This window comes from Mesocricetus auratus, unplaced genomic scaffold (genome assembly GCF_017639785.1).
Source record: "Mesocricetus auratus isolate SY011 unplaced genomic scaffold, BCM_Maur_2.0 Super-Scaffold_100007, whole genome shotgun sequence".
NCBI lineage: Eukaryota > Metazoa > Chordata > Mammalia > Rodentia > Cricetidae > Mesocricetus > Mesocricetus auratus.
Genome location: NW_024429191.1, coordinates 88,112,269 through 88,256,447, shown reverse-complemented (window position 1 = coordinate 88,256,447; position 144,179 = coordinate 88,112,269). Strand labels below are relative to the sequence as shown.

The 144,179-nt window shown below is 39.5% G+C and overlaps 2 protein-coding genes and 1 long non-coding RNA gene across 5 annotated transcripts in view; 1 reads left to right on the top strand and 2 right to left on the bottom strand.

Moving 5' to 3' along the window:
* LOC121141548 overlaps window positions 1-6,903 on the top strand; it is a 7,617-nt gene extending 714 nt beyond the window's left edge. Inside the window, exons 2-3 of the long non-coding RNA XR_005878484.1 lie at window positions 4,676-4,802; window positions 5,881-6,903. This is a non-coding gene — a long non-coding RNA (uncharacterized LOC121141548). The remainder of the gene's footprint in view (window positions 1-4,675; window positions 4,803-5,880) is intronic.
* A 33,861-nt stretch (window positions 6,904-40,764) lies between these two features.
* On the bottom strand, window positions 40,765-51,267 carry Kcnj2 (potassium inwardly rectifying channel subfamily J member 2). The gene is made up of 2 exons (XM_005069969.4): window positions 51,061-51,267; window positions 40,765-45,997 (listed from the first exon to the last, which is right to left on the bottom strand). Exon 2 carries the CDS (start codon window positions 45,766-45,768, stop codon window positions 44,485-44,487), a length of 1,284 nt encoding a protein of 427 aa, XP_005070026.1. The 5' UTR covers window positions 45,769-45,997; window positions 51,061-51,267; the 3' UTR covers window positions 40,765-44,484.
* A 28,583-nt stretch (window positions 51,268-79,850) lies between these two features.
* Kcnj16 (potassium inwardly rectifying channel subfamily J member 16) lies at window positions 79,851-132,149 on the bottom strand. 3 transcript variants are annotated; one of them, XM_013113472.3, is made up of 2 exons: window positions 131,920-132,149; window positions 79,851-83,232 (listed from the first exon to the last, which is right to left on the bottom strand). In XM_013113472.3, the coding sequence occupies exon 2, from the start codon at window positions 83,123-83,125 to the stop codon at window positions 81,866-81,868; it is 1,260 nt and encodes a 419-aa protein (XP_012968926.1). In that variant the 5' UTR covers window positions 83,126-83,232; window positions 131,920-132,149; the 3' UTR covers window positions 79,851-81,865. The 3 variants fall into 3 exon arrangements, with proteins under 3 accessions (XP_012968926.1, XP_012968927.1, XP_040605945.1); XM_013113473.3 differs by lacking the exon at window positions 131,920-132,149 and adding an exon at window positions 102,793-103,257; XM_040750011.1 differs by lacking the exon at window positions 131,920-132,149 and adding an exon at window positions 83,664-83,795.
* Window positions 132,150-144,179: the final 12,030 nt, after the last annotated feature.

Here is a 144,179-nt window from a genome sequence, read left to right as displayed (position 1 = left end):
GAGATTCCCAAACTATGAAGTAAATAAACTTCTTTTCTTTGTATAAATCTAAACTCAAGAACTTTGTTACAGTGACAGAAATTGTACTGATCTACTCAACTAGCTCAACTAGGCCATGTCCTAATGATAGATTAATTCTTAGAGACATCCAGAGTTAGGCTCAAATGATCTTAGCATATTTATAAGGAATGTATTTGGGCAAGTCAACAGAACTGCCTGTTCTCAGTTTATACCTGTCAAACAAAGATGGTCACAGCAACTGGTTCATAGTACTACTATGATGATTTAATGGGATATATAAAGTGCTTAGCACTCATTAAGTTTCACTTAATAATTATAAATATTATGAATTTTACACAAATTATCTTAAAAATAAATATAAAACAGTCCTGTGAAATGAGAAAAAAAACAAGATTTTATTTCATTATGACTCATTGACCAGTAGGTTCTGGTTTACAATTTAGGTTGGGAAACTGTCTATACCTGTAAACCCAGAAATCATGGTTGGTATAAACAACTGCTGTAATAAACACTGGTTATCTTTTATTAAAGAATATTTCTTTGGGATGAACCTAGGTAGGCATATGTATTCAACAGACTATTTTTTGGGATAATACATGCTAAAATATAATTTCTCATCCCCAGGTAAATATGCTTATTACTGGACAGTATCCTTATCATTTTAATGTATTCATATTGTACTGTGATTTTTCATTATTCTAATTTACATAAGAACTGAGGGGAAAATTGGGTCTGTTTATCTTAAGATGAATTTGTTTGGTTTGGCATCATCCTTCATACATTTTATTCATTTATATTACTTGATTGTTGTGCATAGGTTCATCTCTACCTACAAGTACTTGTGTATCCATACATGTGGAAGTCAATAGCCTGAGATAACCAGTTAACTTAGGGTGGCTGCCTAGCAAACCCCAGTTATCTTTCTGTCTCCTCCTGCTCCAGGGTGCCTGCATTACAAATACCTGTCATGCTGCCCAGTATTTCATATGGGAACTGAGTATCAAGCTCAGGTCCTCCTACCTGTAAAGCAAATACTTTACCAACCAAGCCATGTCCCAAGACCCTTAATTACTTTTGAAATCTATGTGATTAAAAATGTAAATGAATACAAATCAGAAAAGCAAATGCTTTCATGAGAATGGATAGATCATCGAAATCATCTCACAATGTGTTAAGATAAATATGTGGTGAAAACAGATTCCTCTGGGAGATGTTCTCAAAGTCCATGTTTTTTTTTAACAAGGCCTAATGTTTTGTTCTACTGTAACTTCTTGCTAATGATAAATTCTCATTCTTCATTCTATACTCCATCCTTGACTCTTCTATATCATGTTTTATTCAAATGTTTTGGAGAGCTAAGCAGGAGTCTCTCACAGCCAAATTACATTAGTTCCTACGATATCAATGTGCCAGTGTCTGTAATGTTTGAAGTCTACCAACTGTTACCTATTTTTCATTTATCTGTCATCAGTAAAACTTTATGAGAATAACAAGAGTTGGAACATAATGTCTCCAAAATTATCAAGAGGATCATGGAAGGTGAAGGCAGATAACATCTAGCATCTTGGAGCTCCTCTCCAAAGAAACATCTAGGGAAAAGGTTTGTTCTGAAGTAAGCACTCTCACAAGGAGGATTTCAATGTGAAGAGATGGGGGATGAAAAGCAAAATTCACAGAAAGTTGCTCCCAAAACACAAGAAAAAGACACCATACTCTCTGAGTCATGATCTAGATAAAGGAACCCATGATGCTTTCAATAAGCCACTCACAAAATAACTCCGAAGCTTGGCTCACTTGATGCGTTCTTATCAATTTAGAGCTTCAATCCATCCAGTGTTGTTCAGTGGTCTACATTAACAATGACGACCTTTCCACTCTCGCTGAGTGTCAAGTGTTCTCTAATTATACTTTAAAGACAAGTGGGAACAATACATTGGAATGATATGGAGATTACTGCCTTTAGATTTTATAAGTCAAACCAGCCCCCAGAAGAATCTGTACACAGAAGAGAATTCCATTCTGCAGCTGTGCTGGGTATACTTTACACATAGAACAAGGATGGAGGAAGAAGGAATGGCCTCCTGGAAGGATTGTTTTCCTTCTGGACTGCATTTAAGGCTTACGGAGTCTTGGGATGTCTTGGTTAACGAATTTCAGCTTGCTTCTAGGAATTATTCTCCCAATATATAGTTTGAGTGTATTCCCTAAGACTTAATGTGTTGAATGAAGACTTAAAATTGAGGTTTTGGGGACATTTAAGAGAAGTAGCACAGAAAGAGTTTTTTTAAGATATTCATGTAATGAAGACTTCATTGATTATTGTGGAAACGCAAGTATTTCTAGTTAGTGGTACCTGTTTAGTGTTAAGGAGTATAGAAGATCTTGTACCTCATAGATGAGTGTATACATGCATGCTAGCATATCTTTTTGTGGTTTGTCTACGAACTAGAAGTAGGAAAAGTTAAATGAATAGGTCCCAGTGACTGTGACGTTCTCATTACTGTATACCAGCAAAAATCACTAAAGAGTCTGAAAATTCTGATTTCAAATCGGAATATTCAGGTCATAAAAAGACATATTTGTCATGGTAGTTGAATATAACATTGTACTTAACCATCTTTAAACATACCCTGTGATGGAGGAAGTCCTTCTGTGTATATATTTGTCTTATTGGTTGATAAATAAAGCACTGTTGGCCAATAGGGAAGCAAGATAGGTGGGACTGGAGTCAAGGAGGAGTCTGGGAAATGTAGTCAAGGGTAGAGAGTTGCCATGTGATCCCGGGAAGAGAGGATGCATGAGGCTGGCTGGCATCCTTGGTAAGATAAGACCTTATAGAAATATATATATATGTAGTTATGGGTTAATACTTAAGACAGAGCTAGCCAATGAGAAGCCATGGACACTGGCTGACAGCATTGTAACTAACAGAGTCTCTGTGTATTATTTGGGGTTGATGTGGCTCTGAGACCAGGTTGGTGGGAAGAATGCTCGTTACAACCCTGCTTTTTACTCTTGCCCTTGATCTTACAGGTAATTAAGTGCCGGCTTGCATTTCTCTTTGATCTAAGATAATAGATTTGTTGTGTGTTCAGAGAGCCACTAAATCAAGTTAATGGGTTTGAGGGTCTAGTTCAAACTCAATGTTTGTCCATGCCTTCCAAAGAAAGTAGAATAGAATGTTCACTTTATGTGGTGGAAAATTATTTATGATTTAATAAAATCTGCTTGAAGGATCAGAATACAAAGCTAGTCACAGCCATAGAAGCTGGCCAGTGGTGGTGCACAGTTTTATTCCCAGGACTCAGGAGACAGAGGCAAATGGATCTCTGTGAGTTCAAGGTCACTCAGGGTTACATGAGAATGAATCAGTCTAAAAGAGAAACAGAGCCCATGCCTTTAATCCCAGCACTAGAAAGGTATATAATATAGGAGCAAGGCATTCAATATTCAGTCTTAGGCATTCAGCCATGCTGAGTTAGTGGATCCAGGATCATCCTTTCAGTCTGAGGTAGACCTAAGAGCTAGTGGCTGGCTGCTTTGCTTCTCTGATCTTCAGCTTGAACCCCAGGATCTGTGTATGGGTCTTTATTATTCATGCTACAACTTTATCTTTTGGTTAACGATGTTGTCTAGTCTTCAATTGCTAACTCAGAGTGTTTGCTAATGGTGAGCATACCTAGAGATTGCAGGAGCTCAAATGAAAATGGCAGTTCTTGGTGATCTTTTTAATGTCATCTCTTAGGACCATAGCATGATATTTATTTGGACAGCCTTCACAGACCTAGGAACAGATACCACTAGTTTTATCTTGCTGCACTTTGATTCTAAAGCTGAAGATGCTTTAGGGAGCTTGAGAAAGTCATCCCCTGCTTTGCAACATCAGACACAAACTTTTGCAAATGCTTCTTTGTATGTGGGACTCAATGTCAACATGCTTTCCTTCTACAAGGGTACTGAAATCTGCATGGCCTATGGTAATTATTCTTTATGTCATCTTCTCAAATGAAGCAATTGAGAGGAGGACCATGTTATGAACAAACTGATTAATGATTTCTCCTGTGTATACTAAAGCTTTTCTTCACGTGTGCTCTGGCAGGGGATGATTTGTCTGGACGTCTCACATCTTTGCAAGCTTAGTTTTCTACTGAAAAGGTGTACCCATGAAACTGTGTGTACACTAATGCTTCCAATAACACATATCATCCATTTTTGCTTCAGTAAAACAAGTCTTAATCACTGTAAAGCACTTTCCAGCCTGATACTTTTTGTGAGCATGTGACCTACCCTATATATGTGTGCCCCTCAGAATAGTAAGCACTGATATTATACTGTGAAGGACAGAGTCAACAATAATCCCACTATCTTGCTTGTGTTGAACTGAGCAGATAATTTGACTATTCATAAAAGACACACACACACACATTTCAAGCATGTCTTGACTCATATATACCTATGACTTAATAAAAAATCATTGTAAATATCTGAACAGCTGTAAAGCATTGAAACAATAATGCTAACACACTAAATTAATTTTTTGCCTCATGAGACCCATTATGGATTTTGTGGCTGTCAGTTTTTCAAACATGAGCTTATTTCCCTCTTTGTCAAAGTGGAGAGAAATTCTTATTTTGATTCTGTTTACATTCACAAGGACATCAGAGAGTTCAAAGAGACTATAGCAATGTGGTGTCTCATATGTGAGCTGAATTGGAAAAAAAATTCTCAGATGCTACCCTGAAGAGAATTGTTCAAATATTTAAGGGCTTTCTTCAAAAACTGTAAGTTAATGTCCTTGATGTTTTTGCCAGTCTTAACTTGACTATTGGATTTATTAGAAAAATATTTGCTGGCCTCCCATGTCTGAAACTTTGGAAATTCTTGCTAATATTTGTTGAATAAATATTTTCACATACAGTTAAATCACTAGAAGCTAATTTTCTGTATGAGACATTGTCGAATTCTGTCTCTAAAAGAGTCACACAGCCAATGTTTTAGGTTTCATGGGTCGTATGTGACCTCTGACAGAGCTGTTTGCTCACAGTATTGGCACTCAGAATAGCAACTGACAATATGCAAGAACGAGTACAGTTGGTTTTTAATAAAATGCTTCTTATCAGAACAGACCATTTGGTCTACACTCTTTAGTTACCAACCTCTCATCTACACAGCCTTAAAGTTGAGAGGACAAATATTTCTGTGTCTTTGGCAAATACGGTCATAAATTTGGTATGATTTTAACACAGTATCTTGAGGGATAAGAAAGTAAGTGTGTATTCTAACAGAGTGATCTGAAATAACACAACCCATAGAGTAACAACTATCCAGAAAGCAACATGTGTGTTTCTGTAAAAGGTTAATTATAATTAATGTCCAATTTTAGCTCTGTGACAGGGGCTTCCTAGTTTTTAATCTATGACAACCAAACACAGTTTCTATTGAGTGGATTTGTTGATATTATACTTGTTGATGTATAACTTAGAAACATCTCTGCTACCAGTGTGATTCTTTTGATTGTAATACCAAAAGAAATCCATTGAATACAGATCAAGTCAGATGGAAATAAGAAACTTTGATTTTCCATAAATTACTGTATCTATTTGACAACATAATGAAAAGAGAACATTGAAGACCAAGTGTGTTTTTCAGGAGAGGAGGGAGGACAGGAGAGTTGGGGGGAGGGGAGAAAAGAGGAAGAAAAGAAGGGGGAAGAGGGTGAACAAAAAAGAAGAGGGGTTCATTTTCTGAGGATATTTTGTAAGAGGTAGGTTAGAGGAGTAAAGTATCTCATGCAAGTACGTGTTTGTGCTAAAAATACCTCCCCCCACTATCTTCTAAATGAGCTTTTATTTCTTATAGAAAACCAGAGTCATTGCTGGACACTGCTGAGGAAAACTTTGATACATTGTAATGGTTATATCATAGTCATATACCTGTGATGCAATCCCCAAGGGATAGAATGTCACATGAAGCAACAACACAAGAGGGACACCAGCATGGAGAGGGGTTTGTCAATCAGAAGAACACTGTGGCGTTCTGAAGTCAGGACAGACTGTCCAGAAACATTGAGAAAGAAACATGATACATAGTACCTGATGGATTCACACATTAGAAGGACACTATCAACTGCAAAAAGCAGCCTAGCCAAACAGGTAGGGAAAATGAAACAGTTTTCCAGGTGAACCTTGAAATTATTTAGAGCCAGTACCATTTTAAATATTTGATTTTATTAAGGAATTAAGAGACCTGCCTTTGTGTGGCATTTACATTGCATTTACTATAAATGTGTAGATAAAGCACATTTACTTGCCTGTGACAGAGAAAATCTTCACTTTTTTCTTTTTTGCTATAAAAACACTTTTTAAAATGCATTTTAAAAATGATGTGCACATATGTGTTTCTGTGTGTGCATATGTCACACGTGTTCCCATGGAGGCCAGAAGAGGACTCCAGATCATTTGGAGTTGGAGTTACAGAGGGTTGTAGGTACCCATGGCAGACACTGAAAATACATTTCCAGTCTTTTCTCAGAAAGAGCACTGTGCACTCATGGACATTGGGTCATCTCTCCAGATTTCTACATTCTTTCTTCAAAACAAAGCTGTTATTTTCTTTCTTGGATGTGGGAAGAAAAACAGCAGTTCAAAATTCTGTTCCCTTTCTGAAGACCTGCAGGAAAGTGCATGCCTTATCTCTGCATGGAAGTGACTTTCCTAAAGAAACTCTACATGCTATGACCTCCAAAGATGAAGGATGTGTTCAGGCTAAATGAAGTGTCCACCAAGACTATTTCAGAAACAAGTTGTGGGGACAATATTGTTGGCTCCAAAGCCAAAATCATAAATTTGGGTAACTTAGTAAACTTTAAATCTGAGTAATTCAGACAATGTGTGATTATTACAATATAGGTATCCTTATAGTTGTTTTCATCTCTTAGATGCAGTGTGTGTGTGTGTGTGTGTGTGTGTGTGTGTGTGTGTGTGTGTTGTCCAGGTATCAGAGTGAGATCTGTCTTTATTCAATGAAATATTTTTAATTTCAAAGATGAGACAATATAGCTTGGACATATCTACGCTGTACTTCCTCCTTCTGGTTCTCCCATTCCCTCTTAATATATCTTTTTTCTCCCTCCCAACTTCCTGTCTTCATTTAGTGCTGTCTATATAGAGCATGTGTGTGACATCATTCACTGGTACAGGGGTAACTCATTAATTTGTTCAAACTCAGCAAATCCCCTCTTCTTTCAAACTCGATTGTTAAGATAAAATAGTCAACAATCACTCATAGCATATGTCAGGAATTAAGCTACCAGTTCTCATCAATGGACTGACTTTAATAAATATCCTAAATCACTGTAGGCCTTTCCTAGGGAAGACACTTGCCTAGGTGTGCTGCAAATCACCTACAATGTTTAACTCAGATCTATTAATGCCCAGATACACTATCTGTAACTATGATCTGCCAAGCCTAAAGCTCTTTTATTCCTTAGCTATACATTTAAAGGGGCCCACTCTTTCCTTGATCTGGATTATAAATGTTGACTTTTTAGATGTGGGAAACTATGGAAAACTTGAAGAAGCATGGAAAAATGTGGATTGTGTCTGGGTCATGAAGACATGTGAAAACAATGGCTCCATAAGAAAAAAAAAGCTATTTTGTATAGGCATCTCTGTTTTAAAAGGGTACTGTACTTTTCTGTGTGAGGAAAGATCTTGAGATCACATGTAGTTAGTCATAATAGAAATCATTTCCACTGGATGGCAAGGAAAATTACCCCCAAACTACTGGCACAGAACCTTAGCCATGTGTTGTCAGAACAGCATCCAATCGACTTATCTACAATCCAGAAGTCTCATGTCACATTGCAAAAACTGTCCTTAGAAATTAACAACAACAACAAAATCAATCAACTGTAATAAAGATGCACTGGCCATAAAATAAATCAAGTTCACAACCAATGCTGTCATACAACGGGGATTCTTGCCATGACACATTCCTTCTAAGCAGCTATTACTCGGGGACAATCGGAAACGAGTTCACAGAACGTGAACACATGGCAAATGGGACCTGTGGTAGATGTGTAAATTTAAGTGACATTGGCGAGAATAATAAGACTTTCAAAAATGTGAGATAACAGTTGCCTCAAATACTAAGTCTAAATTGTTAACAAAAACTAGTAATAATCCTAAGTTTTTATGTTCCCTGCAAGTTCCAAGAACTCATTTGTATAGAGCTGTGCCATAGCATGTGTAAGGAGCTATACACCCAAGCAATAAGTTCCATTGTTGCAAACCTTATATACCTCACTTTTTAATTGAACTATTTGGTGTTTTTGTGACTAGCTTCTTGAGTTCTTTGTATACTTTGGAAATCAGCCCTCTCAGATGTGGGGTTGGTGAAGATCTTTTCTCATTCTGTGGGCTACAGTTTTGTCTTGTTGACTGTTTCTTTGGCTTACAGAAGCTTCTCAGTTTCAGGAGGTCCCATTTATTAATTATCGATCTCAGTGTCTGTGGTACTGGTTCAGGAAGTGGTCTCCTGTGCCAATTCATTAAAGGGTGTTTCCCACTTTCTCTTCTAAGAGGTTCACCAAAGAATTCAATTAAAAAGTGAGGTATATAACTAAACAGAGAATTCTCAATAGAGGAATCTAAAATGGTTGAAAGATGCTTAAGAAATTGCTCAACATCCTTAACAATCAGGGAAATGCAAATCAAAACAACTCTGAGATATCATCTTACACCCATCAGAACGGCTAAAATAAAAAAAAACACTAAGACAGTTTATGCTGGAGAGGATGTAGAGAAAGGGGAACTCTCCTTTATTGCTGGTGGCAGTGTAAACTTGTAAAGCCACTTTGGAAATCAGTATATCTATTTCTCAGAAAATGGGAATCAGTCTACCACAAGAGCCAGCAATTCCACTCTTAGGCATATACACAAAGGATGTACATTTATTCAACAAGGTCATCTGTTCAACTATGTTCATATCAACATTATTTGTAATAGCCAGAACCTGGAAGCAACCTAGATGCCCCTCAACTGAAGAATGGATAAAGAAAATGTGGTATGTTTACACAATGGAGTACTACTCATCAGAAAAAAATAAAAACAATGAGATCTTGAACTTTGCAAGCAATTGGATGGAACTAGAAGAAACCATCCTGAGTGAGGCAACCCAGTGGCAAAAAGACAAACATGATATGTACTCACTTATATATGGATATTAGACATAGAGCAAAGGATTACCAGCCAACAATCCACACTTCCAGAAAAGTTAGGTATCAAAGAGGACCATAGGATAGATATACATGGTCCCATGGTGAAGAGGAAAGGGACAAGAGCTCCAGAACAAATTGGGAGTTTGGGGGAGGGGGAGGAAGTTAGGAGAAAGAGGAGGGAGAGGTGGAGGGGGAAGGAGAACATGAGAGATCAGGAAGATTGAGTCAGGGGATGAAAAGAGGAGGGCAAGAAGATAGACACATCAATAGAGGGAGCCATTATAGGTTTGAAGAGATTTCTGGCGCTAGGGATTGTACAGAGATCCACAAGGATGACCCCAACTAGGATTCTAACAGTGGAGAGGCTACCTTAAATGCCCTTCCCCTATAATGAGAATGCTGACTACCTTAGTTGACATCCTAGAGCCTTCATCCAGTAGCTGATGGAAGCAGAAACAGACACCCATTGCTAAGCACTGAGCCAAACTCCTGGAATCCAGTTGTTGAGAGGGAGGAGTGATGAACAAAGGGGTCAAGACCTTGCTGGGGAAATGCACAGAAAAAGCTGACCTGAGGAAGTGGGAACTCATTGACCTCTGTCTGAGAGCTTGGGAACCAACATAGGACCAAACCAGGCCCCCTGAATGTGGGTGTCAACTAGGAGGACTGGGCAGTCTATGGGGGCTCTGGCAGAGGAACCAGGATGTATCCTTAGTGCAGAAAGGGACTTTGGGAGCCCATTCCCCATGGCGGGATAGTCTCCTAGCCTATATACACAAGGGAGGGCCTAGGCCCTGCCCCAAATGTCTTGACAGATTTTGATGACTCCTCATGGAAGGCCTCACCCTCCCTGGGAAGATGGGAGATTAGTGGGGGGAATGGGAGGAGGGGAGGGAGTGAGAAATGGGATTGATGTGTAAAATAAGTTTGTTTCTAATTTAAATAAAATGTATTTAAAAAAGGAAAAATACCTCATGTGACAGTAATATACATCACTTGACATACACATAGAGGGGCTATAGACTTAGTGGCTGAAATGCTTACCTTGCAAGTGTAAGGACCTGAATTCTGGTCTCCAAGACCAAGTTTTAAAATGTGCAATATGATAATAAGCTTAAAATCATCATTTGGGAAAAGCAGAGGTATCTGGATCCCTGGCCAGCCAGCCCAGCCTGCTCATGTGGCCAATAAATAAAGTCTCAAATAAAAAATGAATGGCTCCTGGAAAAGGAAGCTGAAGCTATCCCCTGCATCCTTATTCACACGCACGTGCACTTGTGTACACTTGCACACCCTGTACACACAGGAGCACGCGTGCAAGGGCATTCTACATACACACAAATATGCAAGGAGTGTAAATAATAAATGAATTCAAATATGCAAATCCACGAGAATTAAAAAACTAGAACACAGACAGGAAAGCTATAGACAATCAAAATAGAGCCCTCTAAGGGGAACTAGATCATGCTTTTTAAGAAAAACTTTTTAGAAACCTTGACATTATCAAACACTCTATGTGGTTATTGCTGCAATAGTGAAATGATGTAGTTGTCAGTATCCAGGGTCAATTGGAGGCAAAGATAAGATCACCATGACTGTCAGCACTGGGTCTGTCCTTATTTCACAGGAATAGAAGAAACCACTGTGACAGTTAAGGAAGAGCCTCCAGAGAGACTTTGTCAGCTGATCCTTAGAAATGGAATTCTGTGAGTTCGCAGGTGCAGTGACTCCGAAGGGTCCAAAAGACACTGTTTCATAGAAGTGCCCTCTAATGTTATCAAAATACATTGTACACATGCATAAAATTCATTGAATAATTCTGAAGTCAAGCTAAGGCTTTATGTAGTGCATCTGCCACCATGATGGAATTGTTCACACTCTTTCACTTGTATCTTAACTTATTTGCATGTAAAATATGTGACTAATGAAGAATTTCTTAAAGTAAATTTCATACATCTGCATCATGCATTCTGACAACATTTACCCTACATTCTCCCTTCTCACCCCTTCACAGTCATTTGTTCTTTCTTCCAGAAAAATCTTAAAATTTCATTTATACTTTCATGCATATGTAATATATATTGTAAAGTCTTTGATTCACAAATGTGATGAAAGATTATCTCTTCCTGTGTCTGAGATAATTTGTTTAACATAGTGATCTACAGATGCACATATTGATCTCAAAATGGCATACTTTTTCTTTATGGCTGAATACAACTCAATTACACACATACTACACACACACACACACACACACACACACACACACACACACACACATCACATCACATACTTCTTCCTTTACCAACTCATCTGTTAACAGGCACTGAGGCCAATTCCACAATGGCATTTGTAACAAGTTCTGTAATATGAATATTTAAGAGTTTCTATTATGTTGATTTAGTGTCCTTTGGATACACATTCAGGAGTGGTATAGATAGTTGGAGGTTTTTTTTTTTGACAAATTTCCATAATGATTCCCAGTGTAGATGGACTCAAAAGCTGGGCTTCTGTAATCTGAGTTGCAATCTGGCGTTGTGTGCACTAGTGGTTGAGAGGTGTTCAAAGAAATTATGTAGATAATTAAAGAAAAATAAAGAAATTGCTCAGTTAAAGACTGTGACCTAAATCACTTTTCAGTCTTTAGTTTAAAAGAGAGTATAGAAATTTTGACCTTTGTGTTTGATCAAAAAACATAAATTCAAAGCCAGTGACCCCCAGCAAAACAACATACCGATTGCTGGCTCAACAATCACTACACTCGCCGGGTGGTGGTGGCACACACCTTTAATCCCAGCACTCGGGAGGCAGAGGCGGGTGGATCTCTGTGAATTCGAGGCCGGGCTGGACTGACAGCCTCCAAAACAATACAGAGAAACCCTGTCTCGTAAAAAAAAAATCACTACACTCCTCCTATCACTATCACATTTGTATTATCACCAAGAATTTCACTATTTGCCCCAGAGTTTGCTACACATTTACTCAAACAATGAAATGGGTAACTCAATAAGAGATGATTGATAGCTAAGTCATTATAAACTCAGTCTTCACTGATGTGCACCCTGTAATGTTCTGCTAGATCTTTCCAGGCAGGAAAGCCTTAGCTTCAAACTTATCAACTCTAAGACTTGTGAATTTTAATGTCACCATCTCCTTATCTGTAAGATAAGAATACTAAAGTCTCTTGTTGATAGAGTTATTGTAAGGATGATATGTGATCATGTGTACAATGTACTTGACAATGATCAAAGGATATGTAACATTTCTGGGTTTCATAGTTTCAGTAACCAACAAGAAAGGTTGTTTATTTATTTCTCTGAACTCAAATCCCCTTCTGTTAGAAATCAACTCAAGAACACTTGCTGCCCCTGCAGAAAACCAAGGTTTGGTTCCCAGCACCCACATAGCAGCTCACAGTCATTTTCAACTTCAATTCCAGGGAATCTGAAACACACTTCTAGTCTCTGTACAACAGGCATGCACATGGATCACATACATAAGTGCCAAAAATTACTCATACACATAAGTCCTAAAAAGAAGACAAAAAAAACAAAACTTAACTTCTGTGTTCAGTTTGCAGCTCAGTGTTTGTCCACCTTACACTAGGCCCTAAGCCTCGTGCCCTATAACATAACAACAAATAAATACATAAAAATTTCTTAAGATTTCTTCCCGTGATTTTAATTTAGCCTTTCATTCACTAAAACTAAGTAAATAAACAATGCAAATCTTTCATATAGCTAAATGCAGTTATGAATGCATCCCTGAAACACATTCTGTACTGAGACACTTTGTAAACTTAATTGTGGAAAGAGACATGAAAAAGAACCAGTATTATCCCTAGTGCACAAATGGACTTTGGGAGCCCATTCCCTATGTAGTGATATTATTTCACCCCAGATACACGGAGGAGGGACTAGACCCTCCCCCAAATGATGTGACAGACTTTGCTGATCCCCCATAGAAGGCCTCACTGTCCTTGGGGAGTGGGTGGGGGGATGGGTTGGGGGACTGATAGGGGGCATGGGAGCTTGGGAGGGAGAGGGAACTGGGGGGATTTATACATAAAATGATTGTTTCTTAATAAAAAAGGAGGAAAAAAAGAGAAGGGGATCTTATTGCAGTGATGAGGATTCACTATGCTACGTTCTCCAAACCTGCATCAGAAAATCCTTCACTGTTCTGTTCAACCATTCATGATACTGCTGGAGTGTTTCTGTCTCTCTTAAGAGACAGCTATTCTTCATAGAAAAATGTGTACCGTATTTTAAAAAGGGATAGTGGAGGGCAGTAGAATTTCTAAGAACAAAATAACATGCTCCAAATCATCATTGTTGCTGACCTTGTTCCAACGATTCTCTTTGTTTATTTTTTCCACAAGCTTAAGCTATTGAACTTCTTTGCTATAAAATTTTAATGGGAAGTAATATAAAAGATTGTTCAGGGGGGCTTTCTTGGTTTATTTTGGCAATAGAGATTAAAAAATTTCCTTGGATGAAAAGGAAGAAAGAAATTAATCTATAGACAGGAATTAGGATGTCTTGTCATCATGTTGCTTGATTGGTTGGTTCCTGCATGTGTTTGAAATCAAAATACAGAACAGAATCTCTGCATAATTTATTATGTCAATACACTACTCGCCAACATAACAAGAATGGCATATGAAGCCATTTAAAAAGACGGTAGTTTCTCTTAAGGGGATGAACATCTTTTATGCCAAAGATTAGCTGTTTTCATTTACAAGAATAGACAACATTTCAGAAATATGAAATTGTATTTTAAATTATGATATTTACAAATCCAATAGAAAGTATATGACTTAATGCTATTTAAGTGAATTGGCTTTATGATCAATAATTAGTTCTCAGTTAAATAGCAAACTCATATTTGTGGTATAGTGTAATTTTATTAAAACGGGTATTCACAGCTGTGTGATAAATATTTGCTTGAATACAAATTAACAATGACAGACGGAATCCCCTGATAGTAGGTGCAGTTTTGTTCAAAAGCCACTTTCATATATCCTCCCACGCTGTCTTCCTGTAAATCTTTAATAGTATATTTATAAACGTATGACACTTTTGTAAACAGATAAAAGGAACAAAGTTGAAACATTTAGCCTAGATTTGTAAAACAGCAATTCTTTAGTTCATTGAACTCAGTGTGCCTCCAATTCTGATTCTGAGCCCCCAGGCCTAGCCTCTTAATCATTAATCCACGCACTCCCATTGTGAAGCCACACATTTCAGAAGAGAAACAAAGCTACAACTAATGTATTTCAGAACCTGTTCGACCACTTCTCAATCAGTTTTCCCAGGAAGAGAAAAGTCACCCTCAAGCTGTGGACTTTCAACTGCTGAGCTCTGCCCCAGGAAATGTCCTGGGCAACGGGAAGATATAAGAATACCTGGTCTCCAAGCAACCTCGCTTCCATTTAGCACGCAGCTTCATAAAGCTTAACGAGGACAGGCTATCTCCTCCACTTGGTGAGCGACTGGGCTCAGTGGGAACAAGGTGTTCTGGGTTTTGTACCATGTGAATGAAGAGATCATAAACCTGCATGACTCTTATAAGCACGGTGTGTCCATGGAAACTCCTGGCTACTGTACTCAGCTTCCACAGATTTAATGATTAATAAGTCTAATACCTCGGCAACCATTCTGAAGTAACCTCACCAGTCCAGAAGCTCCTTGGATACACATGCCTCAGAGACCCTCAGAGTACAACCCTGGGAGTTACATTGTCCCGTTTTAAATCCTGGCCTGTGTGTGACCTTGCCAAAGCTACCTTAGCTCTTTGCATATGCATCTTCTCCTCTTTTAAATGAAGGTTGCCTCAATACCTTGCCTAAGAGTTGCTACAAAGTTTAAATGAGTTAATATTAGTAAAGTACTTAAAATGGAACCTTAAGTATTGTATATGTATTTCGTTAGAGAGTGACTTGTCTTGTCTGCTTTTAAAATACTCTTAATTCTAAATACTAGGCCTGCTTCACTTGTTTTCAAATAGTGTTGCCTAAAAGGTCATAAAAGTTAATGGTCTGTCCTTGAGAAGTCAGTTTACTGTCCTCAGGAAGGTGAGAAAAATCAAGCCAGTACAAAGGGTGTGTGATTTCTCTAACAATGTGTCAAAAGGAAACATTCAAATTAGAACAAAGAGGATGCTTAAATGCAGGGTCAGGAGAAAGGACCACTGTCCTAGGAGGATGAAGAAATAATTAATGCATATGAGGCAAATGGAAATGGATTCAGATTAACTGATTATGCATGGAATAATGAGCGGCCCCTAAAGGTTGCCTTTGAAGGAGAATGGCAAAAAGCTTTTATGTTTTGAATAAATGGCAGCTGTAGAAAAGTTACTCCAACTGCAATAGGATAGGATAGGACATGAAGGGTGGAGGGTTCTGTTTAGTTGAGAACGAAGAACATGCACTGAGACAATGGCAAGAGGAGTGAATGAAACAAACAGTTTCTTGAGACCCTTTAGCTGGGAACACGTTGAGGTAGAGGGGAGACTCTAACATGGACTGATACTATCCATAGAAATTGGGAGTTGCCACAAACCATCTGAACCTTTCTCCAGTAACTAGTTTTTCTATGAAAACAGCTAACCATATACAAGGCCATAGTCATACTTTGGGACAACATGCTTAAAGACATCTAATCCAACTTCAAAATAGTGTTTTAGGGGCTAGTCTTGTCAAATCAATGGTTCCACATTCAGTGAGTTACCCTGTCTCACAAAATAACGTGACTAGTGATAGATGAAGACACCAAAGATTTACTATTGACTTCTCACCTGTACACCAAAACATGCACACACACACACACATGCATGCACGCAGGCACACACAATCATAAGCTCACAAGCACACATACATACATACATGGAAACACACACGTGCACACACATGAGCACCTTGTCTTGGGAGGAGTGGGTAACAGAGATGTTCTGTTTAGGGTTAAGCATTCTGCAGTTGCTTATTCTCTGTACCCTGGGTCCTTGTGTTAATCACCATCTACTGCAGAAAGAAAAATCTATGAATATATATATGTATATATATATATGTGTGTGTGTGTATAATGAGAGTGAACATTAATTTCATTTTACTAAGCCTTCGTTTTTTTCTGGCTGCATTAGCCTATTAGACCTTATAAAATCTTGCACAGTCATACAGATTTCAGATTGGGCAAATCAAATCATTTTGTCAACAAGCACTTAACAGTATGAATATTTTGTTGTGTTTTCAGGCTATGTTACAAAAACATACAGATACAGTCATAAATACAATACAGTTTTTATGATTTTTAACTGTTGCATTAACCTAGTATGCCCTGCTTCTGCTTACATGTAGATCTGGAAGACATGTAAATGCATTTATGTATCAAATTAAATCCCCTTTTACTAAAATCATATTCCCAATATTGTTGTTTTTAAGAGGCAGTGACAGAAAAGAACCACAGCAGGCACGTTGTCTTTAAAAGCTCTGCATTGTGATTTGCAATTCGTTTAAAAGCCAAGACTATGAGACAAACGGACAGTGTCCATGCTATCTAACAGTGACTGACAAAATGAAGCATTAGATTGTAACGCTCCATGTTCTAGCTATTTTTTTATGTTGCTGTGATAAACACCATGACTAAAAGCTACTTGAAAGTCTATCACTGAGAGAAATCAGGGCAGGAACCTGGTGTTAAGAACTGAAACAGAGGTCGTAGATGTGTGCTGCTTACTGCTTTGCTCCCTATGGCTTGCTCACCCTGCTTTCTTGTACTACCATGGACCACTGCTAACCATCATTAATCAAGAAGAAGTTCCCTCCCTTATCCCAAATGACAGTGAGCTGTGTCAAGTTGTCAAAAAAAAAAAAACCTAACCAGTGCAGCCTATCTTTATAATCATGCTTTGAAAATTCAAATTTTTGTTTATGGAACTAGTGACCAAATGCCCAGTTCTTTTGATTACATTTGACTTTTTATAAAAACCCATATATGTCTATCCAGCAAATACCTTCTCTGGGAGAACATAAAAACTTTTCCAGATATTCGCCAATATATATTGTAATTTCCACAGAACAAGAAAAAGGAAATCCAAGCTGTGCCTTCCATGCAGATGCTGTAGCAGTTAGAATGCAAAGATAACATTCCTGAGCAGAAAAGAATTTTCTAAAGACAGAAGAAAAGGGACAGATTGCTATAATTAAGAGAACTGCTGATGTGCTGTTTTGTGTGGGGTAAGAAGATAAAAAGTGATTGATTATTCTGCTTTAAGTTGGAAATGCTTTATCCCCAGATAATAGCACTTTCTCTTCCTGTAATGTCTGCCTAATTAAGTCCAAAAATATGTTGGGTCTTTTTCTTACAATAAATATTTAGGTGTATCTATGTTCCAAAGGAAACAGTTGATTCTGTGGTGTGCATTTGATCATCTGGCATGTCAGAAATAAGTCTCAAGAACTAAACCACTGAGCCCAGAACACTAGTTCTCTTTTGAGGGATATGAAAAAAAAATGGGCCATGGAAACCTCTGAGATATGGCCAGTCCCCTTGGTACTAAGGTCTGAAGAAACTTCCCTCTACACATGTCTTCATTAAATGAAACAAAAATATAGATTGTTCCCACTATAGATTACAGTGGAGCACACAGGCAAGTTTAAACTGGAAATTTTTTGTTGTTTTTATCCTATGGCCCAGGATGAACTCAAAATCATGGCAATCCACCTGCCTCCAGCTTAAAGCTTGCAGATTGCACAACTGGATTAGAAATTTCACAATGGCCTTATGTTTTCTTTTTCTTGCAGGAACTTTTGAATATGTTTCCTGTAAGGCTAGAACTTGCCTTTCTTGCCTCATTTTAGCACTTCCAGTATACAACAGAACAAGGAAGTGTAACTGAATATGAAAGCAATGTAGAAGGAAAGAAACAAATAAAGGGAATGGGACTTGGGACTTTTGATCAATGAGGTAGTCTTCCAGAATTACACATGCATACAATTCTGCTGTTATATGACCCAGACACTCAAGGAAAGTATGAGATATTTTAAGATGCCTAAATGTAATGGTGATGGACATTTATTTTTTATTCAAAACCATTGCCCTCTCTGAAAAGTAGATGCCTCTTGAAATGTACATAAGCATTTTGATGTTTCCCTCTGAAAGGGAAAGTAATAGTATGTGCATGTGTTTGATACAGCAGCATGACCTAACAATATGTGTGGCATGTGAGGCTCACCATACATTTGGAAAGAAGCAATCACTTTATTATATAAAACCATGCTCTGACAAGAAGCAAAGTCTTAGTCCTTGCAATAATCCTATCACCTTTCAATTGAAAAGAGTTTGGTAACAGGAATGCACTGTTTTTTTTCCTTGAACATTGTCAATCTTGGCTGTAAAGAAACATGCCTGTCTCTGCTGCTGCTGATGAGAATTCACCGAGAGTAAGTAAAACCTCCTGGACCCTGAGACACCAGAAGGTCATTGCAGAACCATATCACCTTAGGAACAGCAATGTATCCTTTCAAGGGATCTTGAAAGTCTGTTTTCATGGGATATAACTTCCCTCATGTATTTCTGAAGTTAGGAAGGATGTGATGCCCCTCCCCATAAATAAAAAGTTAGTGTGTCTACAACATCCCCTTTTGACGGTGTCCAAAAATAAAAAGAGGCTCTGCTTCAGTAAAGGACAAAGAGAAATATATATCTTTTCATGAGTTTGGCTTTCTTAAAGTGCAACTAAATGAAAGAATGTGGGGGAGGATACCAGTACAAAGCAATGGTAGGATAAAAAAGAACCACCTACGAATGTGATCCTTTAAAAAGCAGCAGGCATCACATGCAGGCTCACATACACGTTTACTACCTACCCCAGATGGCCTTCTTGCTGTCACATATTCTCCAAGGGAGATTCTTTAACCCGCTAGTTGGGTCTTTAAGTGCAAGTTACATGAATTTTAATATCATATGCAATGCTAAATTTTTAATGGGGGTTGGGTTGGTAGGGACATATAACACTGTCTGCATTGCATTTGTCCCATTTGTAATAAGGTGAGATTCATCTTTAAGAAAGCCAGCGACTGGGTAATGCATCTGCCATCCCATGTGCTTATGGTGATAGCATTAATAGTATGAGCAGTGCTTATGTTGATAATATCGAAAACATTTTAGAATGCACGCACATATTAAATACATACAGTGTGTTGACAAATACAGATGCAAATACCCAAGCATATAGTGATGCCTTAAAATACATACATATGCAAATTAGCTGTAATATGCTTCTATTTATAAGCTCCTTAGAATAATACATGAGTATTGCATGCTTGGTTCATTGGCACTGAGTGTTGGAGTTACTCTCTAGAAATTCCAGCACTCAGACCTGCAGAGACATTGCCCGAAAGCCTGATGAGCAGCACTCTCTTGTTCCATATGATTGCAATTATGCCCTGAAGGGCTGATAAGCAAGCTACAGAGTCTTCCTGTTACAGCCTAGTAGCCTGGACTGGTATCATCAGATGCTACAATCCCTCTGCCCAAGGGATCATTGCACAGAGTTCTTTCCACCTTTGCAAATGTGCTCTCTAAGAAACCATTTTCCAATTTTCCTAACCTACAGTGTTTTATTTGGCCACTACTTGAAGTAGATCAGAAATATGGAATAAACAGGAATCACACTTGGGACATGAAAGAGAAAAAAAAAAGACTTTCAACTTTGAATTTTGTTGACATTTTATAAAAAGCAGAACAAAGTAAAAATCACCCAAATTTACACTATACTTTCAAACTGTAAGAGAAATTTGGCCCTTATTTGTAAGATGTCAAAGATGTTGCTGCTGATGATATTGATGATGATGATGATGATGACGATGATGATGATGGTAACTGAGACATGAACTCATACAACCCAGGCCAGCTTCAAAATTATGTATCTGAGGATGACCTTGAAGTTCTGATCTTCCTACCTCCACCATCTAATGGTCTGGGTTACCGAAATGTGCCACCAGGCCTAGGGTTTTGCTACGTTCATTCATTTGATTTTAATTTTCTGTGTATGAATGCTTTGCCCACATGTGTATATATGAACCACGTGTGTGCAGTGCCCATGGAGGGCATCACATCCCCTTGAACTGGAGTTAGGGATAGCTGTGAGCCTCCATGTGGGTGCTGGGAACTGAGCCTGGTCCTCTGTCGGAGCAATAAGTGCTCGTAATTGCTCATCCACTTCTCTAGGTCCTAGGCAGAGTTTTACACAGTGCTAGCCTTGAGTCCAGGGCTTCCTGTGTGGTAATGTAGCATCTACCAACTGAGCTGTACCCTCATGTTTAATTAAAGTTATTTTCTTTTACTTTTGAGACTATAATTTTATTATATATATCATAATTGAGATTGCAATATAACTATATCACATCTCCTTTTACTTTTCTCCCTCCAAGCCCTCACCACTCCTTGCTCTCCTAATTAATGGCCTTCAATTATTTGTTGTTTTACACACACACACACACGTATATATATATATATATATATATATATATATATGTCCCTAAATATAATCTATAATATAAACTATTTCTCCAGCTTCCAGCATTCCTTAGTGGCTTGTAGTTCTTTGTGTATGGTGGAGGCCTCATGTGCTTCCCCCCATCCACATGAGCAGATTCATTCTTGTGGTCTTTGCTCTTCTCATGTTTAGGCATTCGTGTTAATGAGACTTTGTGGATATAGCGCCTGACATTAGTAGGTACATAGACTCACAGAAAACGAATGATTTCAAACATTTTAGAAATATGCTTCACTTTGTTTTATAACTTTAAAATGAACATGATTTTTAAAAAATGGCCCCACGGTATTTTTAGACGGACACAAAAATGAATACTGATGAATCGGGGTTTTATATTAAAAGGATTAAATTAGATCCCTACAGTACACCAGAAATTGTTTTAAAACTTCCTATACATTTTCTTTATGTAATTTCATATCAAATCTATAAAGCTGATACTATCATCAATATTTGAGATAAGAAAATGGAACAAATGAAAATTTAGGAAGCCATTCAACATATGGTTAACATATATTACAAATAGCACACATACAAATCAGTTTTAAAAGGCGTGAATTAAAATGTTTAAAAGTATCTAAGATGCCCTCAAAACAAATATATTTCTGAAACTAACAGTGTAAATTTATAGTCTCCTACCCTACATTTGTAGTGTTTAAAGATAGCATATGGATTAAATTATATTTACTTCAGTTATTTTTTTCATAATTACTCCAGGAAGTGTGAAACAAAAATGATATTTGTTAATTATTTTGGGGCTTCTCAGGAGACTCAGGCTATTGGTATGAGTTGAGGATAGAACACAGTGTACCTTTCTGGCTCAGATGGAGATGGAACCAAAATGTCACATGAGCTCTTGATTTACAGAACACCAGGAAAAGGAAAATAGAAAGAAAAAGATACATCCGTAGGTGGCAAGAGTATAAACCTTGTTACAAAGGACAAATGCTTCCACTTGCTCGTCATTATCTCCTGTCTTCTTTCTCCATCCATTCTTTATTTCCTCCTTTCAATAACCTCAACAAACTTAGAGTGCAGTCATTGATCCCTTATGCACAGAAAATAAATTCCACAAGCACAGTCATATAACTGAAATCAAGGCTAGTGTTAAACCCTGCATGCTATGCTATTTCCTAAATGTGGGTGGGGGGCGATGTCAGTTTAAGTTGTAAATTAAACAAAATAAGATCTAATAATGATAACTACCGAATTATTGTAACAAAGTGCTGCATTAAAAGTTTGTTAAATCATGTGAATCATTTATTTCTCATTAAACGTTTGTGTACTACTGTTGGCCCTGGAAGCAGACTGCCAAAGGCAAGCCTAAAGATAAAGGGGACTCTGGTAGCCATGAATGGAGTTCCATACCACTGCTGAGTTCTCTCTCTCTCTCTCTCTCTCTCTCTCTCTCTCTCTCTCTCTCTCTCTCTCTCTCTCTCTCTCTCTCTCTCTCTCTCTCTCTCTCTGCATCCTTCCTCAGAATGGTCCTCAGCTGGCTGATGGTCTTTGATCTGGAAGCATGTCCTCCGTTTTGCTTTCTTTCTGCCCCTGAGCTGACGACCACAAGCTCTCTGTCCCATAGCTGTGTCAGGTGTCAGGTAATGTTTTCTCTCAACTACTCTGGTTTTCAGACCAAAAGATTTAAAGATGCTAAGTGACTTTGGTCTTGGTCCCCCGCCCCTTAAGGCCCATCTGAACTGAGATATTAAACCATACAGAATGGCATCACCTGCTCAGATGGCCCATTTCTTCACTTTTTCATGCCTTGGGCCTGGGACTTGGACTCTTTAGAAGTTAGTACTGAGATATTTTTTCCCAAGGAATCAGTCTTCTGTTGGGGCTTTGATTTTTATCTCTTTAAAAGTCATTTGGTTACAATCTAAAGATAGAAGTTTGTGAGAGAGACTTCTTTGTGTGTGGCTGACACTCCAGACTCTCCCCAATGCTGCTGTGTGCATTTCCTCTTTCAAAATTGTGCAACATGTTTCTTCTTCCTTATTTACTTTGTTGTTTTGCCTGTCTGTTGTGGAACATTGCCATATGAGATCTTTTTTGTTTTGCCTTCCCTTTAGAAATGCTGCTTAGGCAGATTTAATAGATACAAGCTTACTAATCACATTTAAATGTCACCTAAGGTAGCTGTTTCTTTGCCTGCATGTGATAAAACAAACATTATTGGATAAAGCCACTTTAGTAAGAAATTATGCCTACTAATATATGAGGGGTGTGTCATCATCTAAGGGCCACAAGGAGTGAGTGAGCATACTTTGTATTTATGCAATAGGTCTAGTTTAAGGGAAACTGTGTAAATGAAAAACAAAAACAGAAGAATGTTTGAGGCATTTCCTAGTGATTATCAAACATTCAATGATTAATATAATTATTTTTAACTTTGCAACCAATCAATTAAATAGCTACAAATATGTTAGAAATAGAATGTATTTTAAACAGTGAAAAGTTCTAGTTTTTAAACGAACTCCTCGTGTATTAACTTGAATTTTTAATAGAAACAATTTTTTAACAGTTGGGCCAGACACATGCACACATAGAAAATGAGACTTCATGCATAAGTTTGCAATGCAGACATTTTTTTCCACGAAAGCTGGGACCTTCTTGAATAATAGAAAACCAAGATCAAAAATTTATAATGTTGTACAAGACATAAATATAGAAATGGAAAAGCGTGTATATCATTTCACACTCACTTCATGTAAGAGAATACAATTTTTCCTATCTATTGTGATCACCAAATGGTGGTTCTTTGCTATGTAACATATGGTTAAGATTCATTGATGTAAAACAGAGCTGGGTTAGGGGCCGGCAACGTGGCTCAGTAAAGGTGCTGGGTCCCAAAACTGGATTCTACCACAGGCACCCATAATGCAGAGCAAGATAGCAGACTGCTGAAAGTTGTCCTTTGACTTCCACATGCCTACTGCGGCATGTGTTGAACACACACACACACACACACACACACACGCACACACTACATAAATAACAAGTTTTTAATATCTTTGAAAGAACTGGGCTCAAACCTTAGCTTGATACTGGAACACGATATTATATACTTATAACCCCAGAGAGTTTGGGTGACTATGGCAGGAGACTCATAAATACCAGGCGAGTCAGAGTACACTTCGTATGTGACAGAACACTCTGGGCTATGTAACAAGATTCTGTCGCATACAACTCAAGCAAATACATTCAAAAGCTCCTAGTTCGACCACCTGGTAGTAATTTAATTTTGAACAACTTTTTTTTTGGTTTTACGAGACAGGGTTTCTCTGTATTGTTTTGTTTTGGAGGCTGTCGGTCCAGCCTGGCCTCAAACTCACAGAGATCCGCCTGCCTCTGCCTCCCGAGTGCTGGGATTAAAGGTATGCGCCACCACTGCCCGGCAATTTTGAGCAACTTTCTTGACATATTTCTGACTCAGTTTCTTCTGGCAAAGGTAATAACGATGCTGCCTACTTCAAAGTTTGTGGCCAGGCTTAAATGAGAATGTAGACTATGTAAAATACCCAAAATTGGGCTTGGCACATAGTGAAGTTTCTCCTGTTCATTCATTTGCTCTTGCGTTTAGCATGTTTCTGACTAAATGCAGGAAAAATATCCTTAAAAATGACTTGCTAGTTGCCACCAAACAGCAAAGTGTGTGTGTGTGTGTGTGTGTGTTTAAATTGTTATCTGACAAATATTTTCTTTTTTTTTCTGTATTAGAAGAGAAAAGCATTGCTGTAGAGATGGAATAAATTCCAATTCAGGTTTCATTGTGTTACACTGATTTGTAAGTTTACCTGGACTTTAGCAATCATTAGAAAGCATTTGAACTAACACTTATTAAATTTCGCTTTAATTTACAGAATCTTTATTCTAACACCAGTGTTCATGGACTAATTATTAAGCTGCTTTTCAACTGTCCAAGTGATTCATTTTCAGTAAATTAAGAAAGGAAACAAATGTTGATAAGACAACCTAAACTCCAGAAACCTGTAATAAACCATGCTTTTTTTTTTCCTCCATTGCAGTAGCTCTTTTCGAAAGTGATGTTTTCTTAAACAATTTCACACATTTGGAAGATTCTCCAGAATTAGCCTGAGCAATTTAAGCTTTCCTGGAATTATTTAAGGAAGATCTACAGTTAACAACCTGTCTGCCAAACCAAGCATCAGTACCTAGAAATCACATTTTCTTTGCCATCAAAGATAGTTATCTTTAGTTACCCATACTAAGTCATTATCAGAGGGAATATAACAGAAGGCTATTCAGCAAACACATTAACTGTATCCTGAAATGCAACAAATAATGTTCAACAGGCGGTTTAGAATACTTAGGTTTAATTAGCATAGGCAACAGCCTTATGGGACTCGCTTTTCCATTGCTTTTTGAACATATGCAGGCCATTTAAGTATCACCTTTAGGTGCTTAGGGTGAACTGACAACTGATTTTGAATCCTATATAGTACTGATGCTTAGTGGAGATCTCAAGTAATATAGATAAAGTGGCAAGATTGCCAAATTATTTTTCATTCCCAGCTAGGGACGAATAGTTTCTTCACCTAAGATTGTCATTAGAATGAATAGGACAGATGAACCTGTCATGGTGGCACCTGATTCCAGCCCAGCATCCGGGAGGCAGAAGAAGACAGATCTCTATAAATGGGAAGCCGTCTATTTCACACAGAGCCCCAGGCCATCAGGGATACATAGTCAAACCCTCTCTAAAGAGGATAACATGCAACAGGGAAAATTTTAAACCATGGTGGGAAACTCCGCAAGCTCAATTACAGTTCATTTCAGCGTATATGTCTGTGTGTCTCTGGGCATAATCCTTGTGTGAACTGTGCAGCATTGGGATGTCTTTTACATTCGTCCCAGCATAGATTCAAATAATTTCCAGATGTCAATGGTCATCAGCTCCCACCACATGATCATTTCAGATAAAATCTAAAGCCAGATTCTCCATGGACTAGGAAGAACCCAGTACTTCTAAAGTACAATTAGTGGTATTATTTCAGTTTTCTCTTTGAAAACTATATCATGATAGTGGAATGTTCCAGATAGGTAAAGTACGTAAAGAGAAACCCTCAGGTGGAAAGCTTGCTATCACAGACGTTCTTAGATTTTAGGATCCCCTGCATTTCCCATTCTAGAGTGCCTTTACGGAGACTCAAGTAGTCCTTTGTCCCACTGTTAAGTATAGATAATACAGACTGATATAAATCAGATGAATTCTTTTATACTAAGAATCTTAACTTTCTAAATTAAATTTTAAGGCTCCATATTCCCCAAAACTATCATTTTTGTTTTTTATTATCACCTCATTTGTCTTTATTATTTTATACATTATTTATCCTTATCAAACCTAAACAATTGTTAACTGTTTCAACTTAAATCCAGCAGGGAGAATAGGGTGGGGACACCATTCTTGAAAACTGTGATGCCCCAAGATGCTTGTTTTTTCCTTTGTCTCTCCTATCCTCAAGCTTTCCACTATGTTCCCTTCTCTTCCCAAGGCATCTGCTGTCCACTTCTGTGGACTTCTGAGAATGTAAATCATGTCTTTTGCACAAGAAAATGGAAGTAGTAAAAGAAGGAACTGGAACATGGAAGCCAGTCAAATATTCCCAAAACCTTGGTCCGTGAGGAGTGGTTGTGTTCATTGTAATAAACATCCAAGAAAAGCATATGGCAGAACAACGGCAGTGACCCATGTGTCTTTGCAGCAGCGGCTCTTTGCAGTATACATAGATGAGAAACTAATGATAAGACCTTTTCCTAATCTAGTCCACTATGGGAAGTACTTTGCTTGTAGTCTCTTAAGCAGGATTCATGGTAAAGCATGTATTCAGCTCCTGGGTCATGGAAAGGATCAACTTAAAAACATGAGGTACCAAATCAAGCCCAGTCAACAAAGCTCATAGACTATCTCTACGTAGATACAGGAATGTACATGCAAATACGGATGTACTATAGTTTGGAAACCAGTCCAGAAAAGGTTCATGTAGTCTAGAACAAAGTTTGCAACCTACCAGAGTTCAAATATTTTGTGTTCAGTTTACTCTTTATACGAGTGGATCTCAACCTGTGGGTCTCAATGCCTTCTGAGGCAACACAACCCTTTTATAGGGGTCACATATCAAATATTCACATTATGATTCACAACAGTAGGACAATTACGATATGGAATAGCAACAAAAATAATTTTATGGTTTGGGGTCACCACAAAACGAGGGACTATATTAAAGGGTCACAGCATTAAGAAGGTTGGGAATTGCTGATTTATAGCGTAAGCTCAAAATGCATGACACGCATATTATTGGAACACAAAGAATTCCCATGGTTCTTTCCTTATGTGATCTAGTAGAACTAGAAATATGAGGAAATGCGGCAAAGGAAGCATAGGTACTTTGCATAAGACAGAGGGAATTAAAGTAGCCAGTCTTCTATCTTAGGAGTATATCAAAGCGCTCATTTCTGGCTCCTGTGCACATGAGCTATGGACAGTGATTGCTTTGCCTCCTCTCCTCTGCTTATGCGATGGAGGAGACAGGACAAAATGTATGCCCACTCTAAAGTAAGATGTGTAATGAGGTTAATAAAGTGCCATGGGTCAAGTTGCAGCAGGAGTGATGGTAAATACATGAGAATGAGTCAATGCTGGATTAAAACAAAGAATGTAATTCATGGAAACCTCTCAAATATACATGTTGGGATGTGCTGAGAAGTCGACTTGAGTGGATCTGTAGCAGCATGTGGAGGATTTACATAAATGTGAACTGATGCCCAGAACACAAATGTGACTAGCAACATTACAGCTCTGGACTCAGGGAAACTGCACACAGAATCAGACACAACGGATGATAAACTTAAAAAAATGAGCAGCCTTCACGAAGGCTAGATCTTTAGTGAACTCATGTGCTGCTAGGATGAGACAGGATGAACTGGCCTCGGGAGTTAAAGGGCTAGAAAGCCACACTCATACCCCTCCCTAAGGGAGAAGAGCGTTACTCTGCTGCAGAGGGTGGTAACTTGGAATCAACTCAGTTGGAAGAGTTGAGGAATGTAGACAGAAGGGTAAGTTGACTCTACCTGCCTTATAGCATCAAATTTGATGTGTCCACCTGTAAAAGACTTGCCCTAAACCTCAAAATTAAGAGTGTTGTCTCCTGTTTTGGACCAGCCCAGTCCCCTGACCCATCTCCTTATCAATGCATCTATGTTGTGACTTTTACAGGCACTTATTATTTCTCCTACTCTAAACAACTGCCAAGTTATGCAGATGACTCTTCTGCAGTGTCTCCAGAACCCAATAGTTTCCTATCCTTTCTAAGTTCAAGTACTTATTATCTCATACTTGAACTATCCCCACAGGCTGTTAAGAGGTGTACTTATCTCTGTTTCCATCTCTTGTTCCTCCAGACAACACTGTGTATTTGACACTTTGTCCTTTTAAAGGGCAATAGACCTCTATCACTCTCTCAGCCCATGAAACTTCAGGGACTGCTCACAGACTACTATTCCCAGTGTAATGTCCTTGCCCCAGCACCAAGGCCACGTCCCCAGTCTTATTTCCCACTGACACCTCTACACACCCATTTTATTGCTACACTTTTCTCAACAACCCTGAGTCAGACCATCTGCTCATCAATGTACGAATTGATAAAGCAAAGAAAGCATATCACAAGGAAGAGGAAAGCCATGCCATTTTTTTAGTCAAATGGAGACTGTTGGTGTTAAGTGAAAGAAGCCAACAAAAGACGAATTCCACAGATTTCATATCAAAATCTGAAGGTATGGAAGGTTGGGTATGAAACATGATCAAGACTATTAGAGATGTGGAAGGGAAAAAAGATGAGGGGGGATAGGGAGTAAATGATAATAGCAAAAGGGTTATTATGATAAAAACACAGGATATCCATGTATGGAAATCTCATAGTGAAATCTTTTAGTTTGTACATTTACAAAAGTAGAGGAGAAAGGTTAACTATAATCTAGAATGATTTTTCTCGGCTTCAGGATTCTGGGAGTAATATCCTGGGTAATTATTTGTTGTGGGTGGTGGTTATTGATATCCCTAACTTGTAACAAATGATAAAATATTAGGAGATATTGTCACGTGTGCTCAGAAAGTGAAATGTTTTCCTACACCGTGGGATCTATTTTATTATCCAGATATGCCTTACATTTCTCCCAGCCCCTATTCCCACACACTAATGTCTTTACAGCACTGGAAGGCGTGGAACTCAAACTCTCTATGTAGGTTGGCCTCAAACTCATGATTCTTCTGCTTCTTACCCCAAGTGCTGGAAGTTTAGAAGTATAGATGTGTACCACCATGCCTGCCCTTCTAAAAAAAAACTGGTTTATGAATATTTTCTTTCCCCTTTGTATCATCATGGCATATAAAACAATACTTAAATCCTTTAATCCTCATTTTAACTTTGTTCATTTAATTTGGTTTAATGCCAGGTATGGTGGTGCATGCCTATAATCTCAGGAGGTTGAACAAAGGGGACTCTAAATACAGGGCAGGCTTGAGCTATATACAAAGACTCTATTTCAAACAAACTACACAGAAGCAAAGTGCTGGCCTGTTATTAGATGAATAAATAAATACGACAAGACCTAAGCAAACTATGATGTATATGCTTCAAACCTAATTCCCTCACTTTTTAATGCCTCCAGCAAATACACTCATCCTCTTGTCTAAATATTGTATGTGGCATTTAAATACTGAAAACATTTGCATTTCAACTTTTCTCATTGATAAAAATAATAACGCACGCAATGCTTTCTCATGAAATGAGGAACCACAACATACCATACCCCTCTCTAGAAAGAGACAAAGACAAAACCAAGAGCTAGAGGCAGTCAGATCTTGGAAAACCATTTGGATCTTCTTTGGCTTCTTCTGTAATTCATTACAACATGTGTCTGTCACAGTTGGGGGAAGCACATAGGACAACTGGTTAGAATGTAATGCAATAGACATGCTGTTCCACACGTGGGGTTGTAAAAGCAGTTCCATGTGTACATGCAGAGTCGTGAGTGGTAGTTTGAGGTACCAGCTCCTTGGGAGAATCTGCACAAGAACAGAGTGACTTGGATCAATTGTGGCCATAGCAGGTGAAGATCAAGCTACTGTGGACCCTGAAGGCAGATGCAAAGTCAGCGGTGTTCAATACCAATGTAACAACTTGACCTATTTCCTGGAATGCACAACTTAACCCACAGTCCCTGCCCTGTTATAGTAAAAATATTTTTAATTTGCTTTCATTGATATAGTGTCTGCTTCATCATAAAAAAGTATAATGAATTTCCATTAAGTTGAAAATAAAAGTCCATTAAAATTCATTCCATTTGTATTTTTTGTTATGCACTACAAGGTGTAGAAAGACCAAGAACAATGTATCAATCTATAACTTGCTAATTGATTGATCAATTGATTGATTGAGACAGGCTCTATGTGTGTCTGCCTGACCTGGAACTTACTATGTAAACAAAGCTAGCTCAAAGTCATAGAAATGTGTCTCCTTCACCTGATGAATACTTACCTTTTAAAGGCTTGTGCTACCCACACACAGGCCAAACTGGACATTTACAAACTCTTTTAAACACTGGTTACCTTGTGGCAATCTATTTAGGAAACATTTGGTATCCATTCTGCTATAAAATACTGTAGCCTGTAGACTTTGACAAAGATGATACTTATCAAACTTCATAGACTTAACACATTTATTGTGAAAACAAATAATTTAAAAGGAAATCAGTTAAATTCGGAGCCATTTCTGATGAACTATTAAAAATTGTAAGTATTTTTTACTGTAGCAAATTTGCAAGTTGCAAATGGGATGGGCAAATGAAACTCATTCTCAGGCCTATAGTGTTATTTTTTCAGTCCATGTGAATACAGATAAGCCTTAATAAAGATATATAAGCAAATGCCCCAAGTCATGATATCTGTATGGTTTGGGGCTGGCTTTGTTACTCTGGTCTTACCAATGTTCCAAGAAATACTCTGAGAGTGAGACTATAGGGATTCTCTCAAAAGGCATTCCATCCAACCATCCATCCATCCATCCATCCATCCATCCATCCATCTATCTATCATTTATCATCTGCCTGTCATTCTCACTCTGTCTATCCATTTCTGTCTCTCATGTGTTTGTATCTAACTTTCTGCCTGCCTTATTTACAGTGATGGGAAGAAAGTCTTTTCATAACTGTTTGCCAGGAATAACATTTCCCTTGCAAAAAGAGTCTGTCAAAAGAAAACAAATGTTTCCTTCTTAGCAGATCTTCTGTAATATTATATTTTGATAAAGACTGACTCTAAAAATTCAGCAAGTGAAAGAACTGAATCCCCAGAGTCTGATGAGGAAGAACAGCCTCTTGGACACAGTGCAAGAAAGGACACATTCTTATACAACTTGCCTTGATAAACATACTGCCAAACTCTGCCACACTCCAGGAACACTGCTTACACATAAGTTTTAGGAAGGACCAGCTTCTTGCTCTTGGGGAGTAGCTGTGATTTTGGCCAATAAAGTCATGTTTGTTCAGCAAAAGGCATCTAGTGCTCCAGACACATTTCTTATGTGGACACTGACCCTAGTAGAATATGTGTCAAGAGAGTACACTTTTCTTTCCAAAAGGCTAAGAAGAAGGAGAAATTAGCATGTTCCAACAAGACATGAAATCCTAGCCTTCTTGCTCCTGGAGTAGAGTCCAATGCCCCAAGATAAAGGAAATCCACTCTGTAATCTGATAGGCTTGCTACCGAGCATTTTTTTGCCAGGAGTAACGCCTTCCCTTCACATAGTGCCAGAGTCCAGGTACATAAGCTCCAATCCTAGAGACACAAGTAGGAAAAGAAAACGTAAAAAAGAAAATCTCCACTTAGCATTCGATAGAACATGACAGGCAGGGCTGCGGGGTGTTTCGGCAACTGTGTGGAAGTGCTTATGTCTTCACAGGCGCTTCACTGGAGGCCTTTGGCTTAATTGCTAAGGTCAGAGCACAAATATAGAAATCTAAAATTAGATTACTATAATTGCTTTTCTCCTTCTCTCTAACTCTGCTGCAAGCTCTTTGCAAAGAGCACCTTTGAATACGCAACAGCTATCACAGTGCCAGGTACCTTGTGCTGGGAAAATGATTTGCAAAAAGAGAATAGGTTTTTCCAGTTCCAGTATCTGGAAGTTAAGGAGAAGAATATCCCAGAAGGCTTTAAAAAGTTTCTGTAAATATGTAAATAATACATATATAACAATGTATGTTTTTGTATGTAGGAATGTGTGGGATCTACTTGTGGATTTGCATGTGTGGCGTGCATGCCTGAATGTGGGGGTCAAAGACTGATGTTAACTGTCTTTCTTGATCACTTTCCATGTTCCATATTGAAGAAGAGCCTCTCATTTGAACTGTAGTTCACATATTCAACTGGTCAAAGCAGCTAACTTGATCCTGGGTTCCAGCATCTCTACTTCTGAGTACTGAAATGTGGAGGATGCCACAACCACCCAGAATTTACCTGCGTGCTAAGGATCTGAACTCAGGTCCTCATGCTGGCACAGCAAGCACTTTATGCACTGAACCCATTATATAATTTATAAAACATATCTGCAAAAGCTGTCACCTTCATCCCTACTTCTAAATCTTCCAACCAATACTCAAACTGCTGAAGTCACTTGTCAAAGGAAACTTATTTTTAACCACATCTTTGTGGAAGATGAATTGGAAGAAAAGTAATACTTCATGATGGGAAACAGAATACATTTTATACACAAATAAAAGGATGGAGAGAAAGTAAATCTGTTCTATAAAACCTGTAGGAGGTGCTTGTGAAATTTTCTCAGAATTAAAGATATCCTTTAGAGAAAATGTATAATAAATTATGCACCTTTATACATGTGTCTTCATGCATGCAAATAATTGTATGTATATGATCCTCTATAGCATATGATCACAATGGTTTATTTTTCTCCAAAAATATCTACTAAAGACTGAACAACAATCATTAGTGTGCAAAGTGGCTGAGCTGGGAGGCAGGTGGTTAGAGGAAATGGTGGTGGGAGTGCAGGACATTAAATATGCTAAGTTCCCAAGATATTGAAAATCAGAGGGGAAGAGTTCTAAGGGTTAGAGGGTAGAATCAAGACACGTACTGAGAGGGAATGGAATGGATCTTTAGAAAAGGCAAAAGTCAACTTCCCATTTCAAACGGCACTAGGTGGATTCAGTGGGTTGTACATGTGTGTGACGATAATAATTATAGAAAGGGGCCTCATGAACACGAGAAGAATTGGGAGGACATGATCAAGGAGCTGTAGGGGAGAGGGAGGGGTGGAAATGATGAAAACATTGCTAGTCTATGGAATTCTCAAATCAAATAAATAAAATTAACTTGTGATTTTTTTCTGGAGTCAGATGTGTTTTGGGAATAAAAGTTTTTCTGAACTAGGGGATTCTTTAATCATGGGAATCCATACAAATGTGCTGGCTGCTACAACTATTAGATGAACATATACTGTCATGAGAGCCACAAAAAGTACCTATGCACACATGTATGTGAAATATACTATAAAAGGATAATTACTTTTTAAAATTACACATAATGCAAGAAACTGAAAGTGAGACACATAAGTCAGTCGGTAGAGTACTTGCCTGGCATGCAGAATCCTGGGTTCAATCCCGCAGCACTATATCTAGTAGCTATGGTGGACCATGCCTGGAATCCCAGCATCCACTCAGGAAGTAACATAGGAAGATCAGAAGTTTGAAGCGATCCTCAGCTACACATAGAATTCAAGGCCATTTTTGACTGTGCAAAACATTATCTTAAATAAGTAAGTAAATAAATATCATTTTAAAGAAAGCGAGTGAAAGTTTAATTTTCAGACATTTTCAAATGTACTCCGCCTAATCATTTATATAAGTAACATGTGTTTTTACAAGAAGGGAAAAGAGTGTTAAAACCATTTGACCTGGGATAGATCTGACAGAAGAGTCCCTGCCATGGGTGATGGCTCATGCACTGCACTGCACATGGCTCCATTGGCAGCATCAGATCAAACACTGAAGTTGGCAGTAAGATGCTCTGTGTTTGCTAAATCCCTGTTGATTCACCGCAGACTCCTAGCTCCCACCCCAAGCACCACAGGAAATTCAAAGAGAGACAACTTACACCAAGTCCAGCTCATCCCTGTGTCTTTTGGCCCTGTGTTTATAACTCTACGTATGTCCAGATCATTTATCTACCCCTCGAGGCTGCATCAGCTATGTGAGCCGGAATCAGAGCTGGAGACAGAGAGGCTGAAGCAAAAGCTCATACTGTGGTGATGAAGTTTTCCTCACTAGTGCATCTTAGTGGTGCGACTACAGTGTAAAGCACTATGAAGGGCTGTAGCTGAGGAGCTCATCATTTTTAGCCAGAGTCATCTTCTTTACTCAGCATCTCCAAGGGAATCTGGAGATAAGAAGAGTCACATGACTGGGAGCATAGCCAAAGGAGAAAAGGGAAAGAAATTCTTAAAGAAACAGCCAGAGAGAAGCTAGGAAACGAGGACCCTAAGGGAGACAGACATACATGGTCAACAGGAGAAGGGGAAAGGGACGAGATCTCCTGAGCTAATTGGGAGTATGGGGGGAGGGGAGAGGGAGTTAGGAGAAAGAGAAGGGGAGAAGAGGACATGAGGGAGCAGGAAGATTGAGTCAGGGGAAGAATAGAGGAGAGCAAGAAAAGAGATACCATAATTGAGGGAGCCATTGTAGTTTTAAAGAGAAATCTGGCACTAGGGAATTGTCCAGAGATCTATAAGGATGACACCAACTAATAATCTAAACAATAGTGGAGAGGCTACTTTAAATGTCCTTCCCCATAATGTGACTGATGACTACCTTATATGCCATCTTAGAGCCTTCATCCAGTAACTAATGGAAGCAGAAACAGACACCCACAGCTGAAAACTGAGCTCAACTCCTGGAATCCAGTTGCAGAGAGGGAAGAATGATGAGCAAAGGGGTCAAGACCAGGCTGGAGAAACCCACAGAACAGCTGACCTGAACAAAGGGGAGCTCATGGACCCCAGACTGATAGCTAGGAAACCAGCATAGGACTGACCCAGACCCCTGAACATGGGTGTCAGTTGGGAGGTCTGGGCTATCTATGGGACCTCTAGTAGTGGATCAGTATTTATCCCTAGTATACGAATGGACAACAAACCACAAAGACTTCATAAATTGAGACCTGTCCCCCAAATCAGCATACCCAGTCTCAGAGTGAGACAGATCCTACAGAATCCTTCTGATAGTATAAGTTGTATTTAAATAATTCAGGATTTGTTTGGTAGCCCTGGATACAACTGTCTGAAGATTATATATTCAATTAAGTAAAAATTTTCAACCATATACTGTCAAGGAATTTTTTTTCTTTTTCTTTTTTTCCCCTTTGGCAAGCATGTACCTGGCTAGTTTCAATAGGTATTTAAGCAACATAATCAATCTGGCTTTCCAAGTGGCACTAGATAGATAAACCATCAGCATTTTTTACTTGCAGTTTGCCAACTGTCCTAAAGGAAAAAAATCCTTTCATATTTCTTCATGTAAAGGACTTGTTTGCCTTATAGAGAGACCCAGTGTGCTGCCCTGATTATACAGTCCTCTTAAATCAAGAGCTCCCAGGAGACAGACTCACAGACAACGAATCAGCTGTGTCTTGCCTCAGCAGACACGCCCTGTACCTTTGCATTTTCGTCTTGAGTAAATTCTATGGTGCATTCAACCTCATGCAAATCACTAGCAGGAAGCCACTACCTGGGCACAATCACCTTTCAAAGCTTGCCAACATGCAGGCCCAGGACTGCCTTGATTCATCATGAAGAGGAGGTGTTCCTTTTTTTTCCCTATCAGAAATTTCAACCCATAAGCCCAATTAAAAAGCGTACAAAATGAAGCAGGACCCTGTGCATTCTGAACATGTCTTCCAAGGTGCATGAGGCAAGGGAGCCACTGTTAAGGTCCTTCTGGTATCCCCGCCCCCTCCCTACTCTGAAATGACCTGTTTGTTACAAGTAGCAACAAGACTTTTAAAAGAGAAAGATTCTGTTGGCCTTCTCTACTAATAGCTTTCTTGGCATTCTGCTGTCTTTTTTTTATTAGCCTACAAAATGTTCATAAACCTTCAGAATGTTCTGGACAATCTAGATATTCCTGAGTGTCTAAGGGCAGAGAAATTTTGGGAGCTCTAGGTAAACCCGCATGGCCCAGCATGAGCATTCACTATTATCAAAAACACCAACAGGCAGATGTCAAGTGTGAGCTAGGCCAAGGTGGGAATGAAAAAAGCCTTGCTCTCTTATCTTGGCAAATCTGTGCCTCCCTTAAGTTAAACAGAAAATGGAGACTCTCCCTTGAATAGTTCAGATGACTTCAGATGGGAAGAAGAAGCGAGTGAGCTGTAGACAGAGGCAACAGTACATACTGTATTTATAATTGAACACAGCTTTTTATATAATTACATCCTTGTGCACTTTTTATTTTTGGTTCTTGAACATAGTCACTCAGATGAAATTAAAGAGCATGCAGGAGAAGGTGCTTCGGTGCTGTTTCCAGTTTCTATGGCAACTCAGGGGCATCTAATTCATCTGCCTCATTGACTGTGAGGGTACTCAAGTGATGCTGGTTACAACTTTTAGCTGCTTCTGGAAGAGGTGAAAGTAGTACTTGCTGATCTTGTGGCCACCAGCAGAAAAGAGCAATAGGACTAAGGGAAACCTGAAGTGCCTACTCAATCTTTCCTTGCCTGATTACAAACGCCTGCCATCTGAGAGAGTTTTTACCAAAAGTGTGTAGCTCAGGGTGTGTATGAACTTGCCTTTGAAATGGCTCTATTGGTAAATAATGTGTTTTTATAAGAAGCTTCTTGATGGAGCTAACTACGCATTCTAAAAAAAACTCCCACATACTATTTAGTCAGATCATTTTTGTTATAGCATCACTTGGAAAAAAAAGACTAGGTGAGACTTCAGATAAAGAACTGTCTTATAAAAATTGTGAAAAGTCAAAGGCAAACAAAATTTATAAAATTGGACAACTGATTTATTTGGGTTTTTTTTACACAAATATAGACCCATGTGCTTACTCAAGGAAGGTCAATTGCCCCTCCCCCTGAGGACCAGGGACAGAGGTGGTCACAGCAGAATCTAGGATCTGAATGCACATTAGAATGAAGAAAGGTAAGAATAGGTCCATGGGAACACATTCCTTCAAATACCCACTTGAAACTTGACCATGAACAATTGAGCTTCAGAATTACAAAAAAATATTTGTCATCTTAAAAATATCTGTGCCCCATGTGTGCATGTGTGTTCATTCATGCGTGTGAATGTAGGTACAGATATACTAGCATGCATGTGTCAAAGTCAGAGGACAACCTTGGCTGTTGATCCTCACCTTCCACCATGTTTGAGACAGTGCCTATCTTGTCGTTTGCAACTGCACTGTTTACACGAAGCTAGTCCATCTGAAAACTTCCAGGGATTATCATGTTTCCATCTCCCACATCTCTGTAGAAATTCTGTGATCTCTAAAAATTTTGTGTTAACCGTCTGTTTTTTTCTGTGGGTTCTTGGGGTTAGAACCTATGTTCTCATGCCTTTGCCCACTGAACCATCTCCCTAGCTCAGCAATTGATATCTTAGCTTTCTTGGCATTCTGCTGTCTACATTTTATTAGCCTACAGAATTTTCATAAACCCACAGAATGTTCTGGACATCTAGATTTTCCGGGGTGTCTAAAGGCAGAGAAATTTCAACTTTTATCATTTCATACAGGTTCTTATACCTTTTGCATAATAGTAAAATTTAACAGGAATGTGGTTTTTTATTAGCACTTTTTTTTTGTGTAATGTGCTCTGGGAAAAAATGATCCCCGGTAAGATGTTGCATAAATACTCAAATCCAGGGTGTGATAAACCTTGGAAAAAATTCCTTATATTCCATGTAGATGTTTCTAAATACAGATGGTAAGAGCTGTTGGTCTCTCTTCATGAGACCCAATAAGTAGTAATTGTAGTAAGAATAATTATTACTTACTGTCATATGGACACTATTATCATCATCATTATTATTATTATTGGTTTTTCAAGACAGGGTTTCTCTGTATTGTTTTGAAAGCTGTCCTGGAACTCGTTCTGTAGACCAGGTTGGCCTTGAAATCACAGAGATCCGCCTGCCTCTGCCTCCCGAGTGCTGGGATTAAAGGCGTGCGCCACCAACTCCTGACCATTTCCTAGTTTTAAAAGCAAAGGAAACAGTCATACTGATCACTTCCCAAATGATAATCTATTGAAAGCAAATACAACATAAACAACTTTAAATACCTAGAACTATACGATAACTCCTCCTTTTGGCTGGGTTAAATAGAACTTCTAGAAGTCAAAGCAACCCCAAGATCTCAAAAAAGAAGCTCAAACCTGAAGTGAGAAGAGCTTTGATCCCAAATCCCAGCTCTTCTCAAGAATGAAGCAGAAAGAATACAAATTCAATTCCAGCCTGGGCAACTCAGCAAAAGCCTGTTTCAAATCTAAAATGATAAATAGGTATGGAATTTAGTTCAGTGGTTTACTGATTCCCTGTTACAAACAAGACTCTGGGTTCAGTCACCAACGCCACAAAGAAAGAAAATGGGGAAGGGGTGATAGTGGGAATGGATGGGGAAGAAAGGAAAGTCAAAGATCTCTGAGATAAGTAGAATCAACACAAACTCCTTGCTTGAACCAAGTATTTCATGTTTTACCTGGACCCCTTGACTTTCATGATATTGTTGCTAGTCTGACAGTATTGTTGGATCATCAATAGCCTATATGATATGCAAAGAAGTTTATGATATCTGTACAGCATAGTGTGTTCATCTGTTTTCCTTGATCCAAAAGATCAGAGGCAGAGCCTGAATTGTGCTAGGTGACATCTGTCAGTGAAAAAAAGCACAGGTAATGGTTTCATAATAAATAAGGCACGTAGAAGCTTAGATGCCACCATGAAGAAAGACACACATTAGCTTTAGGAACCCAAGGAAATGCTAAATAATATATATCATTATTTTAAACCAGACAGAGAATTATAACTTAAAACATCATTTCTCCAAACAATGACTCTCCCTGAGGCTACACATTTTCCTAACTTGGAGAGAGCCATTTATGTATAATTATTCATCATTATTATCCTTGGGTTTGGTAACTCTCCCGTGCTGGAGCTGGCTCACCTAGCTTACTCTCCTCCCTTCCACATTCTCCTTAGATGCCCCCCCTTCCTCACCAGTCATCTTACTTCTCCAGCTTCCACATAGCATAACTGCCCCCTCCCAGGTTTCACTGAACCCTTCCCACCTTAGCTCTTAAAGACCAGCTCCTTGGGAACCAGTTGTATTATTTCAGATCTAAGTCCCTGGTTTTTCAAGGCATGTTCTTCTTTCTCCTCTGAACCGAAGGATGGGCTGTTACCCTCTGGCTGCCCACAGCAGGGGGAAAGCAGAAGTGTATGAAGTGGTTAGGTACCTGCAGTCTGGTGAATGGCAGAACTTGGTGGTTTTGCCTAGAGACGGCTTGAGCTAGGTGAAGTTAACAGAAATGAATGTGAAGCTTGAAATGTATACAGATCACAAATTGGTGTTTTCATGCAATGATTCTACCTCACATAAGTGACCCCTTGTCCCCAGCTGTCCAGATCACAACGGAGGAGAAGTCTTGGCTAAAGCACCTCCTACTGTTAGAGCATCTTCCCAGCCCTCCTTGGCCTTCTCACTAAGAAATTTTACAGAATGCTTCTGCGTGCCTTGGTCACTTCATTTCTCAGGTCAGGTTCAAACATCCTGTTAGGATGAAACTATTTAATATTTGTCAAGAACTTAGAACCACATTTGAAAGAGTTCTCTCAGTAAAAGAAAGAGCAGGAGGTGCATATTTAGGAATAGGAATGTCCCTTCTGTCTCCAGCTTTGGAAAAGTTTATTGATGGCTTGTTAGAAGAAATGACATTTTTTTCTCAGAGACCATCTCAGGTTGGCAACTCTGTGCGCCGAAATAATAAGTAATGTAGTGGAAAACAGATCAAGCTTTATTCAAAACCTATTCAGTGATTTCTTAGCATTAAAACTGATTCCAATTTTCTTTGTTTGTCAAAGAATTGACAACCAGCCAAATATGGACCAGTTCATTTACTCTTAACTCACATTTTTGCTCAAACACAACAGCTCAATTATGCTCCTATAGTCTGTGTGACTGCTCTGTTTTGGAACTATAAGGGGTATATTGTTGACTTAAGACAAAAGCCGCAGGGAGAGGAAGTCAAAATATTTTCTCTCAGTGGCTACTGCATCTGTCTTCCTAGTCCTACACTAGACATACAATAATACCTTGATTTTGTTATGGGTGGGAATGAGATAAATTAGAGCGATGATGCAGATGGTTATCAGTGTGTTTGCCTAGCAAGCACAAAGCCCCAAGGGTTCTATCCTAGGCACCAAATAACCCAGGCATGGTGACTCTTGACTGGAATCAGAAGTTCAAGGTCATCTTGGCCGCATTCAGAGGCCAATCTGAGTTACATGAGATACTGCCTTAAGATTTTTAAAAAGGGAAGAAAAGAAAAGATAAATGACAGACAGAATCTGCCTACAGTCAAGGGTCAACAAAATGTAATTACACTAAGTTAGTAATCAAAATACAAACCAATTTTTAGTTTTGTTTTGTTTCCTCTTTTTTGTTTCTACCCTCAAAGCTGTTCTGTCCCAAACTAAAAAGCAAGCTTGACTTCCTCTAACTTGGATTAAACTAATCTGCCAGTCCTCTGCACCTGTGTGTTCAGGCAATTTCTATGGCTCTATTCATTCCAGTAGCCAGAGTTTTTGCCCCAGTGTCTGAGAAAATTAATTCCAATGTTTCTACAAAAATCATACAAGAAGTTCCACAAATTTCATTTTCAATTTTAATTTTTATTTAGAAATAATAAAATAAGACATAATATATAAAAAATATGTACAACCCATGGTTTGTGCAGTACAATAGGAAGACTTTAGATACAAAAAAAGATGGCAAATGGGAAAATAATAGCTATCATGATTGTCAAAGGCTAGGATCGTTCAACTCACCAGAACCCAGAGCTGAAACCTAACATTCCTAGGAAAGAAACTGGAGTTTACTGAAGGTTGTGGGAGGGGATGTAATAATGCAACACTTTTATGATTCCACCTTAACATGATGGGGAGCTTACGCCACCCCTTAGGATGAGCTGTTTGCTTTTGGGGGGTGGCTAATTATAAGATAAAAGCTGATGCTTGTTATCTGCAAGGGGAACATCTTTGGGGAACCAGAGTCATCAGACACACAACAAGATTTAGGGAGAAGGGAAGTGAAAGACGACGAATAATGCATTAACAGAATGAGAACGGAATCAAACAAACTTTCTCTAGGGATTTGGAAATTACTACAGTGCTATATGACATTCTAAAAATGTCTAATTCAAGTATACTCTTAGAGGGATAGAAAACTATTCCTTTCTCAATAATCAAAATAGAGTTCACTTTATCTACCTTTTATTTAAAAATAGAATAACCAGGAATCTATGCCTCCCCCCTCCAAAAAATATATATAATGCCCATCCAGATACGGGCAAACATTCTTTAAAAGGGAATACATCCTAGAGGGATTCGCTCACAGCAGAGAAGCAATGGGTATCTGGGAATGAATCCCAGATGTTCAAGGTGAGTCTCTCCATCTGCATACTAGTGGCAGGCATGTGCACTAGTTCCGGAGGCCCAGTCAATAAAGACAGATATTCTGAAGGTAAAAATGCAGGGAGAAATGCCGTGCATTACCTATGTCTTGGCTCTTGGTAAAAACAAAACAAAAAAGCCAGTTAAAGCTTGTAAGTATTAAACTGCTAATAACTACAAAAAGCTCTCAAAGGAACAGTCCATGCTGAAATAAATAACAGAAGAACATACCAAAACGAACCTCCAAAGGCTGATAATATCTGCTAAAACCATGCTAACCGGTAGCATAATAGGTGCTAGCTCTCAGAATCACTGCAGTAATTTATACCTCCTATGGTATTTTTTTCCTTTACAGATTCCTATTTACATTTGGCTTTAAATATGAAAATATCTGATAAACTTTATAAAATGTACACTTTAAAAATGTAGCTTCTGCAAAAGTTTCTTGAAAAAAACAAACAAAAAAACAAACCTATGCACCAGAAATTTTAGATGCTTTCTTCTTTTTAAGAAATAAGTTGAAAGATCCCCCTCCCTCTTTTCTTATCCCTGTACCCACCCCTTTTCAAATAACTCAAGTCTTTTTTAAGCGGTAGCACTGTGTGTTTGGAGGAACCTCCAGGTGGTCATCCCTATTCTCCACTGCATCTTCATTTGATTTACATTCCACTGAATACTCTTTGGTTTGATTATTTTCCTTTGCACATCACCTTAATAGCAGCATCTGAAGCCCTCCATGGCCTCGCACTGTCAGAAGCCAGTCCATGTTCTCTTCAACCGACCCCTCCAACTCTTCAAAAAACTTCCCAACCCTGCCTTTAAATGTGGATGTACAATTATAACCCCTTTCTCCACACTTCCCTCTTGATTTCAATGAGAATAACGCCCACAATTTTCAAACTGTTGCCTTAAGACAGTTGAAAACAGCAGAAACTGTCCTCATTTTACAGGCACTGCATTCAGATGCGGCTGCTCACAAGCCACAGACCGGCACAAACATCAATGAAACAAAATACATGATTCTAGAACAAGCTTGAGTTTTAATGGCATATTAGGGTGTAATACCATTAGAGAGTTGATTTTCAGACTCCAACTAAAAAGCAAAATTAGCAGCCCTGGGATCCACAAGTAGGGGACTTTAAAACCAAAAGAAAGAAAGGGAGGGAGCATTGCATTATTGGGCTAAAGCAAGGGTGGGGAGAGATGGTTTCACCAAGGCAGGTGATGAGGCAGAAGAGGGTTCTGGAAAAGAACGTGTCCTTGGTAACCTGCTTTAGGACTTTACAAGAGACAATGACCAGCTCACATTAGTCATGAGTGTGTACACAAAGAGAAATACCCCTTTAGAGTCTTAACTCATCAGCTTGTAACTGTGTTGTGTTTATATGGCTCACTAAGACACTAAAACACTGAGACATTCTCTCCTCCCCTCTGCCTTTGAAGAGGCAGCTTTCCTCTCCCTTGTAAAGTAGATTTTTGCATTGAAATGGCAGGCAGACACACACACACACACACACACACACACACACACACACACACGGAAATCCCCTGCTTTGGCATATTCATCCCATGTTGTCTCTCTGCAGATGGCCTCAAATATCTTCCCTAATATGACATCAAGCTAGAAATACCCTGACAATCAAGACCATGATTCAGTTGCAAACGTTGAAATCTGTCTGGCTTCCATGCTGGATGGTTCTGTTTGGAGGATGTCAGGTTACCAACAAAGTACAAAGTTCAAGCAAGATCTGATCTTATAGAATAAACTTTGGAATGTGCAGAAAGAGGAAAGCTCAGAAAGGTCCGAGTAGGTATTGCTCTCTCTCTCTCTCTCTCCTTTCAATACTTTAGCCTGATCAACAATACCTATCAGGGAAAGAAAAACTTTAGCATAGTGTGTATGTAGGTATGACAAGCAAGTGCCCTCTTTCCCTTCCCCTTCAAATAAGAAGGCTGCACAAAAGAACAGAATTGAAAACACACATCTATCGACTTTGATGCTCTTTTTCAGACTAAGGTACAGAATGAACAGGCTGTTCAGCATCTTGCTGAGGTTCAAAGTTAATGTGTCTGGATTGTCCAGACAACCCATGGGGCTTTGTTTCCTTTTAAATATAAAACTCCACTGTGCAAAAAACGTGCATTGTCTTTGGTATTTATTTTAGGTAGTCTAACTGAAAATTTGAGATAACCTATTAGTGTCGTGGAAAAGTATAAAACCCAGAGGCTACCATTTGGCTAGTGTTACATAATGCCCTTACGTAACAAGAAAGTGGAGAGAGAGAGAGAGAGAGAGAGAGAGAGAGAGAGAGAGAGAGAGAGAGAGAGAGAGAGAGAGAGATCAATTTTAGCAAACAAATTACTGGCCTCAGAAAATCAGGCTCTCGTTTTGGCAGTTAATAGCCAAATACTCGACACTTTGAAGCACACTGTGCGCCTTCAACAATGTTCAACACTGACTTTTTAAAATTATGTAAAAGATAAACTACACTGCAACAAAAATACAGTTTGTGTTCATGTAGTTAGCAGCTTTTCAAAAAATTAAGGCAGAATCTTGCCTGTATTATGCCATTAAAATCATTCTTGTTCCCCTAAAGAGAAGCATTCCAGGTAAGTTAAATACCCAAACTGAGGCTTGCCTGCATATTCAAGTTTTGTAAAAACACAAAACAATACATTTAAAATCCCACAACTTATTCTACAACAGATATGTGTCATTGGGTCACTCGGAGGCCTGCAAAGCACCTTACATCAGCCATCCAGCTTCCAGTCTTTTCTTGAAACCTTTGTGCTAGCCTTAGTCTCTTGTGGCGGCTGGCCTTCACCCACCTCTTGACCAGTACCGTGGTCTGTATAACTGTCTCGGACCAACAAGAGACCATATAGCGACTTAAATATTCCAAGGATAGAATCAGCCAGTCATATCTCCGATTCTCGCCTTAAGGGTCTGGGCTCTAGAGGTACGCTTGCCTGGTTGTGAAGATCGAGGCCAGGAGGTGAGTCTGTGCTTGTACTCTCTGGGACTCCGTTTTCACTGTCCTCTTCCTCTTTGCTTGTGAGGGCAACTTCATTTTCATAGCAAAATGAATTCGCATTTGAGAGGATGTATTTCTTCTCTGCTAAGTCTCTAGCACTACAGAGGGGAGTGTTAGGTACCTCATAAGTCTTATGGAATCTTGAATAGTCCACTTTGTAGTAGTGTTTCTCTTCAAAGAGCACTGGCTCATACCGGTGGCCCCAGAGAATTTCATTGGCCAGATAGGAACTCCGGCATTGTGTCGTCATGGCAGTGGCCTCAACCATGCCTTCCAGTATGACAACGATTTCAAAGTCTGCATTGTCAATGTCCTGCTTACTCAAGTCATATAAAGGGCTATCTTCGTCTATTTCGTGGACAATAGTGATAGGGGACACTAGGAATATACGGTCAATTCCACTATCAAAACCAACGTTGATATCTATCTGGTCCAAGGGAATATACTCCCCTTCCGAAGTGATTCTGGATTTGAGTAGCTGTGCCCGGACATGAGCTTCAACAAGGTGGCTTTTGCGAAGATTGCCCACCCTCCACATTAAGCAGAGTTTCCCATCCCTCATTGCAATCACGGCATTGTGACTGAAAACAAGAGTCTCGTTTCTTTTCTTTGGCTTTGCCATCTTTGCCATGACTGCGCCGATGATGAAGGCATCAATGATGCAGCCTACAATCGACTGGAATACCACCATGAAAACAGCAATGGGGCACTCATCTGTAACACACCTGAAACCGTAGCCGATGGTTGTCTGGGTCTCGATGGAGAACAGGAAGGCAGCCGTGAAACTGGTGACCTCAGACACACAAGCTTTGCTCTCTTTGGAAGCATCCAGATCCCCGTGGAGCAGAGCTATCAGCCAAAACACACAGCCAAAGAACAGCCAGGAGAGCACAAATGCCAGGCAGAAGATAACCAGCATCCATCGCCAACGAATGTCGACACAGGTGGTAAAGATGTCCGCCAAGTACCTCTGTCCTTTCTCACCCACGTTGACGAACTGAACATTGCAGTGCCCATCTTTCTTCACAAAGCGGCTTCTGCACTGTTGCCGGGTGTGGACTTTACTCTTGCCATTCCCGAAGCCGTTGGCCACTGCCATGGTGGCCAACTTCATGCCATCTTCTTCCGAAGAGACGATGCTGTAGCGGTTGGTTCTCACACTGCCCATTGCTTCCGCTGTGGATGCCAGTGTTTCTGCTTTAGAAAACAGTCTGAGTTTTTGCAAAACCCTTTGAAGAAACAGTTTTGAATGTTCGGTGAAGACACACACACACCAAAAAATATTTTTAAAAAATGAGGAGAGATGGATGCTTCCGGGAGGACCCTGGGGTTCTACCAAGGTTTGCCTTTTGACCAATAGTTACCTAGTAACTCAGCTGGCATCCAGAGAACTTGTCCTGCAAGACAAGAGAATACTCATTATAAAATAGCTATACTTAAAGGAATCCTGCTGTCTAAGACAATATCCCCATCTTAACAAAACAGAACAAGACACAAACATTATTTGGATTGGACTCTGTGGAGTTTTCTTCGTTCCTATAAACAATCTTTCAAATTTTTATTTAAAATCACAGTCACTCAACATAGATGAAGTACCTCTGCTAGACATTCCAGCAAAATTTCAGTTCCCCTTTCTCCTACTGTTTGTTACCAATCTAGAATATTCTATAACCCATGTCTACTTATCAACTGTTACTCTCTTCCAGGTTCTCAAGATAATAAAGAGAAGAATCATTCTGATTCTATGCTTTGTACCAGTTTCTAAAAGCAGTGTATGTCTAGAGAATATTTCGTGGATATTAGTCCAGTTACATGTGTGTTGAGAGAGAATACCCCAGCCCTTGCAGACAAGGTTGACATCTATGGTTGCAGACAATTTTGTTTCAGTAAGAATGTTGGGCAGACAGTCCTCTGCAGCATTTGAAATGCATCCTCACTTCTGGATACTGCTTGGCCACGCTTGCTCCATCACTTCCCACATTTGAAGCAGGCACTGTGCAGAAATGTCTGATACCATCTCCCTGAATGCAAGTGATTCTGACTTAAAGACACAGGTTTGCTCTGGGGGATAGGGAGTCATTCTGTTGCTTAGCAATATGAGTCCTGAAATTCTCCAGAGATGGGATTGCCATGTGTAATGACAGGGTCGGGAGAAAGCACATCTGCTCCAAAGGCCCAGGTCTTTAGTGGATTGAGATAAAGCAAGAGCTCATTTCATGTGGGTCCAAGGCTGTGTTCTCTCCAACAGAGACAACTTTGCAATCAAAGGAGCTCATGAATGCCAACCCAGCTTACTTTCGCTTCTAGTGCTCTTGTTTGCTGCAGGTTCCTATGGAGAAGGCACTCACCTTTACCTAACATGAAGCAATAGTAGCTTCCAACTTCCTCCCACTGCTTCATTCTGCCCCAGGTAAAATTTAGCTGCTTTGCTTTGACTTCACCTCAACTTAAGAAAAAAAAAACCTACATTTTCCCTGTAACAAAAAAGAGAAAGGAAGGAAGAAAGAAAGAAAGAAAGAAGAAAGAAGGAAAGAGGAAAGAATGACTAAGAAATGGTCAAGGTGTTCTCTTTATGTGATGTGTATTAGCAAAGTCTAGAAGGAGATTAATATTAATATGGCCTAGAACTAAAAACTGAAAGTGATTTCCAGCTCTTCGAACCGTCAAATCCATGTCCTATTCTCCAGAGGGACAATAGACAGGGTCAGAAATGTGTGCAGGCCTTGGGAAGGGCTCCAGTTTTTATTTCTCCCAAAGACACGTGAATATGGATCGGTCAGCAGAACCACCCTCGGCCAAGCCATCTGCAGACGCAGAAGGCCACCCATTTGTCCTCTCTTCATGCCACCCTTTACCAAGGTGCGTTGTCCCTGGAAGTGCAGTGTTCTAGTCTTCTAACTTCTCCCGCTATATCTCGGATATTATTAAGATGTACCCCAACTTATTTTTCTTGGGATTAGTCATCCGTGAAAATTGCAGTGCGTGTTACATTTTGGCAGCTTTTGACACCTAAATGGTGCGTCAATTCAACGTGCCTTTGAATTGTTTTATAAAAAGACGTTCTAGTGGCTGGTGCTTTCCCAACCTGCCACCTGCTTCCCTGTTTTGTCTGCTGCCCTACGAAGTGTGAGTTTGGACAAAGGAATAAAGAATCATATTCCTTTGAGGACTGGTGTTTTCAGATGACGGCTCACATAATGCCGTCAAATGTTTCTACACCAACATGGAGACAGCAGCATGAAGCCAAATGGAGGTGTGTTTTTCTTTAGAACACGGGAATGGGACCAAGGAGTTCCTTCAAAGAGTGCGTCTGAGTTACGGTTGATTTTAAGTATTTTTGTGACAAACTAACACCCATCAACTCCCTTTTCACTACTCCGAAGAGGCCTTTTCCTGCATTAACATTGTGGGACATGAACAGACTCTCTCGGAGGTCTTCCCAGTGACTCCCGCCTCTTTCCAGATAAGAACTTGACAACCCTATGAACTCTAAAGGCCCAATTAGGACTTTCCAAAATCTCAGTCCCAGGACATCTGTTTGAATTCCACAAGTCACACAATAGCTGTTTCCTCTGAATAGCTTTCCCCACTTGGAACCTTGCAAACAGCATGTACTGAGGGGGCTGCTATTGTCTCATTTCCATTGCTAATGGCAGAATTTGTTCCGCATGCTAGCGTATCATTTTCAGGTCTTACCAGGGCCTCCTGGAAAGGAAAAAAAACATTTTCCCCTTTCCTTTCTTGAAATGGAAAATTTCCTCATGTCAAATACATGTCAAACCCAAACAGAGTAATGTTTGCATGTGTGCACACACATGTCATATGTCCTCAGACTTTTGTGGAGCTGGTTACAATGGTAAAAGTCTAGAACCCGCTAGACTCTTACAAGTTGACTGTATAGTTTGGTGTGTTTTCACTGTTGACCTGAACACAGGTCCCAGTGACCTTAAACAAGCAGAAAATTCTCTTGCCCTCTCCTGACACAGTGGAAATCACCAATTCATATACACATGGGGAAACCTCTTTTAAAAGAATAGGATTTTTATGCAGTTTTAGTCCAAGATTTTTTTGGAAAAGCAGAAAACTGAGTAATCTATTCAGACACTCTTGCCTTCTTGGTGGCTATAGCTCCAGAGAGCTGATAATGGATTTGGTGAGTAATATACAAAAACTCCTTTAAGCTTAGATATGTAAGGCACCAGATCTAAACTCAATGGACATGGATAACCATTTCACCCAAGCCATAACCAATGAGGTGAGTATTTCTGGGAAATTGAGAGGCTGCGTGTGGTGCTTGCTGTTCATGTTAAGACTATTTATAGGCTGATCCAAAATTAAGCATAAGCAAGGGAAAAATAGTTCAGTGCCTCAATCCTAGGTAGATATTAAAGGAGGGAGGAAGGAGAGAGAGAGAGAGAGAGAGAGAGAGAGAGAGAGAGAGAGAGAGAGAGAGAGAGAGAGATGCACAAATGCAGGAGTAAGGAGATCACACTGCAAAACAGAGAATCTGAAGTGTTTTCTGTATAGGAAATGCCTTCAGCAGAGCATGTGAAAAGCTGCATAAAGGTACTTGGGAAGGATAAATGAGAATCTCGGTGTCCCACATGAGTGTCACTACCTCTCAGTGAAAATGTAAATTTCTGTCTAAAGACAGGACATAGCAGAAGAGAAGGTGCTGGATGAGAGAAGACAGCTAATGAGGGCTTCAGCAGCTATTCCCCAGCTGACGCCATGCAGACCAGTCCCAGAGTGCTCTGGGCACAAGTTGCTATGTGAGTTCTATTGCTGCAGAGCAACCTCTGTAAAGCTCAGTAAACAGAAGGGGGGGCAAGTGGAGAGGGGAGACACCCATTTATATCTACGTGTGTGCTGCCTCGAACATTTATACACAGCAATGTTTGTGGCAGCTCTAGGCATTTATTGCATGCCAAGGACTACTTGTGTTTAGTAAACAAATAGTGACCTCTTTTTAAAAGAAGCTCAAAATGGACCAAAGGTCAGGTAAAGATGGGGTCAATCGTATAATTACTCAGGAGTCAAAGAAGGACAGCTGGCCAGAGAGTTTTGATAAGGAGTGTCTGAAAGGTGTCGACTGACTGATTTGTTTAAGTAATTTCACAAGGGCGCAAAACAAGTACCTTTGCAGATATCAATAACATAGAAATCAAAGAATACCGCAATATGGAGTTCTAGGCACAAAATAAAACAAAATGACCTTGGACCCAACTGTCACGGTTTCCACCATACTTGAAGTAACCTATCTCTCTCCTGGGCATGAGGAATTTTTCCCCCCGCATAATAAAAACAAAACCCTTGGTTGAGATCAGGATGGGGTGACCAAGTGTAGTTGTACTTACAGCACACATACAGAACTGACTAGCAAAAGGGACTATGACAGCTTATTAATTATTCATGGAAAAGGACGACAAATGGCAAAAAGGAGATATTAATTAACTGTCTTCTCTGCTTAACCAAAACAGGTTTTCAAGTAACACCTTTATTTCATGACAGGTAAATTCAGAGCTGGTGAAGGAAGACCTTTGAAAAGGACAGTCTCATCCAAGTATCCATTGACAGACTGAACCAGACAGATGTGCGACTACCCATTTCCTATCTTGGTTTTTCCCCCAACTGTCATAAGGAATCCATGTTATGATGCAGTCTTTTTTTTTTTCCGAGTCATGTCGCTTTGATCACAGCTTCCCTAAAACCGCACTGCTTTCAAATGAGGAATTTACACCATTATTACTAAGAATAGCAAAGTGCTTTGAGGGCACACTGACATAGGATGGGAAAGTTTTTCGGTCTTCAGGCTAAAATCCAACTCGGGCTCCTACCCTGTTTCTCAGCAAAGGGACTCTGAGATGAGACTTGAGATGCTCACTCTGAAACTGACCCTGGAACACTGTGTGTATTTGAAGTAACGACCCCCCCATAACACACACACACACACACACACACACACACACACACACACACACACAGGCACGTACGCCAAGGAACTAGAATAAGTGCAGAGTCCCCGTGGTCTGAGACCAGAGCTCAAGAGGAACCTCCAATCCCCAGTTACCTTCTCTTCCGCCCTCGAACTGCCAGTAAGAGAAAGAGCCTGCTTCAGGCTTTTGCTTGCCTCTCAACCCAGTATCTCGCTACAGCTGGTGCATTGGAAGTTATGAGCACAAACAGATGCTGCAGAGAAATCTGTTTCTATTGCTCAACTCTTCCAAGCATGTCTCAGTATTTTTAGCTCTGAGGATGTTCTGGTGCGCACACAAACTATATAGGCAATGTGCCGGGACTCCAAAGCTTGCAAAGAGAAGCAGTACAGCAGTTTGACAGATGGGCACCTCCAGAGCCGCGGAGACAGCAGGGGTAGGGGACTGGGGCACAAGTCCACTGCCCTAGACACACACAGACGAGGGGAGAGGAGAGGGGGGGAAAACCCCACAGAAGCCCTTACCTGTTGCTGGCACAGGATCATGGGGACATGGGTGGAAGTTGGGTTTACAGAAGCATGTAAGATCCAGTGGTGTTTTTTGTGTGCGTGTGTGTGTGAAGGAGAGTGAGCCGAAGCAAGGGAGAATTCCCAAGACCCTGCTTGCCGGCGGCGCCGGGAAGGCTGTGCGCTGGCCAGGGCTCCAGTGCGCTCTGCGATAGCCTGGGAGCTTTTGAGGCGGTCCTTGTGATAACCGGCCTTCTTGGCTCCGCCCTCTATCCATTGCTGGCCAATCGGAGAGCACCTGGCTTCGCCACCAGCCCCGGGAACCGCCACCAGGAGGGGGAGGAGGATCCTTACACCCGTGGCCCCTGGCTCTTCCAGCCAGGGAACCTGCGGTGGTTTTCTCTACCTCCTCCAGCTTCCTAGCCTGGTCTGAGAGTCCAGCTCAGGGCTAGGGAGGAGGAAGTCGCGGCCCAGCGGGGACAGCAACAGGTGGGAAGCTCAACCGCCACACCGCTCCCTGATTGCAGCCTGGTCTTGGGCAAAAAGCTTCCTAGGGCGTCCCACACAGTTTATTTCCAGGGTGGAGGCCGGCTGTGCATGGTCCTGTAGGCGCCTGAGAGGTCACCAGTGCCTAAGAAAGACGTCTGCATCAGGGAGGGAATGAATGGGGTGCGTCTCCCTCTATCCCTTCTCCTGCAGATAGACCTTCAAAACCACAGAGCATGCAATTCAACTGCAACTCGCGGCTAATCCGCTAATTAAACGGCGAAAGTGTCCCGATATCCGCACTCAGTAGCCAGCAAGATTTAGAGGCACACAAGTGTAGCGATGGCTCCTCTGACTGTGCTGTTTCTCCACCAGAATGATGGTGAATTACTTACAGAAAGCGCCTGAACTTCTCCTGGGGCAGTTGGGGTGGCGGTGGCGGAGAGACGCTGGTTCCTCTTGCCTTGTCCGCCCTCAATCTCTCTCTCCACCACCGCCCAGCATGCTTTGCTCATGTAAAATCAGAACAATTACAGAGTAATGAATTCTCTGGCACTTGTAACTCCTACAGACTTTCAGATCTGCCCTCGCACCAGTGCCTCCCAGCCCTCCTTCCCAGCAACTCAGACCCTCGAAAATCAGCTTCGTTATCTTCCACGGAGTTTTGCAGTCCGGCTTAACGATTATGCTTCAAGCTCTCCAAAGCTTGTCGCGTACCTTTTATTTAAACCCTTAAAGATTGTGTGGAATCACCAAATTGCTCTACAAAACATTTCGCATTCTTGGTTGTCTAATGTGTAGGGGAGCTGAAAGGAACCGCTCTGAGTTGCTGCCTGGATACCCACCTCCTAGTCTCATATCCCCACATGGCCCCTAGGAGGTGCTAGTGAAATGTGGATAGATTTTGATTTTGCCTCACTGACCCTGTCTCTTTCCAGCACTGAGCAAGACACTTAGGAGGGTGTGGAATAGGTCGTGCAAGCCCTGCCATTGTTTTGATAGCCAAAGGGCGTTTCGTTTGTTGGGACTGCATTTACACCAAGTTCTGCTACTGAGGGTTGGCCTTCAAAACTTTGTATACCACGATATTGTTTCCCACAAGGGAGGTGGGTCTCCTTTATCAAATATTAAGACGTATTGTTTATAAATAGCTTGGATTAAATCTGGAATGAAGATGACTATATTAGAACGCAAGTTGTAGCCCAAATCTAGAGACAGGGAAAAAAAGTAACTCTCCATTCGCCAAGGCGTATCGGAGTTATTAGCTTATTTAGGTGTAACTTTTTCTCTTTTCTGTGTTGTGACTCACTGCATAAGTAGATAGTGAAGAATTTTCCAAACCATATGAACACCCCCATCCCCTGCCCCACAGGTAAGACTTTCTGTTTGAAATAGCTCTGCTACCCAGTAAAGGTATTTCCTAGAATCTTGGTTTGATGTTGTTTTATTTTAATAATATTCTACCCAGTAAATGAATAAACCCCAGACCAAGGCGGCTTCGTAGAACAGGAAGATGAATAAACAAACAAGCACACTATTCCATGTTTTTGTTTATATGCATATATTTATCTGTAGAGGTATATAAAATACAGGCACTAGCCTTTCTGTCAGTTACCCATTTCACTCTCACTCCTCTCCCAGGGGCTGGATGAATGACAGGAAGGCCTCAACGCAGGTATCTTGGAGGAGAATGTTCAGGAAAATTAGATTTTTATGAGCAACTTCCCAGCCTTAATAGAAACTTTTCCTTCATTGTTTAGTTAAACAAACATGAAAGACTTAATGTTTTCGGTGTATGATAGACTTGCATATCTCCCTTGAATTATAAAAGAAAATATCTGTGGATTTTCATTTTAAAAATGGCTATTAGGAAAATTCTAGGCTGCCAAAGCATTAAGACTTGGATAAATACGCTTTTTTTTTTTTTGGAGCAGTGAGTGATACAGATTTCTGCAGTCAGTCTACCTTTTTTTTTTAATTTTGGCTGGCTCAGATCTTATTTAGCACACACACACACACACACACACACACAAATTGCCATTAGTTGTGGCAACTGGGTGTTGGGATCCATCTGTGGATTAAATTTTTCCAAGGAAAAGACAGTTCCGCTCTTTCTGACTCCCTCCACAGCAACCACCTATAATATCAGAGCCAATATTAGTCAGACTCTTGAAGAGAAGTTCAATTGTGCATGGCCATGTGACACAGAGAGCGGCTGTGTCACTAGAAGCATAAATCTTTCCTTCACACTCATCTTAGGAAATAGAAACACATTCAGATCTCTATTGGTCATATATGTTTATATTAATACTACAGTCATGAGAAAACAGGTCCTTGGATTTGAATCTACTCCATAATAAGAACTGTTAACGTGTAATAATGATTATGATGATGATATAAATGAATAAAATGATAGATCACCAGTTTGGCTTACAACACAGAAAGACTGCACCTGTCATCTGGCGATATGAGACAAAGCCTCCTAAAGTGGTATCTTTATCAGAAAGCCTCTTTGTCTTTGAAAATTAATCAATATTACACGCTATTCTGATCCCACTTACTCTTTATATTGATCTTGATTGACAGACTTGTAAAATAACTACTCAGCACCTAGTCAAAAATTTTCTTTTTCCTCTAAAGTTTTAAAGGTTTTTTTTTTTTTGCTTTAGATGCCAGAAAACAATCAAGTAAAACTCTTAAATGATCCATTGCTGGAAACAAACAAACAAACCCCACAAAATATATCATCGCGTGCATAGTATTGAGGATACTAAGAACATACCAAAAAGGCAAGCTTGCTGCCGGTTCATGTTAATGTCCTTATGTGCCCATGATGTCTATGTCTTTCTATGTTGGTGAAATTACAAGTATAATCATGAATTTTGAGTATCTCATTCTCACTGAGTGCCTCCGTCTATTTGGGGGTATTGTAAGAGTGAATGTACTCCACAAGCACTGTCTGTTATGTACCACAATGGAAATGCTTTTGGTGGTGGTTGGGGTTGGATCTGGCATATCTGAGAACACAGCATCTTATATATTTTCCGAAGAAATTTGGTTGATTAAAATTATTTTCTCTGCATTAGTTTACCTAGCTCTCTGATTACTAACACTCTGACCCTAACACTTATATGGCATATTTTGCTCTGTTTATGCTACTGAAAGTCTATTCCATATGTTTTGTTTCTACCTACCAGTAGGTGTGTTTTCAAAATCCATTCGTTATGTCATTTTACTTCTATATTCTGGTTGGTTTGCATTTAGACAAGTATGTAAGTTACTCTCCACAAAAATCAGTTTCTTGATTAAATGAACAGAAAAAAAGAAATTCTTTATTTAATGGCTTGCTTAGTGACTCCGTGTTATGGTTTGAATATGAGATGTCCACGATAGTGCATATGTGGAAGATGTGGTACTTAGCTGGCGGGAGGGGAAACTTCAGAAGGAGGGACCTAAAACAAAATAGGATTCCCTCTAAGCTCTCTGCATTTAATAGTAAGTATTTCTGTTTAAGAAACAAAAGTTTTATATGAATTAATAGATGTGCATCATGTGTAAGCAGGAGACTGTAGACTCCAGAAGATGATATTGAATTCCCTTGAACTAGAGTTATAGGTGGTTATGAGTTGCTGTGTAGAGACTGGAAACTGAACCAAAGCCTTGTGCATGAGTGACTCCACCCTCCATAGCTCATATGTGGAAGATGTGGTCCTTAGCTGGCAGGAGGGAAAACTTCAGAAGGAGGGACCTCACTGTCATATAACTATCAGGTCCTCAGCCTCTTTACATCTCTCTGTTTCTCTCCACTGTGAAAGGAGTAGCCTATAGCACATGTGCTTGCTGCCATGACATCCCACCTCTCTATTAGAAGCAAGTACTACAGACTGAGACCACCAGTAAAATTTATGTCAAATTTTGGTTGCAAAAGCAAAAGGTCACACTGGTATACTCCATATGATTATATAATAATTACTATATGCTATCTCATTTTTACCTGCAATACATTGGGCACATCAGAGTATAGTAGAATCCTTTTTCCTACATTAAATGACTGAACTAAATGTATGTAAGACTTTTTGCATAGCCTTCTGTCTCCATCAGGGACAACCTTCACTTCACAATTTCTTTTGTGTCGGTGTGCTGTGAATATCTCTGGCTAGAACCATGCTGTGTCAGATTTCTTGATTGTAATCTCCACTGGACTGAGATATTATATAACCAAGATTGCTAAAAATATATGGTGAATAAAAACAAATATGATCTAACGAATCTAAAGATGTATTTTTTAAGATAGTCTGAACAGATGCTGAAATTCAAGTTACCTTATTTTAGTCAGTTTTCTGGATCTATCTAAGACACCCATTTTAGCTTTGCACAGCAATTAAAATGCTGTGGTATTTGTCACATTGAGAATAGAGAACAGTCCAGGAAGACCTCTGAGTAAAGAGGTGTCTGTATGTTTATAACTATCTGTGTGTTAATAGGTGCATGTGTAGCACAATCATACTTGTTCTCTTAGCAAATGCCATTGTTTGCAGTGATGATACATTATTAAAGACCTTTCATTTTCTGCTAGATCTGTTAACACCAATATCAAATGGGTCTGCTCTTCAAGAAACCTCCACTTCCAGGACAGAAGGGTTATTATTTAGTTAATCAACTCTTTTATCATGCTCTGGGAGCCCCTGTTTAATCTCAGGTAGTGAGATAATTACACTCTGAAAGTATCAAATTCATTGCAGGGCTGGGTCTTATTTTTCTGTTTTTAATATGGTGATTACAAGGACCATTTCATTTTTACTATCTGTGCAGGGTTAGTTATCTCAAAGAGAGTGAGCCTACAGCCTTCACTTTTCCTCTCTCACCATGAATGACAGCTTCTTAGACTAGGTCATTCTGCCATCAGCACAGGTCACTGGTTGAGGAGAAGCCAGCTGAGGAAAAAAATGCTAATTATTTTGTGTCATCACGACTGCCACTGGGGACAGGCAAGCTTTGATGCTTAAGGCTCAGTGCCATCATTTGATAGGAGAGATGGAAGTTTAGTAAGAAGATTAGTGGGAAGCCAGCATGGATGGACAACTTCCCAAGCAGCAATCACTAATCTTGTACAGTGGTTCAGCATCCCATGGGCATGCTCTCACCAAGATCATGAAAATGGGGAAGAGAGTAAGAAAGGGAGAGGAAAAGAGGCAAGGGAATGTTCTTGGAGAAAATTGATTCTAAAGAGACATGAACACCTTTGTTGGACTACAGAAAGGTACACACCTTTTGAAGATGTACTTGCTTCTGCAAACATGGACCCTGTCTAATACAGCACAAAATCATGTCCATTACAACTAGCAACTAAATCCAAAGTCTAAAACACTTGCAATGATGTCTCTTTGCTTTTAAAATAACTCACTGGAACATCGTAAGACTCACCCAACTTAGTTTTTGCTAACATCAAATAAATAGACAGCCAAGGTTCACCATTTTTTATGCCTCCCACTGAAAGAAAAAAATGCAAAATGTATTTGGATCAAGTAAACCCACTGTAATGATACTTTGGAGAGAAAGGCTATATTCTCGAATGGTATGCTCTAGCGTGCTCTCTTGGACACTCCGCAGCTTTTTAAAAAGTACGTTGCGTGCTCTTTGTGAAACATTAAATGATTTAAAACCAATTGAAAATGTGCATATGTGAGACTGGGAGAGATGGCTCAGCTGTTAGGAGCACTAACTGCTCTTCCCCAGGAACTGGGTACCATAGCCAGCAACTACACAGTGGCTCCCAAACCTCTGTAACTCTAGTTCCAGGGGATGCGGGTGCCTCTTCCAGCCTGTGAAAGCACTGCACGCACATGGGGCACAGACACTTGTGAAGGCAAATTCTCATACACAGAAAATTAAAAAAGGTTACAAATGCAATGTAAATTTGTGTTAGAAAATGAAAAAATAAACAGAAGACATTCTTATCTTCTTTTGGGGGTACATACACTTCCACTTTGGAGGATTTTCCTCCCTTCCTCATTTTCAAATCATTTTTACTCATTGAATTAACTAAATTTACGAATAAATTGGTCTTCGTTCTTAAATGAATCTGTGATGTAACTAAAATCAGCCAGAGGCAAACATAATGACTTCATAATTCATCTTATGTTCATAATACATAAGAAGGTAGTCATCCCTGAGTCTTCCATATTTGCATTTGAAATAATACATTATTTGTGAACATTTGTGTTTATCTTTTTTTCCATTTTCTTTGAATATATCTCTTGATGTGGAATATACAGTTCAAAGGACTCAAAACTATCTTAATTTTAATTTTCATTACCTTAAATACCAACATTTTGGATTTTTAAGTTCTAAACTTTGGGATTTTGATGATAGGTATGGATTCCATACAGTAGCGAGGGTTTGAGAATTGGTATGATTCTGAAACTTGAGTCTGCCACTTTGTTTCTGTGAAACAAAAATGTTACCGGTATTGGAAGTCATACATATGAAATTCATGCGGCATATTGATGACCTAAACAATAATAGTTATTTACACTACAGCTGCATCTAATGATACTGAAAATGTCCATGGTAAGTGAATGTTATTTGGAGGATTAAATCATGTGTGCAACAACCTTTTAAATAACCCGTAAATCTTTTTCAGTGCCCAACTAAATGCTACAATGATAAATGAAATGTAAGCACCCAAGGAGCCTGGAAATGTATTCCAGGCAAGGCTGAAGATACAGACCAGTAGTAAACCAAAGGAGGAAAGCAAAATGCATTTGCCAGTTGATGGTCCGTGTTTGAAACTTTTCATGGTGGCTAGGAAGACAACCCAGTAAGGAAATGCTTCTTATGCAAGCATAAGGACCTGAGTTCAGATCCTTGGTGATCATGCAAAAAGCTGTACATCGCATGGTAGCATATACCTGAAATCTCAGGACTGAGGATGCAGAGACAGGAAGATTGCTTTGGCTTGCTGTCCAGCCAGCCGAGTGAAGTGGTAAGCTCAAGTTTCAGTGAAAGACTGTCTCAAATCAAAACACAAAATAAAAAAATGTTGAGGAAGAACAATGGACATTAACATCTGGCTTACAGGCACAGACCAGCTTCCCACCTACACACACACACACACACACACACACACACACACACACACACACACACACATTTTTAAAGAGATGTTCACAGAAACAAACTCTGGGTAGATTTTAAATGTATAAGGACAACCAGTCAACAGTTAATTGAGAGTTCGAGGAGGAGCATGAACTCTACAGATCCCACACAGTAAGGGTGAGTGCAGAGAGACAGGAACATTAATCAGACTGGCATGTCTTCTTCTATGACTCCTGGCTATAGCCATACCATGTTGTCTTCCTTTTTGCATGTCTTGCTTTGTTGTCTTTTTTTTTCTTTTTGCTAACTATAATTTCCCAATCTCCATTTTAAGTTAAAAAAAATAGAGGTATAAAAATTATACTCTGGTAAACCTCCCAAGTGTGGAGTCTGATGACACAAAATCTAAGCCAAATCTAACATCTTCCCATCCCCTGCATTGGACTGTGCAGGACAGAACTCTCATGGAATCCCTCCTAGTGTAATTCAGCAAACAGAAAGTACTTAGATGTAGTCACTAACTATTTCTCTCTAAATCATTTTCCATGACTCTGAACTACATAAACTTTGACTTTTTGTTCTTTGTTCAGTACCCAGATCTAATTGTTTGGCTCACATTTCATGCTTCCTACTTTAAAAATAAATTTGATCAGTATCTGTGGGTTTTCTCTAACATTGACCACTTTCTGTTCCCTAAGCACACACCCTCCCTTCCAGAGTCAAAGTTCTTTATAAGCTACAAATCATTAAAACTGGAATTATAACCATACAAAATTACAGATGTATACCCAGTTACCACCAGTGTTGCTCATTTTGTAAGTGCTTTGACATTTTAACGGGCTTGTGACGATCAAATCCAGGTATTTCTTTTCTTGTACATAGGGTTCATCTTCAGTCTCTCCATTTTAAGTGTCCATAGCATTTAAATGAGTCCCACACTAAAGCAAGTGTTTTAAAAATTGTTTCTGAGGTTAGGGTCAGACTTGAAATTCCTTACAGACTTATAGTCTATCACCAGGACTTCAGCTTCTTCTGGTCTTTTTTTTTAATCAGTAAAGATCTCATTTTAAAGTTTTCATTTATGCAGCAGCCTATTCTTTTGTGTGGTTTGCATAACTGAGTCACCGTGTTTTATCAAAGCAGGAACTGACACCATAAATAATTCTTTTCTGCAGTCTGATGGCCGTTTCCCTGCCAGCCTGCTGAAATACACGAAGACACATGGTGGCTGTTTAGGTTCCTTGGCCAACAGGACTCGGTTAGAAGGACTAGCATTTACATTTGCTGAGATTAAATGTTGTTTATATGTGTTAACACGTGCAGTTATGCTTCCAAATGGCTCCTTGAAAAATGGTGGATTTCCCAATAGGGAAAGTGTCAAACCCAAAGTCTATTGCTTTTTTGGTGCATCATTTTTATATAGAAACGTTATGCATTAAGGAAAAGATATGCTGAATATATTAGTTGAGAAACATGATGGGGGAAGAGAATCCAGTATTGACATATGCAAACCCCATAAAGGAAATGAGAGAACCAGGCTTTGATTTGCATGGATATATTGTGAAAGAAAAAGCAGTGGTCATCTCAGAGATTCTCTGTTTGAGAAATGTCCTCCCATAAATCTGATTTCATGATGCTTTAAGCCCGGTTACATTTCACAATTTGTATCCTTAACAGTCGCCTACTAACCCACTGCACCCACTGCACACACATTTCTTCTACTTTGGAAGTGTGAAAAATCCTAAATAGATACTGACACCTCCCCCAGAAATTTTTGGAAGACTGAACCATCTCCAAAAATCCGAGGCTAAATGGTTTTAATCTTCCAGTAACACACAAACTAAGGACAGATAATTTGGGCAGCATGCTTGGAGAAGAACAGAATCATAATACTCTTTATATTTCCTCCTAGGAGCAATCGGAACATCTGTCTGGTCACAATGTCCGTTAGCACAGTCACCAACGCTGTATCCATAGTTGCAAAATCCAGGCAACATGACAGAGATTTATAAAAGTCTCCTTAATTCTGGGCTCAGAATGAATCACTGTTCCTCCCTAAGTGATGTACACACAGAACGTAGCTCACGGCTTGCAATGCTCTACCTTCTTTCCTTGTATGTCCACTGCTCCTCCTCGTTCACTTTTTCCCTCTCTCCAAGGTCCCTACGTTATTTCAAGATCCACCGCAAGAAAATTAACACTCAAGTGTAGCAGTGATCCAGCTAAGGTTCCCTATGTCCAACTGTTACTATCTTTTATGCATTTGGTTCATCTCTCTGTAAATGAAACTCAAGATTTGCATGATTCTAGCTTCATCCAAATAGTGCTGCATGTCAAAGGAGCACACCAACAAACGAAGCCCAGCCAGACTCACAGGATGAAAAAATTCAGTCTGGGAGGAATTTAGATCGATTTAGGGATATTTCATTGCAATGGAAAGCAATTCTTGGCGCATTGACTTGTAGGTAAGAAGGGGGAAAGGAGGATAGGAGAAGGGAGAAGCAAGAAAGGGAGGAGGAACATGGGAATGAATAGAAGAGAATAAGAGACAAGAGGATAAGAGAACAAAGAGGAAGGGGAAGATGAAGAGGAGCAGGATAGAATAAAGAAAGACCTCTAGGAATGGACAGATGCTCCTGCTTTCCCCTGCATCTGTACCTCCTTCCAGGTCTCCCTCAGAAGGCAATTGTACCTATAACCTATTTCCACTAGTTAAGACCTGGAGCTCTCTCATGCACAACCCTTCATCCATGACTCCATTGAACACCCCCTCAAGAGCCCCCCTTTTTCTCACAAGAGAGTCCATGAATCCATGTTTGATGAGAGTTTCATAACTTGCTTTCTGAAATACCAGAGTATTTATTTCTCTTACGTAATTTCCAGGGAACCAGTTGCATGACCTGACTCCTATTCTGTTGGGCTACTAAGACTCCTTACCGTCAAACAGTCACCCCTGGTGAGAACATACCCAAGGGCTGATATATGACTGCAGAGGAACTTAACAATTCCTGGAAGGAAAAGGGTTAAGAGCCAGTAAAAACAGCATAAATTTACACATGACCTAGTGTGAATACACTTTCATTCTCTTCCTTGCAAGGAACAACAACAATGACAGCCCCCATAACTAATTCCTCTGGCATCAAAAACCTTGTCCCTGCAGGACACATTTTCACCCAATGCAGATGATGTCAGCAATGCTCCAGTTAGAACAGATTTGCTGGTGACTAGGTCTCCTCCAAAGTAATCTAAAAGGTCTATTACATCAAGGAAAAAATAACCTCAAGGGCTAACTTGCAAGGAGCAACATTCTGTGGTTTGAATCTGGTGACAATCTCTAGCATTTTAAGTATTTTGTCTCAATCTCAATGACTTGGATTATGAGTCGTACATGCAAGCCACTGCACTTTCTGTGTTAAAACCAAGGGAAAATCCGACTGTCTTATTCACTTTTCTATTGCTACAATAACCACCAGGATCAAATTCAACTTGGGAGTGGGGGAAGTGTTCATTTAATCTTATACCTTGTAGTGCATCTTCTAGGAAATCAGAGCAGGATCTGAAACAGGAAGGAACCTGGAGGCAGGCACTGAAGGGGAATCCAGGGAGGAGTGTTCTTCCTGGATTACTCAGTCTGCTTTCTTATACATCCAGGGCTACATACTCAGGTGTGTCCCTGCTCACAATGGGCTGGGCCTCCACCCTGAATCACTAATTAAAAAAATATACTACAGACCTGCCTACAGGTCAATCCTCAAGAGACATTTTCTCAGTTGAGAGACCCTCTTCCCAAATATTCTAACTGTGTCAAGTTGACACAAAACCAACCAGGGCAATGACCCTGATACAATCATCTTTCATCACATCAAATGCTCTGGTATGTTTTCTACAAAACACAGGATGAATATTGCCTCGGAAAGTGATAAGCAGCTGGGGGCAAATAGAGAAGCGCCACTGTCAAATAACCAAAGAATTACCAAAACCAATGCCTTAGTCTGCTACCCTAGGCATGCAGGAGAAGCTTTCCCAGATGATCAAGCTGGCTGCAAATGAGCTCTCATTGGGAGATTTCCAGGAGTGTGGGTAGGGACTGGCTGCAGCTTTTCTCTTCCTACACCTCGTATCCCATCTTCACATAACAGTACATTTTTGTTTTCATCTTCTATTCTTCTCTAGCATGGCTTCATCCATTGTCACAGCAGGGTGAACTCCGCCCTTGCCTTTGATCTTGGATGCATGTGAGTAGCCAAGAATTTGAGTGTGGAGTCCACAGGTGCCAGTGTGTCAAAGGTATGCTGCAGCAATATCCTACCCATGGCTGGCTGTGGTCCTCTGACCTCCTCCTCTTTGCATCTACATGCAAACTCTTCCAAGAATACTTCCAGGGTTCATATTTCTAGAACAGCAGCATTTTGGAGAGCTGTGATTTTGAATGTTTGAAGACTGTTAATTCTATTAGACATGCTAATGAAAGATGGAATTAAGGCAGAATGCACAATGAAAGGTTGAGCAAGAGGATTACTGGGAGACTCTTTAAAGTCCACTAACATGTTCCTTCCTTTTTGTTCATGACAAATATTACAAGAGGGTGCATTAGAATGGGCTAACTGTATCTTTGTTAAGAAGGTGAACCAGAGCTGAGATATGTGACTTACAAAAGACAATGATTTCATTAATGACCTCATAACAAATGAAATCCCCAGACTTCCAGGGAGAGTTTGAAATCCAGGGTATTATTCAGTAGGTTATAATACTTGTCTTCACATGTATACATACAAGCCAGGCTAAATGGGCACAATAAGTTATATATAAATATGTATGTGCACATAACAATAATAATTAAATAAGAATTATGATTTTCAGAGGCGTGGAAATGACAGGAGTTGGGGGGAAAGAGGGAGTGGTGGGAATAATGTAGATTAAATGTTCATGTGAGAAGTTCTCAGAGAAACAAAATTATTAAACAGGCAAACAGAATGCAAGGTTGTCAATTGGAGAAAATGGATATAACTGGAGATTATAACACTAAGCAAATAGGGGCAGACTCAGAAAGACAAATATTACATTTCTCTTATTTGTAGATGCATAAAATCATCTATGCATATGTTGTGAAAGTAGAAGGGGAAGAAAGAGGACCAACAGGAAAGGGTAGAGAGGAGAGTAAATGACATTGTGGTTTGGAAGAGAAATGTCCCACACATAGACTCATGTATTGAATTACTTTGTCCCATGTTGAGTGCCACTCTTTAGAGTGAATTATGGAAACTTCAGGAGGTACAGTTTTGCTATAAGAAGTATATTACTAGAGATGGGCTTTGAGGGTTTACAATCTCACTTCTCTCTCTCTCTCTCTCTCTCTCTCTCTCTCTCTCTCTCTCTCTGATTCTGGTGTGCAACTGCCTTCTGTTATGATCCCTGGCCATTATAAACTCTGCGTCTGAAACTATAAGACAAAATAGACTACCTCTCCTATGAGTTGCTTTGGTCATGCAGTTTCATCAGAGCAACAGAAAAGTAACTAATACAAGGGTTATGTGGGAGAATATGGTCAAAAGATATGTATTATATAGCTGTATTAAACTCTCTCTATGAAAGATATTACTATATAAAAGACCATGCACCAGTACTAAATGTGTATAGAGCATTTAAAACTCTCATTATAATATTTTTTGAGAAGTGAGAGGGCTGAGAGCACACCCTGTTATTAACTCTTCTGAACTAGATGTGTTTATCACAGACGGATACTAACATATGTGAAAAAGCTTCAGGAAAATGTTGATTTCAATCAGATCATATATTAGCCCAAATGAATCTTTTAAAAAAGAGTCTTTCAAGAACAATTAATAGTCTGATTAGTCTGCTTCCCTAGAGAATAAATAATTAGTCATCTGAATCATGTAGCACGTGTAGGTGAAAATTCATAACTGCTGTTAAGAGAAACACAAATTAGAGGATAAAAATAAAATGGACTTTTAAAAGACAATGAATTATGGAAATCCATGAGAAAATATTGAAGGAACATTTATCATATGAGAAACTAAAACCCATCCAATAATGTTGATGGAATCTTGAGTTTCAAAAGGTGCTCCCACAAAAACGGAAGAGCATCTGTGGAAATGGCTAAATGGGTAAAGTACTTTGTAAACAATCCTGAGACCCTATGATCAGACCACTAGAGCCCACACAAAAGCCCAATGTGGCAGCATATGCATGCAGTTTCAGCTCTTGAGATGGGAGAGAGGTATTACTGTCCAGTCAATCAAGGTATAATGGCTGGTACCAGACTTGGTGAGAGACCCTGCCTTGGAAAATATGGTGAATGGCAATAGAGGAAGATATCCCACATTGACATCTGACCTCCACAACTCATGAAAAGGCAAATTCACTACCCTCCACACATAATACATACATCGTACACACACACGTTTTAAATAAATAAAAATGTTAATTATCTAAAGCAAAATAGGATTCCCTCTAAATGCTATGCATTTAATATTAAGCATTTCTGTTTAAGAAACAAAAGTTTTGCATATATGAGCATTAGTTTGCATGAATTTATGTGCATCATGTGCAAGCGGGAGATTGTAGGCTCCAGAAGATGACATTGAATTCCCTTGAACTAGAGTTATAGGTGGTTATGAATTGCTGTGTAGAGACTAGGACTGAACCAAAGCCTTCTGCACAAGTAGCAAGGCCCTTAACTACTGGGTAATCTCTCAAGATCCCCAAAGCAGTGACATTTTTGGCTAAATGTATAATAAACATTTGTGCAACAAATAAGCATTTGTTCATTTGTCTTATCCTCTTTTCATCCTGTGATCGGGGAGGAGGGTGTTGGTCAAGGCTCTCCTTATGGCTCATTTCAGAGTTATTTGTTCTATGAGCTCTTTGGCACAACCAAAAGTTCAGAAATTTTCCCAGATGTGATTCAGTCCTCTGAAGAATTTCATCTACTACAAATAAAACTGTTAGACTCAGTTCAAAGAAGTTCCAACTGAATGTAAGATTTCTGAGAATCATATCCCTTAAGCAAGGATTATCTGAAGACAGCTAACTGTCATTCTCATAGTTCTATATGACCTGAAGGTTTCACCCATGGCATGTTCAACTCTGTTCTTTCTTAGCTTGAACCCAAAGATACCTTCATCATAGCTACTGTTATCAATATCATTAACTCTGTAATATTCAGAACAAATTATGTTATGCTAAAGACCATTACTTGCTCTTTTTTCGTAACTCCAAATTATGTGTGAATTTAAAAGCACGTGTGTTCTGTCTTTTTAATGTACATGTAGACACTTGGGAAAAATGAACTATTGGGTATGACTGACAATAATTAACAACCAACGAGACAATGAGTTTGATGCTTTTGAGAATGATCCACTGTGAAAGCTTATCAATGAGCGTATGCACAATTGTCTATAAGGCTCTCTCATTTACATTTAATGTCTTCTGTTATGCCCCATGGAAGGCCTCACCCTCCCTGGGGAGCAGAAAAGGGATGGGATAGGGAGTCTGTGGGGAACAGGGGAGGAGGGGAGGGAGAGGGAACTGGGATTGACATGTAAAATAAGCTTGCTTCTAATTTAAATTTTAAAAAGGAAAAAGAAAATAAAACAAACAAAAAAGATGTCCTAGATGAACAGAAAATGTGGGATGGATATATAGTAGTACATGGGGGTTTATTAGATTAGCTTAACTGATGACAGGTTACATAGTCTAGCAAAGGGTTTTTGCACACTGCAAGGGCTGAGAACTCATTAGCTGCTCAGACAGACCATGAGACTGAATGCCTCAGAAGTTCCACTCTGGTGCTGAAGGCTTGTAGGGTTGCTGGAGAGCTTCTGGTCGTCAGCAATGCTATCCAGAAATGCCCTACAGTCCCTCCAAGAGCTATGCCTCTTAGTTGACTCCAGATGTAATCAAGTTAACTCCTGTCCCACTTAGTTTTCCATTCCTGTGATAAACACTTACCAAAACCAACTTGCACCGGAAAGGGCTTATTTGACTTACAGGTTTCAGTGCCTCATAGATGGAATTCAAAGGAGGAACTGAAGCAGAGACTACAGATGAATGCTGCTTATTGCCATACTTTCTCTGAATCGCTGGCTACCTTTCTTATTCAGTCCTGGACTACCTGCCTAGGGATGGTGTCACCCACAGTGGACTAGGCCCTCCCACATCAATCATCAGTCACAAAAATGCCCTCATAGACATGGCCATGAGTCCTTGTGATAGAATCAGTTCCTCAATTAGGATTCCCTCTTCCCAACTATGTCTCAGCTTGTGTCGAGTTGACAACAATTATGAAAACAATCAAGATTAGCCAACACAGTATTTAACAAAAGTCAATGAAATGCTATAGCTACCTAGTAGCAACTTTACAACAAACCCAATATTAAGCTGCGATATGGCAAGTTCAAGAAATGCATTCCAGTTTTTGTTTATATTATGACTTGTTTAAGTCACACCTGGGACATTATTCATCAGTCACCACATGGCTGCGATTCATACCCTAATATATACTCACGCACATTCTGCATCATGAAAAGACTGCCACAAGACTGTAACCTACCGCTATCCCTGATGACGGCTTTGTCAGTGAAAAGGGAGCCTCTTTTGTCTGATATTCATATGCTCTGTGAGAGTGTATTTTGAAATCACGAAAAATACACCTAAACGTCCAATTTAAAACAGCTTTGTACTAAAGGGGTATGAAAAAGTGTACAACAAATCAAGGCAATTGCACTAAATCCACTAAAATACGCTCCCTTAACTCTTCTCCAGCCTCCCAAAAGTCATCAGGGAAAAGGATCGATTGATTAGAATGTAATAATTAATAGGACTTACAATAGGAATAAGGTTTTAACTGAAGAATCAACTTGGACTTGGACTTATACAGCAGTGTGTAAGAAAGAAAATTCACATCTGTAGATGTGGAAAAGATGTGAAATCATCAAGTAGAAAAGCAAATATTTGATTGACGTTTCCTTTACCAGTTGATTGCTGTTTATCCCTAGTACCAATCCACGTAATCCACCGCCTACCACTCATTTACAGTTTGAGTAAAACAGATTCATTTTCTGTAAGTCATGTATTCACTACTGAAACTCCTTTTATTATGTTTTTTAAATGATATATGAAATAGTATATGGAGCCGTGGGCTGAGGTAAATATCTCTGATAGAATCCAAACACATTTTGCAAATTTCCCTTCAACAGTTGGCTGTAATAACCGACCCGATAAAGGAAGAGCTAAACTCTATGACAGGGTTAGAAATTCTTGCTCACTCAGTTACTAAAGTCATGGAATGGTAGTCCTTAGTCACATGGCAGCTTAGCAATTTATTTCTATATCCTTGCACAATTGATGTTTTGGTAGCAGATAAAATCCATTTTCTCTCACAGAAGACTTAACACGTGTGTCACTTATAAAAGTGAAACATGATCACATAGAAAGCTAGGTGCTTGTATCAAATGATAAGCTCTTAGGAACTAAACTTCAAAGCAAACAAAAGTGAAGGAAAGAAATACTGATTCACAAAGCTGGGCTGTACCTCAGAGGTAGAGCATGTATCTGTTGTGTTTGGAAGCCCTGATCTCAATCATCAGTAATACAAAACATAGAGAGCAGGGGAATGACCCCAAAGTTCCCAAGAGATTGAGATTGTGAGCAATGCTAAGAAGTTAAGTCTTATTAATTATTTTTCTATTATCTTATATGAATGTAATTTATTAACACAAAATAAGAAATGTTGCTCACATACAATGGCCAGGACAACCTACTTCCTGCTATTAGAGGTGACTTGGGGATACTCTGTCTTTACCCCAAAGTGACGAAATTTTGCACGTGAACCACACAGTATTGATGGGCACTAGCTCTTTAGAATTCCATGATTCTCTTTTGTTATTTGATCTTTAGGAGATTCAGGCCAGACTTGCATTGCTAAAGAAGAATTTATGCAAATAGCTTTTAAATTTTCAACTTCAGGTCTGACCATTTCCCATTCCAAGTTCACATATACTCCTTCACTTTTAGCTCCCATTTGGTATCAACTAGATATTGTAACACATCCCAGTCAAAACAACTTTGGCTCCATTACAGATTCTCAGATTCTGCTTCAGGCACTTATAGCTGTTTGGAACCATTGCTCCAGGTCTCTGCATGCTCAATAGTCTATTGTCTGGGTGTCTGAGCCCATTGTACCGAGAATGAGCAAATTTCTTTAGACAAATAACTCTGACATAAATATGTATATTGTTTCTTTGCTTTATCTTTTTCCTACATAATGACAAGATTTGCTTCTATTTAGTTCATTATTGCCTTATAAAGTCTGTGAATGATTCAACATGTGGTAGTCTCTTAATATAGGAATACCTGAGGGTCTTTTTTGTTTGTTTGTTTATTTTAAAAATTCAGGTACTGGCTAATGGCAGTACTTTTTTTTTTTCTTATGGGCTACATTGAGTCTAGCATGGAACACAAAGGTTAAAAAATAGAGAGGATGTGAATGAGGAGGGATGAAGGAAGGAAAAATGAATGAAGGAAATAAGGAAGAGAGGGAGGAGGAGAAAGCAAGGAAAGAGAGGAAGAGGAGAAAGGGGAAGTGGGGAGGAGGAGAAATAACTTGGCTCAGAATGACAATAAGAATATCGAAAGAGAAAGCACAAATTTTTAAATTAGTTTTGCCCCTTAACAAGCTCGAACTATAGGCAGGAGATCCATTTCAGTGTGTTGTGTTGGTAAGGCACCTGGTACAAAGGGGTATGTGCAAGTTCCTATTTTAAAACAGCTCTAGTTTATGGTTATATTATATAAACAAAGCTGTTAATACCTCTTAAGATCATGGCTGGGATATGAAAATCTCCTCACTTTTTTCTTACAGCAAAAATAAAAAAGTACAATGTATCAGTCAATTTCCCTGACTTTTAGAAGTTTTTTTTCTAATTTTTAAATTCTTATTCTTATTTTATTTTTAATTTTGTTTTATTTTATTTCTAATCATTTTTATTTTATCTTACATTTTAAGTAAATATAATTGCATCATTTCCAATTCCTTTACGTTTGATGCGTCATTTTAGCTGTCATGATTTTTTTTACAGGAAGCACTTTTGTCCCAATTCAACGGGTAAGGAAATGGCATAAATGATGATGTTTGTCTTTCTAAAGCCTCACGAAGGACTCCGAAGACTTTGGATTCACATCAAGATCACTGACTATCTGTCACAGATTTTAGTCTAAGCTAGATAACAAGAGCAAGAGAAAAAGACTGAGAAGCTAAAATATGCAATAAGGCTGGAACATATAGGAACTAAAGAAGATACATGACTTTCTTTTACTTGTAGCTCTGATTTAAAAAGAAACTTTAACAAATGCAACTTAAGGGACAAATGATTATTCTGGCTGCCATTTGAAGAAACAGTCCACTGTAGTAAGGAGGTGAAAGTGTTGGGTACTTGAATTCATAGTTAGGAAACAGATAGAGGGGAATGTAACCTGGTGCTCAATGCTCTTTCTCCACTTATGCACTCTAGGATTCTAGTCAAGGAGTGGTCACCACCTTCCATGGATGGGTTTTCTCCATCTCATTTAACACATTGAAGATAATCTCCCACAGGCATGCTCAGATGTCTATCTCCAAGGGGATCTAGTTTCTGTCAAGTTGATAGTATTCACCATCTTGGTAGAGAATGAATGTGATAGATATAATATCAAAGAAACAGGTAGAAGGGCAATGATGGATGGATGGATGGATGGACGGATGCACAGAGACAATGCCAATATTAATAGAGCAATATATATGGGATCTCTCTCTCTCTCTCCCCTCCATTAAGGGAGAGAGCTGTTGGACTTCATTGTTGTCTAGTACTTTGATATTTTACTGTATATGCCAAGGCAAACAGGACTTGATGATATAAGGCCACACCCATTTTATTTCTTGATTTTAATATATAATAATTTATAGTCCTACCTTTCTCTATTATTCATATCCAAATACTGACAAAGTGGGAATTTAGAAGACAAAACAAAACAAAATATCCTGTGTGCAAATATCACAGATCTTTGAGGTCCATAAAATGTATTAGAGTGTAGATTCCACACATACCTAAAAAGCAAATCCACTCAGTCATGAAAATTGTGTTTTGTAAGTTTTTTCTCCTTTGTGTGATTGCATATAACCAATTGGTGATTAATACACAAATAGCGACTACTTTTCTTGTAATAAGTAGGTTGATAAATCATTTACTAGATTCTCAGTGGACACTATCCAGATTTCCATGACTGTATTTGTAGATCCAGAACAACAGCCTGCATGATCTCAAATTTCTTCTTCTAATATATATGTATCCTAGGATGAGGTAGTAGAGGGGAAAATAATATACATGCAATTCATACTTAGATGAGTATCACTTGCCTTCAGTGCATATTACTTTCTGAGTTGAATTGTTACACTTTGGTTATAGATAATATTGGCAACACATACTTCAAATACCCCACAGGAGTGGGGAGAAACAAAAATCATACCAGATTTACTTCACGGGAAAACTTGTGTTGTCTTGTGACCACAAGGTGGCACAATAGGGACCAAGAATGCTCAACCTCTATTAGAAAGGCAATTTACTAGAGACATTCCCATAATAATTATATATACTATTATCATCCCACCATGGATGGAGGAACATCTGATGATATCCCACCCCTAGCTGAGGAGCTACTGACAAGTGATGGCTACTAGAGGAGGAAACATCAGTTTTCTTCATGGATGAGGCCCCTGAGAGACTACCCATGCTCCAGCAGATGGTTCTACATCCATACAAATTCAGGCGGCACTAAGTAGACTTAGTGAGTTTTTAAAAATAGCACATGAAGTTGGCAAGAAAAAATAAGGAGTGGTAGTGGAGAAATTAAACAGCAGGAGATGGGGGTGGGTTTGATCAAAGCATATTACATGCATGAATGAAATTCTCAAACAACGAAAATGAAGTTTGGGAAGATCACAAACAGTAGCCTGAATGATGACGCCCCCTTGATTTATGTCATGCATGTAAGTTGTGCCACCACATCCTTAGTGCTGTCTCTTAGTTGCATTCTTTTCACTGCATCAGTTCCCCACCTTTGCAGTGGAAAAACAATATTCCCATCTTCTCTGCAGTCAGACTTTGTGTTTCTTATAAACTCCTTATTCTGATGTTATACATAGGCACAGTCATAGAAAGGAGCGATAGAAGCAGATTTGGATAAGCAAGGGCAACCGCTATTACATTAACTAAATTGCCAAGGTCTCACTGTATAAATTACAGAGTACTTCTTGGCTAGTTGCTCATTAAAGGAAGATTCCCAAAGGTCCAGAGAGGAATTGGACACTGGAAATTTCCAGTTAAATACATATTGTACCAGAATCCTGAGAACAGAAATCATGAGCTATGTACTCCCTCTTTGGGGGCTATTCTAACATATACTTGACTAATCAAAACTAGGAATTTATTTCTAGAGATGAAGAAGTCCAGATCAAGCCAGAGTGAGTCTGGTTCATGGAACAACAACAACAAAAAAAACTTCTCTCTGAACCCTCACCTTGGGAAGGGTGAGGAGCTTCAATTCTCTTCAAGGGTGCTAACGCCTCTTGTGACATTTCTTGATCTAACTAGTCCAAAGACCCACCCACTTCTCACCGCTGCTATCAACTTGGGTATTGAGAGCTGAACGTGTGACTTTCAGGGCACATAGACACATTGAACCACAGCAATATGGTAAAAACAACAAGTATAAAACGTCAAGAAGGAAATCCAACAAACCAAGGGGTCAAGGTTAGAAGTAGAATGAAAAAGAACCATTACAACTGATGGCTCTATTGGATCCAGACATCTTTTAAAGAATATCTGTATTATAAATATTCTGAAACAGTGTAGCAGGGAAATTAGGCCGTTTCCCTCAGATTCATAATTCATCATTGATAGAACTGTTATGTGAATCTATTTATGTTGGAAGCAGAGCCATCAAAATCCATTTAGAAGGATGGCCTTAGACATCCACTACTACATCAGGGGGGAATCATGAACATTTAACAGCTTGTGATAAATGTTACTATTTTTAAAATCCTCTTTTGAGAATTTCATGATATATATCATGTGCTTTGATCACATTGGTCCTTTTGCTCCTCCCTATGCCCGCAGACTGCTTTTCCCCTCCCAACTTCATGTGCTCCTTTTCTTTTAAAACCCATTGAGTTCATTTAGTGTTTCCTGTATGCAAATAGGCATAAGCCCATCTATTAGAGCATGGATACCCTCGCAGAGGTCAAATCCTTGAAGAACACTGATACTTCCTTTCCTAACAGCAATCAGTTGCAAAGAAAGTCTCTGCTAGGGGTGAGACTTTGTGAGTCCTTTCTCCACCCAAAGCATTACTGTTCAGTAGTTAAAAGCTTTCACTTTCAAATGTCTGTGAATTACAGAATTATTACTGACATTTTTTTGAGTAACAGGGAAAGTTGATTTATTGAGCATGTGTGTGTGTGTGTGTAAACATATTTTGATATACTCCTCTCAGAATTATATCACTGGGGCTTGACCTTCATGAATGCATTCATGTTGTTATTGTGGAAGTGTTTTATTACAAAGAGTAACTGTGGCCTACGTTTCTGTCTCCCTCCTTTTCACTCTTCTGATACAGGGAGGTACAAAAAAGGAGACCTTTGACAAATGTCAACTCTTTAGTCTGTATTCCTAGTTTCAAGAACCAACATTACAAATTTACCAGCCCACAAACTGGGAAGGTGGCTGTGGTGGTTTGAAAGAAAATGTCCCCAAAGGGAAAGTGGCGCTATTAGGCGGAGTGACCTTGTTGAAGGAAGTATAACACTGTGGGGGAGGGCTTTGTGGTCTCTTTTGCTCAAGCTTCCCTAGGTGTGTCAGTCGACTTCCTGTTGCCTGCAAGATGTAGGAGGCTCAGCTATTCCTCCAGCACCATGTCTGCTTTTGTGCTACCATGGTCCCTGCCTTGATGACAATGGACTGAACCTCTGACACTGTAACTGAGCCCCCTCAATTAAATATTTTATTTTGTATGAGTTGCTGTGGTGGTCGTGTCTCTCCATAGTAATGAGATTTCTAAGACAGTGGCTTAGTCCTTGAAGAGTTTGCCACACAAGCAGAAGAATTGAGTTTGTTTCCCAGAACCAACGCAGGAAACAAGACTGGTAGCCTGTGCTTAGAATCCCAGTGCTATGGAGGTAAAACCTGGAAGATCCCTGGGCTTCATTGGCCAGCCAGGTTACCTTACCTGGAGTGCTCCAGGAGAATAAGAGACTAGGAGAAAAAACAAGATGGGTGGCATCTGGGGGACACACATGATGTTGGCTACAGTACTGGGCACTGGAATGGAACTGTTCTTCTCTGTTATGAACCCCATGCTTCTTTTTCTATTCAGTGCAGTGGGTGTGGCTGGAAGCCTCCCAGGTTAGCTGCAGATGTTTAGAGATGACATGGACACAGCAGGCAGTGAGTAACACTGGGCTATATTGGGTTTATGATGTGTAGTTTGGGATTATAAAGTTGCTTTTCCCAATGCACTGGAAAATGGTGGACAGTTTGAAAGTAACCAATGTAAAATGTAAAATAGTTGAACTGGCAATGGCTCTAAGCTGATGTTTGTTTGGTGTTCCATGTGGGAGTGTTGTCCTGTATGAGATGAAGCTCAGAGCTTCTTTGGTTAGACACTATTCTCCAAGCTTATGCATCTGGGTAGAGGAGAATGCTCTCTCTCAAAGCACCGCTCTCCAGCACACTGATGGTGACAGAAAGCATGCCACATGTAATAGAAAGCCCAAAGTGGTCTTGGTAACATTGTTCATCAATTGCTTACTTGTGGATGGCATCAACTACTGGATTTTTCTACAAATCGTAGCAGGTAAAGTAGTTTAATTTTGTTTTGTTCTGACTCTGGTCATTGCTAAAATCTGATGAGTATAAGTTATGGAAATACTTAAAGATATGCAGAGGTTTCTCCTGGCAATACCATTAGTAGCTTGCATTTTATGAGCATCCATTATGTATCAAAGCACTGTTTTAACCCTTTAGAATTATTTTTCTCATTTAGTCTCACAACCATTAGGAAGTAGGTGAGATAAGTGTTCCTATTTCACAGTTGAGGAAATTTGTGTACAGAAAGGTTACTTAAATTTCCCAGTTATTCAGTAAGATAATAGAAATAATAGCATCCAGATATTGCAATTGGTACTTAATTCCACACTCTCAATGTTTTACTTTCTACAGCAGCATTAGCCACAAATGAAGACGAAAGATCAGCAATGGCAGCTACATTGCTCCAGGTTGCACAATTAATAAGATATGAAACAATTAATAAGATTAACTAAACAACTAGTATTAATTAAACAATTAGTAAGATATGAAACTTTTGTCCACACTGATCTATATGACTCAGGTGTTCTTATCACTACATATATATCGATATTACTATATGTATTTGTCTATGCCATCAATTACGATAACTATGATCACCTTGCGTTTGATGATTCAGTGATGCCACATGGCCCCTGCTACTTCAGGGCCCAATTAAACCCATTGTATTTCATTCTTCCAACTGAATAGCAGCATCTCCAAACTTAAGATCTGGCACGAAGTAAAGGGCAACAGCAAAGCTATTTAGATATGCTGGTTTCTCTCTCACTAGTTTGTGTCTTGTCTTAAAGGATTAGTGAAATCATGTCTTCTGGGGTTCCTCATTTGGAGGATTATACAGCACACCCAATCTAGCACAGCCATTTTCCTGAGTCTGAAAATCCCTTCATCAATACTATGCCAAGGGATATCAGGCATCTCCAACTCTATTTCAGCAGGCTACCTTTTGACAAGTGCTTCATCCAACCATTCAATCTTTTGCCCCCTTCATTCTCAAAATCGAAGGTTCAATACTTAACACTGAAACCAAACAAAATACAACTACAAACATATGAAGCCCTGCAACCTCTTACACACGGTGTAAATATAGTGCTTGCATGGAAATTTCTCAATGAAATAAAATAAAAAAGTAGAAATAAGAAAATTATGTCCTCAGGTTCACAAAGGATGCTGACAAGACCATGTCTTTCATTTAATAATTGTCCTATAAAGGTGTCAACACTTTAGTCTTAAACCACATTAGGACCAAGCAGGACCACTTGTCACCTGGGATGACTGATCTCAGGTAATTGATCATTGGGTGCCCCCCTTCTCTTCTTTGTCTGTATTTGCAGAGAAGAGTCCCTTATCTTTAATACAAGAGGTATCTGGTAAAAGGAGCCACTATCATAAGGATCTTCAGGTGTGAATCAGCAACTGATGGGAGTGAGCTCTGTCATTAACTCAGCCTGAGGGCAGGCTTCCCTCCTCCATGCAAAGGAATGTCAGAAGACTCAACCAGAAGTGTAAGAAATAATTGATCTCCAACATGTGCTCCTAACTAAAATGAAGCATGTTTAGTCACAGTGAAGATTAAATGCGATGAAGTCTTTCAAGAGGTAACTTGAAGACTTCTGATTTTTGTTTTCTAAAGACAACTTCACAAGGACTAGCCTTGAGTTGGGGCTCTTTCTCTATCAAGTTCAAGTGTTTAAAGGATGTTTCTTAGGCCTCTGGGGTCAACATAGCAGGAGAAACAAAAGCATTCCATGATTATGCAATTTAGCAGTAGAATCTGCTTGGGTTTTCATCCATTGGGATTACTGGAAAGCAAAATAACTGTTTTTTCTGTAGCCTGGGGAATTTTCTAAGTCTCCAGCTGATCCCAGGCAGAAAGAGTGATCAAATTCATAGACTTATTAACCAGTCTGGCAACCTCTGTCTGCCTATTTTATCCTCACACACACTCACCCTTTTGGTGTGGGCGTGTAGCATATGCCTATAGTTGTGCATGCACATGTGTGTAGATATGCATGGAGGTCAGAGAACTACTTTGAGTTCTAAATGTTCATCGGGTGTTGTTAACTTTGTTTCTGGAGACAGGATCTCTATTTCTCCAAGAGCTTGCAGCCAACAAATCCCAGAGATCAGCCTATCGCAGTGTGTTGTGCACTGAAATTACAGATGCTCCCTTATCATGCCCACAAAAGTTTTTAAACAATCTTTTCTCATTTTACATATCAATCCCAGTTCCCATCCCCTCCCTTCTCCCCCCCTCCCCCACTTCTCCCATCCTGGATTCCAGACCCTACCAACTCCTCAGAAAGGGTAAGGGCTTCCCATGAGGAATCAACAAAGTCTGGCACATTGCTTTGAGGCAGAACGAAGCACCCCCCCAATATGTAAGCTGAGCAAGGTATTCCCCCTAAAAGAATGGGCTCTAAAAAGCCAGTTCAAGCAAGAAGCAGTTCAACCACAGCAAAACATCAGAACTCAACCACAGAGTCCTAAAAGAACCCCACAAAGGTATTTTAGTGATACAAGAACAGTGAATTAAGCATTTAGGATGAAAATCCTCATGGTAGTGCAGATTCTTTCTTTTCAGGAAAAGGCCCTGCTGGGGACCTTGCTTTCTCTCTGCCCACAGATTTATTCAAACTGAGTCCCAAGCATTAGTTTCCATTTCCCAGAATCCAGGAGAATCTTAGCAGAGAATGTATTGAAGTGCTTCCCTGCTGGTTGCTCTAGCCGGGCTCTGTGTGAACTCCACTAGTATTTTGTGCATGTAGCTAGATGGTTTCCTGCTTGAATGTGGGTTATGTAGCTCCTTGAAAGCAGAAGTGAGAGTGAGAGAGAAGTTGTGCTAGCTGTCGAATACAGGCAGGGCTGAGGGGTGACCATGGGTGTGCAGACATGGCTTCTAGAAGTCTTCAGGCTAAGCTGACCTTAAAAGTCACAGAGAAATATGATGGCCTTACAAGCCTTTGGAGCTGCTGCAAGCTGCTGCCTGTCAGAGGGAGGGAAGAGAGCATCTCCAACGGAGCAGAATTTGCTACCCATGGGTTTAGAGATAGACTTTAAAACCCACTGTATTCTGTGGGCAACTCAGATATAAGAAATTAGTTTGATAGCATATTAAACATATATGTATGGATGTATTGCCTGCAATTCTGTTTGTGTGCTACTTGCTTACCTGATGTCTATGCAGGTCAGAAGAGGGCATCAAATCCTCCACCACTGAATGACAGACAGGTGTAAACTGCTGTGTCAGTGCATGGAATTGAACCCAGGTCCTCTAGAAGAACAGCCAGTGCTCTAAATCACTGAGCCATCTCCCAACCCCTGGTTTTCCTCCTCTAAGAGATGCTTTCATGTAGCTGAAACTGGCATGGGGCAGACTATATATAGCTGAATACGAACTTAGATTTCTGATCCTCCTGACTCTACCTCTCAAATGCTGGGGCTACACGTATGTGCCACCATATCCTGCTTTGTTTGCTGGAGACAGAAGAGAAGTCTTCATGCGTGCCAGGCAAGCAAGCACTCCAGCAACTGAGCTATAGGCTCAGCCCCACAAATGGGAAATGCTTAGAACCCAGGTTCCTTGGGGTATCTTTAAAATATCTTTGACTGTTCTAACCTTAAACATTAGGTCTTGCTGAAGTGTCCTGAGAATTTATGCAGGGTCAGAGGAGCATCATATTTTTGTTGTTGTTGATGCCACTAAAGGGCTTGCCACGCCTATATTTATTTCAGCTCTTTAGCACCATCAAAAGGCCCACAAAGGCACAGAACTTATGTAATTGGGTTGTGGGGATGGGAGAACAAAGCCTGGTCAATCCAGCTATCAAGATCATTCAGCCACCAGTAGCTCAAAGGGATTTCTAGGTCAGAAGCAGTTGCTTTGTGTTTATTTTACAATAATAATGGCATTTCCTCAACTCCTGAGAAAATATGTAATTTCCAGAGTGACCAACTCCATCAAATGTCAGGTACAAGTACAAACTGGACTTAAACTGTGTGTCTTTTTTTCCTCCTTTCTAGCTTTCAAAGTAATTCCTTTGAGACATGATGCTCCCTATAATGGTTAGAGAGTGTTTATTTTTACTCTTGCAAAGAGAAAACTACATCTAGCTAAGGAGCTATGACTAAGAGCTGATGGCTACAGGGAGGGTACATTTCCTTCAGGGACTTGGCCTCTGGTGGCTACCCATTCTCCACACACACACAGTCAGGGATAGGCAGCAGTAACTGGACTCAATGGCAAAATATAAAGGCAAGAGGGCATGAACTTTGCGGGGATACATTGGAGGGATCTGTAAAGAGAGGAAGAAATGTTGAATGAATACGACCAAAGTGCACATACACTGTATGCATGTATGGAATCCTCTAAGGCTGTAAGACTGTATAACACACACACACACACACACACACACACACACACACACACACACACGCATTTGGAGGGTACTATTACTTCACTCTGTCTTACAGGTGAGGTGCTTCATTTGTACAACACAGCTACAAAGCCACAGCTATCGCGTCTGAATCCAGTGAGAAAGAGGGTGGCAAGGGAGAGTGAAAGGCTATATGCCTGCTAAGTCTGCCTCAATGAAAGCACCTTCATAAAAGTCACACTGAGACCTGCACTAATAATGCATGGCCCAGAATGGTGCTATTTAATACCATCCCCACCCCACACTCCACCCCAGATGAAAGAGAAACTGAGAAGCAGTGATGTGTGTTTTCACCTGAGCACACTGATGTCCTGATTAGAAATTTGTTAGTGAGGACAGAAAGGAGAGCTGAGTGTTTGTGAAATACCTACTTTATCACTTTGACATGGAGAATACATACAGCTGTGGGCAGCTCTTGACAAAGCTTGCTGAGGTTGTCAAGTAGAGGCACAGTCTCTCCTGCCTCTCCTGCAACCTTCTCCAGCTGCCCCCAAATTTTTCTCTCTTCCCCTCTTTGTTCATTCGCTTCTCTTGCACACAGTACCCAAAGTGCAGAGACATGATGCCACAACTTGTTTTCTATCTAATTAACTCTGATGAATAATTTCATGTTTAGGGAGAGATATATGGCACAAGAAAAATATTCAACTTGACTCATATATCATCCACAACAGTGCATTTAAAACCAGAAACACATTTTGAACAGAGTCAGTCTGTGCTGTGTATAGAAGCAACTGTCACTTCAGATGTAGCTAGCTGCTCCACATGCTGTTAAAAATCCATAACAGTGATTCATGAATCATACGAAGCAACATTCTCATTTCCAAGCAGTGGAGTCAACACTACAGGGAGCAGAGGGATATACATAGTGTTTTACATCATTCTAAGATCTTTATTGTTAAGTAAGTCATCAGGACTTCCAATCATGCTATAGAGCTATAAACCTATACAGAAGATTAGAGATGCATGGGGCATGGCAATGCTGACCATACATTCCACTCTGGGTATGAACACATAGTGCAACAAAATGTATTTAATCAAACATCGACGGTCCCCCCATTTTGATGACAGACATCATGGGAGGACAGAGCAAAGGAAATACAGTGTAGTGAAATGCACTTGCCTTCTAGAGAAACAAATTCAAATTGGTGGGGAAAGCATTGTTACTGTGATAATTTGTAGGCTTAAGAATGGTAATATTCTAGTCTAGAGAAGTTATTGCTATTCTTGTCTATTCCAAATTCTCTTCATCTGTCTCTATCTCCGTCTTTGTCTCTATCTCTGTGTCTGTCTCTGTTTCTCTCTTGATCTCTGTGTGTGTGTGTGTGTGTGTGTGTGTGTAAACACAGAGGTGTATTATGTATTTTAACTAATGGATTCTCCATTCCCAAGCAGTGTAAGTTAAACATGATTTTAGTTGCAGATATTAAGTTTCAGAACAGCTTTTAACTTGCCCCCTTGGACAGATTTCTTATTTATAAGAAGATATCAGGGATGAAAGATTTCTTTGCAAAGGAAAACTGTATTCTCTGTTGATCCTGGATAACAGGGAGAAACAGAGAAAGAATGGGAGGAGATGACAAAAAGAAAATTAGAGAAGCAGAAGAAAAGAGCTCTTTGATACTGATTTATTTTACTTAGCTTTGTAATCTTCAACTGTGTGATTCAGTTCAGTCTACTTACGAGACTAAATTTAAGTGTATGTGTGTTTAAATTAGACAGCAGCTATATCATATACTCATTCCTAGCTCAAAAGCAGTGGAAAAAATACAGAAGTCATGCCAAGCCATAGATAATAATTCTTCAGTTTATAAAGCTTACACTGTCTGAGACTGGGTTTGTGCTAAAAGGAATCAGGAGTTAACTTGATCCTTTAACATGAGAACAGAGTACATATTTATCTTTTGTCCTAAAATTTAAGAATTCCTATAATAGTCAGCTTATCCCTATAGTACACAATCAAATCAACTTCATTGCATTGCTTCACAAAACTGTTCACACTGCCTTTAGGAAAGGTTCTAGCTCTATTCTTTCCTCTCAGCCTCTAGGGACCAGGAGCCAACAATGTATTCTCAGGTCTGAGGATGCATATAGCTGCCTCTCACTGCTGTACCCAGCTCTGTGATCCAACCTTTTCACAAGTGCTTGTGAATAGTGGGGGTGTGAGCACAGAAGACTCCTCCAAGGAACACAGAGAAAGGACACTGCCTCCCTTCTCTTCCCCATTTGTTTAGTTGAACCAAGGTACTTAAGAGAGAAATACTTCTCTAAATAGGGATGTTCCCATTTCCTCTGTCACATAGTTAGCTTCTAGCAGTCACTGATAACACTTTAGGCAAGTCTCACTGAAACAAATCTGTGACTTGATGGCACTGTCAATTTCGTAAAGTCACACACACCTCTGCCTGCTGATACCAAGACACTATGAGAGGCAAATACGGGGCCTCAAACCCCACTTCATTTTACTTACGTATTTCTGTGCTGAGACATGTCTTATTTGTTGTGCTTAGGTTATGAGATACTATTATTAGCTCTCTTTCCATAACTAATCTATAAATGTAAATATTTAGCTTTCATGTCTATTTTAATCTATTCTAGCAGCCTGTCTTTTCTCCCATTCATAAATATTTTATTCTCATGAGAAGACACAAGTGTATGCAATAATGAGATTAATTGTAATCAATCAAGCTTCTCAGTAGTTGTCCCAACACAAAATTTGCTCCCAATGCCAAACTTTAACACTGAAAAGCTATTTAACTTTTAGCTAATCACTTATCAAGTTTAACCTGCTCAACCTTCTATTCCTGTGGCAAAGGACAGATCTAACATTTTGTTAAAAATTGTGCTGACGACTTTGTGCCATTGGGTAAGGGACCTGGAGGAGGGCTACATCTGGGATTCCATGGAAATTCTATTTAGAGTCAGGATTGCTTTCTGATAAGGGACTTCCTTGTGCTCATCTGGAGGAGATGTGCTTGTCTCCTGCGGGTTCTCACAGTTGCTTACAATGGCTACCGCACTGAAAGACCTCCTCTTGACACTGGCATCAGAGGTGCAGGATCCTCTGGCAGGGGATGTTTTCTCCAAGTTGGTGAGTTGTTGGTCTTTCCAGTCCAATTGTTTGGCACTGCAAAAGGGGGCATAGACTTCCACGCTCCCTTCAAACTGCAAGCAGTTCACTTTGTAGTACTTTCTCTTCACTTCCAATACATCATTAAACCTATGGCCCCAGAGGATTTCTCTGGGGACATAGGAACTTCTAGACTGGTGGGATGTCCCAGTAGAATCACCAGTATAGATAAATGTCACTAAAATCTCGAAGTTATCTTTGGCCACTGCCTTGCGATCAAGAGCGTACAGAGGACTCTCCTGATCAATTTCATGGACAATAGTAACTGGGGTTACCAGGATAATTTGGTCATTGACGAGTTTGAGATCTTTGAATGCCATGGTCATACGCCCTTCGCTGTCTTCTGAATATCGTAGAAGCTGGGCTCTCACTGTACCCTCTACCACATGGTTTGGTCGGAAATCTCCTATGCGCCACATGAGGCAAAGCTTCCCGTCTCTCATACCGATGAGTGCGAAATAGCTGAAGCGGATGGTCTGGGCTCTCTTCCTGGCAGTTGCCATTTTTGCCAAGGCTGCTCCAATGATGAAGGTGTTTATGATGCAACTTAAGATGGACTGAAGGATGACTGTCAGGATAGCCACAGAGCATTCTTCTGTGACACACCGGTAACCATACCCTATGGTTGTTTGGGTCTCAAGGGAGAATAAAAATGCTGCTGTAAATGAATGCACGTTGTCAACACAAGGTGTGATGCCTGGATCGTTTAATAGGTCTCCATGATGGAAGGCTATGAGCCAAAATATGGAGCCAAATATTAGCCAGGAGAGAATGTAAGACAGAGAAAATATCACGAACATATGACGCCACTTAGTATCCACAAGAGTGGTAAAGATGTCAACCATGTAGCTCCCCCATTCTCCAAAAATGTGTTTGAAATACACGTTGCAGCTGCCATCTTTGTGGAGCAGGCGCCTTCTTGCTCTTCTCTTCTCAGCTATGGCGTGCTCTGGGGGATAGCCTGGATATTTCGAATCCACATTTACAACCCGGTAGCTACTTCCGTAATAGCTCATTCTTTCTCGGTGCTTCTAGGGCATCCAGTGGGGTTTTATATCAGTTAGAAGTTCCAGGTGTATTACTAATTTTTCAGTTTCTTTTTTTCTTAGATTTCAGTTAAAGCCTAAAATAAAATACAGAACAAAAGAAATTAAACAACATATTAGCCTCAGATTCCAATTTCTATCTTGACAGCAGTTTGACAAATTGGGAGCAATTTTACTCCATCTAAAGTACAAATACTTCATTTGAACCATGGAGACATTCAGTATTGATTCAACATTTTAGTACAGAAAGCAGCTCAGTTATTACAGGAACAAAATATGCAATTAGAGAAAAATAAGATTCTTATGTGTACATAGTGTTCGAGTAAACACTGTGATTACCCCAAATGGTACCCCACAACCCTTTCTCACCTGGTGAGAAAACAGTAATTTTGTACTAACACATTTTTTTTACATGAGAAAACAAAGCAATCTATAATATACAGAGACGAAGCAGGATTGAGCTACAAGATTTCTAACTACTAATGCCATAGCAATAACGAGTTTCTACCTTTGGTTTATAATGGAACAGTTGCCCCAGGCCATGGAGTAGGCAGCCCCTCACTGTGGCTTCTTCTCTCTCACTTGGGCTTTTCTTCTCATCTGCTTCCCAAAGCAGAGCAGGATGAACACTGACATCTACTTCTGATTGAACTCCTTTTCTCCTAGCTCCACCCCGAGTCTTGCTTGGAAAAGAACACTTTCTGAACCCCAGAGGAGTTCAAACCACTCCCAGGTGAACTGTTGGTAAGGTATAAAGTTGCCTCTGCTTTTGTCTCACAGCCTGCATCCATCCTTACAGCTCTTTGGACTTTGACACTAGCAGCTCTTCCCTTTCCCTCTGAACAGAAACGGAAATTTTGCCCAAGTTGCAAAGCTTGTTTCATTCTTAAAGGGAGCATACTATCATTCAATATACCCCTCTCTTAGCTCTTGGGTGTTTTAGCTGATGCAAGTGCAACATTACCTAGGCAAAACTAATTGCCAAGTAGAATGTACAGTTCTCATTTGGGGGCATCCATGTCTAAAAACACCCAAGTCTGAAAGTAAACTTTAAAAATGTGAGTATCAAAAGAATCTTAAGCTATTTATGTGTCATAACATCAACGCATTTAATGGTTCGATGGCTATTGGAATATGTCTTTGATGTGATCCACCTGTGATAGGCAGATGTAGGAAAGGGAGTCTAGAAAGAGGCAGTTCAAGATCCCACCATCCACTCAGTCCCAGGGAAATGCAATATGATTAAATACTACTCCTTAAAATTCATTTGGGAAATAACCACCTCGGATCTACCTCCTTCCCTACTGTAAAAGAGAAGAAAGAGTTAACGTCTTTCCAGCCAGGAAAGAATCATTTTCTCTCTCTCCAGGGATCAGACCCACTTTACAAAGAACCCTTTGTCTAGGGGACCACTTACAAAGATGGACTGTGCTTATGGCCAAAATCTCTGTGAAGCATCATGCCCCCTCCCTTCTCTCTCTGCACTAGCCCATCCTTCAGGTCTGTTTTGAATGGTTTCATCCTCTCTATGGGCAATCCTTGGCTTTGTTTAAGGAAAGATATTTGAGTAATTGCAAAATAATGACCTAAATCTACCAAAATGCTTCTAGGACAGCAGAGCATAAATTATAAATATCTTTTATATTTTACGATGCAAACATGACCTGTAATATATGTTCAATGGTTATTATCAACACCTGTCAAATTAAGGGTAAATGACCCCCAGAGAGAAGCCACTGTAGTTTTGCTTGCTCTTTACTCTATACTGAGCATAGAAGGCAAGAATCTAGGATAAATTATACAAAAAGTAAAAAAAAAAAAACAAAATCAGGTAATTTAGAACTAAAGAACAGATGTGGTGGTAGAATTGTTTTCTTGCTAAATGCTTCCAATCAAGAAAGTTCCTTGAGCAGAAATAACCCCAAACCAAGGGAGGCTGAGAGAGAAAAAACAAAAACAAAAACAGTTCACAGATCAAGAGCTACTGTGTGTCTCTGTTCTGTTCGGCTGCCAAAAGGGGAAAAAGGGTTTTATTTGAAATGGTATTCAGTTGGCATCCAGTCTGGATTCCAATGGTGTTAGGAACTATTATAAACAAGCCACTTTTAAAACACCTTCCAAAACAGGACAATCAGTGGATTAATTTGCTATTAATTCAAGTTATAATCGAGCAAATTTGGGTATGTGTGTTGTTGAGTACTGCTAATAATTTCAGGGTTTCAAATTATGACTGAGAATTCTGACCCAAATTTCCCAGGTGTCTGGTAGGGTTGATCACTGCAACTACGCAGTTCAACTTATCCAGACATAAACATTCAGATTCTGTGTAGGTTACCATGCTTTCTTTATACATTCTTTGACTCTTCAACCGTGTCAGTAAGACATGCTTTGAAACGAGTATCTGCAAGCTAGATGGTAAACTCTAGCCAAGAAAGACCAACTCCTTTCAGCCTCACGCATTCCTCATCTCAGCCTACATGATAAATAAAGGGTTCGATGGAGACCCTTTTGTTAAAATGGTTGAACAAAACAAACATGTATTCATCTGGTAAACGTGTTGTGTTAACTTGAGAACTCTTTCAACTGCTTGCTATTAGCCATCAGAGAAATGTGCTTGTGGGTTCATGGGAGTTCTGGGTTTCGTATGTGTTTCTCAGGATGAAAAGTCTAGATTTTAAACCTGCCACAATGTTCATTTAGTGAGGATGACTCAGGGAGTAAAGGTACTTGTTACCAGGACTGGCTATGTAACTGGATCCCTGGGATACATACACTGGAAGGACAGACTTGATTCCTGCAGGCTGTCTCTAACCTCCACACACCACCTCACTCACACAAACACGCAAATAAATGCAATCAACACTTTTGAATTGAACTGATGTTTTCACAATCACCTTGCCACCAGAAATTCCACCAAGAGAAAGCATTTGTAGTCTCCCAACTTTGAGATTCATCTTGCACTTCACCCTCTAGAAAGAAAACTAGATCAAGTATAATTATAAAGTTATGAACTGTAAAGGTCAAAGGCAGATGCTGAATCAAGAGAAACCGATTGAGCCTTGGGCAGCAGATCAGTACCCATCCCAAGTATACACACGGACTTTGGACTCCCATAGAACAATGTGAGGTGCACTCTCACCCTGAACTCTTGGGGAAGGGTCTAGGCCCTGCCCTATATGAAATGACAGACTATGGACACCCCCATGGAGGGCCTCACCCTCCCTGGGGGAATGAGGGGATAACGGGGGGGGGTTGGGGGGAGGGCACGGGAGGAGGGGAGGGAATGGGAGAGGGACCTGGAACTGACTTGTGAAGCAACCTCATTTCTTATCTAAATTTAAACTGGAAAATAAAATTTAAAAAAGAGAAACCGATTTTGCTAGATGATAATTAACAAAGACAACAGATGTACTCCGACTCCTCCACGTCTGTGGGGTAGTGCTTTCTATAGATGTGGTTGACACAAAAGGGACCATTCACAATCAGGATCATGAACCCTTAAAATATTATCAGAGATCATTAAAACACCCAAAGACTGTGTCTAGAGAGATGCATCAGAGACAAAGAACCCTAGTTGCTTTTACAGGGGAGCCTTGTAGGAGTGAACCCCAGCATCACATGGTACCTCTCAAACTCTGTAACTCTACTTCCAAGGGATTCTGTTTCCTTCTGGCTTCCATGGAGATCAGATAGGCACATAGTGCACAGGCATACATGCCGGAAACGCGCTTATACGCATGGAATAAAATAAATCAATCTAAATGTGTTTAAAAAGCTACTACTAGGTATTCTATCTTATTTCATTTTGTGGAAATAACTGGGGGTGGGTTGGTCAGGGAGAAGACATAGAATTGGTGAAAGAATACTCTTCCATTAAATCACATCCTCCCATACTTAACCGTTTACCAAGTGAACCACTCTTACAGTTGGTCTTCAAAAGTAAGCTTTTCCACAGCAGGTTGAGCCTACAATGACCAAGAGTTTGAGTTCTTATGTCACATCGATGCTAAAATGTAATCTTGCCTCTACCACCTACTTAGCATAAATACATTCATTATTGGTCTTGCATAATTCAGTGTGCACCACAAAAATGAGCTAAAATACTTTCAGTGAAATCCAGTTATTGAGGCCAGTGGACTTGGAGGTTAACAAATACTTTCTTTCCCACATAAAGAATCTGAGGCAGTTGGCACTTAAGTCATCAGTAATCAAATTACTCTCCTGGCAACTATTAAATGAGATAAGTTTTGATGGAAATGTGAGAATTGGTAGGCAGAAAGGAGAAAGGATGCCTTCATTCCTCTCAAAAGTCATTGTTTTGAAAATAGCCTCCTTTGTGAAGGAAAGAGGAGAAGGCAGGGCAGTGAACAACAGACTCAGTGGGAGAGGTTGTAGTGAGGGTAGAAGTGAGCTTGGCCTGGAGGAAGAAGAGAGAGGGGTGTTGAATTAGACCCCCAAATAAATGAGGTCTTTGCTATTTTCTTCAAAACCTGTTCCTCCGTGCTGTGCCTTGGAATGTGCCTCAACTTTATTTTTCCTGGAATTCTTATACAGTATGGAGACACACAGAGCTCCTCATTCAACAACTGAAAGTGTGCTTCACTTAGAACCTAATAGACACTATTCCTATCTCCACAAATCCCTCAACTCCAGGCACAAAGGGTTTCTCTTTGGGGATGCATCTGTCTAGTTCTCCTGTTTCCTTCTCAGCAGGCTCTCATCTAAGATTTTCATCTCAGGCTCAGAGTTGGTGGAAGTAGGAGTAGGGGTTTGGGGGAGTGGGAGGGTGGTGGAGAGGGAGGATATGAGTTTGGGGAAAGTATACCTGCAGCTTTCTTCGCATGAAAATGTCCTTAAGTTACCTAGTAACATGCACAATAAAAAATAGATAGCAAGAAAAGGGATGCACTATGTTAAGAACAAGCAAGCCACCTGGAATGTGGGGTGGGGGAGAACTCAGCTTTACAGGACCAATGGGGACATTCACTTGCGGTCCCTTTTCGTCCCAGTTTGTCCTGACGTCAGTGACATCCACAACCTAATTTAAATCCCTCATCACTCCCAATGCTGCTGTGTGTCTTTTAACTTTTTCTTAAATGCATTTATTTATTCTGTGTATATGTGTGCTGAGTGTAAGTGCACACGCATGCCATAGTGTGTGGAGGTCAAAGGACAACTTTCAGGTATTGTTCTCTCTACCCACCTTTTTTTGAGTCAGGGTCTCTCTTTGTCTTTTGGCTATGCTTCAGGCTCCTGGCTAGATGATATGGGAATTTCACATGATTCCATGGATAGAACTCAGGTTAGCAGGCTTGCACAGTGAGTACATTTATTCACAATGCTGCCTTGCTGCTTTATAAACAGGTACAAGATTTGAGACCGGGATATGTTTCCCAGTTTTTTGGATGTCACCATTATGTCAAAAACAATTTGATTTTTACAGACCTCATACATGTGTTAAAATATTCAGTATCCTATATAATGAGAACATGTATTTAAAATAAAAATTAATGTCAAATTTGCAAATAATCAAATGTAAAAATCAAATTATGTTAATAATAAGAAATGCCTAGGAGGTATTTTTGAAGCTGAAGAAATGGTTAAATGCATGTGAGCCCTGTATATGCAAGCATGAACCCTGACTTCAAGAGCCAGAAGTCACATAAAAAGACGAGCATGCTCACATATATGTCTATAACCACACCAGTGTATGAGACAAAGACGGGAGGATCGCGGGGTCTACAGGTTGTCCAAGAGATTCTGTCTCAAGTAAAGAATGAATGACAGAGCAGGATACCTGATATCTACAGTAACTTTATATGGTACCTACATGCATGTTCTAAATTGTGCTTTGGAGGTAGTGGGTTAGCATAGAGAAACCCTAAGTTGTGAAACAGAAAGTCTATCCTCAACTCCAAGAGCATCTTGTAAAGCTACTCTTCTGAAATCCAATGTGCTCCTTCATGACATGAGAGGATATAGCCTGTGTCACTGAGTTACTATGAGGTTTGAAGGAAATTATTGGTGCCAAGCCAACGTTTACTATTACAAGGACAGAGTAACTGTTCAATAATCATCGCCTGAACCTAAATTGTGTGGCCGTTGTTTTTGTACTGGAAGATGTCAGAATATTTGTTTTAACTCTCTCAAAAATTAATCCCCCATTGACATGACAGTAGCAAATTGTATGTGATTCTCAGTAGGTAATGCTTGGTAAATTCAGAGGCAGCACCATTATTTTTGCCACTAAGCCACCAGAGTTGTTTCTCTGCCTTCAACTAGCTCCTCAAAGTCCAGAAAGCAAATGACCTCTCTTTGTATAATAACTGTCTCATATGGGAAGTTTCCCATTTCTTTTTCTACAAGCATACATATATATATATTGCATATATAAATATGCACAATACACACACATATACATGTGCACTGGTCATCAAACACACTCAGAATTTTATTGTTACTTTTTCTGAGTATTCAACCAAAAAGAAGCAAGAACTCCCAAGCTTGGCAAATTCAACAGCTTAAAGAAATTCGCAAGGTGATCCTGCACTTATTTGTTGTCTCGAATAGGCGTACCTGTTTGGATAAAACAGGTTTTGATGATTTATCTTGTTCTGATCTTGATAACCAGTCTGCCCATCCCCATCTTGGTTGGATGCTAGCCCACCACTGCCTCGGTTGGATGATAGCCTGAGTGGCTCATACATCGGTTTGAGCTAGATTGGGTTTGGTGCAGAAGCCAGTTGTGATAAGATCAAATGTCCCTTTAAAAGACATATTTCAATCTTTGTTGTGTAATGAAAGCACTTCTCCAATGACTCCTAAATTACTGTTGAGTATTTACTCAACTGACTTCTATTACACACCAGGTCCAGTCAATTTTGAACATTGGAGAGCATCCTTCCATTTGTATGGATGCTTACATTTGTGAATTTCATTTAAAAAAAACCATGCAAGTGACAAGGGAGACTATCTATGTTACTGATAGCTTCTGGGGAAAAAGGAACAATATATGTCAGCATGCAGAAGGAGCAGGAGCAGAGAGGGAAGGTACTGTGTGACACGTGCCACCCAAAAGGGTTTGACTCAGAACCTGCCATTCAGGCTCAGTGCACTTCTTGCCCCAGGTAAAATGCTTCCAAGCCAAGCTGGCTCTCCATTCTATTTTGTTTTATTAAGACCTAGCCACTATCTGGTTGTTAAGACTCTGATTATTTATAGGGGTGATTTGGCTGATTATCCTACACTAATTCTGAGACCTGGTTCTCACAGGAACCTAACATTACAGGAACTCATCTGCATTTTACCATTGAACTCAGGCTTTTGCTGTCTTTCACCTGGTTTCACCCAGCTTGTATACCACCTGCCTTCTAACGCATCTCTTGCCTCTTTCTTCCAGGGATCATTTCCAAGCTGAGATAAAACATCCTGCTGCTGTGGGTACAGTCCAAAACAGCAATCAGAATCTGCATAACAGTGTGTAAAGGACAGGATGTGAAAATTAAAGACTTACGTTTAATCTTTGTTTCTACCACATGTTAGCAAAATGATATCAGCCCTTTACAAATGTTTTCTTTATATATATATTTTTTTTAATTTAAATTTAATTTAGAAACAAGGTTGCTTCACATATCAATTCCAGGTCCCTCTCCGTTTCCCTCCCCTTCTCCTGTGCCCTCCCACCAACCCCCCCAATATCGCTTCATTTCCCCAGGGAGGGTGAGGCCCTCCATGGGGGTGTCCATAGTCTGTCATTTCATCCAGGGCAAGGACTAGACCCCCCCCAAGAGTTCAGGGTGAAAGTGTATCTCTCATTGTTGGACAGGAGTCCAAAGTCCATTTGTATACCCGGGATAAATACTGATCTACTACCCAAGGCTCAACAAATGTTTTCAAGCTGATACTATTTATGTGAAGTTTGGGAGTAGCACTTGGTGTATCACAAAAGGTTTCCATGAGTAAGAAATGGAAAACTCACTAGTACCATGGATGTTCTCTAGTTTTTCTGTACTTCCTTAACCTGAGTAAATATCTATCCTCCAATAGCTCATCAAAATGACCACTTATTTGGTCTGATAGACTAGACTATGATGTGACAGATGAGTTGGAGTTAAGTATGTAAGAACAAAAACAGTTGTTTCTCAGAAAGAGGAAATCCCATCACAGAAAGCCCTATGACCCAATGGTATAAGAAACGTCTCCCCCCACCTCTCTCTGTGTGTGTGAGCATGCGTGTGAGTGTGCTCAATTGTGCAGGTGGAGGTGAAGGCCAGATGTTGACAATGGGATGTCCTCCTAACCACATATCCACTTAGGTTTTGAGAGACATTCTGTCGTGGATCTTAGGACTTTAAGCTACGCTGGCCAGAGAGCTTCTCTCTGAAAACTGTCTCTGCATCTCTTCATAGCCTTACCTGGTGCTAGAGTTTCAGGAACCCACTGCCACTTCTGACTTTTTTGGTGCCAAAGACCTGAACTCAGTTCTTCATGCTTTTAAAGCAAACACTATGATTGGTGCATATAATAAACATGAATGCTTCCTGTTGTGTTAATTTGTCTGTTGTACTTCATAGACTCCACCATTTCACTTTGAAAAGGAAAATCTCCCTGCCTTTTATCATGTAATGTTGGGTAGCTGTAACTAAGGATCTGTGAAGTATCTGCAAAAACCACAATTTCTAATTTTTGGCTCTTTATGGAAGTGTCCTCAAACCTGCTCTAATACATCATTGAATTATTGGCCAGATTGCATCATGGAAAGATTGCAAGCTACACGAGGAAAGGACCACATGAACCTTTTCACTTCTGTAGCCTTTGTAGCTAATACAATATGTGGCATGCAGGCATTCACTAATTGCAATCTGTTGGAATGGATGAGCAAACATTGGAAAGACAGTATTTCTTATCAAAGAACTTATAGTCTTAAAGATATTCAACTACCTATCGATACTGGAACTCTTCCAAATTCCATTTCCCACACAATTGGAGTGGGAGAAATACTTTTTCCCAGGGATAAGCCTCCTAACTGGCTATCCAATAACAAGAGTTCAGATCTGAAAACATACACAAGTGGGCTCAGCAGATTGTATGCATATATTTAGGCATTAATGTATGTGTACACATACACATATTTTCTTGTATATAAATACACGATATGCATACACACATATGCATTTTATATATAACAATAATAGTTAAATAAACATAGGCCATAATTTCAAGAGGGAGTAGGAGGGCAGCACATGAGATTGGTTGGAGGGAGAAAAGGGATAGAGGTAACTGACCTAATTATATTTTAATTTTTAAAAATTAAAAAAAGCAGTATAAATCTAAACTACAGAATTTGGACAAATAGAGCTGTTTTACTGGAAAATTTCATTTTAAAACTTTATCAGGAATGGGCACCAGAAGATTAAAGAAAGCTGTTCATGGTGATTTTTTACTTTTACCAAGCATGGGTTTGTATAGGTAGTTAGCATAATCAGGTTAACTCTGCAAATATTAAAAGTGATACAGGAAAAGCATGTATCAGGATTTGGCACAAATAGAAACATGATTATGAAATAATTTAGACAATGTAATTTCAAAGTTTAAATATATTTAAACAGAGAGATGTATGATATACAGCAAAATATGAATTGTAATTCTATCAGTTTAATATGGATATTCTGCTTTTCTTCTATTTGTTATTTGTATGTTTATATATCTTGAAATTTAGATTAGAGGGGGCTATAGAATTGAGTAAGTGTACAAGCTGTACAAGCATGAAGACCAGAGTTCAGATGCCGGAATCCATGAAAACAGCCTGGCACATCCCAGTGCACCTGCGACACCAGCACTGTTGTTGGGTAGCAGAGACTGCAGGATAGCAGGAACGTGCTGGCCACCAGCCTAGATTCAGATTCAGTGAGAGACCCTGCCTCAGTGGCATAAGGTGGAGAGAGAGACATCAGGACACCATACCACACACACACACACACACACACACACACACACACACACGAGAAAGAGAGAGAGAGAGAGAATGAACTTCTACAGTAAACACATCTTTTGCAAAAATAAATCCAGGTATTTTCAGTTCAAAATTTTAAAACTGCCAATTCTGAGGCTCTCTAAAGAGAAAACAAACCAATAGCAATCTACAAGCATTTATTAGACCTTTTAAAAGGCAGCTATAAATAGCCCAGAGAAGCAGACAGTCTTACAGACATCTAAAGTCAGACATTGATGCGGTAATTTCTGCTGGAACAATTCACAGAAACAAATATAGTGACATTTAATTCCTCTAAGTAAAACCAGATCTCCTTTGAAACACGGAGGTTGGGGGAAAAGGGAGTTGATCAGATCTGGACACTGAGAACAACTCGGGAAACCGTGAAAACTGCCGGGAACCTATCAGGACTACATAAAGCAGCATTGGTTCTAAGGAGGCATAGAAGTGCACATGCCCCTTTTAGTGCTGCCTTCCTGCCTTCCCCATTCCAGACAGTATTAAACTGCTAATACTTCCACTTCTCGGCTCAATAGAGCAAAGTGTGTCTTCAGAATCTTTCTTTTACTTTGGGAAAGAAAACACTAAAAGTTGTGCTGTTGTGTGCAGGGTTGTGGTCCAAAAGAACAGACTTTGAAACCCCGAAGACATAGGCAGCAGATGAACGCTGTTCACAGTTATTAGGATGTGCATTTGCATAAATTGCAGAAATTAGCCAGTTCTTAATGAACACATGTTATTGCAATCTACTCACTTACAAGCCCACACTCAAGACAGCACTGCAGTATGTTTTAATGTGTAGTCCTCTGACAACTGACCATTAATATCCCAGAGAAATAAATGACACTTGCAGATTCTGGGAATTGTTTAGCTCTGTCATTGTACTATCGTCTCATAGGATGATTCTTATGCGTGGTTCAGACTGGAATCTGCTCCTTTAAAATTTTATCGAGACCAGCTATGGAAAGATAAGACTTTGAGTTCAAATGTTTGGTGGCTCCCTAGGAAGATTTGGGTGTTTTTAGAATAGGTTAGGATGTCCAAAATTGAGTGAGTTCATTTGTTTTGGTATTTTTGTATAAGAAAATTACCTTTATAAGCTGGTACCTGCTCATCTGCACCCTTGGGAAAAGTGTTGCTATGGGCTGGAAAGGAGGTTGTGCTCTCCAAGGACATGGAATTAACTGAAGGGCTCATAACTATAATTACTTCAAGTAAATCAACTAGCATGAATTGGGATCATCTTTTGCAAACATCACCATCTTAAAGTATAGGTTTTTACGACAAGAGCATTAAGCAGCATTTGTGGGAGCATACCTGCTGTGAATGGTAAGATTGGTAAGGTATGCAACTTCCAAGACTTGTTTAAAAGTCCCCTTTCTCATCTAATTGTCTTGACCTTTGGGTTACTTTAGGAAGAAGTGACAGAACTGCCCAGAAGAACTCCTAGCCTCACTAAGAACAGAAATCATGTGATGCCTGGCACTCACTTTTTTCCCCAAGAGTAACACAACAGTATTCATTGTGGTTCCAATGCCAGGTTGCCTATGACTGACCTATAATAGATTCCAGACAGTTTTATTTGAGAGCTGCTTTGATTAGACCTAACTGCGCATTCCCAAACAAATGTAACTTATGGAAAGCATATGTGCCCCAACTTTTGACCTTCTCAGTTCAGTATTAATGGTATTCCAACAGAAACCCAACTCTGCTGTCTCTGTTGCTATTTTCTGATTTGTGATGAGGGCCTGCAAACTGTCCTCTCTGGCAACAGGAAGGATATTTATTAGTCTATCGCATCTGCTGGAAATCAGTGAACTCACAGATGTGTTATGCTTGTAGACTAGGAACTCCCTGGATAGTGTCTACAACTTCTCTGACCTTTAAATGATTCAGTTTCTGTTTTAAGTTGTCAAAATGAAAACTCAGGGCATCTTTATTGGGGAGGAAAATGAAGCAACTGTTATCGTTGGTTGGCTCAATTTCCCATTTCCCTGATGGATACAGAGAATTGAAGAGGCCTTAAAGTACAAGACAAGAGGGCCTTCAAGGAAGATGCAGACACATAGCCTCTTAAGGATTCTGCACACTACATGCTGCTAGCAAGTGGGATTAGCTTTCTATCAGTTTGCGTATTCTCAAGGCTCCTTGGGTGGGAAGCAGCACCACTGAAGAGTTTACAGATGATTTAGGTAGATGATGAAACAAAAGTACATTTGACAGACCCTTGAATTTCCATGAATCTGATTTTTGTGCTTTCTCTTCTCATCATACTTTTGCCTCCCATGATGGTGCTGAGTTAATACTCAGCCTGACCTGATTTGGAAGGTTCGAATTTCATTATTCATGAATGTCTACGTAAAGTGACAACCAAAATCAGGAAACTTATATATGCCTCAGTCTCAGCATTTCTAAGGCTCGAATACTCATTTTGGTGAGGCCAAAACAGTTAGACTAAGGGGAGATAGAAACTCATTTGAATTATATCCTCTTGTAGAAGGATGAAACTTTCTCTTAAGTGTCTCTGTTTCACAACCAAATGTACTGATGCCTACAGTAGTATTAAAGTTATGAAAATGGTTGTATGTATTTGAACTCATCACTATTTAATTCTATCTATGATGACTTGGACTGAAGAGTGGGATAATTCTTACTGCCTTTAAAGAAACCCAGCCTTGGTCTACTCAAGATGTTCTTTCAAAAAGCCTTCTCAGAAAGCAGACCTCTGTGGGAGAATAGTATCACAGTGACTGAGGCTAGGGCTCCATGAAAAAGAAAATTGGATTTGCTTTAGACGTTCCCAGCATCTAAGACTCCAATCAGCAACCTGACAATATGCCTCTCTGCTTAACTCTGCTTTCCTGGCTAATGAAGGAAGTTACGGCCATACATAAGAAACTGTAAAAGGAAAATAAAGAGAAACTGAATTGTGTTTGACTCAGAGGAAGCTGGTGCATTGTAAAGAACTTGGCAAAGAGCAGTTTAGCAATTCAAAAGTTATTTCTTAAGTCTAATTCATCCAGCAAGCAGTGTGGGTTTGAAAATTTGAGTGATGCATGGCTCAAACAAATGCATTTCAAACATGCCAATCAAAGATTTACACAACATAGAAACACAGCAAACAAATTCTGTTTTGAAACCTGAAACACGTGTGATCTAGGTGCCTTATATGAAATTCTCAAGTAATTAATAAAAATATTGTGTTAGGAAAAAATAAAGATTAGCTACAACAATTTTAACTATAGATCATGTGCTGCCCCCCTTTGGTTTGCAGTTGCCTGGAGAAGGACACAGGGGATGAGCCAATTGTTTTTTTGGGGGGAGGGGAAATAAAATCTGATTTTGCCATCACTTAGTCAGAATGCTTTTTTATACCCACAAACCATAAATGTCGTTTGCATAAAATTCATCCACTGATAAATCTGGGAACTCTTGAGGTTTAAAACACAATTGAAGAACATGCTAAGAACATTGGCTATTTTAATTCATAGAATTTAGGAACAGAGGAAGGAATGCTGTTTTGATGTTGTTTCTAAGATGTAAAACTTCATTGGTGTTTTGGATTTTTGTAATTTTCCTTTAAGGGCAAGCTGGGGACCTTAATTGAAAAAAATGAAAATGGAAGTATTGAGGCAAAGCTCAAGGTTAGGGACTTGCCTAGTATGTGTGAGACCATATAAATACACAGTTAGAATCCAGCCCTCCAAGGCAGATTTCCAGCCAGTTGTGAGTGTTCCCATGCCAGCTCCCATATCCACAAATATTTTTTTAAAGGACACATATCAAACTAAGAAAATATTTTTGCTTTTATTCATTCACAATTGGCTAAATAGCACTAGAATCTTTTGAAAGCCAAGAATTATAAAGCTAAGTCTCTGACCCTCTGGGATTCCCACTTGAATCACAGCGCTCTCTCTCTCTCTCTCTCTCTCTCTCTCTCTCTCTCTCTCTCTCTCTCTCTCTCTCTCTCTCTCTCTCCTCCTCCCCTTCCCCTCTCTCTCTCTTCCTCCTTCCCTTCCTCTCTCCCCCTCCCTCCTTGAGCTGCATAAACATGACAACAGCTTGGGTCTGCCTAGTCCATCAAGCACAGCAGGTCTCCACCTCCTATGCTGGGAAGATCCTCCTGTGTGTTGAATACAAGACAACCTTGTGTGGAAACTGCACACAGGAACCATTGGTCTTGCCTATGTGTGGACGTGCTACCCTGCTCCTTTCCTGAAGATATTTCACTCTGAGTTCCATATAATGGCACTAATCAGACAGCAACTACATGAGTAATGATGGTGAGGATGTCAAAAAAGCACAAGCTGTCAGTGTCGTACAACCTTTCAGGCCATTGGTGATGCCAATCGAAACTCATCTATGGGTTCCTTGCTTTTGCTTTTAGGGACACATCGGTTAACTCAATCCTCTTCCACATATTCTCTAGATTTTCTGTGAATATCCCAAGGCCATTTGCACAAAACTAAGAAGATGATCTACTTTCTCTTCCAAGAACATTCTCAAACTGTGATTGAATGCTGCCTTTTAGTTATGTTACTAGTGTCACGCTGGCAATTATTAGATATAAGAAGACGGGGTTACAGAAGCCTGACCTCAAATCAAAGTGCTATCGTCGTCAGTATCGGCGAAAAGAAATTTACACCATAACGGAGGAGGCACTGTTAGGCAAAATTAGAGATGGAAGAAGACCAAAGATCGTGTAGACCAAAGGATATGAAATATTAATTAGTGTGGTTCACTACATGACTCAGTCAGTAAAGCCCTTGCTGTGCAGACATAAGGATTTGAGCTCAGATCCCAAGCACCCACAGAAAAAGCCAGGAGTAGTAGACTGTGCCTGTAACCTTAGTCCTTGGGAGTCAGCTACAGGAGGATGTCTTCAGCCCATAGGCTAGCTTTAAATGAGCTCTAGCTCCAGTGAGATACACAGTGTCTCAGAAAAAAAAAAAGGTGGAGAGCAATGAAGGAAGACACCAGACAGATGCTGACCTCTCTGTACATATGCAACACCAACAGGAACATGAACCTCAATGTGCACACGACACACACGCAAAAGTTTAGTTAGGTAAAAGAGAACCATTACATGAGTCTACTACTATACAGCATGTTGGCTGTGGCAAGCGGTATGTTTTCATTTTTGAAATTTACTGAGAAAAATAGTTTTAAATACTCTTATCATAAAACTTACAGGGAATGTGACCATTTAAACGGTTATTTATAATTGTTATTTTTTAACTAAAAATAAGCAAATAAGACCTGAAGTTTGGCTATAACCTGGAGACATTTCCATCATCTCTGAAGACACTTAATGTCTGAGTCTGTGGAATTCAGTGCTGACACTGATCAACCACTAGTTGTACACCACGTTGTCAGGGCATCTTGCACATGGGCTTGGAGAGCTCAGCATGCTGCTGTGGAACAGGAGTATTTTTGTTAGGAGAAGGGATTAATGCTTTTCAGAGTTACTAATCTGAAGCATTTGGATTCATAGATGATATTATGACCCGCATACTAGGACCTGGGGTGGGGACTATAATTTGGGATTATACACTGAAGGATATTTAATGGGCCTACAGAAGATTTAACTATGTTTGGAGAAGAACAGAGGTTTCATTCACTTCCATGGAGTAAATATGTGGAGCAACGACAGTCAGTGTTTTAATTAGCCAAATGAATAAGAAAAAGAGGACAGGAAAGAAAAGGAGAACATAGAATGAAGGAATTTAGAGAAGTAACCATGCATAAGTGTGTAGTAGATTCAGGCTAGCAAGCCTTACCAAATCACAGGTTGCAGATATGAAGCTGAGTTTAGGAATCTCCACATGGGGAAGGTATAAGAATATGACACAATCCCCACGCAAAGAGGAACTTCTTAAGTGTCAGGTACTTCATGTCCAGGGACATGCTTATTTCTTCTCCCTGAAGAAAACCAGGCACTGATAGCATCCCCTCGCTCAGATACAGAAATGCCATTTAACTATCTTGCTAGACTTTCCAGGATCAACACAGGAATGGAAGTATCTGGAGAAAAGCAATATGAAGAACTCATCTCTTTCCACCATTAGGAAGTACCTTACCACTGAGACACTCACAGTGATGCCACTACAGTTTTAAGCTGTTATGAGCTAAGAAATGGTTGGAGCCAGAATCATTGTAAATCTGTCTTGGGATGCTTACTTTTTATAACTTAGCCATAGGTTAAGGACAGAATTAGCTGACTTAGAATGCTGTTTGTGTCCTCAGAGATGAGTTAGAGAGCCATGTTGTTAAGAACTCTGAAAAATGTCTAGCTTAGAACCTGCAGCTGAAAGAACTATGATCTCAGCGGCAGAGATTGGATGAGGTCACAGGCTGGGAAATGAGAGAAGCTTGTCCCTAACAGCTAATCTGAGTTCAGCCCAGTCATGGAGCAAATGAACTGTGAGACAAGGAGCAAAGGCAAATGGAGTGAAAAGCAAACATCTTTCCCAGAAAATTCTAGGCAACCATGAAAGGAAAAAAAATAGACTTTTATCCATAAAGAATTTCCAGTTGTTTAAGTGAAGATATTTTATATCTGAAGGTCTATTTTTTTAACAGTCTCTGTAATGGTAAAGAAGAAAAGTAGGGAACAATACAAGAAGAAGTGAGGGAGAATCTATTAGAGATATACACTCAGACTATATGAAGATATATATATTCAAAATACTTATCAAGCATCCTAGTGAAACAGTTGGACATGCCTATTGCTGTCTTGGAGCTGAGTGGTTATAACTATCCATAAGAGATCCTCATAAGATGAGGGTTATTAACATTCCCTACAGAAGGAACCAAGAGATTCATGGCTCATGAGATCTTCATCTGGCTTCCTTTTTCAAATTCCAATGATCACTATTGATAGTGTAAGTAACTGATTGGGGTGGGATTTCTGTCCATTAAGTTGTTCATGTTACCTCCCAGTAGAGTAGCTGCCCTTTGAGTCACCCTGTTCCTATGAGCAACCACAATAACAACAACAACAACAACCGTCATAGGTTCACTTTTTTAGACTTGAATGGAATTCTTTTTCTGGTCTGTGGATGGTCTAACTAGAGGCATTATGTCATTCCTTATGCTTTCTCAGTAAAAACCACCCAACAAGCATCAACTATGCTCTCCATTTGATGATCTGGATTTTCCCAGATAATTTAAACATGACAACATGACTCTGCTCCAAGTAGCTGACACCTTTGCATGTAGAAATGGATATATATATCCATATATATGCACCAGAGACAGAGGTCCTTCTTTGTGATGCTAGTCTAACTAAGGACTACCTATAGAATTTATAAGGTTGCATATCTAATACCCATATCAAGAAGCATGTTTTGCTACTAATATTATTTAATAATAGACACCATCCTGGGACTATTTTTTTGAAATCTGTGTAATCAAAAGGTCTGTGGAGGAATTTCCTGCATTTGTTAAGGAGTTGGGCTAGATAACTAACTCTGAAGTTCTCTTTTAACAGTAAGACACTATAAAAGATTTCATGTTCCGATGTTTGCATCAACAAGCACATGGTATTTACTCCAGTATTAGGAGATGAACAATAGTGAATAGCTGCCCAAGAGGATTAAAAATAAAAGTGTCACATCATCTCATTAGGATCCAAACACTTGAGTCTTCTGACTTAGCAGAATTATGAGCTTTGCGGTCAAATCAACAGGAAATGTCATTCCCTTTCATGTCTGGTTGCTATCTTTGCTTTTGATCAGTGTTGACTTTTATGGTTTAGTCGACTTGTTTTCATTTTTATTTTGCCCGTCTGCCTGTAGCTCAAACTTTAAAAGTAAATCAAGAATAGGAAGAGAAACAGTTCACATGTGATGAGAGATTTTCAGGAAGTCATACATGGTAACACACACTAATTATCATAGTACTTATAACAGAGGCAGGGGCATTGCTAACTGTTCAAGACCGATGGGGTCTACATCATGGGTTCTAGTACAGATGGGAGTGCATAAAGATTCAAAGTCTTAAAGGAGGAAAAAAAAACAAACATAATGCCATATAAAATGCTCAAGGACCACAAATTATTCCGGGCTTGTAGTGTAAGTACTTGGGTCAAACATGGGCTGCTCTCAAACAGCCACATGGCAATCATAGACAGATTCACTCAGCAGTGGATGCTTTGATATGGCCCAACTTAAATCAAAATATAAAATGGTTAATCTTTATCACAGCATTACACAGAAGAGAATGTTCCTGGCCCTAAATCATCTCGACTTGGCTTCTTCCTCATGCCAGCCTATCCCAACATACCATCTCTGACCTCAGTTGCATCATTAGTCACAGAGACTGGACTCATCAGCAAAGTCAGGCCCAGGGGTAGAACACAACTATTAAAGAACAAAATCTATGGCTGCAAAATATCGCAGTTGATAGTTTTGCTAGAACTACCATTTTTAAAATTCTACCTTCCCACTACAAACTTAAAATCAGTTGATATTTTTCTGAAACCTGAGCACAAAGTGTGTGTTCTCGGATCTGAGCCATTTGTTGGAATGTCACTCAGAGTTTGGCTATTAAATCAAGTCACTCTTTACACCAGAATTTCCCTCTTCTTTAAAATGTAGCTAATGACAATTAACTCTGTAGTTCGTGGTCCCTATGTGCCAGGTACCATATCAAAAAGATTATATACTATCTAGGGACTGATAGTTTTTCTGAAGGAGGTGGGGAGAAGCTGAAAACTTGGAAGGGCACTCTTGTTAGGTAGCCAATTCTGACTGCATGGTAAGTGTGCAGAACCTCTGAGGACACTATTTCAGCCTCCTCTGCATTCTCAGAATTGTTCCAAGACTCACAGGAATCAAAGGGAGCTTTGGAGGGCAAAGATTCATGTTCTTTAAAAGTAAGATACTTATGGCCAAATCCATGATCCTGCACCTACATTATCTTAGAATATCCTCACACAGTCAAGCTGCATTCTTTCTAATTGTGTCTTTTCTACTAGTAAAATGAAAACTTGCCAACATGGGATAGCCTGAGTGATATTTAGTCTATAGCATCAGATTTTTAGACATTTTAGAAAACCTGGTGATTTTTTATCCCAAAGTAGATACCCATGTAGTTGCTTTCTATATGCATTCTAATAATAATCTATTCCCATATTTTCAGCTATGAAGCAGTAATTATGAAAAAACTACTGCAGACTCAGGACTTGTCTCACAGTTTCAAGTCCTTCATATTCTCCTGTTGTCTCTTAGAGGCAATGGAAGGTGACAAAGTCATACAGTATAGCTTTGTTTTATGAATGCGTGATTGCACAGGAAATTAAAGATTCTCTTCTTCCACACCAGCCACAGCAAGAAGCAAAAATAATGTTCCACTGGTGAAGTCACTACCGTCTTAGTCTCTCTCTCTCTGAATGCTGTTTCCCTTAACAAATCTATAAACAGAACTGGCATTCTTAGTCTGTTTGGTTCAGCACTCCCTAGAGATGATATGAAAGGAAAAGATAATTCCCAGTCATTGGCCTTGTAGTAATAAAGCATGACTACATAGACCATGGAAGATTAAGGTACTCATCCAAAGCCTTAACACAGAAAGAATGAGCTTAAGGGAAGAGATGAACAAATACCCAGGCTTGGTCACTTTGTGTATGACAGCAAGCCCTTACCTTAGTTACAGATCCAAACCCTGGGACCTTTTCATCTTCAGCACGACTGCCGTGGACACATCTCATGCTCTTTTCTCTGTGCCCTTCTAGTTCACTCTCTGAGGCTGTCAGCACCTACCACCATGGAGATGAGAAACCCCACAGCAGAATCTCGCTCTTTTTTGCCTTTCCGGACACATTCAGAACAGACAAAAGCCAGAGTTCTCAGCATTTACTCGAGTGAATCGACACTTTCTTTAACTGGTTCCCATGCCTACTCATGGTAGAGACGCTTGCCAAAGCGGGCTGACAGAAAACAAGAAGCCAGAAGTATCCTTTCTCTATACTCATTTACAGCCCTGTCTTTTGATTGCAGCTCTAGGAGCCTGTTAAATCACAAGAATCTCTCAAATTACCAAGTGGCCACATGCCGCCCCCTAAACATCACATTGACCCAGAAGGCTGAAGCCTCTCGTACTGACACACCAGGGCTAGCTAGTACAACTTCATCCAAGTCTGATGTCCTTATGTGTGGGCTCTCTGTTACTGTCACAGTAGAGTTTTCTGGAAAATACACACCCTGTCTGAGGATGTAACCCTATACCAAAGGCAAACAGCCTCTTGCCCAACATCATTTCACATGGGCTCCAAGGTAGTAGGTGACCCTAGAAAAATTATCAACAACCTTGATATTAATTCCAAGGACATTAAATGTTCTTTGAGAAGCTGCTTTCATTTGTACTTGTTTTCACTACTTTGGGGATAAGAGAAATAATGAGTCACTTGCTCATTGTCCAGTATTCATTATGAAACCTTATCATTTTGAATAATTAGTCATGAAAATATGGGGTGCGGGAGGAGGGGAGGGAGAGGGAACTGGGATTGACATGTAAAACAAACTATTTAAAATTAAAAAAAAGTAAATACTGGCAAATTCAACTGAGAAGTAAGAGAGGGAATTTTGATATGAGAGATTCAGTTTTGTAGTAGCCATGGCAGGAGATAACAGTTCAGAAGTTCAGACTAGAAGTTCAAACCAGACATTATCGATATATATTTGGCATTGGCAGTCATGAGAAATGGAAAAGACCATATAAGAATTCAGACTAGAAGAGAGAAGGGTTCCTCAACTTAGGCTTGGGACAAAAAACAATTTGAGTTTGGAACAAGGAAGAGTATTCACAAAAAGAGACAGAGAGAATTGCTCCACAAAGAACAAAAATGTAAGATATAGGACACTCTGAAAAATTGGGAGGGGCTAGGGAATGCCATTCCTGTCAGGTATGGAAGGTAAGTAAAGACAACAGCCCAGTATGGAGTGGTGGTATTTGACAGTGAGATGCCATTGTCACAATTTAGAAGACAAAGCCATGATTAGATAACAAGTAAGTAGGAGAAGCATGGGAGGTATTAGAGAGGGGAGGCACCAAGCTTTCACAGGACTCTGTGCTCAAATGGAGTAGAAAACTGGGAGGAATGGAAAGCCACATGGGAAAGAGGTTTGTCTGGAAAAAAGAGTTGTTGGTTTGTCTTTAATTAATCCCTTGGTAATTTCATATTTCATACATGTATATCAGTTTGTTTGAACATACATGCCCTCTATTATAATCTCACACCTGCTAAACCCCTTTTTCTTATAAAATTTTACCTCCTTATTTCATGGATTTTGTGTGTGTGTGTGTGTGTGTGTGTGTGTGTGTGTGTGTGACCCTCTGTGTTTAATTGGGGCTATTTGTATTAGCATGTTTGTGGGGTTACATATTGGAACACTGGAGCATGGGTAAGCTACCAATGGCAACACCTTCTTGTTCCACTTAGACACTAGCTGCCGATGGCTGCTTAGGGATGGGTGGCACCTCCCTGGGCTTTGAAAGAGGTGATAATTTGTCACTGAAAATGTTTTCAATTGATTTTTTGGGGGGTTTTCAAGACAGGGTTTCTCTGTATTGTTTTGGAGGCTGTCCTGGAACTCACTCGATAGACCAGGTTGGCCTTGAACTCACAGAGATCTGCCTGCCTCTGCCTCCCAAGTGCTGGGATTAAAGGCATGAGCCACCAATGCCCAGCTGATTAATTTTCTTAATTAAGTTAATGCCCTACTTTTGTGTATCATTTGTTTTAAAACCAAGTTCTTTTGGTAAATGTGAATAAGGTGTCATTTTCATGGTTTCATTTCAAAATCATAGAGGATGAAGACAACACTGGTATTAGAGCCATCATTGGATTTTCCTGGTACGTCTGATGTTACTAATCACTCGTTTAAATGATTGTGCAATAAGCAAATAATCTCATCTACTGTTTTCTTATGTTCTATATTATATAAAATACTATTTTTATTCCTTAAGTAGTGATTGTTTTATACATGTAAAATGAGATAAGCTATAAAATATAAATCTCATAAATTTTCATACTTATTAGGATAATCCTACTAAACCATATGCTCATTTAAAACATCAACTACCCCTGGGTTTTATAAGAAAGCAGGCTGAGCAAGGCATGTGAACCAATCCAATAAGCAGCACCATTCCATGGCTTCTGACAATAGTGGGTGGAACCCTCCCCATAAATCTCTAATTATGAAAATTCTTGCAAGTAGCCCAAATTTAAGGAAGTGCTTTCCCAGATGAGGCCTCCTCTTCTCTGATAACTTTATCTGTGTTGAGATGACATAAACTCTGACAGAAGAATATATTTGATAAATTTTTCTCTATGCTGAAAAATGTAACAGTTAAGCAAGGAAACCAAATGCAATGTTTTAGGATACCTGTGTTCTGCGTGCTCTTCATAGAATGATAACCTGCATTTACAACAGTCTCCACCACTGTAATTGACAGATACATATTCCAAACTACACAATAGCATCCTGAAATAAAGGATACTAACAAACTCTGCATACACTGTTACAATGTGGATATGAAATATCTCCCTTCGGATCATGTGTTTGAAAATTTGAATCTCTGCTGGCCATGCTGTTTGGGAGGTTGTGTAGGGGGTGGATAACTGGGAATGGACTTTCAGGGTTTGTGACCAATCTCCACTTCTTATGTTGTTCATAGTTCAGCCACCACATGAGAAAATGCAGCCATATACTCTTGCTGCCTTGGGTTCTTTCCAACATGCATCTCCTGCCATTATTTCCTCTAAAATGACAAGGCAAAATAAACTTGTTGTCCCTTGAAAAAAATCAATTGGCATTGATTCAGTGCTTAATGGCTATTTCTCAAAGGCCAGAATAACTATATGAATAAATAGAGCATTAAAAAGAACTTCAATTGCAAATATTTACTGGGAGGGTGGTCTGGTCCCTTTATAACTGAAAAAAAATTAAAAGAACTTAAAATATACACATTAAATTTGCTCACCATGCTAAACCAATATGTATGTGTGTATGTGCATTTTCGTATGTCTGTCTGTGTATACATCTATTTCATATAGTTCTTAGTAGACCGACATAAACTAAAAACTGTAAAATATTTAAGACAGTAACAGACAAAGTAGTTGCTGTCAGAATCACAGCAAAAGTATTCTAACAGGAAGTCTAGGGAGAAGGTGGCCTACAAGAGGGTGTGTGAATGGTTGGGATTAAATTTTTCTCTGTAGTGTAAAGACTGACAGGAAATGTGGGGGGGCATAAAAAACACACAGCAGAAGGAATGGGCAGGCAAGCATCAGGTTTAATTAAAGTTATGCAAATGAAACACATTGATCTTGAAAAAACTGCCAATTATACTTCTGGTGATGCTATGACAACTACATAATTTGCATATAGTAATTCTACTTTTAAAATAAGTTTTGTTTCCTTTGAGATACGGTCTCATGAATAGTTGACTAGACTCAAACGTCCTCTGGGGTCTTGGACAAACTCGAACTTCTGATCCTCCTGCCTCCACTTCTCTAGTGCAGGGATGGCAGGAGCATGGCACTACCATCACCATCACCATCACCATCACCACTCTTGGTTTGTGAAGTCCGGAGGCTAGAACACAGGGCTTCATTCACAGCAAGTCTACATGAATTCTACCCATTGACCTGTACCCCGACCGACCCTGTTTTGGTAATGATAAGTAAGACAAATAAAAAACCAGTCTACTTTTACACAGCACCACATAAATATGGATAATGGACAAAAGTGTTAACTTGAGCCTGACTTTCAATACTCATTGAAAATGCTGAAGTTGTTGCACCAGTCCCAGCCTCTGCTGAGATGGCCCCTCTGATTGACTGAAACAAATTGCACAGGTGCCGTGTTTGGCTGACCTGAGAACTTCCTGTTATTCTATCTGCCAGGCTACACTTGGATGTGGAGGAAGTATTTAAGGTTCTCATCAGTAAACAGGGTGTCCCTCCTGAATGTCTTTCCCACTTACTTAAGATCCTCATGCCTCTTGCCCTTTCCTGATATGCTTCACTTCCGTTGGACAGGCTACACTGCAGTGAAGTATGTTATCCTGATAGACTTTAGCCTCTGAAATCATGCAGAAGACAGCGGTGAAATGCTTACTTCCTCTCAGACAATGTTTAATTTTGGAACGGAACCCTGAAGTGCCCCCATGCACTTCTGGTTGGAGCTTTTATTTAGGAATTTGAATGATCTTTGTTTTTAAGAGTTCGGTGTTCCTCACTGCCAGACACACACAGTATCAGGCAAAGACCTTCTGAGAACTGACAAAGTGACTGATCAAGGGATGACCTGAGATTATTCAATATATCATATGAATCATGGGAATATTAGTACAAGAATCTAACATCTGAACCCTCTCTATAATGTCCCTCCCAAATGGCTATCAGTGTCTGATTTATATAGTTCTCATAGACCAGAATCCCAGTGGTTTCTTCATGTTCTGTCACTGCTTTACAGTCACTCTGCACACTTAAAGAGGAAGTCCTTCCTCAGCTTCAGATAAAAATGTGCCGACTCGTAGCTGTCACAAACTTTCCTGTGTTCACACTGTCCCCAGACTGCAGCAAAACAAGTTTTGCAGCACTTCCAATTCTCAGTTCTTCAGTGGAATAAAGATGAGAACCTTATGGTCATATCCTACCTTCTAACACAGACTTCAGTTCTACCAGGAAAGAGAATCCCCAAATCTTTAAGTATTTCCAGTATCCATAACAATCATTTAATCATACCACTCAGGCCTTGTTCTGGTATATTTTAATAACCAACTTATTTGTAAGGGTTTCAGTTTCTGGGATGTAAATACTTCACACATGATCAGTCAAAAGTTTTTTTTTCGATTTCTGTGTTGTACATATTCCAATCATGGCTGATATCAAGTTTAAAATGAGACATCTCAGGTGAATGCAAGAGCTAGTAAGAGATCTCAACAATTGTGTATTATGGACTGAGAGTTTAGCTGGTCTTGATGATTTCTTGAGGACTCCTCTTGAAGTGTGATGGAAGCTGGACACAGTAACAAATTCCAGTAATCCCAGAAGTTGGAACGCTAGGGCAAATATATGAGGGATGTGTAAAAAGACCCATTATAGGGCTACAGGATGTCGTGTGGTACTAAGTTGTAAATAAAGGTTTATTGTTGTTGTTTTAAGGGGAAGGAAAAATAAATAACATTTAAGAAGAACTCTATGTGCTTGCAAGAAACTTGTCTTATAAAAAGTGATACCCCCACTCTGCCCAAAAATGATGATTGATGGTAACATCTTAAAATATTTCCATGATATTCAGTTAATGCGCAAGCCCTTTTTGTGCGCAAAGGAAAATCTATACACATTGAACTTAAAGTCTTCTTATGACTAAGCTTATTTTTATGTCCAATCTTTTCCACTCTGGAACAGACTCCTCTATTCTTAAATGCTGTCAGTGTGTTTGTTGTTTTGGTTTCAAGTGTATCCACTCTCCAGTAGCTACTTGTTGAGTCACACTTTCCCAAGGGTGCAATTCACACCCTTCCTCTATTTGTACTGAATGAAACTGATGGAGACAAACGGTGTGAGCCCTGAATAGAAATTAGCAGAAAAGAAGCATGTTTACTTAGTTTCATCTGTAGATCAGTTAATGGGAGAAATATTATAAAGAGCTGAAGTGGTGAGTAGACATTGGCAAATCATCCTAAATTGCTAACATTATTCTCACAGAGAATGAAAAGATGTTGATCATGAGACTAGGACAATCTGAAGAGCATATTAGCAAAATATGTGTGTGTGTATGAATTTCACGCACATGTGTCTGTGTGTAAGAGAGAGAAGGAGAGAAAGAGAGCATGCACACTGGGGGGATAGGGTGTGGAGTGTTTGATGTATGTACACATTCTAGTGTACACTTGTTTATGGAGGCCAGAGGTCAACATGAAGTGTCTTCTTCATTTGTTTTACACTTTCTTTTCTGAGATATTCAACTATACTGGCTGCCCAATGAGATTCAGGGACTCACCTCTTCATTTACCCCAACCAGTACTTGGATTACAGATCTCATCGTGTAGCCTTTTATGCAGGTTCTAAGGCTCCCTACTCAGGTCTTCATGATTTCACACCAGGCAATTTACTGGTTTGTCATGTCTCCAGCCCAAAAGGCAAGTATTGAAGTTATGTTGAAGATTCTGAGTCTAGGGGAGTGGTTAAGCCAATTACACAAGCAATAGAGGCATGAGTAAGGAGAATACTACGTAATGCCAGAGAACAAAGAAAGAGAGATAAATCCTGGAGATGCCTAGGAGTCAGCCGTGGAATCTGCAGCAATAAGAAATCCACAGGGAAAGAAGAGGGAAGAGAAAGGCAGTGGAAGAGCAGAGCCAGTAGAGAATGTGATGAGAATCCAGATGATTCCAAGGGACTTGTTGAGGATTTAATCATGCAAGTGTCACATCTACAACAGAAGCATTTCAAGGCATTCGTCATTGTCTTGAAATGTAGTGGGGTTCAAAAGAGAACAGAAGACATTTAATGAATCACGACTTACCATGTCTTCAAATGTCTGTACTTCTAAAATATCATATTTCAAATGTAGGGTTGTCTATGATCCAAAGGAAAAGAATACCACAGGCTGAGTTGTATGAAGTATATGCATGGCATTATTTTCTTGTAGAAAGGGTGTTGAGTAGAGGCAAGAAGAGCATAGATTTAAAGAGAATGGAAAGTATTTGAAGAAGACAAGGTTGGAAAGTTGCTAAGATTGTCCTATGATTTTCCTTTAGTGGTCTGCATTTAGTCATATTTCTTAGAATCTGGGAGAATACAAGAGTCTGGAAAAACTATTCCAGGTGCTCCCTTCTCCATCACCAAAGTTCCTTTCACTTCTATGGAAACCCACCAGACTAAATAAACACTTTCAGATTTGAGAATTTTAATAAGTCACTCATTCCATTTTCAGTTTCTAGCTTGATTATTAAATAGCCTTAGTGACAAGAACAATGAAGTTACCACAAACTACCTGTTCCAAAATGATTGCTAGAGACCCCTAGACACAAGTGTCTGATGTCAGGGAAGAGACATGAGCTCAAAGGCACTTTGACTGATGCTATCCTTTGTTGGGAAACTGAAATTGAGTAAAACAGCAGCAGCACACAACCCCACTCCACCCAGGTGAGGTCATGTCTCTTTTGAGATTGAATAGCTAATTGTATCATGGATCACACTTGCAGAAAATGCATGTAAAATGTCTAGAAATGCTTTCTTTGTTTGATTCAGAATTTAAATACGCATGCATCATATCTCTAGAATGGGCATCTTATGGTGTTATGATGATGTGTCAAATTGCTGTAGGGTTCAAAAGAGAATAGATAACATTATGTACTTCAGGACACTCTTGAATGTGACTCTCAGTGCTTGTCTATTCTTGTTGAGTAGTGTATTTCAAAAGTGGGTTTGTCTCCATTCCAAAAAAGTAAAGTTAATACCTAAAAACCTCTACCAAGTTATTACCTATAATCTTCTCAAACAATAGAAGCCACAGAGAATGTAGAAGTCAAACAAACCTCCAACTACATAATATCAAACTGTGTTAGAGCCAATACTTAAGTCATAGTATAGTTGAGGGTCTCTCTTGCCTTAATTGTGAGTACAGCATATTTATTCTACATATCATTCAATACTTAGATTTTCTTATAATAGTATTTGTCTGTTACCTCATAAAATCTGACACATTATCTAGTTAATAGAAATTTTCAGGTCTTAGCAATACTGAATGAGTCATGTCAAAAAAGATATCATTTGGAAATGTAAGAATGCATTCTGATGTAATGACAATATTATGAGTAGGATTATGTATTTACATAAGTGCTGCATATTAGAAGTTTGGTCACTGATTTAAAGAAAAACATGTTTTAAATTTTGAGAAACCTCATACACTAAGTATCAATTGTAATTTTTGCATGAACAACATGAAGTTTCAATGTGTTAATACACAATTTCAATGCCACAGAGTAACAGAAATTATTGATTGAAATTGAATTAAAATCATCCAATAGATGCATACACAATTCTCAGTTAATAAAGTAAAAGAACAGACATTCTGAAAGAATTAAGGCCAGTAGCATTTCAAGATTTGGCAAAAGGTGTTGAAGAGAACCAAAAATCCACACAACCTGTCGGTGTTGCCCTTGTGCCCGCCAGTAAAAGAACGAAAGCACTACTGTAGTTGAATGTTTTTCTCTGTCCTACTGGTCCCCCATTGAATGGTTTCTCTCCACTCACAGGTCCCCGCAGCCACTTATGATATTATCACTCAGAGGCTAATATTAAATATAATATTTGACCAATGGCTCAGACTTATTACTGGCTAGTTCTCTCTTACAAATTAACCCATTTTAATAATCTGTGTATCACTGTGTGGCCATGACTTACCAGTAATATTCTGGCATCTTACCCCTTTGGCAGCAACATGGCATCTCCCTGACTCCACCTTCTTTCTTTCTCTATTTCTGTTTGGATTTCTGGCTTAGCTATATTCTGCCCTGTCATAGACCAAATCAGCTTTATTTATTAACCAATAAAAGCAACATGCATCTGCAGCATACAGAAGGACATCTCATATCACCCTACTGCTAAAGACCCCACATACTTCTTTTATTTATTTATTGGTTTATAGAGACAGGGTATTGTTTTGGAGGCTGTCCTGGAACTCACTCTGTAGACCAGGATGGCCTTGAACTCACAAAGATCTGCCTGCCTCTGCCTCCCGAGTGCTGGGATTAAAGGTGTGTGCCACCAACACCCAGCTGACCCCACACACTTCTAACACAGGACTTGGGGTAATTGTTCTGGGTCTGAGGTCGCCTCCTTCATGAGGTCTAGAGTTTAAAGTGTTGTAAAGAGTTATATGTAAACTGCCAAGGGAGAAAATAAATCAATAGTACTACCTACATGTACCACCTATGAGCCACAACAATTACCAGTATGGTAAGATTCTAAAAAGTGTAATACTGGCATTTGTATCCTGGAGGTAACCAAATGCCATCTAATTGGACTTAATTCATGCCTGGAGCTGTAAACTTCATCAAATACCCATGACTGTCAAGGCCATGAAACATAGGTAATACTGCCAAGTTCCCAAAACAGTGTGATCTCTAATTGTATGCTATTTCTTCCTGCGTCCACAGATGAGTGTAGTGCTCATCCGTGCACCACCAGAAAAGCTTCTCTTACAGCAAATAGAGATCATTACAAAAAACATGGGAGATCATTACAGAAAATGTAAAAATGAACTGACCATGGAATGCCCTCCCTCTATCAATATATTTACAATAGAATTCTTATACCAAAGACTTAAGGAACATGGAACAAAGAGGGCTCAAAGATTGTAAGAGTCAGAGGACCAGGGCATATGCTTCAAGATAGTCTTCAATTTAAAAAACCATATAATAAAAATACATGAAGTAGAGGGTGAGCCTTGGGGAGAAAAGGGTAGAGCTGAGAAGAGTTGGAAGAAGGAATAGAGGGTGAATATGGTGAAGTTAGGATGTATGAAGTTTTCAAAGAATAGAAATATTATATTATTAAAAGTAGAAATACAGCCAAGTTAACTTATTTGCAGGTGACTCTCTTATTATCCACAAATGAATAGTCTCTCAAAGAATGTTATATGCAGGAAATTCAAGGGTAATTTTTGCTGAGATATCTAGAAAGTCAACTGAATTTATAAAGATCAAATAATCACAGACCTCAGCTAGTTCAAGGGAATCTCATTCCAAGGTCAACCAGCTCCAACCGTGTACATGCTTTTCAAAATCACTGATGCCACTTTTGATGTCCAATTGGCCATAAATGATTTTCTTACTTAGCCAAAGTTAATCTTCCATTTACATATTTATGTGTAGGAAGCATAATAGACTACAAAAATGGACAAAGAGCATGCAAGTCACAACAAGCAGGAGTTATTTATTCACAGCTTGCTGACCCAAATTGGATATTACTTTTATTTGGAAAAGATATAAAGGTACACAGAGGGTTTTTTAAATAGGTGCTAGGGATCTGTCCTAAGGCTCTTGGTTCTTGCACAGAGAGAACATTATTGACTGAGCCATCTCTCCAGTTCAATTTTCAGATCTTGAAAAAACTATTAAAATAATGTTCAATGACTCTGGCGTTCTGAGGACAAATCCCAGGGCTTCTCTGTGCAGTCTTAAAAAGCAGTGGCTCCTGCTGTTTCTCGGGACTATTTCTCAGGACTCTCCCATGTCAACATGCCATGTTATTGGAAACGTAATTTGCCTAGTTTTCTGTTACTCTGGAGAATGGTGCTGTATAACAACCTCAAGTTGTTTGAAATCTGTGGATGATGGTGACATGACAAACTTAAACCTCATCAAATCTATCAACTGAAGAATTTTAATCACTGAAGTCAGAAAAATCTATTTTATCACTTCCAGCTTTGTGATGGCTGTTGGCCTAGCTCGTCTGTTCGGTACTAATCTGTATGATGGATTGAAGTGATCATTTCAATCCTTCATGACGCTTTTTTTTCCATCAAGGTGTTGTCCCCATAAGCCATCTATACTTTCACTGGCTGTAAGTTCAAGTGCTCTCAATTTCTGTAATTTCTTCTGATTTACAGGCTAATCTGAGTGGATGTCATCTCTCACAGAAATATTGTTGATATTCTCATCTCAGCTAGCCCGTTATGCTCTACTTTTGCTTCTGTGAAAATAAGGAACTGAGTACAGTCTTGTCCAAAAGGCTTGCTTGAGTGGTACATTCCATGCAGGGCTCCTGGAAGCTCACTTTGATGTGTAACATTAAGCAAATGCAAATGTTACTATTGTTATTTCTCTTTAAGCTGCAGATGGAAAATATTGAGGAAGCTTCATAATGCTGGCTGTCTGGGCCCATGGGAAGTTACTGAAGAAAATCTGAGTCATGGGTTCTTACATCAATACCCAAATCACAATTTTACCCTGTTTATGAGGTAACTATGAGAAAGCTTCACGTCCCCATATGCATTGTCAATTGTTCCTTTTATTTTCTATTTTTATTTTATCTTTTCCTTTGTGGAACACATCCTTTCATTTTGTTTATCACCAGGATGAACACAGGTTATTGACAAATAATTAGATACTGAATAAACGACCAACCTTCTAAAAACAAAAAAGAACTAATCAAGCTAGAGATAGGAAAAGAAGTGCTCTCGGCTAATATTGCCTTCTACAAGGTGGGCTTCCCTTCTGTGAAGAAGACTTCATTTGTGATTTGTTTCCTTTTTCTATTTTGTCCTCATGGGTGTTTGCATGTTTGTCCTCATGGGTGTTTGCATGTTTGTGCTCATGAGTGTTTGTATGTTTGTCCTCATGGGTGTTTGCATGTTTTTCCTCATGGGTGTTTGCATGTTTGTATGTGCACCACATTCACATAGTGCCCTCAGAGGCCAGAAATGACAATAGGGCTCCCCATGAACTGGAGTTACAGACTGTTATAAACAAAGATGTGGGTGCTGAGAGCTGAGCCTGGGTCCTCTGGGAGAGTTGTCAGTGCTCTTAACTGAATCCGATATGTCCTTATCTAGAAGGGGAGTCTGTATATGTTCTCAGGTCTCAGGTTAAGATGTGTTCATTAGACTAGAATTTAGTCTATCATGACAAGAAGGAAGTCTAGTTATTGGTTCACATTCAGGATAGAGCCCTCTTCTAGTTTCAAAGAATTTGCTGTAATAAAATACCTTGACTAAAATAAAATAGCATACAGGGGAGGAAGAGTTTATTTGATTTACAATTCAACATGCTACAGTAGGTTGTCCCACATCCACGCACATACAGGTGGCAATAACTGGACTTGCTGGATTGTTAAAAACAACAACAACAACAAAATGTGAGGCCAGTGTGGGGCAAGCTTTTAATTCCAGTACTGCAGACAGAGGCAGGTGGACCTCTGTTAGGTCAGCATGGTATACAAAGCATGGTCCAGGTCAGCCAGAGTTATGTAGTGAGGCTCTGTATAAAACAAAAAACATGTATGGGAGAAGTTGCAGAGGAAAAAATAGGGGGTGGCTATAAAAACATTTTCTCACATATATGTGTGAAATCTCAAGAATAAGGACAAATTACTTTTAAAAATTTTTAGATGAACATACTGAGTACAGTGTATGGTTGGTCCATAGGGCGGTAAGGTGGAATTCAGGTCAGCAAAAAGAAGTACCTGGGAAAACGTCTAAGCACTTCATTGACCTCAATTTCTCAAGTATTTGTGTGGAGTTTTATCCAGCCGAATAAGGACAATCTATTTTCCTAGTCACCGAAGGCCTTGGAGAGAATAAGGAGTGGTGGATTTTCTTCTTATCTGAGAGCTTTCAGGCCTGTATAATTTTCTTTAAAGGGAGAAACAGAAACTCAGAACAATTCTCCCCATTCAGTCGTGAAATCACTACCATCAGCCTTTCTCCAAGTACCCTTTGGACAGGAACAGCAACAAACAGGTTCTTCCCAGATTGCCTGCCCTGTTCCAGCAGCACAGACACTTTGACAGGAAGATAAGTGAGTGATTAAATTCTGAGTGGAGGCTAAAGACTAAACGCTCCAAGGGATGGAGCAGCATTCCTAGGGTACAGTGAACCAAGCAGCCGAGACCAGGCTGAAGTGGATTCTACCAGTTTCCCTCTCAAGGTCTCTTCCATTAAAGCACCAACGCAGAATTTAGTGCTAGACCAAGAGGGACAGGAACAGCTGTATCTTGGGTTAACTTGTCAGTGGTATCATATTCTACCTTTGTCTTGAGTATAATGTAAGCGTAGATTTCAAAACATTCAGAGCTACGTGTTCTGTATAAATATTGGAGTCAGAAACTTTCATCTCTTTATCTACGCATAAGTTTGATAAACAGAGACTTAAGAGAGTTGTTACATGCAGTTAGAGTCTAGTTTATGGCTAAATATTTTCGCTCATTCCAAGCAAGTTAGATTTATTTAATAGTATGCCCTTAGGTTGTAAACTACCAAAGTCACAGACACCCTGTAGTTTTATGCTTCAGTAATTTGGACACCGTCTTCCCCAAGTCAAAAATATCACTTTGGAGTGCTGCTGAAATAAATAACAAAATGTTGTGGGAGGAGGGACAACATGAGGAGCCAGTATATAAAAACAACTGCTCTTATTTCTGATCATCAGAAACTACTACCTAAATACACAACTGAAATCCAAAACCAAATGTAGGCATCCAGTTGATACAGCTTACCACCCCCAACTTATGTTATTGAATACCTGCCCTTGAAAGGGCCACATCAATGACATAGCATGGCCCTTAGTAAACAGCACACAACCTGATGCAATAAAATTAATACTATTGGCTACTTGGCATGTGAAAGTTGTAGACAAGAAAACTAGCTGCTTGCAGAGTAAAAGAAGATAAAACTTCCAGGTGTTTTGGGGAAAACAAGAATGAACACCTCTTTTGGATAAGAGTTTTTTTAATGAAATATGTGGTCCTTGTAAAACAGGGACTTTTAACTAAAGTCATAATTTGGTTGATACAATTACAGGTAATTCAAACCATGAGACTAAAATCAGCCTATGGAGCAAAAGTATTGAAATACAAAATCTGGAATAACGTGTACAATACATAAGGTAAAGGTGATAAAGGGTCACATCTTGCTCAGACTTCACCACCCTCCTACCCAGAGTGCCTATGTGGAAAAGTAAGCAAACAAACAAGAAAAACAGAGGCTCACATCAATGAGCTTCTTTTGACTCCATTTCAGTGGGGACTCTAGCCACTTTGCACAAAGCCAGGGTACCCATAAGATAACCCAGATGTGTGTTACACTTAGCAATCAGTCCCAAGCTAAGACATGCCTCTGCCATAAAGAACCGATTTTAAAGAATTATTTAGAATTGATTCTTGCAATGAACTCGAATGTCCTGGGGATGTTCTCATTTCTAACATGCTGGCCGTATTTCCCTTTCCAACCACATTCCCATTCTGAGAATTCTGAGACATTGTTGTCATGGACCCCACATCCCCATCATGGACCCAATTTTCAAAGAGAGCACAGGCTCTGCACAAGTACTTTGTCCCACACCTGATTTACAAACTTCTGTGTGCCACAGTTCTGTTGAGAGCTTGTTACACAGAGGTGCTGACCTCTAGCCCCAGAGTTGTGGATGAGCAGGTCATGGCCTAAGAATCTGCATTTATTACAAATTCCAATGGGAGACTGATATCGCTTCAAACTGAGAACTGCTGAATTAGACCATGTAGCTCATAATCAAGAAGCGTAGGTTAAACTCCAGTCTGGTTATAAACAGCATCCTGAGACTACAACCAAGAAGGCACCTGTTTGCCTGGGGGGATTCTTCAATGCAGAAGTTAACAGAGGGGGTGAAAGGTATTGTTGTGTTTAGATAGAAAATGAAAGAGTAGTGGATACTGACATCCGAGCCCCTGAGTCTGTGACATACTATCACATTACTTAATTAATCTGATCATTAGTGCTTCCACAACTATAGTAAGAATTCTAGTGCTAAAGTCAATTTGATTATGTATCAAATTAGTGCTTGCTAGTGGGGATGGGGTTTACTGGACCACAAGCCTCCCTGAGAATCTAGAGACAGATAATGGTTTCTGGGCATGAGAGACATATTCTTCAGTAGTGTAGCTACTGTTAAGTTGCTCTATGTTCCTGTGAACAACCCCTCACTCATGTTCCTGTAAGCAGTCCTAATTAAATTAATTAACTGAACCGGTTTACAGACAGGAAGAGAAGTGAAAACAGGAAGTGCATAGTAGAGGTTCAGAAGGAGTGAGAGGGGACAGGAGAGAGCTAAATGGGGTGACTATGATAAAAATAAATTATACATGTATGAAAATGTCATAATGCTAATACTAAAAGTTCCCCAAATGTGACAATCAGTGTAAATGAATTTTCAAAGCTCCAACATGCTACCGCAAATGCTGTTTGCTATTTTCGGTAGGCAGGCATCAAAACAGCCAAGGACTAAAGATGGACCAAAAAAGAATAAAACTACGCCAGTAAAGGAACTGATCTTTAGTTTAAAAGCTGAGATGACGTAAAAGGAAATGACAAGGAAGTTTATTAGACCCTCAGAGGTTGTGTCATCTTTAAAATGATTGAACTAATGGTTTTCAGGGTAGCACAACACAGTGCCCTCTTCTAACAATACTTGTTTTCCACTGAAAACATAAACGTCTTTTTTTCCCCCTGAGGTGATCATACAAGCGTAACTGCTTTAGCAACGGTTAAGAGTTTGCTCTGCTTGCTTTCTTAGGTGCTATGGTTTGCTCCCAGTCTGAAAATATTTCACTTTTAAAACAATGGTCATTGAAGGCTTTTGGCTTTTGTCTGAAGTTCATTGAGACAATATCAATATGAATTTCATGGGTAATATACTTTGGAACATAAATTCGTTTGTAATATGAGTATACTTTAGGATAAAATACTCATGCACTAATCAGCATACATACTTTTACCAGGTGGCTACATGCTACTACTATTTGTCATGTTAAGATAAAAAACAATGTTTGCCTTTACTTTCTCATGAAAATCGTATGATGAAGGCCCAGAAGCAGCAACCTTAAAGCAATGTTCAGGTGTTATTAATGTACTGGATTCGGGAGAAACTTTTCCTCCAAAACTAGGCAACCTACCAAATACTCCTGAATTATTCTTTTATGCTCATTTCTTCATCCCCAAATGGTTTCACAGTTCAATATTTGGTATTCAGTCCATCAGATTGACACAAATCATTAAAGATACAAGGAACAAATACACAGATTTTTCCACATCAATGAAATATCACTTCATTTTGATTGGATATTATATTTGCTTACTGATTAAAATTCTCATTGATTTTTGGTATTGAAGTTGTGTTTGCAGTTATTAGCTTTTGATGTAAATGGCAAGCCCTGCAGTGGTACATCAGAGATTGTATCTGTTCAACAAAATACAGATGTAGCCATGACTATTTCAGATCTGCTTTTTTTTTTAATATTTTTTATGCCTTGGCCGTGTATGAGCTATTTAGTGTTTGGTATGTGCTATGGTTTGAAAATGAAATGTCCTTTACTGGCTAATGTTTTGACCAATTGTTTCCCAGCTGGTTGCACTATTTTGGGAGGTTGTGAAATCGAGATGAGCACCAGCTGGTAGAAGTAGGTCAGTAGGTGTGGGTCTCTGAAGATGATAGCCTAGCCTGGTCTCAGTTCCTGTCATATTCTGTTTTCTCATCCATTGTGATGTGAACAGCCTCCATGACATGATCCCACTGCCATGATTTTATTTGCACTCTCTGAAATCATGGGTCCAACTAACAATCTCTTTTCTTTTCTTTATTTACTTTTGTATTTGTGCTGGAATGTATTTTGTCACAGTATCAGTAAAGTAACTAATGTGGGTGAAAAACAGTAATTTAATACAAGGAATACTCTGATGCATAGAGAAGGAATGATGTAGAGGATCTTACTCTATTTCATCAAAAACTCAGTGCCCAAACATCTCTCAGGGTAACATTTTACAGCTATGCACAAATGGTTTTAACATCACTAATAAATTACAGAGATATAATTGTATTGATACTGAGTTTTTGGATAACATTTTAGTGACTAAAATGTTTGCTCTGGAGATAGAATGTCTAGTTCTTACTCAGCCATATTATTTAGTGTAATCCATGGGTGACATTCATTCTATCCCATTCTCCTGATGCCCATTCCTCATATATAATAAACTGACTTTAGGACTGAAGAATCAATATCTCAAAGCACTTGTAATAGCTCACAGAATATATTTGTGAATTTAATAACATAATAAATACTAATGTCAAGATACAATATCTGCTATGAATTGACAGGTGTTCCTTTGTTGTTTGCATGATGGCTTCATACCATATTCTCGAAGTCTGTTATTCTTAATGAAAGTTTCAGGAAGATAGCCTTTTCATGAGTGAGTGACAGAACATTAGGATACAGAAATAAAATACTCAAGTAAATTACTTCACTTACTTGTACACTATTTTTATAAATTCAGAAAATGTGAAATTTTGAAACACAAAAATTTTCCAGCTCCACAGCATGAACATGAAAGAAATTTGGGTACAAGTTAAATGAAAATGTTAGCTGGACTCAAATAAAATGAGACAGAAATAGGAAAGACAATTTGTAGATGGGATTTATATTAGGAGGATTTGATATCATATTCTGAGAGTGTATTTCATATCCCCTGTGCTTTTGTTTCAATAATTAGTGGTTAAGGAATTTTGATAATGGTTTCAGTATTCTTTGTTGCTTTCATTGCTTAAAGTAGGTGCAAAGTTTATAAACATGGTGGGAAAGTACATAGTGCCTTTGAAAAGTGGGCATGCTTATATAAAGCAAAGTGTTGTGATTAATGGAGTTTCTCAGTTGTTACTCATTCAGTACCATGACTCCACCAAGACAAGAGAGATGACAAGAGATGAGACAATTTTACAGAACCCAAGCTCATTAAATTACCTAAGATGGATTCATTCCCTTGTATTTCATCTTTTAAAGTAGAAATAATTCAAAAGCAGATAGCCAAGACAGCTCTCTGAAAACTCATAAGAAATTTAATGGCTTCGAATCTTGTTAGTTTGCATTAATCTCACTTATAGTCAAGAGCAGGGTAACATTGCTACCATCCGGTCAAGTATTTGGTGGCAGAAACTATGCATCATGCATTTGCCTTTTTGTCCTGAATTTGGGTGTGTGCAAAGTTTGGTACTAAAACTTAGAATTCAGAATTCCTTTTCCTGCACACTTCACACATAGGTTCCCAATTAGTGTAGGCTGCAGGAAATATACTACACCTCATCTCACAAGAAAGGTAGAAGAGAACCAATAGCTGTATTCTTCCTGCATCAAAAAGCCACCATAAGACATGAGGCTGTGACAGTAATGCAGGTCATAACTGCTTCACTGAAACATACTCTGGGTGCCTGTAATGGATCCTGCCAGTCTCTCCCAACTGTTGTGGCTCCAGCTTCTTCTTATGAACATTTTCATTATCAAGTGGTAGTCTTGAAAGCCATGAGAGAACAATGTAGACTTAATGATGCTGTAATTGCAGCAGCAGATCATTGTTTACCTACATCCATTTCCTTCTTCCCCTTCACAAGCAATTGGTCCTTCCAACTACTTTGAAGGTTCTTGTGTCAGAAGCAACAGTTTCACCAAGGCTGTGTATCCATATGAGGAAAGTCAATATGATTAAATAACTTTGAGCATATCACCCACTCTCCTTCTGATCTCTCATCAGGAACCTACACTCAACCATAGGAATGGCTCATATTTCCCAAACGTGGTAGCCTCTTCACAATCAGGCAGATAACCCTTCTCTCAAGTTGTAATGCAAAATTACTCTCATAATTCAGCTTAACTACCCAGGCAGTGTTTTTTTTTCTTAAAATGTCTTCACTCACCAACTTTCAACTTTACCAAAGGCTGGGAACTGAGAATGTTATTTTATCCCTCCATTATCCAGCAGTGTGAGCAATTGTACACCTACTTAGAAGAAAAGGAAGTGGTATTTGTTCAACTCAGGAAAAAAACATGTAAAAACAGCATTTTGCCTACAGAGTAGCAAAATGATTATTGAGCACTGTTTTTTGTTGTATAAATAGGTCCACAAAATTTCACTCACTATACAGCAGTTATCATGGCCGTCCTTAAAACATTAAACATATTTATTTAAACATACTCACACATTCAAGACATTGTAATTGAATAACACTATAATTAGGATACAATATTATGTTATTCGTAGCCTTCCAGCTCTGTTCCTCTATGTTCCTGTTTCTGTTTTACAACCTGACCCAGTGGATGACAGCCAAATTCTATGCACATTTCAAGAAGCAGTGCCCACTAGTTACATTTGCAAAGAACAAGCATGAGTTGACACATCTGTGCAGGAAAAACTGCAAACACATTCTGTCTGCAGCAACTCAAAGTATAGAAACAGTGTCACCAAGCCCAGTGCTGTTAATTTTCATAAGCATAAGGCACACTGCATTTTGATTCTGTCTGTTTTTTGTTGGGTCTGTGTGTCCTGTCCATGACATTTACTGCTCTTTCATTTGTTGAATAGTTCTTTATCAGGTAAAAGCTTAAACAAATTACATAATCTTATCTTCACCTCAATATCATTACTAATAAAATTTCAGTCATGAGGAAATGAAACAATCTTCTGTTGCCAGAAAGTCTAAATTTAAAAATGAGTGACTTATAAGTCTTAGGTCACTCGTGCCAATTAGCCACCACTTTCTTCTTGCACCCATCCACAAGTTGACTAAATTGCGACCCAAACAAAAGTTGAGCTAAACATTCAGAGTAGATCTTTTAATGAGATAAACCTGGTACATCACTAATAATCTGTAATTTTTGTCACTTTCTACAGCAAAATCACCCCTTTGTGTCTTCATTGATAGAAGCCATGAATCACGGAACTTATTTTATAAGGTTATTTTGAATTCTTTTCCCAAAGTAGAGACAGAATATCCTAAAAAATCCACTTCTTGGGTCAGTCTCATTGTAGATGAGATTAAAATAAAGTTGTTAAAAGACTGGCCAAACTCTTGGGTGAATGGATATTTTTCCTGAGCAGAGCAAGCTAATAAATTACTGATAGAGCTTAAGAAATTTGTCTCATAAAATTCTTCCTATATTTGGAAGGTGGGTGCATAATAGCAGGATCTGAGTTCAGATTAATAGAAGCCATGTGAAAAGTTTAGAGTGGATGCTTATAGGTCTTGTCTTAGCACTGAGGGGTAGTAGCAGAAACAGGAGGATCTCTGACTGCCAGCTGATATCCAGGCTCTGTGAAAGACACTGTCCCAAGTGAACCATATGGAGTTGATAATGCAAGACATTCAACATCATCCTCACACATACAAAACACACACACACACACACACACCACACACACACATGCATGCATGCACGCATACATGCCCGCTGAAGAATCTATTGATTCTTCTTAAACTTTTCCATTAATGAAACATGATGTCATAAGGAAGAAGGACAATGAATACATTAATCTTATTTAACTCCAAATCCTAGAGATTATCAGAATGTAACATGAAAGACTCAAAACTCAAAATATTCCAGTCTTGGATGCATGCCAGTGTTGAAATTTATATTATATATATCCAAACAATTATTTTCAATGGATTATCATTTACATTAGTCATTTTCTTTAGTTTGGATCCAAATGCTGTGATTACATGAACAGTATATTGTCTGTGCCCTGCAGTGCTCATAGCTCCTCATAGTCTCCTACCACTATGAGGGCAGCTGTTCAGAGGCAGGACTCGCATGCATGAATAACACAGATGCAGAGAAGAGTGAACAGCAGTTAGGGAAGAACCATGAGAGTCTTTTACATTAACTTGTCCTTCATTTCACTTAAGAGAAACAACTTTCTCATGATCGTGTTACATTATTAAAAGCTATAGTGCCAAAAATGGCATTTTAAATGAGTGATAGACGATGCAAATATTGTTTGTAGGCACATCCCTGCCATGAAATTTAAAGCATATGCAATTAATAGCATATGGATTTAAATTTCTTTAACAGAAGTTGAAGCTTAAAAATCCTAACCAGACTGCAAAATGTCTTAAGAGAAAAATGCCCAAGTTACCATCACGGTTAATCCATGAGTCCACTTGGCTGGGCAATGGTGCCCAGTTTGATGAAACAAAATCTAGACATTACTATGACATTGTAAGTTAGATTTTTTAAATTATTTCCAACCAATGGAATTTGGGGGAACATGCTATCCTCCAAACTTATGTGATGATCACATCACTTGAAGACTCCAAAAGTGGGGGAGACAGACTTCCTGAGGAAACACTAGTCATTTCTTCCTCAAACTGGCAAATTGGAAACTTTATAAGTTTGCTGTCTGATTATATTAATCAACACTTTTTAGAATTCCCAGTCTGCTCAACAGATTTCAGAATTGCCATTCTCCATAAGCCTGTGAATAATTTCCTTAAAATCTCACTTCAACCACCCTCCTCCTTCTCCTCTTCCTGCTTATCATTTCTTTATACTCCCTACTGTGTTCATTTTCTAGGGAACCCCACTTAGTAAGCTATGACTCAGATGAGAGGGCAGAATGGTAAGAGAATTGTCAGAGTAACCTTCTGATGGTGGAGAACCTTATAGTTAAGAGAAGAACCCTTTGGTATTCCAAAGTGTTTGGAGTTCCAAAGACACACTCTGGACACCATGATAGGAAGGCACAGACTACGATGCTCACTCTTCCTTTCCTGTAGGAAGTGTAGTTGATCAGCCTGTTACCACAGTACTTGAACATTGTCTTCCCCTTAACTATTGGCAAATTAACCTTCCCATGCCTCATTCGGGGCAGAGACTATCTCAGCTATTCTCAGTGTCATACATTAGAAAAATGGGACTCACTGAAAATTGATGTTATGGAACATGCTTCTAATTTAAAATGGAACTTAATGAAAAATTGAAATTTGGAATTAAGATTATATTTCTGCAACATGTTAAGGTTAAAGCTATTTTACTGAGGACTTCTAGGAAATCTAATTTGAGGGTATTTCATTTCTAGATATTGTTTTCCCCCTACTATCCCACTGTACTGATGGACAGTTTCAGGCTTATTTTTAGGACTCCTTATGTGGAACAAAGGTACTTGGAGGAACTGTATTTAATAATGGATGCTTCTATTAAGTGTTATGCATATTTTGCATAGAATCCTTGATTTTGGAATAGTTAAACCCTGGAACAAGTAGAGGAAAAATTGATTTCATCTTTTCCTTTCACTTAAAAACAGTTACATGGAATGCAGCCATCTTCCCAGTTGTTGGGTGTTGTTAAACAAATGCAGAGCCTGGAGAGCACAAGATCTGAAGGGTGACGATAAAAGGAGTCTGCAGAGAATGGTCAGCTCTGACTGCAAGATGGACCTCTCCTTGACAGGGGAGATTCCATGCAATGCAGTTCAAAGTGTAAACCATCTTTTCCACAAAGTTGAGCTGTTGGAATTAAGAACTTATGCCCAAACCACCTACTACTATACTTTAACTTTGATAGAAATCCCAAAAGGACTTCTTTAGAAAAATCATTATCATGGCTTCCAAGAGAGATAGTTTGGAAGCACTGAAGCTGATAGATGCTCTGACTGGTCATGAATCATTACCCCCACGAGAACACAGTATATCTTCAGCAGGAGGGAAATGGAAAAATATCTTCTAATTCTGCATAGTGGGTCTAAAGTCTATGCTCCCTTGGAAGTACAGTATCTATGTAGTAGATATCTATGTAGTAGAGTATTTTTGCTCAATTGTGTTACAACATACCTGAGACAAGCCAGAGTGCCTTTCTTATGTGATGATTAGATGTGTGTTCATACAATTCATAACTGCAACCTTAACTTCAGCACAGTCTCAGTGCTATGGTATCATTGGGTTTTTTGTACTGGGCAAGCTAGAAGAAATGCATTCGGCTCTTGTAATGCATATAATAATTCTGCTTGTTCTTATTGCTGCACTTTGACCACGCACATAATTTGCCTACCATCTATGAGCTTCTCATTATCCTTCTACTTCGCTAAAGATGCGGTCATTTTTTCCTACCTTCTCAAAAGCTTGCTCTCACAATCTGGTTCATGGAACCCACACCCATTTGCACTATTCCAACTTTTCTTTTGCCCTATCAACCTCCTTTCTACTTCTTGAGCCTGATACTGATCCTGTCATTCCATGTACCAGAACTGTTCTTCTTCAAGGTATTCGCATTGATGCCTTTTTGCCATCTCCAAATATTCACTCAAGTATCACCTTTCTTAGTGAGGTCTTCCCTACAGTTCCAAACTGTAGTAAGATGCTTTAAAGATGTGGTCCTACCTCCTGGCATTTAAGCTTCTATGCAGTAACTTACCATTCAGTGTGACCTGTGTTAAGTTACTTGTGCTACTATGTTCCTATTTATTTATTTTGTAAGTCTGAATGTTTTGCATTCATGTTTGCATGTGTATCACATGTGTATCTGGTTCCCATTCACAGATCAGAAGAGAATGCCAGATCCCCTAGCACAGTTACAGATAATTGTAAGAAAATGTACGGGTGCTAGGAATTGCACCTAGGTCTTCTGCAAAAGCAATAAATACTATTAACCACTGAGACTTTATTTGAACCCCCATGACTCATTTTAATTGATAGAATATAGACAAAATTAGGGGTTGTCACTTCCATGACTACATGGTCAATGGACTCTGGCTCCTATCATAAGATTTACTTGCATGCCACCATTGAAACCTGTAGTGAGATATTCATCCTGCACACACCTGTAGCACTGACCAAGTACATTTGGGGGTGGTCACAGGTGCGGACATGACAGAGGGCAGGACTAGTTCTGAGGTCCCTAACCCCAGCACTCTCTCTTGCTTCCAGTCAGGACACAGAGAACAGCCTAGATGGATCCTGGGAGCTGGAACCTGCGGCGGTCACCCACTTTTTATGTAAGTGACTTCTCTCCGAAATAGATTATATTTAATATTTGAACTTAGTCCTGTGAATCATTATCAGTGACTCCACAGAAACCCACTGCTGTGTTATGAGCCAGCTTACAGGGAAGCCAATTTTGTAAGAAACTGAAGGAATGACCTAGCCAAAGAATAGAGAATAGAGGAGTGTACCCATCCACTTGCCCATGAAGAACCCTGTTAAATTCCAGATGATGAATCTTCAAAGAAAGATCATCTCAACTGAAAATGGAGATTCATAATGCTCCTGTAGACATCTTGACTATCATCCATAAAAAGGCATTAAGCATGCATGGCCCAGAAGATCTGCAAAAGTTAACCTTCTGACTCACAAATACTATGAGATGGAAGGTGTTTGCTCCTCTTAGTCACTATGTTTTGAAATCATCTGCTATACATTAGTAGAAGATGAATACATTATCCTCACTTCTCTGTCCTTTCCATATGATCCCCTCTCCAATTCTGTTTTCTTCCATACCACTTACCATTCAATATGCTATTGATTTAACCTACACATTTTACCCACAGACGGGCTCTCACAAGTGATACTAAAATTTGAGATTCAGCAAGGCAGGGATCTTCTGTCTGTATTTGTTAATATGTTGTCATATATGATCAACGTCTTTCACAGAACAAGTAATAAATATTTGTTGAATATACAGAATTGTTATTATATGACAAATACTTCTCCTTTATGCTCCTCAAGAAAATGGCTTCATTTAATAGACAGTGTCCTACTCAATTGCCAGATTTTGAGACTATTGTGTCTGCTCAGAAGGTCAATATGCAAATAAGTTGGTGTGAAAGTTTACTGTTAATTTCTATACCTACCAAATCACGGAAATTACTACATAACTCATTGGGTTCCTTTTAAAGTTTATACATAACAAGAACTTGAGAGTATGATAGATTTTTAAAACAATCCTAGAATTTTACTGTTGCTTTCTTCCCAAATATATATATCCATCCTTAGAGGATGTAGTAGTAGGAGCAGATAAGATCAAAATATAGCCTATTTATGTATTAAATTCTCAAAGAATAAATAAAAGTAATCCTCTTTTCACTTACAACATAGTACTCAGTGGGGGAAATATATAATTTTCTATTATTAGAGAATCTCCTTAGGAATTTAAAACTAATGTATGGTAACAAAATAACGAAAGGAATTAGGGAGGAGTCTTGAAGCCTCAGGCTTTAGCCATGGGAAGTGATAAAGCTTCCTAAATGGTAGGCACTGGATCAATTTGTTGAAACCTGCACCCATGCAGGAAAAGTCACTGATGAGTTCAGAGAAAGAGAGAAAGAGGTGGCATTTGCAGTCCACATGAATTCCCAGCTACATCAGAACACAGCAACCAATGTCAGAGATGTGGGTAAAACCTTCCTTGTTTTTTTTGGTGAACCCAGTTCTTTTCTGGGGTCAATGAATCGGAAAAGGGAGGTATTGGAAAGGGCCAGGAAGCCCCTGTATGTCAAAATTCAATTAAGACTGAGTTTGCATCTTAGACCCAGAGAGGCTGTGCAACTGCTCCAAGACTACACATCCTGAGAGTAGAAACCCAAGCTTCATGCATAAGATGGTTGTAACATAACAGGCCACTTCCAAGAAGAGTCTGTGAATAGAGCTCTCCAACATCCAGTAATCACTGTAGGGAAAAGGGACCAGTCAAAGAAACACACCCTAAGCAGAGCCAAAGAAACACACTTTGGCCCTGCAACCACAACCAAAGAAATGTACCCTGACCCTAAAACCAGTGCCAAAGGAACACACTTTGTCCCTGGAATCAGAGTCAGTGAAAGAAATGTACCCTGGCCCTAAAATTGGAGCCAAAAGGCTAAAAAGGACCAGAGAAAGAAACACACTTTGGTCCTGAAACCAGAGCCAAATCTGACCCTAATCCTGTGTAAAAAAGTAACCAATCCCGGAGCAGAGCTCTAGCCAATCTGAGCTCAGCACTGAAATCGGACCAATCCCTACTCTGGAAAAACTTCCCCAACCCCAGGAATCCCTATATAAACCCTGTGTATGTTCAGCTTGGCTGGTCCAGTTGCCTTCCAATAAACCCCTTTGGATGAGCTTCAGGTGAAGATCTCCTTTTGCGGCGGCGACAGAGCAGAGGTGACCCTGGGCAGAGCAGAGCAGAGCAAGCAGAGGCGACCCTGGGCAGAGCAGAGCAGAGCGAGCAGTGCTGTAACCCTTGCCCGGGAAACCTTCCTTGGCAGAGCAGAGTTGTTACACTCTGCTCCTGGCTCCCTGCTCTCCGCTCTCCAGGAGCAGAGTTGAACTGTAGCAACTTCGCCCGAGAAACCTCCTGCCTAGCAAAACTGCTACACTAGGCGAACATCCCCAGCTGGAAGACCCTGTCCTGCCGGAGCGGAGCTGATACACCGGAGAAGCCTTTCTCTGAGGCAAGGCTGTAAGATGCCAAGCTTACTGCAACCTGTGGTGGTCCTTGGCTCCCGAGCTCCAGGATACCTTTCTACCTGAGCTGTGTAACACTCAGTATCATTGGCTCCCGAGCTCCAGGATACCTTTCCACCTGAGCTGTGTAACACTGAGTATTCTGTGACTCCCAAGTGCCAGAATACCTGACCCACTCCTGTTCCATCCTGTCCCGATCCATCCCGAAACGCTTACAATCACCCCAAGTGTTTCATCCCCATCTTTCCCTGGATATATTTGTTTTTCACATGGTGCATAAAAGAACCAAATTGTTCATCAAATTTGAAAAAATAAGGCTATACCCAACTTTCCTAGTACTAGGAATCAACATGGATACGCAAGTGTAAACTTCATGTTTGACAAAAGATCAACAGTGTTTAAGTGGCAGGTTGTACAAACTGAATCAAGAAATTACATGGACTATTTGACTGCCAGATGTTTACCTTAGATTGCCTTTATGCACCTATAACTTTTTCCAGAGCGAACATTTTGCCAATTCCTAATTTTATCTTAATTCATATCGAAATCTTAAGCATTAACACATACACATAGAAACATTGTCTCTGTGTCCTTGAAAACTTCTCTATTGGGTCAAAGTACTAACTAAAAGAATGCATCAATGGTGCTGGAGAGGACACTCAACAGTTAAGAACAATTGCTGCTCTTGAAGAGGACCCAGGTTTGGTTCCCAACACCCTCCAGGACCTTTTTCTGTCCTGCCAGCCTGTTTCCAACATTACCACACAGAAAGTTGTTATAATTATAAGTGCTCAGCCAATACCTTAGACTTGTTACTAACTAGCTCTTACAACTTAAATTAACCCAAAAACGTATCTATGTTCTGCCACATGGCTCTTTTTTTTTTCCAATGTCTCCCTGGCAACCCCACCCTCCTTCTTCCTAGGGTTCTCGTTTTGTTCCCATGTCCTGCCTAACCTCTACCTGCCTACCTGCTGGCCATTTACTTCTTTATTAAACCAATCCAACTGACAAATCTTCAGTCAAAAGGATTATTCCATAAAAAGGGTGGCTAGCAACCATCAGTGACTCCAATTCCAGGGAATCTAACACCCTCTGAACCCAGCAGATATGCACAGACATAGATTTCATTTATTTTTACATATTTATATTTATGTTATAAATATTTATATATATTTATTTATTCAGGAAAAACACTCATACATTTAAAATAAAATACATTAATTAACTTAAAATAATGTATCAAATAGCACACTGAGTGTTCCTTTCATTCTGATTTTTTTGGTTTCAAATGTCAAATTTTGTTCTCGTTTGGCTTTTGTTGGCCTGTTTATTCACTTACTTTTTGAAACAGGATTTCTTTGTATAGTCCTGGTTTTCTTGGAACTGCCAATATAGACCATGCTGGCTTTGAACTCAAAGAGCTCTGCCTACTGACTGCTGGGATCAAGGCTGAATACCACCCCAGCATTTTATATGTGACTGAAGTGTTGGACTTATCACAATTCCTCTGTTCTACAATTAAATTTGTATATGATGATATCCATCAGAAACTCTCAAGTCTCTCTCTTTCTCTCTCTTTCCCTCCCTCTTGCCTTTCTTCATTCTTTCCCTCTCCTCTCTCTCCAGATTCTCTCCAGCTTCCCAACTCCCTCACTGTTCTCTTCTACTTTGAACTGAGAATTAAGCCTTGTCCATTTCTAGCCTTCCCTTTTGGCTTAATCTCAGAACAACAATTACATGTGTTCTACAAATCAGCTGTGATTCGAATACCTCATGATATTTATTTATATTTTTGTTTAAAATTGTACACAGAGAGTGCGTGGCTTACATTTCCCACAGTAACCGGCAAGAGAACTTAAATTGATTCTTTCCTTTCATGGCCCTGGCTTTTACTTAATGGTGAAGGGTAATCTTAAAAAGTCATACTACAGCCCTCTAACCCCCTCTCTCCTAGACTCAACTCCATGGGGATAGAATCCACTCAGCAAATGTCATCTACTTTATAGAAAAGTTCCTCTTGACCATATAAGCCTCTGCACAGCAATTCAGTTTTATATGTCTGAACTCCTGGAAGCCAAAGGATAGATGTTAAATCTATGATTTTCTGAATAAAGTTTAAAAAAACAAAATGTCTAAGCTTTTCATAGACAAAAGTGAATGAGCTCAATACAAAGCTTTAAGCCATGTTCTCAACCTTTCTCATGCTATGGTCCTTTAATACAGTTCCTCATGTTGTGTTGACCCCCCAAACAAAAAAAATCACCTCATTGCTACTTCATAATTATAATTTTGCTACTGTTCTGAGTGGCAATGTAAGTACCTGATATGTTGGATATCTGACCCCAAAAAGATCATGACCCACACGTTGAGAACTGCTGCTTTAGCGAAATGAAGGAAAAACTTCCTGGTATCAAATTCATGTTAAAACAAGTCTAGAGATATTGATGTTTTATTTCCTCTTGTATCTTTATGCATACTTATAATAAAAATTAAGTTTCTTGAAGCCTTGAGGGGGATATAAAATACATATTTCTCATTACTGAGTTCCAGTAATCTGATTTTGAGAGAAATCTTAGAACTCACCAGATGGTATGAATATGACCAAGTGACAGGTGAGGTCTGTTTCCACAGACTCAAACTATGATGTATGATTACTAAATCTTGTTAATTGCATTTCATTCAACACAGACATTGGCACTGATGCTCATGGAGTCTCTAAGATCCCCCACACACGATCACCAAGCATAAAGCATCAATTTACAAAAGACTGTATACTAACAAAATAGGAAGTAACACTTACCTTCACACCCTTCCATAGACAGGTCTGAGCTGGTGACTCTCAGCTAGCAATGGTTAAGAATGTTCTTCAGTTAATAATAAAGGAAAGAAAAGCCTCAGATATCAAGAACCCAGGTTAACCATTGACACTATTTTGCTCCTCCGGTTCCACCCTGGAGTCTACATCAGCAGCCCCTGGCATCTTATAAAGCAGGCGATAACCGGTCAGCTGAGACAGCAATGACTTCATTGGTCCTGTTCCACTGAAGGTCACTCAAGTATACCCTGAAAAGTTTTCCTTTTAGTCAGGGAAACAGAAGAGGAGGAAGAGCTCGTGAAGCAGAGTGTGCTCAGTCACGCCAGTAAATGACTGCGATATTCACAAACAGGACGGCTCCTGTCTATCTAAGAGCTCCAGCGGTGCCTTACAATGATACCCGTTCCGCCAGAACTTTGTCTGCTGCGTCTTAGCAGGTGAGGGCCTAGATTGCGTGCTGATGAGCAGTGAGACAAGGCAACTAGAGATACCCAAGCATCCATTCCTGTACTCAACATACAAATAAAGATAACTCATCCTGGGCAGCACAGTAGATGATGCCCAGATGAGGTGGAGGATGTTGGACTGGGACTGGAGACTTCTCCTTTCCACAAGCGTAAGAGTCATGCTTTAGCAGAGAGATTTGCAAAATAAAGCGCCCGCTGTAGCCCAGTCAGTCACCGCACCTGGGAGCGTACCCCAGAGGGTAAGTAAAACGTTTAACTTTTCATGTAGTCAGTGTGGCTCCCCAAAGACAGAAGGCAGCCTGAAAGGAGGAACCGCTGGCTTAAAATGCTAGAGGAATGCGAAAGGCAGTCATGAGGAACTAAAGAAATCACTCCTAAGCTCTTGAAGCTCTCCCTGCCCCCCAGGAGAGCTGTTTTCAGGAAAGTTCAATGAGGCATTTTTTTTTTCTAACTCTAGATTTGTTTTATTTTACTCCAAAGACCAAGGAGAAGCGAAGGGAGAAAAGGACCCCTATAGCTTGGTTCACACTCCAAATGAAAGAGCCCTTTCTAAATTCTGATCCTCACTGCTGTTTGCAGACTGCTTGGTTTTGAATTCTGATTCCATAGGCTTCAATGCTTCGAGAAAGAAGACTGTACTTCAACGTGGGTGTTGTCAGCAATTGTGAGAGATCTCTGATGCTTCGCTTTTTTTTTTTTTTGTATTTCTGTTTCTTCCATTGTAAAAGGGAGATCGATGATGGCGGTGAGCAACAGCTGCAGGAACACCCTCCCTCAGGTAGATAAACATTGTGCCAGACTGTGACCGAATGTAAGGTCTTGACATTCTAATGTAAACATGTGCTTGGCAAACTGTAACACAATACCTGCAGAAAAATCTGAACCTTCTGAGAGACCTAACTTCTCAGTCACGCATCAATGTCAGGGAAGCAGTGGGCCCAAAGCCTACCTTCACTGCAAAGAAGTTTGAAAACTGTATAAAGTGTGTGTGTGTTCCTTTATTTCAGTACTGACTGAAGCAACAGCTTTCATTGTGAACTGTACGAAATCAGCCTGGTTTCAGTGTCTAGTAGGTATTGTCACTTATGGTGATTGAAAGTTGAGTTTCCTTTATTTTCTGCCTCAGACTTTGAGTTTGTGCACATGTATATGCCTGCATGTATGCATGTTCCTGTGGCATAAATACATGTGTATGTATGTGTACATGCAAGTGAATGTCAGAGAGCAACCCTGGATGTTGTTACTCAGATGCAAGTGAATGTCAGAGAGAAACCCTGGATGTTGTTACTCAGGTAGTTACACAACTTTTATTTTATTCCCAACTTGGAGCAAGTTTTTCTCAAACTGACCTAGAATTCACCTCTGCAAGCCACCTGTCTCCACTCCTGTAGCGATGGGATTACCACACCTGTTTGTTGTTGTCGTTTTTGGTTTTGTTTGTTTGCTGTCATTTTTGCTTTACAGTGGGTCCAGGAATTCAAGCTCAGGTCCTCATGCTACTATGGTGACCATATCATCTGTGTAGCCCTCAAAGGATTTTTATGTAGAGGAAAGATCCCATACTCAAGATACTGTCCACGCCCCTTTGAGCGTGGGACAGGCGAGGAGTAAAAGGGGTAGGGAAAGCAAGTCTCTCTTGGATGCTGGTCACGTTTCCGAGGCCTTCTCATCTTCCCAGCTTCTTGGGTAAGTTATTTCTCCTGCTAATAAATATCCTTGTTTCCCCATTGCATTGATTCTTCATCACTTTTACATGAGTGTAAAGATATAGTGACTCACTTGGTTCTGGAGGATATTTTCAGGGAAGAAGACTTCATGTGAGTGCTTAGATTGAACCAAGAGGACAAACGATGTGGCATCATAGCACAGAGAAAAGCAGGACATGAGGCAAGATGAAATTGGATAGCTTCTTGACTCCAAGACTCATACCAGGGGGTGTAGCTTCATTGCTTCATTGCTTCATTTGAAGTAATTTCTGGGAACGTCAGACATGCCCAAGATGACCAGGAAGTAGAAAAGCACACTACAAAGCCAAATGATTTTAAAATAGTTTTTTTTTTGTGTTGTTGCTGCACTCTGACCCTACCAAACACTTTTGCTGAACATGCATTTAGCTGAATTTCAGCCTCTGATCTACAGTCAATAGGCTTTCTTTAAGATTTGCTTTATTGTGAGGTAATAAAAAAATACTTGCAAGTTGAATGTACATGCTGCTATTGAGAAATAATTTTCTTTTCAGTCATTTCTTTGTGGAGCTTTGGTGGTATTGATAATAAGAGTAGCTGCGCCGTTCGAAGGAACTTTAGAAGCTATGGGGATGGCCCAGTGAGTAAAATGCCTGCCCAGCAAGCAAGGGAACCTGATCTCCAGCAGTCACGTAAAAGCCAGGCATGAGGTGATCCTCTGTAATTCCAGGTGCAGGAGTGGAGACAGGCAGATTGTGGAGCTCACTGACCAAGCTGCCTAGCCAAACTGAGGAGCTTCAGATTCAGGACTGTTTTGTTTTGTCTCAAGACAGTAGAGATCGAAGAAAACATCAATATTTTTCTCTGACTTCCACACTCACATAAACAACATGCACACACACACACACACACACACACACACAGACTTCTTACAATATATAGCTCTGGTATTATTCCCCAGCCCTGACATTAGCAATGACCTACACCAATGTTGTTAGTAACTGTGAACTAAGAACAGTTCTTACATTTTTAAATGGCCATAAAGAAAAAAGAAAGTGTAATATTCTGTGGCATGTGGAAATAATATAAAATTCCAATCTCAGTTTCCATAAATAAAGCTTATTGACACAAGGCTCATTCATTTTCAGTGGATCAATAATGCTTGATTCAGGTGCTTGGAAGGACTCATGGAGACTTTGGATCTCAAAGCCTAAAATATTTAACATTTATCCTTTACAAAAGAAAATGTTTACCAAACTACATTGTAGCTACACCACATAATTCACTGCAGGCTAAAGACAAAGATATACTTCTTGAATTTCCAACTCTGGTTGAAAGCAAATGCACTGCATTTCTGTATCACAAACTCGTATGGTCATGGCTGAGGTTTTAAATGTCTGCCAAAGTTCACATGTTCCCAGCTTGCATTGTCAGCCATAGTAGAATACAGGAATTACTTGGAAGCAGGTTGGGTTAGGTCAGTGGGGTCACACCCCTGAAGCAAATGCTGAGACCCCTGAGTCTTCCCTTTCTCTTTGCTTCCTGACAACCAGGAGGGGAGCAAGCTTGCTCCACTGAGACTTGCCATTTTGCTGTTCTCCTCTACATAGCTCCTACACTATGAAGATACTGACATCACAAAGACAAGACAGGAACCAGGGCTGAGCTACAATCCTCAAAGTCCCTCAGCTGGTGGCCTATTTCCTTCCAAACTCTTCAAGGTTCCACAACCTCCAGACAGTGCCATCATGGAGAAACCAAATGTTCAAGCATTAGGGCTTTTGGGAGCATCTTACACCTAAGCCATAATTAACACTAACACAAGTTACCTTTTGTGGAGGATTAAAATGAAAAGAATAGCATTTGAAACATATCCTGGATATTGAAAGTCTATGTATTTATTATGAATAATATGACTAAGATGACCTCAGGTTTTTAAGGGTTTACTTTTGCTATTTTTTTTAACTGCGAGCCTTTCTGTATGTGGGGCATTGAAGCTTCCTTCCAGTGGGAGCCAGAAGAGGCTATCAGATGGCTGGAGCAAATTTACAGGTGCTTGCAAGCCACGTGACTAGGGGAATGGGAAGCAAACTCCGAATCCTCTACATGGGCAGTACTCACCAACTCTCATGTAGCCATCTCTGCAGCCCCACTGATCTCAAATTTTTGGTTTTGTTTTTTTTTTGTGTAGATAATATATTCTGATCACAGTCACTCACATTATCCCTTTTATCCGTCTCCCAATTCTGTTGACTCTGTTCTTCCAAAAACATTCTCCTCCAATGTGCATGTGTGTGAGTGAATGTCTTTTGCAGGTAGCTACATCTGTTGTTTGTGACTACAACAGCCATGCCACACCCAGAAGACATTTTCACAGCATTCCTCTGTCCCTATCTGCCGATGCCCCCTTTAATCTTTCTGATGTCTCTTCTGCAACATTTGCTGGGCCTTGATGGCAGTGATGGAGATATTTTATTCAGACCTGAGGATTCAGCAGTCCCAAGCTTCACACATGCCTTATTTTAGGGACTATTTTGTGAGTGTTTGTACTGTCTTCATCTCTGTGAGAGGTGACTTTAGACCACTACTTCAATATTTCAAGTCCTATGTCCCTGACTCCATCTGTCACCACTTGCTCCTTTTATCAGGTACCGTTTGAGGGAAAGAAAATTACCTGTGTCACCTCCCTCCGTTTCTATTTGTTTTTCATACAGAAGTCCAATGCTTTGCTTCTCAATTTAGAACATTCTGTTGCTGTTTCAAACTTTGAGAATGAACTGTAAAAAGGCAAGACCTTGTTGCCTCACTCTCTTCCAAGAAATTTTTTTCTAATGCTTTCCTTTCCCCAACATAAGAATCAAAAGTGATATTTCTTTTGACAGCTGGTAACTAATCCTGCTTCAGCAGGAAGGAGAGCAGGAAGCCAGCAAAGGAATTTTCCATTCCTGTCTCTTTCAATTTTTTTCCACATCAGGTACTTTTCAAAACCTAGACATTTCCAGTGAGTCTGTAAGTCTTCTTGTTTTGTCTAGCAGAGTCACGTGTCCTTTAACTTCTCCTGCACTGATGAGAACCTGACTGAGCCTCTGTTTGCCTTTGGAGGAGGGAGAACATGAGAACGTCTGAGTCTCCAAGGAGAATACAGCTGCAATGAGATCCCTGGGCTTATGCAAATGGATTTTTTCCTTTTTTGTAAAGACAAAGGTCACACTGCTAGTCCATTGGATCACAGATCAAAATGTCCCCAAAGGTAACAAGAACACAACCTTGACCCCTACCATAAGTCACTGCTTAAACATCATTTCTCAGCTTGACTGCCTTACTCTAGTTCCCTTCGGTCTGCCCCACCCTTTCTTTATTCCATCCTTTTGCATTTCATTAGCAAACAGCTCTGGGCATTTCACTTTGTGTGCATCTCTCCAAGATTCCAATGACAAGAGGCAGAAGTAGAGGGGAAAGAATCAACTTGAGTCTTCTGGTTTAAGGATCCGTCCCGTTGCTTTTGCAAGACAGTGTAAAATATTTCAACAAATAATATTTACAAAATCATGCAATTAATGTTTTATTGAGATGATGTTTTGTGCAAATATGAACAACCATTGAGTTCAAATTTATATCATTTGGAGCTCAGTGATTTATCTAAGATGAAGATTCCTGCCATATGTTATGTCCTACACAAGAGACAAAGGGATGTACATCACTCTAAAACCAAAGTAGACTATTTCTGAAATGGGAATCATATTAAGTTGTCACTATGAGAGGGAGCTAGAAGAAACAAGTTAGTGAGGGTGCTGAAGTTAGAGGGTACAAAAAGAGAAGTAAGCAGAGAGAAACAAAATAAATAAAATTTTTATGGGTTATTTAGGAGCTGATAAAATCAAGCTATATAAATGGAATAAGGAGTCAAAATAGTTATGGGCTCTTATCATATGAATATTTTTGAAGAATTTTTCTAAAAATATCAATAGTATCTACTCAGTAGAAACATTCAGGGCAGATGAGTAAGTAGAGGGTGGTTACTGGCAAGACATTTTCTGTCTGTGGGTCTGGATTTTCCAAATCATAAAGTCTAAGACTTGGATGATCTTGGTGATCTTTATAAATATTCTATTATTTGTGCACATTATAAGGAAATGGAAATACATAGGTTACAACAATAATTGTGTCCTCCCACACTCAACAGTTAAGATAGTGCCTAACCTAGAATGTGTGCTCAGTAAATATTTGTTTATGAGATGCAAGTTTCTACAGAAGCAGATACCAAGATAAAAACAGAGATAGATACAGATGATAGATAGATAGATAGATAGATAGATAGATAGACAGATAGATAGATATATAGATAGATCGACAATAAAAAAGGAACTAGTAATTCAGTTGTTCTTTCTAGTGTTGAGTCAACTCATACCCTTGAGTATAATACTTAGTGCTGGTCACAGGGCTTGATTAAGATAGACAATCAATATAAACACTGATTTTTTTGTAGTCTCACCTATGTAGCCCTATTATATATTTGGCACATGTGTGAACTGTCTATTTTGGTGTGCATGTATATACACCAGGGATTAGCATGTCTTGCCAACCTCAAAAACCCACACACAAAAAAAATCAGCGTTAGAGTTATAGATACACATGACCATGTTAGGATTTTTCATATGAACGCAGGAGACCTACACTCATGTCTTCATTTCTGCACAATGAACACTTTACCAACTGAGTCACCACCTTAGCTAGAGTTCTGCAATCTCAAAGGGCATTTGCAATTATTCACATATGAAAGTTAACAGTTGTTCTGTTTTAAGAATGGACAAATACACGTGCATACACACATATGTATATATAGTCAGATATCTATTATTCTTATTGCCACCTCTGTAGTCCACCAGCCTCCCACCATAAAAAGCGTAGCTCTCTAGCCAGGCTCAAGTCAAGGAAATTCCTCTGAAATTTCACAAACTCAGAATTGTTGCATTTGTTTATAGATTTATTTAGAAATATCTTAAGGGAGTTTTCATATTTCCTTCTTATGTTGCCCCCAACAAACTGATTGATTTTGTGTCTCTATTTATAATGGCCAGTTGTTTTACTCTCTTGTGTAACAATCCAGTTTAGGAAGCAACACATTGTGTGCTTGAATTATGTGCTCTGATTTACACAAAATACAAAGTAATCAAAGAGCCAAAATTTAAAGTACTGCACGCAACCACTCTAGAAGTTTGTTTTGTATTCATGATTTCCAGGATCCTGGTGTGTATGTGTGTTTCAAAACCAAACTGCTAAATGAGGAAATAAGCATTTCTAGAAGGTGATATATTCGCATGTGTTCTCTCTCTCTCTCTCTCTCTCTCTCTCTCTCTCTCTCTCTCTCTCTCTCTCTCTCTCTCTCTCTGTGTTGTGTGTGTGTGTGTGTGTGTGTTACTCCTTACTCCCTTCACCATATCCTTCAAAAGCATACACACACAAGTACTCATATTCCATAAATTGTAGGTTGATGAAACAATAGGAGAAATGATGTATATAATTTTAAGTCACATTAAAAATGCTTAAATCTCTGCAAAAAGTATCTTCTCGGAGTACTAAGAAACCAGGTTAGCAAGTTAATTTCAATATTTTTGTATTATCTACATGTAAGTCATAATCCACATATTTGGGACTCTAAACAAAATGCCAAATTGATGGATTATTTATTTCTGTTAACATAATTTGAGCACCGTGTTGGATGCACTATGTGTTATTTCATACCAATCCCAACCCACTACCATTTTTCCTTTTTCTTTACAATTAAAAAAGGACATTCCAAAGTTCAATCTATGGTATAGATTTTAGTTATTATCTTCAAAGATTGTCTGACTTAATCCCAAACAAATAAATATTGTGTAGATTTTAATAAGTATAGAACCCAGATTCTTTTAATAGTAAATTTAAAATCAGCTATAAAAAAGGGGAAATTAAATTGTTTATCCATCAAGTAATTTTAGAAGTCAGATGTGGACATAATTTCACTCTAGTAGATAATTTGGAATAGGATTAAACAATTCATGTTTCTTGTATTTAAATTGACCTCTACATGGCATGTGGGGGTGTGTCGAGGGAAGTGTGTATGTTTGTGATTTAGATCATGTGTGCACTCTAGCTGAGAAGCTCAGTTGAAGCATTGCCTGACCAGGAAAAGTAATTGGGACTTGTGGGCAGTGAGAAATGGCGCTGTAAGCCCTGTGGCTCTAATTCTTGAGGCAATCCATTTTTCTTTTCAGGTCTCCAGAACAAAAAGACATACATTGTTCTAACAACCTTCTCCTTTCCCTTGATTCAAATTTCACAAAATGGAACTTAATAAAAGAGTGCCCAGGGGTTCCCAAACACATACTGAAATGCAGTCCATTTTTCACTCATCAGATAGCAAAACTCAATGACTCAAGTGACCCAACTTCACTTCCCTATGGCTTCATTGAAAAGGCCAGTTCATTCTGTCAGGAAATCAGTGAGATGAATTGTAATGAAAAACGGTGAAATTCTGCCAGAACTTAGCAAAGGCCATGAATAGCCCAGCTTAAAAGTTGAATTTCTTGTTTTCCTTCCTGTGTGGCTCTCTTTGAAAAGGCAAGAAAAAAATGGTACATTTTGGTCTTTGGAAAACCCATCACAAAGTATGAGACACTGCCAACTGGTTAGGTTCATACTAGGTAAAAGAAGCTATGGGGATTAGGAAGGAAGTAACTAGAGGACAATTCAGAAAAGGAGACAAGGTAACACAAGCGGATTCTCTTGTTACCAAGTGAAGGTAATAAAGACATCCAAGCGGGTGGGAAATGGCGTCTCCAGGGCTCAAGGCCTTTGCAGGTTAGAATTTAGTGCCATGCACACACAATAGACATGTGCACTTAGTGCTCTGGGGACAATGAATCAATCCCCCACCCCCCAGCTCTGCTATAATATGTCATTGGTGCTCTTAGAACTAAGTAGTCACCAAACTACTTATGGTACACAACAGTAAGCAAGAGTTTTGGAAGATGGCTCAGAGGATAAGAGTGCTTGCTAAGCTAACATGAAGACCTGAGTTTGAATTCCCAGAATCCATGTAGGCAAAACCTCAGCTGACGGGCAGATCCTGGCACTCACTGGTAAGCTAGTCTAGCCAAAAGACAAATCCTGGTTTCAGGTGAGAGAATCTAAGTAATGGAACTAAGGCAGAAAGCAATAAACGTGGGCTCTGGATGAACTTCCAGGGTCCGTGCACACATGGATGCACTCACTTATACACACACATGCATCACACATACACACACACACACACACACATACACACACACACACGGGGGGGGGAGTGGATGAAAAACACAGTTAAGATCAGAACACTGAAAAGCACTATCAGTAATGACATTAAAAATGGCACCCAACAAAAAGGACAACAGAGTTTTGCACATTACCAGTGTTAAGGAATGAATAAATACAACATGAGCTGGGGATAACTTGTAGAAATGGGCATTGGAATAAACCTTTGCAACTTGTAAACTATTGGAACCAGTGGAAGGAAGAGCACCTACAATCCAATTAGACATCCATACAGCAAGTGTAGGGAAGCTCTTGGCACACACTATGAAGTGGGCTACATACCGACAGTTAATGTCATCACAAGTGTGTTTTCTGTGTCACCACACAGCTCATTGGTGCCGTTTTTGTTGTTGTTTTGTTTTGTTTTTGTTTTTCACTTCCTAGTGTTTATCACATGTAAAATTGGATACAGCATCTACAATGTACTCAAACTCTCTGGCAATTCATGTAGGCATAAGTGAGGTTCACATGTATTTTCCATACACTGGAAGTGATTTCAAATGTTAAACGTGTACTATGAAATAATTGATTGTGTGTCTCACATGATCCTTAGTACTGAAAAATAAAACCTTTTTCCAAGTTTGATAGAGGATTTCAGATAATTGTTTAGTACTGTGTAGGCCTAAGTAATTTTATTGTGATTTTTCCTCTATCCATAATAATAGTTTTTCTCCTCTAAGTACATAATTGTACATTTTTAGTCATAGTTGCCCAAGAACCAAGTTTCTTCTCCTGTGATGGAGTGCTTTATCAACTCTGTGATCTTCCCAATTCTTCTACCATCATCTATTCATAATTTAATTTATCCTATTTGCTTCAGTTCTCAATTTACAGTATTCTGTAGCCTATCAGATTATGCTTGATATGGTACTGAAAATTTACCCAGCAACTCTATATTCTTGAAATGTCCTCACCTTGTCAATTAAAGTTGTAGCAGTAGGCTGCTACTGGGGGCTTGGTTTAGATCACATATATAAATAGGATATGTATATAAAGAATAAGAGCTTTTACTCTTCAAGCAAAAGCTTTTCAATTCTTAATAAAAAAGAAACATACAGACCCAGAATCTTCTCTGTCTAGGAATCTTGCTGAGCCTTTGGAAAAGATTATGGAAGGATCCAGAGTAAATACGAAATAACAGGAACACTCACACCATGCTTGACCTCTCTCTCAGCTGTAACCCAGAAAAACAACTTACATGGCATGCACACAGGCATGTACAAGGCAGATCATCTTGTAAACATCCCTTCTGTGAGTAAATTGATTCCTGAGGAATTGGCTATAGCAGCAGGGACCAAAGGTCATTTTCAAAACTTCCTGTGGCCCTAAAAATGTGTTGATAATATGCCTTGGCTTTAAAGCCGCTTAAGAAGACTTTTATGTCAAATTAGAAGCATAGCCAACATGAAACAAGGGGGTTAATCCCACCATTTTTATGGAATCAGGTGAAGTAAGAGAAAGTGAAGGCTGTATTAAAAGGCTCAATACCTTGATATTGCATTCTGCCCTAAAGCCTACATGCATAAAGCACCAGGAAGCCGACCCATCCACTACAGATGCTATGGATTGATCCAGACAGGATGACAGACAAGGAACAAGGGAAGTATCCGGGGCTAAAACAAATTTAATTAAATTTAAAAAGCAAAGGACAGGGGTTTCAATGTTCATAATCTTACAAAAAAGTATTGATTTGTCATTAAAAAGTATAAAAGTTTTAAAGATTTTTAAATGCCTTACATAATTTAAGAAAATATGTTTGTTCAATTTTCTTAGATATAAATAAGTAACTGTCAGCCAACCAAGTTTAGATGCTTGCTGAGTGACTTTGTACCAACCTGTGGGTAGTCAGTATAAGAACAAGGTTTACCTCCTAGAATTAAAATGATGGCATCCTTTGCCTTACAGAAACTTTTCATTTTAACGATGTCCCACTTATTGATTGTTATTCTTAGTGCCTTCACTATTGGTGTTCTGTTCAGAAAGTCATTTCTTGTGCCACAATGTTCAATGCTCTTCCCCACTTTCTCTTCTATAGGATTCAGTGTATTTGGTTTTATGTTGAGGTCACTGAGTCACTTGAACTTGAATTTTGCACAGGGTGATAGATTTGGATTTATTTGCATTCTTCTACATGCTGACATACAGTTAAGGCTGGTTAGCCCAGAGACCCAGGATAAAACCAAATATGACTAGGGGAAAAGTCAATAAAATAGTTCCTAATGATATTCTATTATACTCATAGATCAGTATCTAGCCCAAGTGTTGTCAAGGAGGCATCCACCAGGAAGTGATAGGAGCAAATGCAGAGACTCACAGCCAAACACTATATGAAACAATAAGAACCCCACAGAAGAGAGGGAGGAGGGAATTGTAGGAGCCAGAGGGCCAAGGACACCATGAGGACACAGCCCACAGGATCAACTAAGTAGGACTCATAGCGGCTCTCAGAGTCTGGAGCAACAGTTAGGGAGCCCTATAGGGATGAGCTAGGTCTTCTGCATATATCTTATGGTTGCATAGCTTGGCATTTTTATGGGACTCTTAACAGTAGGAGTGGGCAGGTCCTCTGACTATTTTGCCTATGCCTGTTCTCCTAACAGGTTGCTTTCTCCAGCCTTGATATGAGGGTTAGTGCTTAGTCTTGTTGTAATTTGTTATGCCATGTTCTGTTAATATTCTCTGGAGGCATGCTGTTTTTTTTGTTTTGTTTTTGTTTTTTCCTTAAACGAGATGATAGAGGAGTGGATCTAGAGGAGAAAAA

What these genes read in the sequence shown, in the direction of transcription:
- Kcnj2 (XM_005069969.4), bottom strand. Translation starts at nt 45,768, where the DNA reads ATGGGCAGTGTGAGAACCAACCGCTACAGCATCGTCTCTTCGGAAGAA.
- Kcnj16 (XM_013113472.3), bottom strand. Translation starts at nt 83,125, where the DNA reads ATGAGCTATTACGGAAGTAGCTACCGGGTTGTAAATGTGGATTCGAAA.